General features: G+C 26.9%; 1 protein-coding gene and 1 long non-coding RNA gene across 2 annotated transcripts; one reads left to right on the plus strand and one right to left on the minus strand.

Annotated features, from left to right (window-relative positions):
• Positions 1 to 2,011: 2,011 nt before the first annotated feature.
• On the minus strand, positions 2,012 to 77,203 carry Kr-h1 (Kruppel homolog 1). Its single transcript, XM_075293870.1, has 5 exons — positions 76,999 to 77,203; positions 73,060 to 74,607; positions 17,305 to 18,104; positions 14,350 to 15,956; positions 2,012 to 11,001 (listed from the first exon to the last, which is right to left on the minus strand). Exons 3-5 carry the CDS (start codon positions 18,085 to 18,087, stop codon positions 10,737 to 10,739), a joined length of 2,655 nt encoding a protein of 884 aa, XP_075149985.1. The 5' UTR covers positions 18,088 to 18,104; positions 73,060 to 74,607; positions 76,999 to 77,203; the 3' UTR covers positions 2,012 to 10,736.
• Positions 77,204 to 101,052: 23,849 nt separating this feature from the next.
• LOC142227498 (uncharacterized) lies at positions 101,053 to 110,713 on the plus strand. Its single transcript, XR_012719865.1, has 2 exons — positions 101,053 to 101,324; positions 110,391 to 110,713. It is a non-coding gene; the product is annotated as an uncharacterized LOC142227498 (long non-coding RNA).
• The last annotated feature ends 33,466 nt before the right edge of the window (positions 110,714 to 144,179 follow it).

The following is a 144,179-nucleotide window of genomic DNA, read 5'->3' on the forward strand; positions in this document are numbered from 1 at the left end:
TAAATCGGTGAAATCGTTTATTTAAAAAATCACATTAAATTTCTTTTTCAAGTTCTACTAATTGAAAATTCAGGAAAAATATTCAGTTAGGCTTTCACTTTTCCAAATCCGAATTGCCGGGCCTCACGCTTGACACCTGCCATCAGATTTTGTACAGCCACCTTGTCCACCTTCTTCGCCGCAGAAAGCCAGTTTGCCTTGAACTGCTGCTCGTCCTTAGCAGTTTTTTGGTCTTCTTTAGGTTCCGCTTGACAATAGCCCTGTATTTCTCAATTGGGCGGAGCTCTGGCGTGTTGGGGGGGTTCTTGTCCTTGGGAACCACCTGCACGTTGTTGGCGGCGTACCACTCCATGGCCTTTTTACCGTAATGGCAAGATGCCAAATCCGACCAAAACAGTACGGAATAACCGTGTTTCTTCAGGAAAGGCAGCAGACGTTTATTCAAACACTATTTCACGTAAATTTCTTGGTTGACATTGTCTTGGAAGCTATGAAAATGCTGCTTTTCAAGCCACAGGTACAGATGGCTTGCCAAACCAGATATTTCTTTGCGAACTTGGACAGTTTTATGTGCTTGAAAATATCTGCTACCTTTCCTCTTCCTTTTGCCGTATAAAACTCCTGTCCCGGAAGCTGCTTGTAGTCGGCTTTGACGTAGGTTTCGTCGTCCATTACCACGCAGTCAAAATTCGTCAGCATCGTCGTGTACAGCCTCCGGGATCGCGCTTTGGCCGTTGTATTTTGTTTATCATCGCGATTTGGAGTCACTACCTTCTTGTAAGTCGATAGTCCGGCTCGTTTTTTGGCTCGATGCACGGTTGTAGACGATACATCCAGCTTATTTGCGGCATCTCGGAGAGAGAGGTTAGGGTTTCGCTTGAAACTACCGGCAACTCTCTTTGTCGTCTCAGCGGCTTCCGGTTTTCGATTTCCCCCCGATCCAGGCTTCCTGGCTGTCGACAAACGTTCCCCCAAACACTTTAATTACATTTGTAACGGTTGATTTGGCAACTTTTAGCAATTTTGCCAGCTTTGCGTGCGAGTAGCTCGGAATTTCGCGATGCGCGAGCAAAATTTTGATACGCTGCTCTTCTTGCTTGGACGGCATTTTGACAACTGAAGAGTGAATTCCAAAATCAAAATAGGAGCAACATTCTGCACACACACACCTTCAAAATGAGGGGTGTTCAGGTTTTTTAAATGCAAAATTGAAAGGAATACGTCAAGTTTATATTGACCAAATTTTGACCGTATCACCCTTTAGTATAAGAAAATCAATACAATACAGAAAATATATTGCTACGTTTTTATATTTAGGCGTTTTTAATTACCCGACAATTAAAACACAGTTCTTTTAAATAACGACAATCTACAATTTATTTACTATGACTTCACACTTTACAATTCGTTCACACTGAAGTTATTTGTTTGACGCTTTAATTAAGACTGACTCGTTAGCAGCATGCGAGCGCTTTTATATATGACGGTGTGGCAATACGAGAACATTATGGTAGCACTACAATATTCTGGCAACGCCAGAACATTCTTAGACAATGCTAGAAGGATCTACGACCATTAAGTTATTCGTCTGGTGGCTGCCAAACACATACACACTCACATAGATATATGCTCGCATTACTACAACAACAATGACAATGAGATGAAATGAGAAAGCAAAATAACAAAGCAAAGGGGTTGTTATTCTATGAGAGAGTAAGAACTAACATTTCGATATAAAAATAAGCAAACAAAAGAACATAAAAGAAATTTAGGAAAATACTAGAAAATGAATAGATGATTCCAACAAGTGATAGCGAAATTTTATCGTTACAATTTGAAATTTTAAATTAACGGAAACTAATTTAAACAAACTTAAATCTATAATTATCAAATTCGTAACAATATGATGACAAGATGACAGCATCGAAATAAGAACTTCATTTCCACAAACACAAATGATACATACTACTTACCGCTAGATGGCATACTATAAAGGAAACAAATTCAAAGGTTTTGTCTTTATCTCTTGCAAAAATTTTAATATTTCTTTATTCGATCTAAGATTTTTTCTATAAAATTATGTTAAAAAAACTCAGTTTTTATACTCAATAAAACGCTTGATTATTTGTCTGTTTTTTTTTCTCTTCTTATTTTTGTTGTTGTTCTTTTGAATAGCTTTGTTGTAATATATACTTATGTTATTATTATAATTATATGTAAGTTTTCATATTTTTATTTTTGGGAATTTTTCGAAAATTTTACTTTCTAGTTGATCTTACACATTTCTGTTGGATTTTTCTTTCTTTTTTCAAATTAATTTGATTTAAAATTTCATTTTTCATTAAGGAGGGCAGGTGTTGGGATTGATACATACATATCTATGTACATATGTACTAATGTAAGTTTTTGTTGTTTTGTTTTATATACATACATACAAGTATATGGGATATAGTGGATAGTAGGGGATTATATTTGTTTTAAATGTTTGGCATTTTATTAAAGTAAAAAAAGTTTTGTAATATCTTAATTGTTCATTAATCAGTTCCATAGTTCATGTATTTACGATGTTTTTATATAACTAAAGGTTTTATGAAGTGAATAAGTTTAATTGATTATATTTAGATATATGAGTGAGTGTATGTATGTATTTGGTAATGTTTACAATGACAGTGAGAATATGACAGACATTTATAGGTAAAAAAATTATGTTTTTTTGTATATATATAAGTATATATAGTTTTAAATATATATTTTTTCATTTTTTTTCGATGAGGACTTTTTATGGTTAGTAATGAGGACTATTTGATGGATAAACGTTAGTTAACAATAAAAAGTTGGAAATCAGCAGATCACAACTGATTTCATGGACAAAGGAAGGTATAGACATCTTAAGTGAATTCACAGCGCTGTAGTTTGTTTGCACACCGTAGATGGCACTTTTTCGTCTGCAAATGAGTGATTTTTTAAATTGGCTTTAAGGTAAAATTACATACCATGCGTTCAATGCGTCCGATGATTGAAAAGTTAAAATTTCTCTATGAAATCAAAAGCTCGAATAGTCTGCCGCAAACAGAAAAAAATCAAACCTTCCATCAACGCACGGATTGACGCATGGTGTGTAATTCAAACTTTATTTTTGTTTTCTTTCCTTTGTTCTCTTTATGAAACACCAAATATTGTAAAAGCATATAAAACTCTATACATCCACACTTTTTTGTAATGCAAATTAACTGATTTGTACAGTTATTCTTGTTTTCCAAAAAGAAATTGAGTCACTTGACTGCGCAATTGAGTGGAATGACTGCGCACTGCAAATGAACAAAGTCATTGTGAATTATAAAACGATGTCTTTATATTTTCTTGGTCTATGCTGATTGCTGGAAAGAACATCCTAGGCATAATATACAAGATATGGCTGCCCTAAATCGAAAATGTCAAAATTACAAATTTAATTTATAATTTTTATAATTTATTACTTTAAATTATTTTAATTTTATGCAAAATAAGCAAATTTCATGTGAAATGGGAAGCAGAGAATGAAGACGACCCATTTTTGTTGGCGGCGGCTGACACTAAATTTTCGAATCCGTCGGTGACGGTGGCTTGACGGCTAAGTCGACAAAAATTTTTCTTTTCGGCGGCGGACAATTTACTGTTATAAAATCAATTTGAAGCAGAGAATGAAGCCGACCCATTTTTGTTGGCGGCGGAGGCATTAGTTTTTTTGGGAGTAAATATGATTAGCACTGTTATACTATGTTCACACTACACTGGGAAAATTATTTACGTGATATTAATGATTACGCAACCTAAATTTTAGGATGCACAATTTACAAAATATTACGGAGAAATTTCTTTAAAATAACGAAATTTTAATTAAAATAAAGTTTATAATCTTTGCTTCAAAATTTGTTTTCATTAAAATTAGGACATTGGAAATTTGCGTCTCACCGTTAAAATCGCATGTCTTTTAACGAAGGCAAATTTTCCTTAAAATAGAGAAACACATTTTTGATTTAAAGAAATCGTTCTTAAATTAACTGACATATTGAATCTTTAAATTAAGGATGAAAACGCTTCAAATATAGGCTAAGAATTATTTTGATGATCTGGTATCTTTGGTTTAAAGTTTTTCTTTTTAAGGCCGGTATGCACCTCTAGCGAAAAATTTCATTCCCATAAGAAATGCATTGCTATTTATGCTAACGAAATTTTCGGTAGCGTTCAATTTCGTAAGCTGGTACGCACCTCTAATTAAAATAACAGGGTTGTCAAAAGAATATTTTGGCAGCAAACATTTAATTTATTACAATCATTGTGTGCGTAAAAGTTTTAAAAGGTCTGTAAATAATAAACAATTTATTTGAGGAATATTTGGAACATATATTAACAATTTTTAAAAGCGATTAGCTGGTTTAAAATTTGTGTACACAGCCCTGTTTTTTTGTTGTAGACTTAAATAAATTTTTGCTACCGAAAATTTCGCTAGAGGTGCATACCGGCCTTTAACAAAAAAAAAAAACATTTTTTACTTTTTAGTATCCGTTATAATTTGGATTTTAAACTGGAATTTGTTTGTACGCGAATGAAAATTCGATAAATGAGATCTGTATCCTAATTTTAATTTTATTGCTTCTTTAATGCGAGATAGGTCGCTAAAAAATGTCCTTATTTTAAAGAAGCCGCATCTTTGGCTCGGAATCAATACCAAAATCCTTAAGGGAAAGTCAAAATCTTTGGATACCAGCAAACTTTTTTTTTGAGTGTAGGCACGAAATCTCGATTTTTAGCATCAAACTGATTTTTACAAATCTAGAGTGTTTATTCGGCTGTTTTTGGGTTATAAGAAATTTACAAGGAATCCCATTCGCTTTGAGCTAACTTTTCCAATATGTGAAATTATATGCCTGTGAACAAAGTCATATGTTTACAGTATGCACACGGCAGTATAGTGGAGATTTTTTTAAAATACACTACCATTGCAATCGACTGAAATCTATGTAGATTTCGGCCCCCTTTAAGGTGATTTCGGACATAGTGTGAACGGAGTAATCAGTGGTAAACATAACTATAACGATAGGCGAAACATTTGTCGACGAAAATTTCCTCTTTTCTTGTTTCCGAGTGTTTTTCATGTCATATAGCACGATTTTTCAATATTCAAGATGGGGGGTGAATAAAAACTTGTAATGTTCTGTTAGGTTAGGTTATGCGCTTTACAGACTATAAGTTATTCCGGACGGAATGTCGGTGTTTGTAAAGAATCTTACAGTGTGTCGAATCGATACGACTTTTCGGCGATGACTAAATAATCGGTAAATGTGTTATCGATCCCACAAAAATGCAGCAGTATCGATTATGCCTTCGGACTTAACTTATAATGTGCACAATATATGGAATATGTTCGACACGAGCACTGTCGTCCGGAATAACTGATAGTCTGTAAAGCGCATTAGGTTAGGTGGCAGCCCGATGTATCGGGCTCACTTAGACTATTCAGTCCATTGTGATACCACATTGGTGAACTTCTCTCTTATCACTGAGTACTGCCCGATTCCATGTTAAGCTCAATGACAAGGGCCTCCTATTTATAGCCTAGTCCGAACGGTGTTCCACATAGCAGTGAAACCACTTAGATAAGCTTTGAAACCCTCAGAAATGTTACCAGCATTACTGAGGTAATTTGATGAGTTATTTCAAGTAAACACAATTACCACGAGGCCAGGCAACAGAAATGCCTAGTGGTGAGTTCAAAAATCTTATCACTATCTTGTTTTCTGCCAAAAAATGGACGTCCACAAGTGTTCGCATATCACTATGGATATGTTTACACTCTCAAGAATATTTTGTGCCTAGTGTTAACGTACTATTAGGAAGACTTCGGACATAGTGTGAACATAGTATTTAATAGTAGTAGTGAAGAAATTAGTTAAAATTAATTACTACGGTGAACCAAAGAAGCTTCATTTTTTCCAAATTCAATCTGGCAATACCGGCAAGATTGGCAGATGTTCTAGATAGAACACCTGTGCAACAAAGGGCTGTTTTCTTTTTGCACTGGATGCAACATTTGTATGGGCTATCCAGAACACCGTTGCACTGGTGTTCTATCCAGAACATCTCATCAGTGCAAGTCGCGCCGATGTTGCCAGATTGTATTTTGATAAAGTGACGCTTCATCGATTCACAATAGCAATTTATCGTGACTATTTTTTCGAAAAACATGAAATTCAAAGTGGTACAGTGTCATAAATAATCGCAGCAGTAAATATTTATTACTAATTGGAGCATTTCATACATTAAAAATGCAAGATTTCACTTTTTTCTGTGATTGTTTTTAAACAGCTGATGACAGTGTTGCATATTTTTGGAGATGTCCTGGATAAACGAGTACTCTGTTTTCGTCTAGTCCTTCACGGCTTAGCATATCCAGTGCTAAAAGAAAACAGCCCTAGAGTTATGTATAGCTCATAACAAAGTGGCATTCAGTACTAAAAGAAAATAGGCCTAATATTATCGTTTTAAAAGGAATATTTAGAGATGATTACACAATTCTTTCTAAAATTCCATGTTTTGTTTCCATTTGCCTTAACTTGTCCTCATATAATACTAGAGTCTATTTTAATTTTCTTTTTTAAATATGTATTTTTATATAAGTATTTTTATAATTTTATTCTTAAGGGGCTCGTTAATTTTTCTAAGAAGTTATGCAGTTGTTGTTAATTTTACTTAGTTTAGTATTTTTTTTGTTTGTTTTATAATATTACTTTACTTTGATTATATGCAATATTTCTTGTCATATTGTTATTTTAATAAGGAAAGAAAATTTTTATTCTAAATAAGATTAATAATTTTTTAGTAACCAATATGGCCTTTAGTATTGCAATTTTGTAATAATTTCATAAATAAAATAATAATCAATTAACAAAAATTATATAAAAAAATATTTTTCTAAAAAATCATACTAATTGCGATGATTTTGTTGAGAGCCCAACTAATATCTAGGATTTGGTTACCATGCTCGCCTTTCGTGCAAAGCGTCGTGGATTCAGTTCCAGTTTCACCGCTAAGTTATTTCACTCTAATATGAAACCCCATTCCGACTCGGCTGGGGAAAAAGAGATCCTCAACGTTCTTGGTTTGACGTTTGATAGTATATTACTTTTTGGAAAGCATGCAGAAATGCGTTGGGGATATAAACAAGATTCTGAAGGCATTGGCTAGTAGCACATGGGGGAAAGATAAACAGACGATACAAAAGAACTACCCGTTTGGACTCCCAGTATTAGCGATACCCAATGGAGAAATTTCCAAACGGTGCAAAATACTGCGCTGTGGATTGTCATTGGATGCCACTCCAAACCACCAGAAGCGCATTTGCAGCATGAGGCCAAAATGCTCTCGGTGAGGCAACCCTGGGACTACCACCAGCACCTGATAAAACGCCAGGAGGATACCATCTGAACGAGCAAAGACCATCCGATTCAATTTCAAGTAAGACCACTTCATCGGGCATGACCGTGATGAGGGAATAAGGACGACACATACGGCAGCGATTCAGTAAACAATAGATTCCAACCAGTGCAGCGTTGTGTTGATTGGAAGACCACCACCTGTCAGCGAAGCCACCGAGGTGCAATACAAAGCATACAAAGAGTCATAGGTTCGATCCCTGCTTCGACCAAAACACCAGAAAGCTTTTCAGCGTTGGACTATTCCCTTTCAGTAATACTGGTGACATTTCTGAGTGTTTCAAAGCTTCTGTAAGTGGTTTCATAGCAATGTGAAACGCCGTTTGGACTCGGCTATAAAAAGGAGGTCCCTTGTCATTGAGCTTAACATAGAATCGGGCAGCACTCATTGATAGGAGAGAAGCAACCTAATCTAAGCTATCAGCGATAACGAGAGACGGCTGGCTAGAGAGATCCTATTGGTGGTATGCAACTAAGATCTGGCATCTCCACTTATTTGAACAATTACCTGTCCCTTCAGTGTGTCCACCTATCGCCAATCGCTCTGACTGTGTGTGCACACTAATGGCCGTCTATCTGATCTTCCGTCTAGTACGTAATGGGAAGTAAAGATATTTTTTTGTATGCGATCAGCTGTTTTAGCGAATCCCTAATATGCCCTTCAGACTATAAATTTACCCGGACGGGATGTGTGTGTTCGTAAAGAATCTTACTGTGTGACCGAAAGTTACGAATTGTCGGCATTAACAAAAATATCGATAAATGTGTTATCGATCCCATTAACAAGGTGCAGTATCGATTATGTCTTCGAGCATAACTTATAATGTGGCCAATATCTGGGATATGTTGGACACAAGCACTGTCATCCGGATAAACTTATAGTGTGAAAGGCGCATTATGGCCGTCTATCTGGTCTTCCGTCTTATGAGAATCTTACAGTATGATCAAAAGCTACGAATTGTCGGCGTTAACAATAATATCAATAAATGTGTTAACGATTACATTAACAAGCTGCAGTATCGATTATGTCTTTGTACATAACTTATAGTGTGGCCAAAATATGGGACATCCAGACGGACATTATCGTTTCGATAAACTTATAGTGTGAGCGACGCGTAATATTTGAATTATCGATTGAGAAAATGGCCTTTACAGACTATCAGTTATTCCGGTCGACAGTGCTCGTGTCGAACATATCCCATATATTGTGCACATTAAAAGTTAAGTCCGAAGATATAATCGAGACTGCTGCATTTTTATGGGATCGATAACACATTTACCGATTATTTAGTCATCGCCGACAAGTCGTATCGATCCGACATACTGTAAGATTCTTTACGAACACCGATATTCCGTCCGGAATAACTGATAGTCTGTAAAGCGCATTACAGATAATAAGTTTTTCCGGACGGAATGTCTGTGTTTATAAAGAATCTTACAGTGTGTCCAATCGATACAATTCGTTGATGACTAAATAATCGGTAAATGTGTTATCGATCCCATAAACATGCAGCGGTATCGATTATGCCTTCGGACTTAACTTATAATGTGGCCAATATATGGGATATGTTCGACATGACCACTGTCGTCCATATAAACTTATAATTTGCAAGGCGCGTAACGAAGAGTTAACAAAATCTATCGCCATATATGTTTTAGTAAAAATAAATAATTCAAAAAACATAAATAAAACAAAAACTCTTTTTTTAATAACTTTCTTTCAAATTATTTTAATATAAATATTATATATATTTTCTCTTTAAATTGGGGTTTTTATGTTTGAGGTTTGTTTGCTTGTTTGTTTCATAGCATAGAATTATAATAATTGGGGGTTATTTAAACTAATGGTTAACTAACTAACTAGCAAATATTAAAAGTTCTTGTGTTTAATTTGTTTGTAAAAATATGTAAAAACTAAAGCTAAAAATAATAATTTTCAATAAAGTAGTGATGATGTATTTTAATACAAAACGAAGAAACCCAAGAAATAAATTTAAATATTAATAAAATTATTATTGTTATTATAGTTAAGCTAATAATAGAAATTATAATCATAATAATAACTACATAATGCACTTAAATGAAATGTTTTTATTGAAATTAATCTACAAAATATAACTGTAAATGGGAATAATTTATGTTTGGGGTTTTTAAATTAAATTTGGATTCCCATTTAAATTGAAACAAACAAAAAAACAAAAAGAATTATTATAACATTTAAATTTTTTAAATCAAAGTTGTTTTTTGTTTTAACAAAATGAAAACTATATTCAAATTTTTTAAATTATATATTGAAGGAAAATAATACTTTTGGCATAGCAAAATAAAATATAGGTTTTTTGTTTCAATAACTATTTTCTTTTAAAGTTTTATTAAAAACAAAACAGACAAATTAGGGTTAATGTTTCATAACATGACACAGCTATATAAGTGAATTTAATAATATATATATATAAAAATAAAAACTTAAAAATAATAATTACAATTTTAAATTTAAATGTAAAAGTAAATATTTTTGATATCGTTAAAGTTTTTCGAAAAAATAAATTTTAATTGCAAATAAACACAATCTTACTAATTTGTATATAAAAAATAAAGAAAAATTTAAGTTAATAAAAATAATTTAACCAAATCAAAAGTCAAAGTACAGAGATCTAAATAGAATACCAAACTAGATACTGCGTGCAAACACGGTAATAAATATCTCCAGGGAGTAGTTCTAATTTGTAGTTTCATTAATACAAATGATGGCAACTCTATTTTCTCTACCGATACCGTGGAAAGCATAAAAATTTGAGAAACATTTGCATTGAAGTCCAATTCAAAGCAAAATTTCAATTGTTCACACATTAGGAATGCCATAGATTGTTTTGAATTTTCCACAAATATGTGAAATAAAAATTACTTTGTATTGCATTTTATGTTGAATTTTATATTCAACTTTAGAATCTAGATCTCTGCACTTTTCTTTCAAGTTTTTTTTGTGATTTGTTACTTTCTGTTTTTTTTTTTAATTTCATTAAAACTATTCTTCTTCCACGTTTGTTATCTTCCCTCTTATAAAAATTTCTCTTAATTTGTTTTTCTCTTAAAAATTTTTTGTTTTTTTCATTTATGCAGCAGTCTTCTTTAGTTATAGTTTCTTGTTTTTTGTTTTGTTTCTTTTTGTAAAGGGGGGTTTTCTTACTTATTCTTGACTTCGTCCCTTAATTGTCACACTTCCACGTCATCGATTTTGGCCTTCTTCCATTGGTTCATGTTGTCCTATGATGCCTTTGCAAATTGTATTACGGAACTATGACGCATTGCCTTTTGATTTTCATCTTTGGCTAGACCTCCTTCCATATCACCTGCCTCACCACAATCGCTCATATAGAGTTTACGTTTTCGAAGAGGTAAAGTCATAACATCGCGATCAGCTCTTCCATCTGGGGAAGATGATCTTTCGGGAGATTCAGCTGATGAGCGTAACGGAGCTATGGCAGCCTCAACTTGACGCAGGATTATTTCATTATTGTGGAACGAAGATCTGTAAAAAAAATAGGAATTAGTCAATAACTAGTTTTGATTGAATATTAAAACTCAGAGTATGCGTCTACCAAAATTTGGAGAAAATGTTACCAAAACCTACCAAACAAAAAATTAAATTTTTTTCTATGTCAAAATTTTATTTCTATAGACAATTTTGTCAAAATTTTATGTCTTAAGAAAATTGTGTCAAAATTTTATTTCGATAGAAAATTTTGTCATAATTTTATTTCTATAGAACATTTTGTCAAATTTTTATTTCTATAGAAAATTTTATTTCTATAAAAAATTTGACAAAATTTTATTTCTATAGAAAATTTTGTCAAAAATTTATTTCTATAGAAAATTTTGTCAATTTTTTATTTTTATTGAAAATTTTGTCAAAATTTTATTTCTATAGAAAATTTTGTCAAAATTCTTATTTCCTAGAAAGTTTGTCAAAATTTTATATCAATAGAAAATTTTGTCAAAATTTTATTTCTATAGAAAATTTTGTCAAAATTTTATTTCTATAAAATTTTATTTCCATACAAAATTTTGTCAAAATTTTATTTCTATAGAAAATTTTGTCAAAATTTTATTTCTATCGAAAATTTTGTCAAAATTTTATTTCTATAGAAAATTTTGTCAAAATTTTATTTCTATAGAAAATTTTGTCCAAATTTTATTTCAATAGAAAATTTTGTCAAATTTTTATTTCCATAGAAAGTTTGTCAAAATTTGTATTTCCATAGAAAGTTTTGTCAAAATTTTATTTCTATAGAAAATTTTGTCAAAATTTTATTTCTATAGAAAATTTTGTCAAAATTTTATTTCGATAGAAAATGTTGTCAAAACTTTATTTCAATAGAAAATTTTGTCCAAATTTTATTTCTATAGAAAATGTTGTCCAAATTTTATTTCTATAGAATATTTTGTTAAAATTTTATTTCTAAAGAAAATGTTTTCAAAGCTTTATTTCAATAAAAAATTTTGCCAAAATTATATTTCTATAGAAAATTTTGTCAAAACTTTATTTCAATAGAAAATTTTGTCAAAATTTTATTTCTATAGAAAATTTTGTCAAAATTTTATTTCTATAGAAAATTTTGTCAAAATTGTATTTCTATAGAAAATTTTGTCAAAATTTTATTTCTATAAAATTTTATTTCTATAGAAAATTTTGTCAAAATTTTATTTCTATAGAAAATTTTTTCAAAATTTTATTTCTATAGAAAATTTTGTCTAAATTTTATTTCTATAGAAAATGTTATCTAAATTTTATTTCTATAGAAAATTTTGTCAACATTTTATTTCTATAGAAAATTTTGTCAAAATTTTAATTCTATAGAAAATTTTGTCAAATTTTTATTTTTATAGAAAATTTTGTCAAAATTTTATTTCTATAAAAAATTTTGTCAAAATTCTTATTTCCATAGAAAGTTTGTCAAAATTTGTATTTCTATAAAACATTTAGTCAAAATTTATATTTCCATAGAAAATTTTGTCAAAATTTTATTTCTATAGAAAATTTTGTCAAAATTTTATTTCGATGGAAAATGTTGTCAAAACTTTATTTCAATAGAAAATTTTGTCCAAAATTTATTTCAATAGAAAATTTTGTCCAAATTTTATTTCTATGGAAAATTCTGTCAAAATTTTATTTCTATAGAAAATGTTGTCAAAACTTTATTTCAATAGAAAATTTTGTCAAAATTTTATTTCTATAGAAAATTTTGTCAAAATTTTATTTCTATAGAAAATTTTGTCAAAATTTTATTTCTATAGCAAATTTTGTCAAAATTTTATTTCTATGGAAAATTTTGTCAAAATTTTATTTCTATAGAAAATTTTGTTAAATATTTATTTCTATAGAAAATTTTGTCAAAATTTTATTTCTATAGAAGATTTTGTCAAAATTTTATTTCTATTGAAAATTTTGTCAAATATTTATTTCTACAGAAAATTTTGTCCAAATTTATTTCTATAGAAAATTTTGTCAAAATTTTATTTCTATAGTAAATTTTTTCAAAATTTTATTTCTATAGAAAATTTTGTCAAAATTTTATTTCTATAGAAAATTTTGTCAAAATTTTATTTCTATAGAAAATTTTGACACAATTTTATTTCTATAGACAATTTTGTCAAAAATTTTATTTCTATAGAAGATTTTGTCTACATTTTAGTTCTATAGAAAATTTTGTCTAAATTTTATTTATATAGAAAATTTTTTCAAAATTTTATTTCTATAAAACATTTTGTCAAAATTTTATTTCTATAGAAAATTTTGTCAAAATTTTATTTCTATAGAAAATTTTGTCAAAATTTTATTTCTATAGAAAATTTTGTCAAAATTGCATTTCTATAAAAAATTTTGTCAAAATTTTATTTCTATGGAAAATTTTGTCAAAGCTTGATTTCAATAGAAAATTTTGTCCAAATTTTATTTCTATAGAAAATTTTGTCAAAATTTTATTTCTATGGAAAACTAGGCCCGCTTCGCCTACCGAAACATATTTTCGTTAACTTAGTCAACCATATCATTCTGAAAACAAATTTGAAAAGATTTGAACTCTTCTAAAGAGTAGGGTCAGGGGAAGTCTTGCACAAAAACTGAAGTTCAGATTAATCACTCCATGGTTTCCACACACGTGCCCCGTACATTTAAAAAAAGTCGGACTACTTCGTTTATATACAGAAATAGGGCGGTTATGCAGATGTAGGGAGTGTTTCTTCTAAACCATTTTTTGTTTTTTAATTGTTCTGTATTCAAATCTTCTACATTTTCTGTGAATTTAAAGCGTGGTTTGTCAAGGGGAAGTATACCTTGTCCTTTCCTTCCTTCAAGTTTCATAGTGTGGGGCAAGGAGAAGGTTTCCGTCCAAATACCCAAAAATCAAGTACACCAGATTGATTTCATAAACCTTCCCCTACGGCCTTTGAAAATTTTAAGTAACCTTGAGAATTCTAGTTTTTTTAGTTTTAGAGGAGGTCTCCCTTTAAAATTGGTAGATTTTTGGTAAAATTGTTCATCAACGTTTGGTAGATTATTGTTGGCATGATTGGCAACCGTGATTGAAATTGAATTTAATTTTTTGATGTACCGCTAGATGGCGCCGTTGTTAAGTTAAACTAACGGTATTTAGCAACTGTGGCTCGTTAAGATTTAAATTAAATTCATTCTGGCGATGTACCGCTAGATGGCACCAGTTGTTGACTAATGATATGCAAATATTTTTCAACTGTTTGTTGATCCTCGCTATTGGCGATTGCGAATACCTTTTATACGAAAACTTAATATGCAATTGTTCTCATATTGCGTCAGTCAGATAGTCCTTAAGGCAAAATTCTAACTTTAAAAAATACTTACTCGAATTTCGGCACCGGAGCATAGCCTTTTGCCAGACCCTGTCTCGCCAATTCGCTTCTCTTATAACGTTCGATGAGATCGTTTCCCTCTTGCGTATCAACATAGTGATCTATTAAGGGGGCTATTAAACTCTGATGTATGCCAGACGGCACATGACGTTGCACATCGGGGAAAATTGACGAATGACCATTATTCGATTTTTGTTGAGAACGATGCAATTGCATAATTTGTATGGCGGCCTGTTGAACATCGTCTTCACCACGACTGGCTATAGTGGCAGCCTCCAAAAGGGCTGGATTAATGGTGGGCTGTTCATAATGATTCGCATGGTGTTGTGTTCCGCCCACCGTCGTATTCTGATGTAGATCCAAAGGTGTTGTTGCCACATTTTGTGAATTATTTAGATAATGATGATGGTGGTATTGCTGCGTATGCGGTGGCGGCGATGAACTTTGGTAAGGATAATTTACATGGTGTTGGCCATTTGAATCCATGTGATTGTTGGCCTGATTGTGGTGATGTTGCTGTGGGCCAACACTCAAATCTGTGGGCATTTCATCGGCCATGGCAAAATTACCTTGATTGCTCATATCCATCAAGGTGGCAGCTGCAAGTTGACGGGTGGCACTCGAGGTAGGTGTGGATCCACTGGCAACACCACTATCTCGACTATGATGATCGGTTTCCATGCTTAATGACATAGTGGGCGAGGCCACTGAAGATGTTGGTGATCCAGCTGATAATCTTGAGGCAGAAGCATACGATGAGCTGGGTGACATTGATGATGATGGTGAACCCGGCGAGGAGGGACTTAAAGGCCCCGAAGTACTTATGGAACGAGATTTCTCTTGTCTTGGTTTGCGTTGTTTCACAGTCGTGGTGACGTTGGAAGAGTTTATGGTTCCTATACTAGACGAAGGTGATTGTGGAGAATTGGGACCTGATATAGTTTCGACACCCGATGACGTGGATACCGAAGAGGGTGAATTATTGGCATTGCCATTAGCTGAGCCAGCGGCAGCAGTGCCGGCAGCTGCAGCTGTAGCTTCCTCTTCATCATCGGGTATTTCATTGGCATGACCCTTAATATGGGCTTCCATTTCTTTTTTACTCTTGAAAGTCTCATCACAAATCGTACATTTATAACATTTCGATCCATAATGCTGGACTCGATGTAGCTTCAGCACATGATTATAACCAAAATCACGGAAGCAAATATCGCAATGATACGGCTTTTCGCCCGTATGTGTACGTGAATGGACTTTCAATTGTTTGGAGCAGGTGAAACCTTTGCCACAACCTTCAACTGGGCATTTATAGGGTTTTTCGCCAGTGTGGGTACGCATATGGATTACCAATTGTCCGGATTGTATAAAAGTTTTCTCACATACCGAACACTTATGGGGCCTTTCACCCGTATGAATACGCATATGGCGATGTAGTTTTCCCGAATGTTCAAATGCTCGACCACACACATCGCATTTGTAGGGACGCTCTTTAGTGTGTATACGCCTATGGACTTGGAGATTTTCTTTGACGCTGAAAAGTTTGTGGCAGAATTCACATTCGAAGGGTCTTTCGCCAGTGTGTGTGCGATAATGACGAATCTGAAATTTTGTAAAAAAGAAAATAAAAATTATTCGAAGTCGGCTATAGGCGAACAGAAAAACATTAATTCATTCAATAAATTCCTTAATTGATTTTCTGTTTGACTAAAAAAGCAAGTCAAATCAAATAATGTTAGAATTAGACTTGTTTTCAAATACAATTAAAACTTTAATTAAAAAAAAACCTATTCAAAAAATCCGTTTCAGTTCGATTAAAAAGGAAGACGAATCAATTAATGTTTGAATTGGACTTGTTTTCAAATACAATTAAAAATGTTATTAAGAAATTTCTGTCGTTAAATTAATTCATTCAATAATTTTTTTATTTAAATTAAAGTTTGAATTGCACTTGTTTTAAATTTTCATTACAAACTGTAACTGAAGAAATGTTTGACTAGAGAAGGAAATCGATTTAATTAATGTTTGAATTTGACTTGTTTTCAAATTCAATTAAAAAATGTCTATCGTTTCATTCAATAAATTTTCAAATTGAATGAGTTTGACTTTAAAGGGAGTCTAATTGAACAAAGTTTGAAAAGGATTTGTTTTCAAATTCAATTAAAACTTTAATTAACATAATTTCAGTCGTTCAATTAACTCATTCAGATAATTTATTAAATGATTTTCGGCTTGTTTAAAACGGAAGTTTTAAGTTCGATTAAAAATGTTTGAATTGGACTTGTTTTTAAATACAAATAAATTGTATTTAAAAAATTTCTATCGTTAAATTAATTCATTTTATAATTTTTGTAATTGCTTGTCAGTTCTAATAAAAAGGAAATTCTTCAACTAAAGTTTGAATTGCACTTGTTTTCAATTTCGATTACAACTGTAATTGATATGTTTGTTAGAAAATGAAATCAAATTAATTAATTTTCGAATTTGACTTGTTTTCAAATTCAATTAAAACTGTTAATTAAAAAATGTCTATTGTTCAATTAATTCATTCAAAACATTTTCAACTTGAATTTGAGTTTGAATTTAAAGGAAGTCGAATTAAACAAAATTTGAAATGGCTTTGTTTTCAAATTCAATTAAAATTTTAATACAAATAATTCATGTCGTTTAATTAACTCATTAATAGATTTTCAGTTCCATTAAAAACTAAGTCCTTCAATTAATGCTTGATTTGCATATGTTTTCAAATTCATTTAATACTGTAACTGAAAATATGTCTGTCTTTCAATTTCATTAATGTTGTATCTGTTTCTCAGACTGATTAGGTATTCGTTTGGACATTTATTAATTGATTTTTAGTTGAATTAAAAATTAATTCGAATCAATTGATATTTGAATTAGACTTGTTTTCAACTGCAATTAAACATTTTCTATCATTCAGAACTCTTACCAGTCTTGCAGGTACAGCAAATGTCTTTTGGCAGACATTACACTGATATGGATCACCACCATTTGTGGCAGCATTCGCATTCGGTTTTATTTGTGGTGTCTTTGGAATACCCATAGGCAGTCCAGCTTCATTCACCTCAAAGTTTCCGCTTAGGCCAGTCGCAGCTATCGCTGCATTTCCACTCAATAGAGCTAAGTCACCATTTTTGGCATGTGATTTCGTATGGGAAGTATGAGCGGATTTGCTGCCAAAGGTCATGCCACATTGTTCACATTTAAATTGAGGCTTATTGGGATTAGCTTTACGTCCCGCATTGGAACCAACTGCCGGTGTTGTTGATGTTGGCAAAGGACCTGATATTGTGGTGTTGTTACCATTACCATTACTAATGCTGCTTATGGTAAGATTTTGATTAGAGGCTATTAGGGAAGCAGGTTGTGGTGTTGTTGCATATAATGTAATACCCGGTGGTAACAATTCACTTTTAATATTTGTTAGATATTGGTGTTGTTGCTGCTGCTGGTGGTGATGATGGAGCTGCTGGGAGTTATTATTAATACTTGAATTGGCATTATTATGGGAAATTTGCTGATGTTGCATATTTATGGCCACATTATTCAAGGAATATGTGTTGATGGTCTGTTGTTGGATCTGTTGCTGTTGCATATGCAACGGAAGATGATCCAATGTTGTGGAATTGCTGTTGCGTAGAGGGCCACATAATTCCGTTTGACTAGGCTGTTCCGATTTTATAATGAGTGGTGTGGATTGGTAATAAACCATGGTGTTATTTTGTGAATCTGCAATGAGAAAAATAAACAAAAATATTAGTAATAATTTAATTAAAATGAATTTAATTTAAAAGAATGTAACTTAACTAAATTTATTTTTGTTTGTTGTTTGTAATTTAATTTAATTTAATTTAATTTAATTTAATTTAATTTAATTTAATTTAATTTAATTTAATTTAATTTAATTTAATTTAATTTAATTTAATTTAATTTAATTTAATTTAATTTAATTTAATTTAATTTAATTTAATTTAATTTAATTTAATTTAATTTAATTTAATTTAATTTAATTTAATTTAATTTAATTTAATTTAATTTAATTTAATTTAATTTAATTTAATTTAATTTAATTTAATTTAATTTAATTTAATTTAATTTAATTTAATTTAATTTAATTTAATTTAATTTAATTTAATTTAATTTAATTTAATTTAATTTAATTTAATTTAATTTAATTTAATTTAATTTAATTTAATTTAATTTAATTTAATTTAATTTAATTTAATTTAATTTAATTTAATTTAATTTAATTTAATTTAATTTAATTTAATTTAATTTAATTTAATTTAATTTAATTTAATTTAATTTAATTTAATTTAATTTAATTTAATTTAATTTAATTTAATTTAATTTAATTTAATTTAATTTAATTTAATTTAATTTAATTTAATTTAATTTAATTTAATTTAATTTAATTTAATTTAATTTAATTTAATTTAATTTAATTTAATTTAATTTAATTTAATTTAATTTAATTTAATTTAATTTAATTTAATTTAATTTAATTTAATTTAATTTAATTTAATTTAATTTAATTTAATTTAATTTAATTTAATTTAATTTAATTTAATTTAATTTAATTTAATTTAATTTAATTTAATTTAATTTAATTTAATTTAATTTAATTTAATTTAATTTAATTTAATTTAATTTAATTTAATTTAATTTAATTTAATTTAATTTAATTTAATTTAATTTAATTTAATTTAATTTAATTTAATTTAATTTAATTTAATTTAATTTAATTTAATTTAATTTAATTTAATTTAATTTAATTTAATTTAATTTAATTTAATTTAATTTAATTTAATTTAATTTAATTTAATTTAATTTAATTTAATTTAATTTAATTTAATTTAATTTAATTTAATTTAATTTAATTTAATTTAATTTAATTTAATTTAATTTAATTTAATTTAATTTAATTTAATTTAATTTAATTTAATTTAATTTAATTTAATTTAATTTAATTTAATTTAATTTAATTTAATTTAATTTAATTTAATTTAATTTAATTTAATTTAATTTAATTTAATTTAATTTAATTTAATTTAATTTAATTTAATTTAATTTAATTTAATTTAATTTAATTTAATTTAATTTAATTTAATTTAATTTAATTTAATTTAATTTAATTTAATTTAATTTAATTTAATTTAATTTAATTTAATTTAATTTAATTTAATTTAATTTAATTTAATTTAATTTAATTTAATTTAATTTAATTTAATTTAATTTAATTTAATTTAATTTAATTTAATTTAATTTAATTTAATTTAATTTAATTTAATTTAATTTAATTTAATTTAATTTAATTTAATTTAATTTAATTTAATTTAATTTAATTTAATTTAATTTAATTTAATTTAATTTAATTTAATTTAATTTAATTTAATTTAATTTAATTTAATTTAATTTAATTTAATTTAATTTAATTTAATTTAATTTAATTTAATTTAATTTAATTTAATTTAATTTAATTTAATTTAATTTAATTTAATTTAATTTAATTTAATTTAATTTAATTTAATTTAATTTAATTTAATTTAATTTAATTTAATTTAATTTAATTTAATTTAATTTAATTTAATAAAAATCCATATAATTTATACATAACCATCCCATCGTCTCAGTGTTGTTAAAATATGTTATCAAAGAGGAGGAGAGGAGTATTAAAGATAGATAAGGATATTTTGTCAAGACCATCCATAACAACTTCACCTACTACAACAATGTCATATGGTTAATGCCTGGTGGGGTTGAATGAATATATGCGACACTAAGTAACACTAACCCACATTGCAAGTGCGTGCCGTAGAAAGTTGTGGAAATCGGTGGAAAATGCATATGAATCAACCCTACCCAAAGGAAAAATATACAAATAAATGGCATAAACACTGAATGCATATCCTACCGAGTAAGTCCTACTCGTTGCGTGATAACAACCGCAATAACCACCCCATTAAACAGATGGAAAATGTAGAGTGAGGTGGAAACAGAGGTGGTAATTTGTCTTTCTTATGGGTGCAGTCATTAACAACAAGACGATGGGCCTAACCAAAGACCACTACCGGTCTCTAATAACGTCACAATTCAAATGTGTAATGACATTTATGAATATTTTATGTATTTGGTGCAGTTTTTCTTATCGAAAGAAACCGGATATTGGAAAATACTGTGGTGAAGGGGTTTGTTACGAAAATCCTTGTCGGGGAGGAACAGAAGAATATGTTGTACAAAATAAAAAAATAAAAACAACAAAGCTTTTTCGGCAATAGAAAATTAGAAATAAGGGATGAGTTTGTGGTGTGAGTACTCCTTCTTGCTTAGGCCTTGATTTCATTTTCATTTCAAATATTCTGTGTGCTTGTTTTTCTTTTCATGCTTTGGGGTGGTTTTGTTTGTTCGTGGGGGTTTTCATACAAACGCACTTTTTGTGTTTACTTGAATAAATTGAAGTAAGTCTAATAATTTTCAAATTGAGTTTAATATCGAAAACAAACCGAGAGTTTTCCTCAAAGATATGAGTGTAATGCAATTGCTAAGGGGGAGAGAGAGAAATGATGAGAGTAAAGGGATTTTTGTGATATTTTAAGAGTATGGGCTATTTAGGCCAAAGAGAGTTATAAGAGAGTGAGAGAGAGAGGGGGAGTTTCTAAGCATAGATGAGCTATGCACAAAAATCGGTAACAATTATTGCGTAGTATATATTTTTTGAATACTCTATTAGTATGGGGTCGAATTTTCTCATTTTCTCATTCCTTCATTTCCTTATTTCATATATCGCTTATGACAAAGCTTTTTTCTTGTTGTTTCCGGTGAAAGTGTTTTGATAAATTTTTCGACATCTTCCCTATACAAATCTCAAAGTGTGGGGAATGTAAATATGGCAGGGAAGTGGTATTCGTATAGGCTTTTAGGGATGTTTTTGGGGTTTTACAACCGGCCGGTACTTTTTTCTGTATCTGCCTTCTAAGGGAAATCAAAATATTTACAAAATGGCGCTTATAGAGAGGAAAAAAAAACAAAACAAACTTTGAATAGGTGATAAAGTTGTTGCTTAGAAAGTTCTTGGTGGGATCTCGTAGGGAAATCAAAATATTTACAAAATGGCGCTTATAGAGAGGAAAAAAAAACAAAACAAACTTTGAATAGGTGATAAAGTTGTTGCTTAGAAAGTTCTTGGTGGGATCTCGTAGTTTCTATTCTCGCAAAACGTAGACTATAGATATAGCACATATAAGAGTCAATCATATTCCACATAAATCAAAGCAAATTGGAATGCTCTATAAAATGAAAATGAAAAAATAAAACATAACTCTTTATGAATTTTATTTAAAAAAACACACACTTTTTTGGGATTTTACTTAAAAAAAAATTCAAATATTTACATGTGTAAAATGAAAAAGTTTAAATTTCAATTAGTTTCTACCAACCTACAGATATAAATAGGGAATATAAGTACAATTAAAGGCCTTTATGAATTGATAGAAACCGTGGCCATATAGAGCTCTATATAGAATTGTGTTTAGCTTTATACACTGCAAAAGATATCCATGTGTGCGTCTTGTGCAGAAATTACTGTACATATCTTCTAGGGCTATAGCTTTTGGAAAATTTTGTTGGAATAAAAAATTAGATTTTTTTTACATAAATTGATATGGGAAATCTATGGAGATGGTTTTATTACACATTAAATTTAAATTTATGAAATGCAAAAAGTAATCATGTGTGCAACAGTGAAACCATTCAGAAGTGGAAACCTATTGTCAACTGTCCACTTTTGAGAGGTGTCCGGTTTTTCAGAGTGTCCTAATTTAGTCTTTAAAACAAATTGATATGGAAACTCTTAGGAAAACGTACACATTGAATTTAAATTTAGGAAATATATAGAATATTTATGTGTGCATCAGCAAATTTAGATTTTGAGACTATTAAAGTTCAGGATTAAAATTATTGATATTTTTTTTTTAATAAAGAATTTTAAAATTTTTAATTATAAGAAAGTTCCTAACACAAAAAAAAATTTTTCTGGTTCAATCACATAATTAATTGATTTAATTAATTTTTTAATTGAAATGCCTTCAATCACGAAAATGATAGTATCAATCACAGTTTTAATAGAGCATCAAAAAATTACTTGATTAAAAAAATTAATTGATTTCATTAGTAAATTTCAATTAATTTTTTAATTGATTCAATTAAATTTTTAATTGATTTTGATTGCAAAATTCAATTAATTTTTTTATTAAAAAACGAAACTATTTTTAATCACCACACTATATTTTAATAAATTTCTATAACTATTTCTAATACTTTTTAATTTGATTCAAATGGAGCCACCGTGGTGCAATGGTTAGCTTGACTGCCTTGCATACACAAGGTCGTGGGTTCGATTCCTGCTTCGACCGAACACCAAAAAGTTGTTCACCGGTGGATTATCCCACCTCAGTAATGCTGGTGACATTTCTGAGGTTTCAAAGCTTCTCGAAGTGGTTTCACTGCAATGTGGAACGCCGTTCGGACTCGGCTATAAAAGGGAGGTCCCTTGTTATTGAGCTTAACATGGAATCAGGCAGCACTCAGTGATAAGAGAGAAGTTCACCAATGTGGTATCACAATGGATTGAATAGTCTAAGTGAGCATGATACATCGGCCTGCCACCTAACCTAACCTAACCTAGTTTGATTCAAAAATTTACAGTTTTAAACAAATATCCATAATTTTTTAAACTCTTCCGAGTTTGATTAAAAAGTTAATTGTTGCAATTAATTTTTACTTGAATATTTAAAAAGTTTTAATCATTGACTTAATGCCTCTAGTTTGATTAAAAGGTTAATAGTATCAATATTTCGGTGATATTTTTTTCTGTGAACTTTTGCTTTAAAAATTTGTTTCTAGTTTAGGATACGAAGCATTGGAATTGGCACTCGAGCCAAAATAATCCACCAAAATATGAGGAAAATTTTACAAAACAAAAAAAAAACTACCAAACAAAAAACTTATTTTGCAAAATTGTATTTCTACAGAAAATTTTGTACAAATTTTATTTTTATAGCAAATTTTGTCAAAGTTTTATTTCTATAGAAAATTTTGTCAAAATTTTATTTTTATAGAACATTTTGTCAAAATTTTTTTCTATAGAAAATTTTCTCAAAATTTTATTTCTATAGAAAATTTTGTCAAAATTTCATTTCTATAGAAAATTTTGCCAAAATTTCATTTCTATAGAAAATTTTGACAAAATTTTATTTCTGTAGAAAATTTTGTAAAAAATTTATTTCTATAGAAAATTTTCATCAAAACTTTATTTCTATAGAAATAAAGTTTTGAAAAATTCTACTACCAAACAAAAAACTTATTTTGCAAAATTGTATTTCTATAGAAAATTTTGTCAAAATTTTATTTCTATAGAATGTATTGTCAAAATTTTATTGCTATAGAAAATTTTGTCAAAATTTCATTTCTATAGAATGTATTGTCAAAATTGTATTTCTATAGAAAATTTTGTCAAAATTTTATTTCTGTAGAAAATTTTGTCAAAATTGTATTTCTATAGAAAATTTATTTCTATAGTCAATTTTTGCAATTTTTTTGCAATATTTCATTTCTATAGAGATTTTTCTCAAATTTTTATTTCTATAGAAAATTTTGTCAAAATTTTTTTTCTATAGAAAATTTTGTCAAAAGTTTATTTCTATAGGGAATTGTGTCAAAATTTTATTTCTATAAAAAAAAATTTGTAAACATTTAATTTCTATAGGAAATTTTGTCAACATTTTATTTTTGTAGGAAATTTTTTCCAAATTTTGTTTCTATAGAAAATTCTGTCAATATTTTATTTTGTCCATATTTTATTTCTATAGAAAATTTTATCAAATTTTCATTTTTATAGAATATTTTGTCAACATTTTATTTCTGTAGAAAATCTTTTCAAAATGTTATTTCTATAGAAAATTTTTGCAAAATTTTATTTCTATAGAATATTTTGCCAAAATTGTATTTCTATAGAAAATTTTGACAAAATTTTATTTCTGTAGAATATTTTGTCAAAATTTTATTTTTATAGAAAATTTTGCCAAAATTTCATATCTATAGAAAATTTTGTCAAAATTTCATTTCTAGAGAAAATTTTTTATTTCTATAGAAAATAGAAAATTGTCTTTATGTTAAAGAAGCAACATTTTTGGCTGGAAATCAATGCCAAAAACCTTAAGGGAAGCTCAAAATTTTTGAATTCATGTATTTGCTGTTCGGCATGAGTAAAGCTTAAATTTTTAAGCCAAAAACATTTTTGTTTATAACTCCTTATTTTTCAAGCTTGGAATACTTGTCCAATTGATACTCGTTTATTTACCCCTTGAAAGTATTGAAACGCCTATGTTTATGTACTCCTTCGAGGTACTTAGGTGCCTCACTGAGAAAAAATATTTTAGTAAATTTTCACAAGGAATAATGGACGTATAACTTCTATAGAATCTTGTTGCAATTAAAATTATAATTTATTCTTTAAAACGAATTAATATCGAAAACTCTTGAACAACATTGTGTTATGCATTAATTTTAAATATATAACATGTAAAAGAGATCTATGTGTGCATTTAGTAAACAAGTTTTCGCTATAGAAATAAAATTTAGACAAAATTTTCTATAGAAATAAAATTTTGACAACATTTTCTATAAAAACAAAATTTTCTTTAGAAATAAAATTTTGAGAAAATTTTTCTATAGAAATAAAATTTTGACAACATTTTCTATAAAAACAAAATTTTCTGTAGAAATAAAATTTTGAGAACATTTTTCTATAGAAATAAAATTTTGATAACATTTTCTGTAGAAATAAAATTTTGATAAAATTTTCTATATGAAATAAAATTTTGACAAAATTTTCTATATGAAACAAAATTTTGACAAAATTTTCTATATGAAATAAAATTTTAACAAAATTTTCTGTAGATATAAAATTTTGACAAAATCTTCTGTAGAAATAAATTTTAAGAATAATTCTCAATAGAAATAAAATTTTGACAAAATTTTCTATAAAAACAAAATTTTCTTTAGAAATAAAATTTTGAGAACATTTTTCTATAGAAATAAAATTTTGACAACATTTTCTATAAAAACAAAATTTTCTGTAGAAATAAAATTTTGAGAACATTTTTCTATAGAAATAAAATTTTGATAACATTTTCTGTAGAAATAAAATTTTGACAAAATTTTCTATATGAAATAAAATTTTGACAAAATTTTCTACAGAAATAAAATTTTGACAAAATTTTCTGTATGAAATAAAATTTTGACAAAAAATTTTCTGTAGAAATAAATTTTAAGAATAATTTTCAATAGAAATAAAATTTTGATAAAATTTTCTATAGAAATAAAATTTTGATAAAATTTTCTATAGAAATAAAATTTTGACACAATTTTCTACAGAAATAAAATGTGGACAAAATTTTCTATGGAATAAAAGTTTGACAAAATTGTCTATAGAAATAAAATTTTGATAAAATTTTCTATAGAAATAAAATTTTGAAAATATTTGCTACAGAAAGAAATTGTGGACAAAATTTTCTATGGAAATAAAAGTTTGACAAAATTGTCTATAGAAATAAAATTTTGAGAAAAAATTTCTATAGAAATAAAATTTTTTTGAAAAAGTTTTTATAGAAATAAAATTTTGAGAAAATTTTCTACAGAAATAAAAATTTTGAGAAAATTTTCTATAGAAATACAATTTTGATAAAATTTTCTAAAGAAATAAAATTTGGACACAATTTTCTACAGAAATAAAATGTGGATAAAATTTTCTATGGAAATAAAATGTTGACAAAATTTTCCATAGAAATAAAATTTTTACAAAATTTTCTATAGAAATATTTTTTTTGTTTTTGAAAAAGATTAATCTGATTTCTCGAAGAAATCCCCACAAAAAGATCGCCAAGTCCCCAACTCAGAAATGTCGTTATCATTCACAAAAAAATATCCCCAATTTGGGGGAAAATCCCGAATACTGGCAATACTGGCTCTATGTATGTGTAAAGCTATAGTCATGATCATGCTATTTTGTATAATTTTTATAAAAAAAAAAAAATTTAATAGATCCAAAATTGGCAATATCGTTCCTAGGGAAAATAATAACCTAATTGGAGATTGTTTCTCTAACACCCCCATATAAGTGGGTTGGTGGAAATAGCCCATAATAAATCTTGAGCAATTGAGTGAACAAATTGAGTTTCATTTTCATACCACTTGACTTCAGGTCAATGACCTGCTAATCTTTGAGTTGCGATGTGGATCGACAACTTCCCACCCCCAAATGGGAAAACTTACCCTGCTCATTTTCTTTTACTAATTTCTTAGTAATTTTCACGGATTTATTTAGACTTAATTGTACTAATTCGGTGCCCGATTTCGAAAGGACATCTTTAATCCAATTTTCTTCTTTGGGCCATGGTTTTATTGCAGGAGCGGCTGGAGTTTTTATAGTCGTTGTCTTTTTGGCTTTACTAGCAGTATCGGACATTTTATAGATTGAGACAGATTTGTTGTTTAGGTTTAAGGGGTTTGTTTTTTTTTTTCAAAATGATTCAGTCAGTCAGTCCTTTAAGATGGCAAAAAATCAGTCTTAAGAGTTGTATTTTTTTTATGGTTCAGTGTATGTATTATGGTGGAGTCATGGTTCCAGAGGGGGGAGGGGGAGAGAGTGTGTATCTATATATAAGGGTGGATTTCTTTTTGTATAAAGTTTTCTTTCACTTTTAATTTTCACAATATAAATTTGGTTTTTTTAACTATAATATGCTTTTTCACATGTTTTTTAAATAATTTCAAAATTTTCTTTAAATCTCTTGTTTGTTTATCCAATTCAATGGTGGGGGATGTTACTGCTGCCGCTGCCGAAGTACTTGCGCCCTTTATGTTATTGGAATTGTTGGTGGGGGAGGGGGTGGAGGGAAATTGTATTTTATGGGAGGGTGGTAACTTGGATTTCTTATTCATACGCATTTTCTTAAAAGATTTCAAAATTTCATTCATATCATTGACATCACTAGATTGATTTGTTATGGTAATGCGGTACATTACATTATATTAAATGATTTTTGTTGTTGTAATTTTTATGCCTTAAAAAATACATTTATAAATTAAAATTTAATATTTTTTCTTAATTTTGCATATTCATAAGTTTTTACAAGCATTTCTTTTGAACTTTCTTTCTTTCACCCTCTCTCTCACACGCTCCCTTTACACAGTTTAAGGAAAATTGTTTGTTGTTTTTTTACTTTTGTTTATTTTCTGGTTCTCCCCCCCTCTTGTTAGGTTGTGTGTTTCATTGTTCGTTTTTTTGTATCACTTTTATTCCCGTTTATCACAAGTTCAATGTTCGCTGGTTATTGACCGACTGTCGGCTGTATTTTTTGGTGGGTCTTCTCAAACCACCCAAATATTTGTTGTTGATTTTCCATCTCTATTTAATGTGAAAAAGAAATGTCAAGAGCTTATTTCTCAAAAACAGTGAAAATTCTAAGGGATCTCATCTGAATGGCATTATCACTCAAGAGCTAAGAGAATTTCACTCTTTTGCTGTCGCTCTCTCTCTTTCATTATTGATATTAGAAATGGTATTAGAAGAGAAGGGAATTTTCAATAGGAATTGGTTTTCTTTTTGGATACAATAATGGGAGAAATTTAAAAAAAATATTCTTATAAGATTAAAAAAATAGGAAATTTCTAATAGGCTCAACACATTACACTCAAAATCCATATTTTTCGATATTTGAAATCTCTCTTTTTTATAAGGCAAATGAGAGTTCTAAATCTAGTTTAAGGGAATTTTTAAACGTGAATTTTTAATATTAGAATTTTTTGAAAATTTTCAACTGCAAAGAATTTTCCTTTCTAGCCCTGATGAAGTGTTCTCTCAAGAGTTTTATGTATCCTCTCTCAATTTACAAATTTATTTTGCAAAGAATCCATTCAAATATTTCTCATATTTTAACAAACTTCCCTTTAGTTAGGAAATTTCCCTGTAAAAAATCGTTCCTATCCTAATATTATATGCATTTACTATTACAATATCATGTGGAAATTTTATAATACTAAAAATTTATATTATAATTAAAAAATTAAAATAAAAATAAAATTATTTAAAAATATATAGCGTTGAGAATTTGGAAAATTTTGAAATTTTTTGTATAAATTTGAAAATACCCAAATAATATTAGTTTTTAAAACTAAATCCATATAATGATTGTGAATTTATCGCAATGTTTCACATACATGCACATTAAAAATCAACTATTTTCTAAAAAAAAATATATACTAATTTTTTACGATTTTGAGAACTTAAATTAGATTTTTATTATATTGGTAAAAATAAAATTATTTAAAAATATATAGCGTTGAGAATTTGGAAAATTTTGAAATTTTTTGTATAAATTTGAAAATACCCAAATAATATTAGTTTTTAAAACTAAATCCATATAATGATTGTGAATTTATCATAATGTTTCACATACATGCACATTAAAAATCAACTATTTTCTAAAAAAAATATATACTTATTTTTTACGATTTTGAGAACTTAAATTAGATTTTTATTATATTGGTAACCAAGGTCATTTTCTTAAGATTTCAAAAAGGGCAAAAAATTTCATAAAATTAAAAATACATTATGAAATGTAAAACAAACAAAAAAAAAAAATTAAAAAATTTAAAGATTAAATTTGTTAAAATTTACCGCACTATATACATATACATATATATTTTAAAAATAAAAAAAACTTAAATTTTTTAAACTGAGTTTGAAATAAAAATTGTGAACTGTATTAAAAAAAATATAATAATAATTTGATGTTTTTAAAATTACTTTTCTCATCTTGTAGGTAATAAAAAATTCTTACAATTTGTTTTTAACTGGTTTTGAAAAAAAAAATTAGCGAAACTTTTTCAAATGAAATTAATAAAAATCTAAATTTTTTAAATAAAAATTTTTCTGTTTTTTCGAAATCTCAAGCTCGAAAAAACAGAGAAAAAAACTTTTATTTGAAAATAAAGGTCGGAAAATCATAAAAAAGGGTATTAAAAACAACAAAATTTGAACAAATTAAACGATTAAATGTATCAAAATATTAAAAAATTACAAAACTTTTAACTGATTTGGAAATAAAAATTTTGAAATGTATTGAAACGAAAATAATAAAAAAAGTCTAATTTTTTTAATTAATTTTTTCATCTTATTGGTATTAGAAAAATCCTTAGAATTTGTTTTTAACTGGTTTTGAAAAAAAAGTCAGTAAAAATGTTTCAAATGAAATTAATAAAAATCTAAATTTTTTAAATAAAAGTTTTTCTGTTTTTTTCTTCGAGTTTGAGATTTCGAAAAAAACAGAAAAACTTTTATTTGAAAATAAAGATCGGAAAAACATAAAAAAAGGTATTAAAAACAACAAAATTTGAACAAATTAAACGACTAAATTTATCAAAATATGTTTACCGCACTATATACAATTTAATTAAAAAAATTAAGAAAAAAGCTTAAATTTTTTAAAACTGGTTTTGAAATAAAAATTGTGAAATGTATTTAAAAGAAAATAATGAATATCTGATTTTTTTAAATTAATTTTTTCATCTTATTGATATTAGAAAAATGCTTACAAAAAAAATTGTGAAAAATTTTCAAATGAAATTAATAAAAATCTAAATTTTTATAAATTGTTTTTTACCCATCTTAGAGGTATTAAAAACAAAAAAAAAGTAGAACAAATATAAAGATAATTTAAAATATGTTTACTATAATATTAAAATATTAAGAAAAAAACTTAAATTTTTTAAACTGGTTTTGAAATAAAAATTGTGAAATGTATCTAAAAGAAAATAATGAAAATCTGATTTTTTAAATTAATTTGTTTATCTTATAGGTATTAAAAAATCCTAACAATTTGTTTTTAACCGATTTTGAAAAAAAAAATGTAAAAAAATTATCAAATGAAATTAATAAAAATTTTTTAAATTATTTTTTGAACTCATCTTAGAGGTATATAAAATAATAAACAAACTAAAAATTTATTTTAACAGGATTTTAATAAAATTTGTGAAAAATATTCAAATGAAATTAATAAAAAAAAATTAAATTATTTTTTGTTTGCATCATCTTAAAGTTTTAGAAAATATGTGAATATAAAATATATATGTGAAAAAGTCTTAAAATTTAGTTTAACTGGTTTTGAAATCAAATTTGTAAAAATTTGTCAAAAGAAATTAATAACAAAAAAGAAAACTTTAATTTTTTTTTTGATCATCATAATGTTGTGGAAAATATTTTTTAAAAAATGTGTATGGCCTTATACGCAAGATATTAAAAAACTGCAAAAGGCTTTAACTGGTTTTGAAATAAAATTTGTGAAAAATATTCAAAAAAAAAAAAAACAATTAAATTTTTTTTGCATCATCTTAGATGTAAAAAATTACCAAGAAAAAACACTTAAAAATTTTTAACTGCCATCCAGTACAAAGTGAACCCACAATAAAAGAAAATGTAGATTCATTTTAGAAAATTTTTACTAAAATGTTAAATTGAACAAAATTTATTAAAAATAACAATTTAATTCTGTTGTTTTCAGAAAATTTCATATTTTGAATGAAAAAATTGGAGTTAAAAATTGTTAAAATGTCTTTAACACTATATAAAGTTCAGGACAGATACAATTTAAGTAAACTTCACCCATTTTAGAAAATTATAAACAATTTTTAATTTTTTGTAAAATAGTGTACTTCATTTGTGGATTTTTTTTTCATTTTTAGTTTGAAGTCATTAAAATAAACAAAAAATTATTACAATAAGAAAAATTTTCTCAGATTTGGCAAAATTGAACTAAAAACAAATAAATTTTCATCAACTAAAATAAAAATAAATCGAATAAAAAAAAAACGTTGTTGTCTTGTTTCTGAGAGGGGTTTTGAAATAAAAATATTAAAAAAGAATAAAAATATAAAATTTTCAAATTGCTTTCTTTTGCGTCATAGCAAAGGTATTAAAAAATCCTTTAAATTTTAATTTTTTTTAAATTATTTTTTGTGGCTCATTTTAAAGGTATTAAAAATAAAAAATGCTTAAAAATTATCTCAACTGAGTTTGAAATAAAATTTGTGAGAAATATTCAAAAGGAAAAAGTAAAAAACTAAATAATTTTAAATTATTATTTTTAATAATTTAAAAATAAAAAACAAAACTTTAATTTTTAACGGTAAACATTAAAAGAGTGATTTTGAAATAAAAATATTAAAAAAGAATAAAAATCTAAATTTTCCCATTGCTTTCTTTTGCGTCATAGCAAAGGTATTAAAAAATCCTTTAAATTTTTAAAATTTTTTTTTAATTATTTTTTTGTGGCTCATCTTAAAGGTATTAAAAATAAAAAATACTTAAAAATTATCTCAACTGAGTTTGAAATAAAATTTGTGAAAAAATTTTCAAAAGGAAAAAGTAAAAAACTAAATATTTTTAAATTATTATTTTTAATAATTTAAAAATAAAAACAAAACTTTAATTTTTAACGGTAAACATTAAAAATTTGTGAACATTTTTCAAAAATAAATAATAAAAATCTAAGTTTTTTTTTTTTTAAATTTATTATAATTTTTTTTGCGTCAAAAAAAATAAATAATAATAAAAAAATGACTATAAAAATGTTATTAAAATTGATAAAACTTAATTAAATATACTTGGCAACTAGTGCTTTTTTTAAATTTTAACAAATAAATAAAAATTATTTAAGTTCTGTTAAATTCATTATTGGGATATTTTACAATATATCCAATTACACTCATTTCATAATTCAACTCAAGAATTTTGGTTTGAGTTTAAACAACTCAGTATAGAATGAATGGAGTGAAGAGGTAGAGAGGGTGGGTGGGACATTTTGAGTGTATTTTTGTATAGTGTAAAAGAAAAATCCCAAAATATTAGAAAATTTCCAATAAGAATAATTCTGAGTACAATTTTAAAGAGATTAGACTAGCAAGAGAAAAGCGGAATAAAAGCAAAAGAAAAATCCAAAAAAATCCAATAAGAATAATTCTGAGTACAATTTTAAACATAGGAGACAGGTAAGATATAAGAGAGAAATAACAAAAAAATATAATTAAAAAGATAAAATATTTTCTTCTCATTAGAATAATAATCTACGCTATATCTTTTTACAATATTGCTAAATAAATATTATTATTATTTTGTACTAAAAAATAAATTTTATTTATTTATATTATATTTGAATATATTTTCATTGTTCTAAGTATTAGAGTTTCATTTATTTCTCTCTTTCTCTTCAAGCTATTGTACTCAAACATAACAATCAACCTTGAGCAACCAAGGGTGATTGAAATGACTCTCTTCCGCTCTTTCAATACTAAATTAGAATGGCATTAGATTTCTCATTCATAAAAGTAACAGTGAGTGGTAAGATTGCAGCGTATGTCATTAGTAAAAGTGCGTAATGAAGAGATGCGTTTGTTAGTATCTGAAGTGTTTATAAAGGGGTGCCGGCATTGGTTTTCTTCAAGTATTTGGGGGTGTATTTTCATCCGAAGTTTTGTTTGGTTATAGATACCGCAAAAAAATCCAAATACACATGTTTCAGTAATAGATACGTTGTATACCGGATCTATGCATTTTTTTTTGGAGAATTACTCTCATTTGGGTTTGTTTGGGTCAAGTAAATAGACAAGTAAATGGGGACAGTGTGAGTCATACTCGGGCATGAAGGAACATTTTTTTTATATTGTATAAATATTACCATAGTTAAAATGAACCGATTTGAGTTGTCATTTTATTCATCATCGATTTTTGAGTTAACATCATTATGTCTCTCCTTATACTATTTCTATTGGAAAAAAAACATGAAGAACTCGATTTTCATAAGCCTCAATTACAGCGAACTTTCCCCGCCAATGCCTCGTTTATCACTCGTGCCAAAAATAATCTACCATAGTTTGAAAAAAAAAAAAATTTACAAAAAATCTACCAAATTTAAAAAAAAAAATATTATGAAAATGTTGATCAAACTTTTGTAGTTAGTATGAAAATATTTGGACAAAATGTTACTTTTATAGAAACTTTTGTCAAAATTTTATATCTATAGAAAATTTTGTTAAAATTTTACTTCTATAGAAAATTTTGTTAAAATTTTACTTCTATGAAAAATTTTGGCAAAATTTTATTTCTATGGAATTTTTTTTTTCAAAATTTTATGTATATAGGAAATTTTGTCAAATTTTTATATAATATTAAAAATTTGTGAATATTTTGCAAACTCTACCAAAACATAAAGAATTCTACCAATCTACTAAAAAGTGAAAAATCTACAATTTTGGTAGAATTCTACCAACCATGGTTACAGTACGAGGACCACGGTTGTCACAGTTGGTAGAAATCTACCACAAATGGTAGATTTTTTACTGTTTGGGAGAATTCTCGATGTTTTGGTAGATTTTGCAAACTATTCCTCTCCAACTAAGAGACATTTCACACATTTTTAATAGCAATAAAATGTTGACAAAATTTTCTATAGAAATAAAATTTTGACAAAATTTTCTATCAAAATAAAAGTTTGACAAAAGTTTTTATAGAAATAAAATTTTGGCAACATTTTATATAGAAATAAAATTGTGGCAAAATTTTCTATAGAAATAAAATTTTGAAAAATTTTTCTATAGAAGTAAAATTTTGACAAAATTTTCTATTGAAATCAAAATTTGAGAAAATTTTCTATTGAAATCGAATTTTGAGAAAATTTTCTATAAAAATAAAATTTTGACAAAATTTCTATCGAAATAAAATTGTGACAAAATTTTCTATCAAAAAAAAAAAGTTTGACTAAAGTTTTTATAGAAATAAAATGTTGGCAAACTTTTCTTTAGAAATAGAAATTTTCTATTAAAATAAAATTTGGACAAAATTTTTTATAAAAATAGAATTTTGACTAAATTTTCTATCAAAATAAAATTTTGACAAAATTTTCTTTTAAATAAAATTTTAACCTATTTTCTATTAAATAAAATTTTGACAACATTTTCTATCGAAATAAAATTTTGACAAAATTTTCTGTAGAAATAAATAAAAAAAGACAAATTTTTCTATAGAAGTAAAATTTTGATAAAATTTTCTATGAAAATAAATTTTTGAGAAAATTTTCTATAAAAATAAAATGTTGACAAATTTTTCTTTAGAAATAGATTTTGACAAAATTTTCTATCAAAATAAAATTTGGACAAAATTTTTTACAAAAATAGAATTTTGACAAAATTTTCTATAAAAATAGAATTTTGCCAAAATTTTCTATTAAATAAAATGTTGACCAAATTTTCTATCGAAATAAAATTTTTACAAAATTTTCTATAGAAATAAATAAAAAGAAGACAAATTTTTCTATAGAAGTAAAATTTTGACAAAATTTTCTATTGAAATAAAATTTTGAGAAAATTTTTTATAAAAATAAAATATTGACAAAATTTTCTATCGAAATAAAATTTTGACAAAATTTTCTATACAAATAAAATTTTGACAAAATTTGCTATACAAATAAAATTTTGACAAAATTTTCTATCGACATAAAATGTTGACAAAATTTTCTATAGAAATAAAATTTTGACAAAATTTTCTTTAGAAATAGATTTTGACAAAATTTTCTATCAAAATAAAATTTGGACAACATTTTTTATAAAAATAGAATTTTGACAAAATTTTCTATGAAATAAAATTTTGACCAAATTTTCTATCGAAACAAAATTTGGCAAAATTTTCTATAGAAATAAATAAAAAAAGACAACTTTTTCTATGGAAGTAAAATCTTGACAAAATAAAATTTTGACAACTTTTTCTATAGAAGTAAAATTTTGACAAAATTTTCTATAGAAATAAATAAAAAATACAACTTTTTCTATAGAAGTAAAATTTTGACAAAATTTTCTATAGAAATAACATTTTTACAAAATTTTCTATCAAAATAAAAGTTTGACTAAAGTTTTTATAGAAATAAAATTTTGACAAAATTTTCTTTAGAAATAGATTTTGACAACATTTTCTATCAAAATAAAGTTTGGACAAAATTTTTTATAAAAATAGAATTTTGACAAAATTTTCTGTTAAATAAAATTTTGACAAAATTTTCTATCGAAATAAAATTTTGACAAAATTTTCTATAGAAAGAAATAAAAAAAGACAACTTTTTCTATAGAAGTAAAATTTTGACAAAATTTTCTATAGAAATAAAATTTTGACAGCTATTTCTATAGAAGTAAAATTTTGACAAAATTTTCTATCAAAATAAAAGTTTGACTAAAGTTTTTATAGAAATAAAATTTTGACAAAATTTTATTTAGAAATAGGTTTTGACAAAATTTTCTATCAAAATAAAATGTGGACAAAATTTTCTATAAAAATAGAATTTCGACAAAATTTTCTATTAAATAAAATTTTGACCAACTTTTCTATCGAAATAAAATTTTGACAAAATTTTCTATAGAAATAATATTTTGACAAATTTTTCTATAGAAGTAAAATTTTGACAAAATTTTGAAATCAAATTTTGAGAAAATTTTCTATAAAAATAAAATTTTGTCAAAAATTTCTATCGAAATAAAATTGTGACAAAATTTTCTATCAAAAAAAAAATGTTGACAAATTTTTCTATAGAAATATAATTTTGACAAAATTTTCTATCAAAATAAAAGTTTGACTAAAGTTTTTATAGAAATAAAATTTTGGCAACATTTTCGCTAGAAATAGATTTTGACAACATTTTCCATCAAAATAAAATTTAGACAACATTTTTTATAAAAATAGAATTTTGACAAAATTTTCTATTAAATAAAATTTTGACAAAATTTTCTATCGAAATAAAATTTTGACAAGATTTACCATAGAAATAAAATTTTGACAAAATTTTCTATCGAAATAAAATTTTGACAAAATTTTCTATAGAAATAAAATTGTGACAAAATTTTCTATAGAAATAAAAATTTGACAAAATTTTCTATAGAAGATTGTTTGTTGTTTTTTACAAATTTTGTTAGATTATTTTTGGCTCGAGTGGCAACCGTGGTATTGTCTTATTCCATCTAGTGGAACCATATAGAACTTTAGTATACAAAACGTGATGCGAATAAATAACGTCATCTATTGCAAAAATACTATTACAACGCCTACATAGTTTTGCACATTTGATTTAATATTATTTAATCGACTTTAATTTTTTATATACTGTAATAACATATAATATAAATTTGTGTAATTCAATAATTAATTTAATGTAATAAAAAGTATATTTTTTCAAAAATATTTAATATATTTTAAATACATATATTTTTTTTATAAATAAATACGAATTAATTGAATTGAATTTCAATAATTAATTTAATGTAATAAAATATATATTTTTCCAAATATATTTAATATATTTTATTCATTTATTTATATATTTACAATCATAACAAATTATTAAAATAAACAGGAAATATAGGTGCTAACTACATAGGTTTTCGACCTTTAATATATTTTAATTTAATATATTTTATTATTAAATTATTATTTATTAAATAAATTTTTGTCATAATATATTATTATTTTTTATTTGATTAAATATTATTGTTTTGTTTTATTTCAGTAAATAATATATTGTAATGATAAATGGTTCAATGTTAGACTCAGAAGAAAATGCCACCAAAACTTTTTCCAATTAAAATATTAATTGAATTTTAAAAAATATTCAACAATATATAATCAATGTAAAAATTTTTTTATATGCTTTTATGTAACTCTATATTGTTTGATCAATATTTCTTATTATTATTAAAAAAACTCTTAATATTTTTTATTATTATTTAATAAGAAAACATAATGTATTCTTAAAAATAAAACTAAGCTAAAACCAATTCCGATATTATATAATATTATATATTTTTTATTATATTCAGATATTGTATAATATTTTTTTTTAAGAATTAATTAACAATATTGTTATGCAAAATGTCAAAATTTAACATTGATTACTTCATCAAAATGAGGTATTCTCAACTAAGAATGGCAAAACAACCTTTATTCAAATCTAGTAGCATTTTACGTATTCATGTCATGAACTTAGAGTTGATAAGAGAGTGAGTCAATGTTTTATTAACAAAAAAAGAATTAAAAATAAATTGAATACACATGTTAAACAAAAAAAAAACTAAAACAAAAGATCTTCTATGAATAACAACAGAGGTAAAACTAGTACAAAAGTTCATTAACATCTAAAGGTAAAGGAAGGCACACTACTATTTATGTGAGACTACAACAACAACAAAAACTATTTTTAAAATCTACAAAACATAAATTTACCAAAAAATAAGCAAGAGAACACATAAAACAGCAACTACAACTACAACATTGAAAGCAAACTTAAACATCATATCTACGAAAGACACTCATGAACAAACATAGAAAAACATTGTGTATGTGTGTGTCTGTATTTTTTGTTTTTTTCTGAAGGTAAATAAACCATAAAAATGTAGACCTCCCCCTCCACCAAAAAAAAATATATAAAAAAGAGTTAATAAACTTTAAAAGGTTATTTGAGTTGGTGTTTTTTTTTGGAGATTTTTAGTTTTCTTCGGTCATTCATTTTTGTCCAAGTTCTCATGGTTAATTCAATGCATATTCTCTTCTTGGTAGGCTCTCAGTTCTTTCTCATCAAAATTAACGGTAAACGAATTTCTGTGATCGGTCATTAACCGCCCCCTCCCCATTTATTACTCAAGCATTTTGAATAAATGGTGAAAAAAGAACCGTTAGAATATTGGGATAGTACTTTTCTTGTGTATAGGGATCGAATAGTAAATAGTGCGGTTCTCTGACATTCTTTCTCTCAAACCTTTTAGTAGTACAAGAGTAACCGGTTTTGTTTTTGGAGATTTGTATAGAAATCAACTGAAAACGCAGTCACATTGTATACGGTTGGGTTAGGCACTAAATGTAGAATAAATTGAAAACAAAAAAGTTTGACTACCAAAAATTACGATGATGAGTTGAATTTTGAAGGGTATAGAAGAGTATGTTGTTGTGTAGTTGCTTTTTTTGAAGAATATATTTTAATTTAATGAGAATATGTGTGGCCACAGCAAAGTGCATTGACATTTTGGACTAATTACACTATCTGCTAGTAGATAAGGTAATGTTTTTTTTTAAGCTATGACGGGAATTATGGAAGGGATTTTTGTAAGGTTGGTATTTGAAAAAAAAAAATTAAAGATATCGTGAGAGGGTATAGGTATAATACAAAATTTTGGTTTCATGTACATTAAGATAAAAACTCCTATGAACACAGAGCAAAAATATGTTTGGATATGGTTACACTTATCATTTAATTTATGTGTTTATAAATTAATTAATTTAATTTTGTTTTTTTTTAATTGAATTACATTTGGTTAAAATCTAATAATTTTATTTAAATTAATTGGATATTTATTAGGGTTATATTTTAAATTAAATATATTAAAATTTAATTTTAAATTATTAAAATAAATATGTTTTTTAATAATTAACTAAATTTTATTAGTTTCACTTAAGATTTTTATATTATATAGATATTTTAATTCGATTCAATATTAATTATAATTTCATTTAAATATATAATTTAATTTAAAATATTAAAATTTAATTTTACATTATTTAAATGAATAAGTTTTTTAATAATTAAGTAAAGTTGGTTAGTTTTGCTTAAGATTATGTTATTAAAGTTGTATCAAATATTTTATTTAAACTGATTCGATGTTAATTTGGGCAGTTTCATTTAAAACATTGACATTTAATTTTAAATAATTTAAGTAAATAAAGTTAAGTTTAATCTATTTGCTTTTTATTGAATTAACTTAGTGATCTGATTAAATTTAATTTCACAAAGGTGAATTGGGCGATATTTCAGTAAAACAGAAATCGCAGATACGGAAATTATTGAAGAATTTCGAAATGGAAACATGTCGACCAATTTCAACACCACTAGATCCCAGACATCAAGTCAAGTGCGAGAACGAAAGTTGCAAATTAGCTGATGCAGTTTTGCTTTTTATTGAATTAACATAGTGATCTGATTAAATTTAATTTCACATACAATATTGAAAATTAATTTGTTTAATTCAAATGAATTAAAATTAAGTTGAATTTGATTTTAAGCTGTTTAATTTTAAATTATTTTATGTCATTTAAGTGAAACAAATTAAACTTGATTTCATTGAGTTGAATTTGATTTTATGCAGTTTAATTTTAAACTTTTTATATATTTATAGATTTATTTTTCATAGAGTACATTAAATATTTGTTTATTCGTCTATCAACATATAGTCCAATGGGGTCGGTTTGATTAAATACATAATTGAAATATGCAAATATTTTAATGTCACTTAAGTGATTTTGAATATAATTTAGAATCCTTAAATTTATTTTTTATTCTTAAATTTATTTCAACTCAAATCAATTCAAGGCAAGTTAATTCTTATTTATTTAAGTTAATTTATTTTTTTATTATATTTAAAGGAAGTTTAGGTTTGTTTATTTAATTTATTTATAGTTTAATTGGAATTGAAAGTACTAAAAGTTTAAAGTTACATTAACATTAATTAAATTACAAAAAAAGATTCCTAATTTAATAAAATTAAATCAATTAAAACGTAACTTGTATTGAATTTATATTAATTCGATTTTATTAGGATGATTTAATTTAAAACATATAAATGTATTAAATTTAATTTTAAATAATATAAACAATTGATTTCGATGTCCTCATTCCAGAGTACGCTAAGTCGACTTAGCATTTTTTGTTGGAACTCGTTATTTTTTATTCGGATTGATGTGAATTGCCTTTTAAAAAATTTACGTTTAAACTAAATGACATTAGTTCAATTTATTTAATGCTACATAATTCATGAATAATTTATTAAATGTAATTAATATTATTTAAATTAATTATTTTTTTTGTAATTCAATTTATTAATTATTTAAAATTGATTGAAATTAAAATATTTTGAATTTAATTAATTCGATATTTATTAGGGTACTAAAAAATTTATTAAATTTAATTTTAAATAAATTATTTTTTTTTTACAATTAAGAAATAAATAAATACATTTATTTCTCTTAATTATTATTTCCATTAAATTAATTCTATATTAATTTGGGTAATTTAATTTAAAATTTTAATATTTATTAAAATTAATTTTAAATAATTCAAGTTAGTAAAGCTAATTATTTAACTAATTAAGTTAGTTATTATGGTAATTTAATTTAAAACTTTAAAATTTATTAAAATTTAATTTTAAATAAATTATTTTTTTGCTTAATTAAGACATAAATAAATTATTTATTTCTTATTTAAAAATTATTAAATTTAATTTTAAATAATTTTTTTTGTATAATTAAGATATAAATAAATAAATTTATTTCTCTTAATTAGTATTTCCATTAAATTAATTCTATATTAATTTGGGTAATTTAATTTAAAACTTTAAAATTTATTAAAATTAATTTTAAATAATTTAAGATAGTAAAGTCAATTACTTAATTAATTAAGTTAGTTATTATGGTAGTTTAATTTGAAACTTTAAAAATTATTAAATTTAATTTTAAATAAATTATTTTTTTTGTATAATTAAGATATAAATAAATTAATTTATTTCTTATTTAAAACTTTAAAAATTATTAAATTAAATTTTAAATAAATTATTTTTTATAACTAAGATATAAATAAATTAATTTATTTTTTCTTTTAAATTATTATTTCAATTAAATTAATTCTATATTAATTTGGTATGTTAAATTAAAACTTTAAAATTTATTAAAATTAATTTTAAATAATTCAAGTAGAATTACCATTTATTAAATTTAATTAAATGTAATAATACAATTGAACTGAATTTGATTTGATTAAATTCACGCTACATAATTAAAAAAAACTACTCAAAATGAAATAATTTATTAAATGTAATTAATACATTTAAAAGTATTATTTTTGTACATAAGATTTCTTATAATCACTATTTATTACTAATTAAAAAACAAAAGTCTACACAAGACCATTTTAAGTTTGTTTTAATTTTAATTTTGTATGCTCTACTATTATTTAAAAAAATCTCATATTTGAAAAATATCTAAATATGTAAATATCATGGACCTGTCATATTAATCTTTCATCATATTTTCATAGTAGATAAGAGAGTTTTGTTTATTTTTCTTCTTTTGAAACTCAATCACAATAACAAGGAATTAAAAACAAATTTCCAGACAAAAAAATTAATAATAAAACAATCCAAAAGCCCTTTTTAAATTCTTGATGTAACAAATAAAAATTGTCTTATATTGCTACTTACTATTACTACTACTGGTTCAATATTCACACATAGTATATCCGAGAGAGAGAGAAAAACGAAAAGGTTCATTGACCTCCACTCACATTACTCGAATATCGGGCTATTGTTGTTGGTGTATGACCCAAAACAAAAATCCAAAAATTATAAAACTGAGACACATCGGTTGAATTAATGGAAGATCAAATAGAGTATTCATGAGAGACCTAAGAAAGAGGAGACTAGAAGAGTGTGTATATGTTTGAAATGATGACAGAAATCATGTTGTTGTTTTTACTGTTGTTCATTGGGTGTTTTTTTTTGGGGGGGAAATTGGAGACTACCGCTGGTCATTATGATAAACACTTTGTATTTACACTTACAGTAAACAATTGCATTTATAAAGAAATTAAGACATTATTGTCTCCAAAGTTCCTATGTGTTGTAAGTTATTCTCTTTATGACTATAGTTTTTAGGTCTCTTTCGTGTAACATTATGGGTGGGGAGGTTTTTAATGTTTTAGATCTTTGTGTGAAGTTTTTAAGAGTTATGTATTCTGGTAGCTTATATATATGGTACAGCTTTACTTTTATTTATATTTGTTCTTGTTTTTAGTCAATGTTTAAATACACATAATGTTCCAGTACATTCTGTTTCAAGATTATAAAAAATGTCATTCGCATAAAAGTGTGCCTCAATTGTATATTTATTATTCAGTCTTAAACTGTCAACAAGCATTGAGAAAATATTAAATATATTATTGACAAAAGTTATGTGGCTAATAAATGTCGAAAAAAATATTTACTCTTTTTGATTCATATCGATTTTTCTCAAGTGACTGTGAAAAATAAATATTTTTATTTCTGGGAAATTCGCCAAGAATAGATAATAGAAAACAATTACATTGAATAATAGGGCTACACGTGCCGCTAAATGTCTTTACTAGCAAAACAACGTTGTTTACGATAGTTTATTTTGTAGATTATAATAATTCCATGATGGAGTCATATTGGACATGTAGTATTTATAATAGCAAGTAATTATTTTAGGGTAAATTGATTTGAAAGGGTATAAGGTAAATTAACTTCAGCTTCAACTAAATTAAATTAAAGTAAATAAAATTAAATTAAAATTAATTAAATTAAATTAAACTAATATGATCAATTCGCTTTAACACCTACCCATGTTGCCAAGAAAATTCCAATAATAACATAATCAGATATGTAAACCACCATCAGTGTTAATCAAAACTCTCGTGGAATGGAATTGAAATAAAACAAAATAACGGTAAATACAATACAATCCAAATCTCGATTGTTTGTGACCTACACCAATGCTTCATATAAATAATTTATTATTTACGCATGCATACGACGATTCTGTTAAAGATGATGACGACAACATCAATAACAAGCACTATCAAATCAAACAAAAGCTAAACAAGCTGTGCAAACAACAAAAAAAAAACTTTGATATGTGATGAGAGACATATGCTTACACCCACACTGTCAAACTATGGTATTATCATCATCAACTATTTATTATCATCACTAAAGTATAGTATATACTCATAGGCATGGGCATAGTATTTAATATGATAGGCTTAACTACCAGACTTGTCTTTCTCGCTCAACTTTTCTTACTCTCAGTGGAAGAGAGCACTTGATGATATTAAGTTTAGTAGACATAATGTTCTCAGTCTGAGAATACACACGGACTCTTAAAATGACAATGCGAAAAAATAACTGTATATACCTAACTGTATACCAGGGTTGATAAAGTTGACACTTCTGTGCTTTTTTTGATACATTTCGACTCCCAAATGCACCGTGGCACGACCGCGAGCCATTCATCACAATTACTCTAAATAGAGTTATTCTGCCCTAAATGTGAACGTTTCTCAGATATCATCTGAATTCTAAAAATTATAAATAGCGGACATTGAAGAAATAAACATATTCACAAATGAGGATATTCAAGTTTTTATTACAGGATCTCAACATTTTTGAGATGAATATTGTCTATACCACATTCGTTTGGTAGATTTTGCAAAGAGGTACTTCTTCATAAATTTTCTATTGAAATAAACTTTTGACAAAATTTTCTATAGAAATAAATTGTTGTTTCTTTTTTTCTATAGAAATAACATTTTGACAAAATCTTCTTCTATGGAAATAAAAGTTTGACAAAATTTTGTATAGAAATAAATTGTTAACAAAATTTTCTATAATAATAAAATTTTGCCTATAAAATAAAATTTTGACAAATTTTTCTATGGAAATAAAATTTTGACAAAATTTTCTATGGGAATAAAATTTTGACAAAATTTCTTATGGGAATAAAATTTTGACAAAAATTTATATAGAAATAAAATTGTCAAACATTTTTCTACAGAAATAAATTGTAGACAACATTTTATAGAAATAAAATTTTCAAAAAATTTTCTATAGAAATAAAATTTTCAAAAAATTTTCTACAGATCTAAATTTTTAAAAAAATTTCTATAGAAATAAAATATTCAAAAAATTTTCTATAGAAATAAAATTTTGACAACATTTTCTATAGAACTAAAATTGTGACAAAATTTTCTACAGAAATAAAATTGTGACAAAATTTTCTACAAAAAAAATTTTTCAAAAATATTTCTATATAAATAAAATTTTGAGAAAATTTTCTATGGATATAAAATTTTGACAAAATTTTCTATACAAATAAAATTTTGACAAAATTTTCTATAGAAATAAAATTTTGACAAAATATTCTATACAAATAAAATTTTGACAAAATTTTCTATAGAAATAAAATTTTGAGAAAATTTTCTATGGATATAAAATTTTGACAAAATTTTCTATACAAATAAAATTTTGACAAAATTTTCTATAGAAATAAAATTTTGACAAAATTTTCTATACAAATAAAATTTTGACAAAATTTTCTATACAAATAAAATTTTGACAAAATTTTCTATAGAAATAAAATTTTGCAAAATAATACGTCTCAGATATCATCTGAATTATAAATAGCGGACATTGAAGAAACAAACATATACCCAATTTTCTATAGAAATAAAATGTTGACAAAATTTTCTATAAAAATAAAATTTTCAAAAATATTTCTATATAAATAAAATTTTGAGAAAATTTTCTATGGATACAAAATTTTGACAAAATTTTCTATAGAAATAAAATTTTGACAAAATTTTCTATAGAAATAAAATTTTGAGAAAATTTTCTATAAAAATAAAATTTTCAAAAATATTTCTATATAAATAAAATTTTGAGAAAATATTCTATGGATATAAAATTTTGACAAAATTTTCTATATAAATAAAATTTTGACAAAATGTTCTATAGAAATAAAATTTCGAAAAAATTCTCTATAGAAATAAAATTTCGACAAAATTCTCTATACACTCAAAAAAAAGAGAACTCTCTATTTCACTAAAGCCATATTAACTTTATATTAGTTCATAGAATCATTATGTTTGGAAAAAGTTTATTTTAGTCAAATTATTTTTTGCGTATGTTAGTTAAATGAACTAAAAAACGGGAAAAGGTTATACACAAATAAAGCATAAAGATTTCCTAATTTCGTATTTCTTACAAAATAGTTCATTATTTCTTTAAATTTGTAAATTTTACCAAAAATGTGTCCATCGTGAACTTCGTATGTCACTAAAGACATTCTTGCAATTTTGAACTCCAAGATTTCTCTTAAAACTACAAAATTTTCTTTAACTACTGAAAAAATTTAGTTATGTCTAATAAATTTTCTTGAACTTGTCGAAAAATATTTACTTATTTTTGCCATATCGGAGTGATGCCATCGCTTGTAATACCGTTTAGTTAAAATTTTCTAAAAAAGTTCCAAATTTTCTAAAATTAATCGAAAGTTATCTTTCCTGGTGGGTTCACTGTTTTTTCAGTGTAGAAATAAAATTTCGATAAAATACTCTATAGAAATAAAATTTTGCAAAATAATACGTTTTTTAGAAAAAAAGTAAAAAGAATTGCCAACTTTTTTAGTCTTTACATTTGAGCACTTTTTGGCTTCGAAGTACATTTTTAGTAGTTTTTTCATCAACATCACTTATAATCCCTGCTGTATATACCTAAATATAAGTATTTATATTAGTAATTGGTTAAAAAGAAAAAATTGAATATTCGAACTTTATAAAATTAAGAATATTAACCATTTTCTAATATAAACTTATGACTTTTTTAATGAGTTTTCTACGTGTGAAGACATAATACATACTACTGCTCCAGTAGCCTGTGATTTGCATTTAATCGCACCGAAAAAAATATTCACGTGATATTAAAAATTTTGCAACCTAAATTTTAGGATGCGAAATTTACAAAATATTGAGGACAATTTTCTTTAAAAGAATGAAATTTTAATTAAAATAAAGTATATAATCTTTGCTTCGAAAATTTTTTTCAATAAATTTAGGACACAAATTTTGTAAATTTGCTTCCCTCCGTTAAAGTCGCATGTCTTTGAACTAAGGCTAATTTTCCTTAAAGTAAAGAAAAACATTTTTGATTTAAATAAATTATCCTTAAATTAACTGAATTATTGAAACTTTAGATTTAAGATAAAAACGCTTCAAGTATAGGTTAAGACTTATTTTGAGGATTTAACATCTTTGGTTTAAAGTTTTTTTTTGGAATTAAGAAAATGTGTTTTACTTTGAAGAATCCGTTATAATTTAGATTTTTAAACTGACATTTGTTTGTACGTGAGTACCTTTATTAATAAACCGTGAAAAGAGAATGAAAATTTGATAAATGAGATCTGTATCCTAATTTTTATTTTATTGGTCCCAAATTTAAAGTCAGATAGTTCGCTAAAAAATGTCTTTATTTTAAAGAAGCCGCATCTTTGACTCGGAATCAATACCAAAATCCTTAAAGGAAGGTCAAAATCTTTGGATCCAAGTAAACTTTTTTTGAGTGCGGAGTATATACTCCCGATTAGTAAAATCTTAATTTAAATTCTTTTGAAGAGTATACTATAATAATTCAGCCTAACCTAATATACACGCTCGCAGTTTTTACTTTCATTTTAAATCCTGTCAAAGGTTCAGGGTCAACATACGCTTTTACTAAAGCCTATTTGTGTTAGAATACACATGCGAACTACACATACACACACACACGAACACATCCTCTCTATAACTGTGCTACGATTGTGAAAAGTACTCCCTTTTAAAAGACATATACGAATGATTTTGAACTTCCATTTTCTATTGCAGAGGATGTTGTTCTCAGACATTGCTAATCATGGCTGTGTATAGATATTACAAAGCCAGAGGTTGAGAAAACAACAACAATTAGAAATACTCACACGGATGTAAATATGTTTTCGTTTTGATTTTCATTCCATGCCGTATGTTTGTAACAACATTTGACATTGGCGCGTGTATACAACAACAATGACAACAACATCAATGCAATCGTAACCGAAACCCCGCATATTTGCAAATAGGAAATTGTTTGTGTATGCCTTCATAGAGTAGAAAAGGCAATACATGCGGCGACGAAACTACCAAGAAAATTATCTGTGGGATAATGGGAGACGAAAAACCCAATAAGGTAAAGTATCTGCACACAACCCCCTACCCCAACCATCACACATGAAACGAGAGATGTACGTCATAATTAACTGCAGTACAAAAACAATAACATCACCATCTTCTTCGTGAATAAATCTCTCGTGTTATCAAAAACGTAGCAGCTTCGCCTATATGTATTTATAACTTGGATGTAGGTGTATAATAAAGTGGGTCGCTTCATTACACATCAACATGTTTAATGGATGTTGTTAATTTATTTAGAAGATTTTAGAGATATTACTTATTAATAATTCAATATTTAGTACTTAAATTATTTTTGCAATAATAATTTAAATAATATATGTAAACACTCAAAAGTGAACCCTATATGACACTAAAGCCTATTTATTTACATTTTATACCTATTTTATTTTAATTAAATTTGCACAAGAAAATCAAGAAGCGTCGGACCCGCTCTAGTGTATATATTGTATGGGTTCTAGTTGGGACTACCTTAAATTTGAAAACTCGTGCACTGCCACCACCACTATAGAACCAAACCAAATGCTTAGCGCTATACTATGTAGCAAGAGAGAGAGCGAGAGATTGTGGAGAGACACATCAAGGAATATATACGAGAGAGAACCCGAATGAATCTGTTTACTTGTGTTTAATCTCTCAGATACTTTTTTTATTCTATTGTTCTTATTCTCAACTGTTGTTGTCGTCGTCGTCGTCGTTGCCTGGTTGTGTGTCAAAAACTCTTGCACTGCCTCCACGTGTAGTTCAAGTTCAAAGCTGTTTTTCAATGCAACACATTTCCATATGTAAGCATGGTCGTTGTTTGATTGTGGTATGGTATTGCAGCAAATGGGAGAGTGAGTGTGTTCGTATATAAGTAGAACGTTCTGTCTGTTCTTTTTTTTCGTATGGCTACACTTTCCCATCCTCTCAGTTTGCCTCTTGCACCCACAGTAGATTATGAGCAATGTTGCTGGTCGATTTTATGATGGTGACGGTGGCGTTCAAAACAGCTTTTGCAGTTAGCTTGAAATTATAAAATTTGGCGTGACTGTGGCTATATGCATTGGTCGTTGGTGTCGCTGCTACTGCGTATTTTTTCCCGGTGACTGCGCATTGGTTCAGTATGTTAGCTCTGTTGGTTGGAATAATATGAAAGGCATGGTTCAATTGCAATATGTGTATTTGAATTTGACTGATCGTAATTTGGATGCACAGTATTTCGAAGAGGAAAAAAATTAAATTAGATTATTGATAATTGCAATTTTAATTGAAAAGGGTGAAAAATAAAATTTGGGTGTGATGGGATAGCAAGGAATTTTTTGAGTACCATTTAATGGCAATTTAATGGTAGGCCGGACCGAATACTTTTCGTTTATGGAACCAACGCGTATACGACAGTATTGACAAAGCATTAAAATGCAAATAAAAAGAAATTAAGTGCAGGAAATAAATTTCCATAAACGGGAAAATGTAATTTTTTTGTTGTTGCCGAAAATTTAACATTGTTTCATTAAGTATATTAAGTTTTTTATTTAAAAAATAAAAAAACCAAAACAAAAAAAATTACAAACATGTAAGGAACTAGCACCGCCAATGCAACATTTGGTGAGACGTAGGCAAATTTCCCATCTTCTTATCTCTATTGTTTTTGGTTAAAATGAGGAAAATTTACTGACATTGCATATAACTTGGTTTTTCAAGTTTGTTTTATTTTTATTCTATGGCAGAATGAGGTTATTATTATTTTTAATAAAATATTTGAAAACTAAAAACGAAATTTTCAAAACCAAATTTGTATAAAATATATAAGATAGAATTTTCTTATATCTATATGTATGTTTAAAAGAAACTTTTTCTTATAAAAAATAATTCCCTATAAAAATCGTATATAAGAATTTTATTTTTTTGGATTTTTCTGACTGAAGAAACATGTTTTTATAAACAATAATTCCCTATAAGAAAAAATCGCATGTAAGAATATTTTTTTAATTTTCTGGCTTAAATGAACATTTTCTTATAAACAATAATTCCCTATAAAAATCGTATATAAGAATTTTTATGTTTTATTATTATTTTTTTTTTTTTGATTTTTCTGACAGAAAGAAACATTTTCTTATAAACAATAATTCCCTTTAAGAAAAAAATCGCATATAAGAATATTTTTTTTATTGTTCCTGCATCTATTAACTTAAAATTTTAATGGAAAAATTATGGAGGTTATTTTACTCTGTATCGTATTCAGTGATATTTATTCTTCGCAGTTATTTTTCATTTACTTGCACTGTTGCGTTTTGTTTATAAAATTTATTCTGCAATAGCAACGCGAGCGTAACATGATTGGTGTCGTTATTGTAATGGGTGTTTTTTGTTTTCTTCAGTTTATTGGACTTTCATATCTGTAAAATGGAAAAATTGGGGAGAAACCCCAATAAATAGGGGGGAAAGATAGATTAAGGGATGACTTTGTTTCTGGAAATTATGACGAAGCCAATTGTAGAAAATTTTGAACAAAAAGGAATTGAAAAAATCAAAGAAATTTTTTAGCTTTCGTAAAATAAAAACAAAATCCAAAAAACATTTTATGGAATTCGTTTAAGGTCTTTAAAATTTTATAGCTTTTAAGAAAACGCCTCTAAATTGGAATATTTTTGGTTTTAAACTCCAAAATGTTTATTTATATGACATCTTTTCAACACATATCAAACTTTTGAGTGTATTTTGCTGTGTAACTTGAACGATTTACATTGTGTACACTCAGCAAAAGCATCAGATCACACTACACCAAACATTCACACTCCACAAAAAAAAAACAACAACAATAAAAGCAACAGAACCGAGAGGCCCCCGTTGTATGTAAAACAAGTCGTTTGGGTCATTGACCGGCAAAAGTGTGGTTATTGCTGTTGTTGGCATTAATAATACACATACACTTAAAGAGAGAAAGACATTTTTTTGGGTATTCCATTCATGTTGTTGTTGGTGTTGTGTTTTCATTGTTTGGTTTGTCGGGGTCTGTTGTAGGAGAAAAGAGTCAATACAAAAATAATTTACCTCTGAAAGCCCAAAGACACACTCGCGCCCATACACACACCCATACGCATATATCAACACCCTTAAGTACCAATATTACGGTTTGTGGGCAAAAGATGCATGCAGGCGGAAATTATGAAGAGAACAACAATCAATTACAACATTAATGAAAGAAAAAAGAACTTTGAAAAACTTTTGAGATATTTTTACATCAAATGTAGGTACTTTTTTAGCCCCCATTTGTTTGTTTTTTTTTTCGTCTTAAATGGAGAAAAATCAAGGATTAAGATGATTAAAAAGTGTATAAATTAAAATGTTATCACCATTTGGATGTATATGGTGTTGTTTTTTTTATAACGAATGTAATAAAATTGTAATCACTTCGTTTAAATTAAACAAAAGTGTTTTCTTTTCTCCAAATTAAATTTTGTTGTTGTTGGCAATGAAAAAAAAAATAAAAATAAAAATGAGATAATTTTTGAGGTTTTTTTTTTGAGTATATTTTTTCTTTATATTTGTTTACATTCGATTGTAAAAAGGTTTTAAAGGATCCTTTAGAAGTTTATACAGGGTGGCTGATATGTAATGCAACAAAGTAGAACGATATATAGTTTTTTCAAAACCAAAAATGTCGAAAATAAAATTAAATTTTAGAATCAATTTAGATTTGATCGAAGAAAATTAGACAATTTTGTCAACAATTTATTTGTATAGAAAATTTTTATCAAAATTTTATTTCTATAGAAAATTTAGTCAAAATATCATTTCTATAGAAAATTTAGTCAAAATATTATTTCTATAGAAAATTTAGTCAAAATATTATTTCTATAGAAAATTTAGTCCAATTTTTATTTCTATAGAAAATTTAGTAAAAATTTTATTTCTATAGAAAATTTTGTCAAAATTTTATTTCTATAGAAAGTTTTATCAAAATTTTATTTTATAGAAAATTTTGTCAAAATTTTATTTCTATAGAATCCTTCTTAAAATTTTTATTTCTATAGAAAATTTTGTCAATATTTTATTTCTATAGAAAATTTTGTCAAAATTTCATTTCTATGGAAATTTGTCAAAACTTTATTTCCATAGAAAATTTTGTCAAATTTTTATTTCTATAGAAAATTTTGTCAAAATGTCCATAGAACATTTTGTTAAAATTTCATTTCTATGGAAATTTGCCAAAACTTTATTTCCATAGAAAATTTTGTCAAATTTTTATTTATATAGAAAATCGTGTCAAAATTTTATTTCTACCGAAAATTTTGTCAACATTTTATATCTACCGAAAATTTGTCAAAACTTTATTTCAATAGAAAATTTTGTAAAACTAAATATTTTTCAAAATTTCATTTCTATGGAAATTTGTCAAAACTTTATTTCTATAGAAAATTTTGTCAAATTTTTATTTCTATAGAAAAATTTGTCAAAATATTATTTCTATAGAAAATTTAGTAAAAATTTTATTTCTATAGAAAATTTTGTAAAATTTTTATTTCTATATAAATTTTTGTAAAAATTATATTTCTGTAGAAAATTTTCTCAAAATTTTATTTCTACCGAAAATTTTGTCAAAATTTTATTTCTATAGAAAATTTTATTTCTAAAGAAAATTTGTCAAATTTTTATTTCTATACAAAATTTTGTCAAAATTTGATTTCCACCGAAAATTTGGTCAAAATTTTATTTATATAGAAAATTTTGTCAAAATGTTATTTTATAGAAAATTTTATCAAAATTTTATTTCTATAGAAAATTTTGTCAAAATTTTATTATTTCTATAGAAAAGTTTGCCAAAATTTTATTTCAATAGAAAATGTTGTCAAAATGTAATTCCTTTAAAAGAAATTTTTGTGAAAATTTTATTTTACAGAAAATTTGGTCAAAATTGTATTTCTATAGAAAACTTTGTCAAAATTTTATTATTTCTATAGAAAATTGTGAAAAAATTTATTGAAATACAAATTTTTGTCAAGATTTTATTTCTATAGAAAATTTTGTCAAAATTTTATTTCTATTTTCTATATTTTGTCCAAATTTGATTTGAATAAAAATTTTGTAAAATTTGATCTCAAGCTTGGCAAAATAAAGAATTTTATTTAAACTGAAAAAGATCGAACAAGAGACAAAATAAATCAAGAAAAAATTTGATTTCTATAAAAAACTTTCTCAAACTTATATTTCTTTTGTCAACATTTTATTTCTATAGAATTCTTGTTAAAAATTTTATTTTTATAGAAAATTTTGTCAATATTTTATTTCTATTGAAAATTTGGTCAAAATTTTATACTCGTATCTACCGAAAATTTTGTCAAAATTTCATTTCTATGGAAATTTGTCAAAACTGTATTTCCATAGAAAATTTTGTCAAATTTTTATTTCTATAGAAAATTTTGTCAAAACTGTATTTATATAGAAAATTTAGTCAAAATTTTATATCTATAGAAAAATTTTGTCAAAATTTCCATAGAAAATTTTGTAAAAATTTCATTTCTATGGAAATTTGTCAAAACTTTATTTCCATAGAAAATTTTGTTAAATTTTTATTTATATAGAAAATCGTGTCAAAATTTTATTTCTACCGAAAATTTTGTCAACATTTTATATCTACCGAAAATTTGTCAAAATTTTATCTCTATAGAAAATTTTGTCAAAATTTTATCTCTATAGAAAATTTTGTCAAAATTTTACCTCTGTAGAAAATTTTGTCAAAATTTTGCCTCTATAGAAAATTTTAATTCCTTCAATAGAAATTTTTGTCAAAATTTTATTTTATAGAAAATTTTGTTAAAATTTTATTTCTATAGAAAATGTTGTCAAAATTTTATTATTTCTATAGAAAATTGTGCCAAAATTTTATTGAAATATAAATTTTTGTCAAGATTTTATTTCTATAGAAAATTTAGTAAAAATTGTATTTCTATAGAAAATTTTGTCAAATTTTTATTTCTATAGAATTTTTTGTCAAAATTATATTTCTGTAGAAAATTTTGTCAAAATTTTATTTCTACCGAAAATTTTGTCAAAATTTTATTTCTACCGAAAATTTTGCCAAAATTTTATTTCTATAGAAAATTTTGTCAAAATTTTATTGCTAAGGAAAATTTTGTCAAAATTTTATTTCTATAGAAATTTTTGTCAAAATTTTATTTCTATAGAAAATTTTGTCAAAATTTTATTTCTACCGAAAATTTTGTTTCTATAGAAATCTTTGGCAAAATTTTAATTCTATAGAAATCTTTGCCAAAATTTTAATTCTATAGAAAGTTTTACCAAAATTTTATTTTATACAAAATTTTGTCATTTTATTATTTCTATAGAAAATTTTGCCAAAATTTTATTATTTCTATAGAAAATTTTGCCAAAATTTTATTATTTCTATAGAAAATTTTGCCAAAATTTTATTATTTCTATAGAAAATTTTGCCAAAATTTTATTTCAATAGAAATTTTTGTAAAGTAATTCTTGGTCAAAATTTAGTTCCTTCAATAGAAATTTTTGTCAAAATTTTATTTTATAGAAAATTTTGCCAAAATTTTATCTCTATAGAAAATTTTGTCAAAATTTTATCTCTATAGAAAATTTTGTCAAAATTTTACCTCTGTAGAAAATTTTGTCAAAATTTTGCCTCTATAGAAAATTTTAATTCCTTCAATAGAAATTTTTGTCAAAATTTTATTTTATAGAAAATTTGGTTAAAATTTTATTTCTATAGAAAATGTTGTCAAAATTTTATTATTTCTATAGAAAATTGTGCCAAAATTTTATTGAAATATAAATTTTTGTCAAAATTTTATTTCTATAGAAAAATTTGTCAAAATTTGATTTCTATAGAAAACTTTCTCAAAATTTTATTTCTATAAAAAATTTTCTCAAAATTTTATTTCTATAGAAAATATTATCGAATTTTTAGAGAATTGTTTCAAAATTTTATTTGTATAGTAAATTTTTGCAAAATTTTATTTCTATAGAAAATGGTTGTCAAAATTTTATTTCTTCAGACAATTTTGTTAAGATTTTATTTCTATTGAAAATATTATTAAAATTTCATTTCTATAGAAAATTATGTCAAAATTTTATTTCTATAGGAAATTTTTGCAAAATTTTATTTCATTAGAAAATTTTGTAAAATTTTATTTCTATAGACAATTTTCTAAAAATTGTATTGCTATAGGAAGTTTTCTCAAAGTTTTTTTTTCTATAGAAAATTTTCTCAAAATTTTATTTCTATAGAAATTTTTTTCAAAATTTTATTGTTATAGAAAATTTTCTCAACATTTTATTTCTATAAAAAAGTTTGTCAAAATTTTATTTCTATAGAACATTTTGTCAACATTTTAGTTCTATAGAAAATTTTGTCAATATTTTAGTTCTATAGAACATTTTGTCGAAATTTTATTCCTATAGAAAATTTTGTCAAAAACTCGAAAGGGGGTTAATTCGTGATTACTCCCAAAAAACGGAAATGCCACTAAAAACGTGAAAAAATCAAACAATTAGATTTGCAAAAAAGAAACGTATTCTGCTCATATCTCCTAAACTAAGCATTTACATTTTGAATGATTTCTGATGTCGTTACCGGGGTTTTCGTCCACTGTTGGACGCGATAGAGCTGCAAAACTATCGATATTATCGATATTTTTATTTTTAAGGTACGATACTATCGAATCGATATCGATAAAATTTATTTGTCGATAGCGATACTATCGAAGAGAACAAATCACTAAAAAATACCGGCGATGCTGCATACTAAAGTAGGTAAATTTAAACCAAAACTGAAATATTCTGATTTTTTTATCTGTAAACACTTATTGCTTTGAAAACATATTCGTTTTCCTAAATCCACAAAATGGATACCCTCTTATTTTATTCTGTCTCAAATATTTTCCTCCATACAATAGAAACCGGGAAACTAACACATTTTTAATAAGAACGTAACACATTTTTAATAAGAACATAAAAATATTCTTGATTGAGTTCGAACTGCAATGATTTTCATCGGGATGTTGGTGATAAGGATAAGGAGAATGAAGGACTTTTTGAAATCAAATAATATAAACATGTTCTCAATGAATCTCAATGGACCTTAGTAATTAACACTTGAGTACATTTTCCCCTGTAATTTGGTTGTTCGTTTTAAATAATCAAAATTCAATAAAATGTGAGTTTCAAACGCACAAGTGAAATGATAATTTTTATTAAACGAATTTAAAAACGGAAATAATATAGTTTTTGAAAAAAAGTCCGATAGTAGCGATACTATCGATTGTTTTTGTTGAAACTATCGAAAATATCTAATGGTGCGACTATCGATAGTTTTGCAGCTCTAGGGCGCGATGCAACACTGCCAGTATATGTAGGAATCTTAAGATAGCCAGTTGTGCTTTTCCAACCCATCATAAAACAATCACACTATCACATTTGAATTCCATTACGAATAACTTTTTTTCTGAATGCAATATATCAAAATGCTTTTGTAAGCTAGTAAACAATAAAGTGTATTGTCACTGGAATAAATTTGCCAGCTGTCAGGCGAGCGGTTTAGAAATTATAGCAATATTTTCTTTATGGACATATAAGTTCTGATGATGTTTGGAGGCCCTAATTAGGAGGCACTTTGAAAAATATCGTTTCAAAGGAAAGAGGGAAATTATTTCTATGATTTTTATTTAATTTTTTTTTGGTTTTCATTAAAAACAAATTGAATTTTCCAGAGATTCTTAATTTATAGTCATTTTTTGCAATATTTCTTATCATTTTAATCATTTGTGCTATGCAATTCTCTCTAATGTATGTATGTATATTGTAGACCAAGTGCTTCAGCACCCCAGCGGGAAATGGAAGCGACGTGGAATCGATGATGGAAGTGCTGTTCGGGTAGCTATAAGGCCTGGGCGCTGGATTACGTGTTCATTTCAAAATAACATTGGATTGGATTGGAGACCAAGGCCTTGCCTCTCGCTTCTATTCGTATGCCTTCTAGATGTGGTGTCGTTGATGCCATGTTATCAGGCCTTCATACTAAGTACAAAAATCATGCCTTCCAAAGAAGGCCCTCAAAAAGGCCTGGACAGGAAGGCATAAAAGAAAGTGTGTAAAAATAAATATTTTGAAGGCAAGGTTGTCTATGAACTGAACATTTGCCCTCATACCTTTTACGTTAGAATTTAATTTGACTTACTTTTCCTATACAGTTTATCTTATTTTTGTGATTTTAATATTTACCTCAAGTGTATTTTTATTTTTCTGCTCCGTCGGGATTTGAACCGGGGTCCTCGTTATTGGTAGTCCTACACTCATCCACTGGCCTACGACACATTTATGTGATGTGGGCGCCAAAAGGTAAACTTAAGCTACACGTGAGGTCATTCCGCGTTCCCTTCTGTTGGAAGTGAACGTATAATGAGTATCGGATCTTTTATATGTTACAGAGAATGTCTTCTAGAAGGCCAAAGTTAGGAGTAACTAGACATAAGCAAATTAATAGCTTGGCAGCCAACAAAGAATGAGTATGGGATCATTGGTGGGTTCGAACAGATTCTACCATAGGCAAAGTTATAGATTTTTGTTATTATTAATTTTATTATTAATTATTTAGAAAGAATTATGTTTATTTATTTAACAGCACTATACAAATAAGTAAATACGACCGTAATGTCAGGCAGGCCGAGTCTTATGGACCATCCACCATGTATTACGAAGAAAGTTCTACTAAAGACAAGGTATCTTAAAACCTCTTAACATTGCCTTAATTTACATGGAGGTAGATGAAATACCTATATAAGCAAAATCAGTTCTTGATCGGTTAACATAAAATTTCCAATTTCGATTGGATCGTATGAAATATGCCCCTGCAGAAGCGCAGGAAATCAAATATGGAAATTGCTTAGGCCGATAGCCTCTAGTTGCTAGTGCCCGTATAAATAAGTTTATTGTAACATAATTTATAATTATAATAAATTAAATAATAAATAAATAATGGAAATTGCTTTTTATGGAGGCTACATACATTTTTTTGACCGATATGGGCCACTTTTGCATCGTTGTTAGACGCCAGTTACTAACACCACGTATCACATTTCAACTGGATCGAATGAATTTTTCACCTCCAGAAATAGCAGGAAATAAAATCGGGGGATCGCTTTGGACTAATTTTTGCCTCGTTGTTACAGGCCACGTATCAAATTTCCACCGGATGTGATAAAATTGTCTCCTCCAAGAGGATCGTGGGCTACACCTAAATGTGGTCCGATATAGCTCATTTGCAATACCATCCGACCTACATAAATGGTAGCTACTTCTACAAAGTATCCCGTCGCACAGTGGGGTATTTGACCCCCAAACTGGTATTAATTCAAGGGAACAAAACGTTTGCTCTAGTCAATAGTAGTATCTCTGTCAATTTTCAAAGAGATCGTGTCAGGTATATAAATAGCGCCCGTATATCTAATCGTCCGATTTGAGTTTATATCCCATATTACTCAGCCAATTTTTTGAAATCTTGAACAAACATTTTTTTTGAGTGGCAAGCACTTTTTCTATGTTTAGTTCAAACCTGATCGGAGTTATATATACCTCCCCATATTGATATGTAATAAAAAAAGTGCTATACTTTTTATTATTTATTTTTTTTTTTAATTTTATTTTTCAAAAGCAAGGGAGAACAAACTATAGTAACCATGTAGAGATAAAACTGCACATATACAAAAAAAATTGAAAAAAGTTCAAAATCTTAAATTAAAATCTATTTTATTTAAATTTAGTACACGAATCTTTGAAATGTTCGCGCCTCTATCAAAGTTATAGGACCTTAAAGTAAGGCCAATTTCACTTAATATAAAGAAGAAGAAAAATGATTTAAGTGAATAATCTTTTAATTAACTGAGATATTGAACCCTTGTATTAAAGATAAAAAAAAACTTCAAAATAGGCTAATACTTATTTGGAGAATTTTGCATTTTTGGTTAAAAATTTATTTGAAAACATGAAAATATTTGTTGCATTAAAATGTATTTTACAATTTGGATTTTTATTCGAAATTTATTTATATATAGCTGTATACCTGTGTTGATATATCGCAAAACGTGAACGAAAATTCAGTAAATGAGATCTGTATCCTAGCTTTAAATTCACAGAGCCTAGATCTAGAGCTAGTTAGCTTCCAAAAAAGTGACTTTATATTAAAAAAACAATATCTCAGATTCAATAACGAAATCCTTAAGGAAAGGTCAAAAGATTTGATGTCAAATAAATTTTTCTGTGTGTATGCTCTCACAACAACATTACAAAACTGTATTATAACAACAACAACTAATATAGAAGACAAATAGAAATATCACGATCAAAACAAACGTATAAAGTAAAACCAATGGAAAATATGTGGGTAAATTGATCTACAACTAACTATATGTCCAACATAATCTAAAAAAATACTCAAATTTTAAGACATCGCCAGAAACGCTGTTTCGAATACAAAACTTCACTTTTCTACTGCTTTTTTGTTCCTATGGTGGAGAGTATAAAGATATATTCTATTTTAAATACACTGGAAGGCGGGGAGGGATACTCATTTCCAAATTTCTGCCAAATGGATGAGAATAGCGCATTACATGCTCTAGAACTAAAATCAAGAACTATATCTAAATATAAATCATCTTGCGAAATAACAGCAAATTCTAGTTTTGATGCAAATCGGATTAAAACCGTGTCCTGTTAAAAATGTTGATATAAATGTTTGTTTGATGATTATATAAAAAAAAAAACTGAATTTTCGTTCTTATAACAACAATGTACGGCCTTCTTTTTCCAATTCCAAAAGAAGGCACAGAATAGTGTTTGCGGGCATTTTTAAGAAAGGAAGTGCAAGGCATTTTAGCATGCATGATAGGAGAAGGCATATGGGAAGGTGTTAAGGATCCCAAAATCATGGGTTAAGAAGGCATGATTTTTGCGGTACTTCGCAATTTTCCCGCTGGGACTTTGTATAGAAGCATATGTGTGTACGTATGTAGGGTGGGGTAGATACATAATGACATTTTGAAGAGGTGAAGTGATATATTGTCATGCTTCTACTGCTAATATCTGTGTTGGTTGACAACAAGCTCAAATAATCGCTCTCTCTCTCTCCCTCTTTCTGTTGTTTGCGTGGATGTATGCGTTGCAATGAAATACAGTTGAATTGTATTTGGTTGCAAGTTCAAGGATAACTTCTACGCTTTGCATTAGCGTTTCTGTTCATTTGGTTTGTTTTTTGGCATCATCTTGTTTGGCGTTAGTAAATGCACTTTTGCTTATATATGGGAGTGTGTTCGTGTGAGTATCATGCACTCTTTCCTCTTCGTTTTTTTTGTGCACAATGAAATGACCATGACTTTGGCTCACATTAAAAATAAAATGAATAAAAAGAAGAGAAAAGAATACGCATACTTCGTAAGACCAAAGCACAATTCAAAATGAAAAAGACAGCAAGAAAAAATAGCTGGCAAACCACAAAAATGCAATACAATTTTTTGCAAAACAACCTCGTTGTTTGTTGTTCCGTAACGGATGTGATATTCGTTGACTGATTGGTATACGCCATATTGATATTAAAACCCCCGCCCCCGCTCTCTTCATGTATTTTATTGTCAGACATTTGAAATTAAATTTTAATAAAGATAAACATCACTTTCATCAGTCATCATCATCATCTTCTATATACCCACATGAAAATAATAAACAAACAAAAAACATCTTGATTCCAATTTGAAATTATTTTTTTTTGTTATTAATGAAAAGCAAATCTCTTCATTATTTTACGGCCAACAATTCAATTTACGTTAAGTTGGTCAGTATTTTTTTTTGCTTTGTTCTTCGTTTTGATTCACAACGGTATGCCAAATTGGTTCGATGATAAACTTGTTTTTATCTTGATTTTCTTATATAAAAACAAAAACAAAAGAAACAACAATACTGAAACAATAAAACATACCAAAAACAAATTTTCATAATTTATTACTTGTTCTTGCTTTTTTCCATTTCAAATTCTCTCTCTCGTCCAAAGAGTGGGTTGGGTTCTTTTCGATCTTTTAAAATTTTCAATTAATTTTTATCTTCATTTTAAGGTATGAGAAAGAGCGAGAGAGAGTGAGAGAGCTAGGGAAGTATATGATTCACGGGAATTAAAGCCCATGATTCTCTGTAAAAAGTTCTCTAAATTCTAATGACCAACAAACTGTTTATTGCGGTGGAGGGAGAGGGCAATAATATTACCTACACAACATACCTACTACGGATTTACTTGATTATTAATATATGCACAGCTTTTTGGTAGTTGTTCCAACAAGCTATTGCATAAACGCTGGTAGAATTAGAGCTTTAGTGAATATAAATATGTCATGCTTAAGAATAAATGTAAATTTAACTTGGTAATAGTGTTGCTAGCAGATATAACACAGAGTAGTTTTTTTTTTGTAAAGAACCAGTTTTTTTATTTTATAAATACAAATTAAATTAATAGAATTAATATAAAAAGTTTCAGTATATATCCAAATTTATCTTAAAATCAATAGAAATTAAATTAAAATTAATTTATTTTAAATTAAATTAAAATTTAATTTAATTTAATTTAATGTGATTTAATGTAATTTAATTTAATTTAATTTACTTTACTTTAATTTAATTTAATTTAATTTAATTTAATTTAATTTAATTTAATTTAATTTAATTTAATTTAATTTAATTTAATTTAATTTAATTTAATTTAATTTAATTTAATTTAATTTAATTTAATTTAATTTAATTTAATTTAATTTAATTTAATTTAATTTAATTTAATTTAATTTAATTTAATTTAATTTAATTTAATTTAATTTAATTTAATTTAATTTAATTTACTTTAATTTAATTTAATTTAATTTAATTTAATTTAATTTAATTTAATTTAATGTGATTTAATGTAATTTAATTTAATTTAATTTAATTTAATTTAATTTAATTTAATTTAATTTAATTTAATTTAATTTAATTTAATTTAATTTAATTTAATTTAATTTAATTTAATTTAATTTAATTTAATTTAATTTAATTTAATTTAATTTAATTTAATTTAATTTAATTTAATTTAATTTAATTTAATTTAATTTAATTTAATTTAATTTAATTTAATTTAATTTAATTTAATTTAATTTAATTTAATTTAATTTAATTTAATTTAATTTAATTTAATTTAATTTAATTTAATTTAATTTAATTTAATTTAATTTAATTTAATTTAATTTAATTTAATTTAATTTAATTTAATTTAATTTAATTTAATTTAATTTAATTTAATTTAATTTAATTTAATTTAATTTAATTTAATTTAATTTAATTTAATTTAATTTAATTTAATTTAATTGAATTGAATTGAATTGAATATAATATAATTTAATTTATTTTAATTTGATATAAAAATAAACTAAATTAAATTAGAAAAAAAAACAAATTAAATTAAATTAAAAATTAAATTAAATTGAATTAAATTAAATGAAATGAAATTAACATAAATTAATTAATGGAATGAAATTAATATAAATTGTATTTTTAAATTAATGGAACAAACTTCTTTAAAATACTTCTTACGGCTTCTTAAAGTTTAGATAAGTCTATAAAATGATTGTCCTGAGTGTTGGTCATGTAAAGTGGTCATAGCTGTACTTTATTCAGGATGTTTTTTTTTTAATGTTGTGGCTCTTCCTCCGAAGCATTCTCAAAATTTGTTTGTTATTGTATGCTATTAAACTGTACCCTTTGTATTATTTTTCTTAAAAAAATGCCCCTAAAAGTTGTCACCTTTTAATTAAGAATTTTATTTTGATCGAATACAAAAGTCAATTAAAATTGAATAGGCTTTGCGGGAGAACGGCAAGGGATTTGAGAGCGAAAGACGAGGATAGAACACAAAACCGGACAACTGAAGACCATGTTATGCGAGGTCATTTTTTTTTGTCGTACATTATTGTTGTTGTTGCTAAATTCTGCCAATATAAAATGAGACGACAAAACGCCGAAATGGAATGAGTATAGGCTATATAGTATATACAAAGGTATTTCAAGATACATACATACATACATACAATTCTGTATATAGAATTTCAATGATGATAACATAAATAAACAATGAATGAGAGGGAGAAGAAACAAAGAACCCGAAACAAATTCGATATGGTTTGGTTTTGCTGTTACTTTTTTTATTGTGTTTGATTAAATTTGCCCAAAAGTGTTGGTGTAGCGAGCGGTAGATTCCGGTGAATTTGTTTGTATGCAAGTGAATATGTTTTGTGAAGAAGATTTTTGGGATTTTTGGGAGGAAGAAAACAAAAACAGGCCGATATAAAAAACCCCAAAATGGCGGTTATATCTCTAAGAGTTAAAATGATTTTTTTTGGGGAGCATTGTGAGAGAGTGTACACCATACGCAATCTATACGCATTATAATTTTGCTGAGATGAACATCATAAGGTGTTTGTAGTAAATGTTACTCACTCTTCCCAAGAACATTTCCCAGATAAAATTACATTTAAACTTTAAGCTTTGAAGAGAGAGAATCGCCAGTCAGTCAAATGGTTTATTAGAAGCTGTGATGATGGTGGTGGTAGTGGAGGGAGAGAACCCAAAAATGTTATTTTTTTCAAGTTTACCCTTGTTGAGAGTAAACGCTTATTTATTTTCGGCAACTCATACCCCATGACATTTAGAACACACACACACATACAGGCACTCACCAATATCTTTGCATGGGTGTTTCGATGCCTGTTGGTGGTGTTGTGTGTGTGTAACTTAGAATGTACGTTTTGTTGGGTTCTAATTTGAGATTCGTCAAAAAAAGACTTAACATAGCCAGCCATCACAAAAGCCGGCTTTGTATACAAAATAGAAGCGTCGTCATCGGCATATGGTTGTTTTGATTATTTCATCTCTCCCAACTCATACTCACTATCCCTAACGCAGATAATACACACATGCATACGCAACTACAACGGTGTCTATTACTTCAGCATACACGCGCTTCTCTTGCTGTCTAACATGAAAATTAATGTGGTAGGCTAGGAAATACAAGATGGCTGGAACAAGCAAAGAGAACAGCAAAACAAACATACATACAAAAGACCGAACCTTTTTTTGCGTAAGGTTAAGGGCAGCATCAAAATCCACCGAAAAAAACAATAATAACAACAACACCAATAATATAAAAAAAATATAACTGGATATGTATACCAAAATATTCGATTGCTAAGCCATCTGTTTTGAGATGAGAGTTTATGATCGAAAGTGCAGCCAAGTTTATTTTTGGGCTTCAAGGAAATTCCATTGACAAATGCACGTTTTTTGTCGAATTTTATCAGTGAGATAAATGAATATTATGTAAATTACATATATTATTATATTATGAATATGGTAATTAACAAATGAATCATTTAAGTAAAATTTTGATTTAGTGCTGCCAAGTTGAATTTTGTCAGTTTGTTTTTGAGATTATTATGATAAATTACTATTATGTAGATAATATTATTATATTATAAATATGGCAATTAATTTAAGTAAATTTTAAATTTAGTTTAATATATAAACTAAATTTAAAATTTACTTAAAGTGATGGTAATTTGTTTGTTTGCTTGTGTTTCATTGCACTAGAAAAAACGTTTCCTATGACAAATTGAGGATATTATTACAAACAAACTTTTAGATAAATAAATACAAAATAATTTTTGAGATTCAAGTATAAGAAAAAAAGTGCTGCCAATTTGAATTTTATAGTACTGCCAATTTAAAGTTTGCCTGCGTTTCAGTGCAGTAGATAAAAAAAAAAACATTTCCAATGACAGATTGAAGATTTTATACAACCACATTTTTATATAAAAAAATAAATTATTTTTTCAAATATAAGAAAAAAGTGCTGCCTATTAGATTTTTAGAGTGCTTCATTGTAGTAAAAAATCTGTTTCCTTTGGTGATAAAGAAAAAAATGCTGCCAATTTGAAGTATGTTTTCCCTTGCATTAGAAAAATGTGGTTCGTATGACATCAATAAACAAATAAAAATAAATAAAATATACTTTTTGAGATAAAAAGTTATGACAACGTTATGCAAAGTTCAGGTGATGTATTTATAATATAAGAAATGCTGCCAAATTTAATTTTACATTTTGTTTTTATTTTTTGCATTCAAATAAATTCCGTTTTCTATGTCTTAGGTTTTTATGGTTATATAATAAATTATGCTTCGATTTAATTTTGATGACTAAAAGTGAAATTCTCATTAAGTATAATTCAGGGTATATGAAATATGGAACTCACATAGATGGAGGGGAAAAAATTTAAAATAATAAAATTGATCAAAAAGTGTTCAAATAAATATATATCAGGATTGATTGTACTTAAACACACAAAATTATAAAACAAAAAATTGGTAATGTATAAAAAATTTAGTGGTCAATTTATATTATATTTGGGCTATAACTAGGAATATGTATATTTTATCATTTCTAAAAAATTATTTCGGAAACAATCCTTCTTTTTGTATAAAGCAATTAATGTTTTTTTATAAATATTTACCTGCAAGAAATAAATGAAAAAACAAAACCAAAATCAAATCAAGTAAACAATAATAACATATTTTCTTATCTTATAAAAATAAAACCAAACAACAGCAAAAAAAAATTAAATGCAAAAATAAACATAAATAGAAAAAAATTATTCACTTTGGTTGCTTGGAATTTCCTTTGCGGCAAAATATCATACAAGGCCATAAAAAGTCTTTGCAATTAAAATTTTAATCGATGAACTCACATGATTGATATGAAATTGCTATGGTTTCAGTTTAGTATTTTGTTTACTGCAATTTATCAAATTGGCACGTGTTGTAAAAATTTATTTTTCAAAAGGGGGTTTTTATATTAGCCTATAGAGAAAGGGTTTTAGATAGTTTTCGTAGCACAGAAATATAGAAAACTTTATTAAATTAGCACAAAACTTTTGGAAAATCTCAACATGGACATTTATAGAAAATTTGAAAAAATCTCAACAAAATGAAGACAAATAGGGGTATTTTTTTGGAAAATTTCAACAAGGACATTTAAAGAAAATAAAAAAATGTCAACAAAGTGAAGCCAAGTTGGGATAGTTTTTTTTTTGATTAACACCCATTTTCATGAAGCTCCCTTAGCTAATGAACTTTTAAATCAGTCTATGGACATATCTGTCACCTTGCCTATAAATTGCATATGGTAATTAAGAGCTTAACTGCTGTTTTTTCTTTCAATTAAAGTTAACTGGAGAAAAGATATTTTCAATTTATTTTCTGTTAACTGGCAGTTAAATTGTAACGTAGCAACATTAAAATTACCATAATTGCCATTATCCGCTTCGAAAATTTATTAAAAATGCGTAATACTTTGTCTATTTCCTAGCGAAAAAACGAAACATTTCTGAGCATTTAATATTGGAGAGACTTTAATTTGGCATCATTTTTTTTTTTTTTTTGAGTAGTTTAGTAAATGCTCTTATTCAAAACAATTTGTAGACAGTTAACCGAAGAAATTTACATCGTAAAATAGTATTCAAGTTTAGGTTAGGTTAAGTTAGGTTAAAGTGGCAGCCCGATTAAATTTCAGGCTCACTTAGACTATTCAGTCCATTGTGATACCACATTTAACTAAAAGTACCTATTACATAAGGGCACATCTAGTCTTAACCACTGAACCTTCAAGTTTACATTAACTTTTTTTTGCATATGGGAGTAAATTCTAGCCATCGGGTATCATGACTGAATTTGTTTTTAAAGTTGGCATTACTTTTTCAAATTTAATAAAATATTTTAATTGACATTATTCTTTGGGTAAAATCCTTATACATAAAGAACGACAAATTGTTTATTGGAAAGTTGTTTTAATTCTTGCATAGGGGGGTAAAGGGAGCCACCGTGGTGCAATGGTTAGCGTGCCCGCCTTGCATACACAAGGTCGTGGGTTCGATTCCTGCTTCGACCGAACACCAAAAAGTTTTTCAGCGGTGGATTATCCCACCTCAGTAATGCTGGTGACATTTCTGAGGTTTTGAAAGCTTCTCTAAGTAGTTTCACTGCAATGTGGAACGCCGTTCGGAATCGGCTATAAAAAGAGGAGGTCCCTTGTCATTGAGCTTAACATGGAATCGGGCAGCACTCAGTGATAAGAGAGAAGTTCACCAATGTCGTATCACAATGGACTGAATAGTCTAAGTTAGCCTGATACATCGGGTGGTAAAAGTTATCCATCGACTATAATAACTGCATGTTCTTAAACTGCTTGCTTTTATACTTGGCATCACTTTCATGATGATTGCATTTGGTTTAAAACTTGGCTTTACTTTTTCAAATCTAATATTTTTTATTCTCTCGTGGTTTGGGTAAAAATCTGATTGAAAAAAGCTACAATTTGTTAATTGGAATACATTTTGAATTTGGCTTCACTTTTCCAATAATCAAATATCCATATAATAATAATTTGCCATATATTTTTAATAGTAAAAAATAATATGTAATAATTATTACACCAACATACACGCACATATCTTGCTGTCTAACATGAAAATTAATGTGGCAGAAAATACAAGATGGCAGAAAACAGCAAAGTGAAAATCATATAAACATACAAAATACCGAAGATTTTTTTGCATAAAGTTATGGCCAGCATCAAAATCCACCAAAAATAAAATAATAAAAACAACAAAAATTCTAATAATGTAAAAACCTCAATGTGGTATATACGAATATTCAATGGCTAAGTCATATGTTTTGAGATGAGATTTTATGGTCGTAAATGTGGTTTTAGAAGAGAAAAATGCTGCCAAGTTGAATTTTAAGGGTTTAGAAAGAAATTCCTTTTCGTATCATACATTTTTGTTGAATTTTATCAGTGGGATAAATATATATTACGTAGATTATATACTTATATTATAAAGTAAAATTTAGTTTAAAATTAATATTAAAAAAAACAAAGTTCTGCCAATTTTAAGTTTGTTTGTGTTTCATTGCAGTAGGAAAACAATTAAATAAACCAACACGTACAAATGAATAAAAAAATGTAAGGTTGACTTATATGAAAAAAGTGCTGCCAATTTTTATTGTAGTCAACAGGCCTTTTCGGCCAAAATCCTCGTTTGCGAGGAGTTCGTGTCTGTTGAATTTTGTGGGCTAAGAAAGAAATTCCTTTTCCTATCATAAATTTTTGTTGAACATTATCTGTCTGATAAATATATATTACGTAGATTATATAATTATATTATAAATATGGTAATTGCCACTTGAATACTTTAAGTTTAAAATTAATATAAAAACAAAAACAAAGTTCTGCCAATTTTAAGTTTGTTTTGTGTTTCATTGCAGTAGGAAAACAATTAAATAAACCAACCAACAAATAAATAAAAAAATGTGAGGTTTACTTATATGAAAAAAGTGCTGCCAATTTTTATTGTAGTCAAAAGGCCTTTTTCCTTGATGACGGACAAACAATTTCTGAATCTTTCAATTTAGAAAAAATCCCTTTACTTAGACTAATTGAGGATTCTCACATAGAAACAAATAAAATATAAAAGGAAAAGTGCTGCCAAATTTGTGAGTGTTTAATTTTTGTAACAAATAATTATTTAATTAAATATGTTTTGAGCTTCCTAATGGTAGATTAAGATCTTTGTCTTTTTTCTAATGGTTCTAAGAAAACTTATTTCTTACTTTTCCACAATTGTACAGCAAAAAAAAATGTTTAAAAAAATTCCCATTATTTTTCAAATGACAAGAAAACTGTGAAATTGTCTTTAGTATTTCTTTTCAATTTCTTCCCACCAAACTCGTGATTTATTCGAAATACAATTCAAATAACTGTTATCTCCAAAACCTATTCGGCATTGTCATAGGCACTGCTCTTGTGACCTTTAGTTTGAACAAATAAAGAACAACGAAAATGTGTTTTGTTTTTATCACATTACGTGATTTCGATAACATTCCAATGATTCTAAAATGGTTTCGAAATCGAAAAAAAAGATTCGACATTATTACTATTTTTGGGAGGTTTTATAACACGATTATTATTTTTGCAAAACAAAAAAAAAGAAACAATAAAAAGAAAAAAACTAACAATATTATCAGCATAATAATGGATGAAAATATTTTTAAATTTGTTTTTTTTTGTTTTGGTTATACTATGGTCCCCATAAAAATACCTTAAACATTGGTTTTACCCCATAGTCATTTGGCCTAACTGATATGGAAAAGTAACAAGTCATTGATGAAAAACAATTTTTTAATCAAACATTTTTTTGTATATGATTGTGTCTAAAAGTTGGTTACGTCAAAGCGATTTATTTCATTTCAATTTGTGTTGAGGTAGTATTATTATTTTTCATTAGTATTTTTTGCAATATGAAATGTATGGAATTATTTTTGGAAGAGTTATCGTGTCCAGATAAGAGTTTTGCGTAGTTTTTAAGAATCCAGGATGGAAATTCATAAATATATGGCCATTGAATGGAATAAAAATATTTATAAAAAATTTTAATATTTTTTAAGTTATATGTAATAAAATATTGTGTAATTTAAGATAGACCATATTGTTTTCTCAAATTAAATGATAGCATATGGTGTCGTATGATTGTTTTTAATATAAATAATAAAGTATACGTTATATTTGTGATATTGTATTAATATGAAGTATACGCATTGGGATAACATGTGACATTTGTAGAGTGGGGAACTCTACAAAATTAACGTAAAATAATACACCATATGTATTTTCTTCTAGTTTCTTTTATCTAATCTTTAAAATATATGAAATATCCAAGTAAAAAAATATTTTGTAATATTAAATGTGTATATTTAGAAATTTCACGATATACCATATATTATTTTGGACGTGCTGATACATGGTGTCGTATGATTATTATAATTATAATTAACTTAAATAAAATGAACATAAACTGAAACACCAACTATATTCACTTAAATTTGTCATGGATTCCAACATAGAATTTTTTTTTATTTAATCACGAAATTAATTGGCCCAATAACTTTTAAAATTGTTCACAACATTAATTACAATTAATAATTTTATTAATTACTTAACGGTATAAACAAAATTTTATTTCCATTAAAATTTTTGTCAAAATTTTATTTTTTGAAGATAACTTTGTCAAAATTTTATTTCTATAGAAAATTTTGTCAAAATTTTATTTCTATAGAAAATTTTATCAAAACTTTATTTCTATAGAAAAATTTTGTCAAAATTTTATTTCTATAGAAAATTTTGTCAACATTTTTTTCTATAGAAAAGTTTGTCAAAATTTTATTTTTATAGAAAAATTTGTCCAAATTTTGTTTCTATAGAAAGTTTTGTAAGAATTTTATTTCTATAGAAGATTTCGTCAAAATTTTATTTCTATAGAAGATTTTGTCAAAATTTTATTTCTATAGAAAATGGTGTTAGAATTTTATTTTTATAGAACATTTTTGTTAAATTTTATTTTTATAGAAAATTTTGTCAACATTTTATTTCTATAGAAAATTTTGTCAAAACTTTATTTTTATAGAAAATTTTGTCAAAATTCTATTTTTATAGATAATTTTGCCAAAATTTTATTTGTATAGAAAATTTTGTCAACATTTTATTTGTATAGATTTTTTTTATTTTTTTTTATAGAAAATTTTATCTTAATTTTATTTCTATAGATAATTTTGTCAACATTTTATTTTTATAGAAAATTTTGTCAAAATTTTATTTGTATAGAAAATTTTGTTAAAATTTTATTTCTATAGAACATTTTTTTAAATTTTATTTTTATAGAAAATTTTGTCAAAATTTTATTTTTATAGAAAATTTTGTCAAAACTTTATTTTTATAGATAATTTTGTCAACATTTAATTTTTATAGAAAATTTTGTCAAAATTTTATTTGTATAGAAAATTTTGTTAAAATTTTATTTCTATAGAACATTTTTAAAATTTTATTTTTATAGAAAATTTTGTAAACATTTTATTTCTATAGAACGTTTTTTTTTAAATTTTATTTTCATAGAAAATTTTGTTAAAATTTTATTCAATAGAAAAATTTGTCAAAACTTTATTTTTATAGATAATTTTGTCAACATTTTATTTTTATAGAAAATTTTGTCAAAATTTTATTTGTATAGAAAATTTTGTTAAAATTTTATTTCTATAGAAAATTTTTTAAATGTTATTTTTATTGAAAATTTTGTCAAAATTTTATTTCTATAGAAAAGTTCGTCAAAATTTTATGTTTTAGAAAATTTTGTCAAAATTCTATTTATATAGAAAATTTTGTCCAAATTTTATTTCTATGGAAAATTTTGTCCACATTTTATTTCTATAGAAAATTTTGCCAACATTTTATTTCATTGAAAATTTTGTCAACATTTTATTTCTATAGAAAATTTTGTCAAAATTTTATTTTTATGGAAAAAATTGTCCAAGTTTTAACATATTTCTATAGAATTTTTTTTCAATTTAATTCTATAGAAAATTTTGGAAATATTTAATTCTATTGAAAATTTCGTAAAAATGTTTTTACTATAGAAAACATTGTCAGAATTTTATTTCTATAGAAAATCATAATTTTTGTATCTATAGATAAATTTGTCAAAATTTTAATTCTATAGAAATTTTTTTCAAAATTTTATTACTATAGAAATTTTTGTCAAAATTTCATTTTTATAGAAAATTTTGTAAAAACTTTATTTCTATAGAAAATTTTGTCAAAATTTTATTTCTATAGAAAATTTTGTCAAAATTGTATTTTTACAGAAAATTTAGTAATTTGTAAAGTTTTACAGAAAAAATGTTTTCACTAAAATATTAAAATTCCGTATACCCGTAAGAAATCGGAATGCGATTAACATATTTGTATACATTTTAACTGAACTTTGCTTTTTTATATTCGCAAACAGTTATTCCCAAGTATATCAGTTCGTTTTTTCATAATTTGTAAATACAAAAAAAAAAATGTTTTTTTTGAAAAACAATCTAAAAATTAAATAAATTACTTAGTCAGAATATTGATGATATAACATTTGGTAAAATTATATGGTGGCACATGGTGCCGTATGATTGTTATTAATATAAATAATAACGTATACGTATTAGTAATGATATTCTATTAATATAAATTACACGCAATAGGTGACTTGCGTAGGGTTTTTTTGTAGATTTCAACCAAAATCGTGTACAAAGTGTTTTCACTCAAAATATCAAATTATTGAGGATCAAGCTCATTTAGTTCAAGAGCTATATGGGTTTGTTCTGAAGAATTGATTCTTAGATGTTGACCAAATGATCTTACAAAAATAAGCGCTATTTGGCCTATAATACCTCTTGAAGTATGAGAAAAAATGCAAAAAAAAATCAGAAATAATATCAGGTACACACAAAAAAATATTTTTTGTGTTCAATCATGAAATTAATTAATCCTATTAATTTTTAATTGCAATGTCTTCAATCACAGAAATGATTATATCAATCACCAAAGTCAATTAAAAAATTAATGGATACAATTAAAATTTGTGATTGATTTTCTTTTCAATTAAAGACTTAGTTGAATTAATTAAAGTTTTAATTGAATATTTTTTAAAAATCAATTAAAACGTTAATTGGAAAAACTTTTGTGAAATTTGTTTCTGGGCATAGTTTTTGTATGAATGCCCATTTACTAGAAGGTCTACAGTAAAAAAATTGTCTCAAAACTACGTATTTTTCATATATTGTTAAAGAAGTTTATAAAAATGCATTTTAGTGCTCACCAATATGGAAAATATTTTTAGCTTAATATATTTAGAGTAAAACCTCAACCAACTATAAAATATCACCGAGAAATAAATCGAATCGAAGTGGGAAAAAGATTTTTGTGTAGTTTTCGAATGTCCTTCTAAGTGGACATCGGTAGTCAAAGGGTTAAAGATTATTTCTTTAAATCAAAACTGTTACTTTTCTTTTTATTTTTTATCTCCAATCCAAAGAATCAATACTTTAGTTAATTTAAAGACTATTTCTTGAAATCAAATTGTTTTTTTAATTTCAGGAAAATTTTCCTTACTACAAAGATATACGGCGGGGTGATATCAACCCTCTAATGGGCAAGCCCGCCTCTAGGCGGTCTTCATTTAATAAGGAAGCTTTTAGTAAAACACACCTTAAGACAACAAAAATGGGCAAAATAAAAAGAAAACTTATTTGAAACTATTCATGAGGCTTTACAGCATATGCTGAATTTTACCGTATAAATTTTTCTTGCTTAGTTCTCTTGCTTTTGTGTCGTTAACATTGACAATTTAATCAGCTGGAAAAAAAATTGGGGCATTAGAGGGTTAACTTTAAAGATTTGTGTTCTAGATTTATTGATAATTCTTTAAAGCAACGTATTTTTTTTTTTTAATTCGATCAATTAATTTTTTAATTGATACTATAATTTCTGTGATTGAAGAAATTTCAATTAAAAATTAATTGGATCAATTAATTTCGTGATTGATTCTCTAGACCTTTTTGTAAATGAGTTGGTCCCAATTTTATGTCCATACCATCTGAGTAGTTAGGCGATCATTTGGGGGGACGAAATAATTTGTCCTTTTGTAACCATTTTATATATATATTTTTTATTAAATAAGTATTTTTATTTTAATTCTTTACAAAATTCAAATTAAAAAAAAACTTACCATATATTGTGAAATAATTGCGAAGTTTATGATGAATAATCCAATTAAGGGTTCTACCCCTGTTTGATTTGCTGGTTGATCAGATGACTCACTTATAAACTTTTGTTCTCAACTGTAATGTGCTGTCTTATTTTCCATAAAAACCGTTATTTTAGCGTAATGAATTTTCACTTCTTCCCCACATAAAAATCGTTATTTTAGCGTAATGAATTTTCACTTTTTTCCCACAGAAAATTATGCGGTAGATATATTTCAAGGTTTTATATGATTGGCTAGATCGTCTAGATATTTGCACTAGTTTGTTCTCACTGAATTGTTTAGAATATTTTCAGGGGAGACAGTTAATTTGTTTCATTATTTGTTGTTTGTTGTTGTTTTTTTGCACAAAAACGTATAAAAAAATTATCTATAGTGTGATAATAGCGAAAGAAAATAAAAACACACACAGTGGTTCTTTATAAAATGAGCACTAGTAGTGAGCATAAAATATAAGAATTCAGAGAGCAAGAGACAGAGATTATTTCGATCCGGAATTCTTAGAATTGTGATGGTGTCGATAGAGAATATAGACCGTGTGTGTGTGTTTGCCTTTGTGTAGGACACATTAGAACGAACCCCTTTCTCGTTGACAAAACAAATTCCACAACCACACAAAACAATTGAAGGTGAAGGTGGCTAGGCCGAGAGAGGGTGGTTGGTGGTTTGGTGGGTGGCTGTATGTGTGTACAGTGGTTGGGTTTATGCACTTGCTATAAAATTAAACTACACGTGATGTGTTAATGTATGGGTTTCTCATTAGTTTCCGTAGTCAATTGAATCATGCGACATTGTTATATTTTCTCGGTTGCTTCGCAAAATCAATGATTAATTTTGTTTTTCAGTGCATGTTACTACTACGTGTGATTGAGATATAGGTTTTTATTTCCTTTTTTATTTAAATATCATAAAATTGAATATTTGTTAATGAACTTTTTGCCTTTACTTGTCTTTTTTGTTTCTTTCACTCTCTCATAATTTTTTGGGACTCATCAGTATAATTTGGTATAGGCGTTTGCTTGATTAGATATAGCACACTGGTATAATTGCTGTTTGTTGTTTTTTTTTCGAATTTTTTTATTTATTATGACGTATTGCCTGTATTTAATTTTATTTTGTATTTATTATATTTTATTTTGTATGAAATTAATTGTTTAGTTGTGTGTGTGTGTTTGTATGATTTTCTCTTGTTGTTGTTTTAATTCTCTCGAAGCTTTCTTGATTCATTCGCTGTTGTGTTCCGTATTGTGGACCGTCGTCACCATTCACTAACTTATGTCACTATAAACAATATTGACCTAGGTTTGGTTGTTGTAAATTTAAATAATTGTATTTGCCTTTGTTGCTGTTGTTGTTGTTGTTGTGACGCATCTAAGAATTTTTTGTTTTAGTTATTTAATAGGGACGTTATTTAATTGGTATTTCTTTCTTTGTTGCTATTTTTCATTTGACCTGTGTATTATTGCCTATTACGCTCTATTGTTACGTTAATTAGAGATGTAGCTGTAAATGCTGAAATTAAAAGAATAAAAAAAAAAGAAAAAGCAAATTTAGTTTTATATACTATAATTATTTGAAATTACTTAAACTTATAAACTATTAACTACAGAGGTGAACACATTGATTTATATGTAATCGTATCAATTGTAAATAGGGGGAAAAATACCTCAAAATATTTCCCATTAAACAATGGATTAATTTTTTAATCAAAGAAAAAGAGGCTGTTTCTTGATTTATGAAAATCATGAAACCTAATTAAATTAAATAAAAAAGTTAAATCAACAAAAATAAGGAAAATGGCAATGAAATGGAATGTAATGCAATTATATATGCAATTAATAAAAAATAAATTTAAATTAATTTAAATTATTAAAAAATAAATTTAAATAATAAATTTAAATTAAAAAATAAATTTAAATTAAATAAATTTAAGTAAATTTAAATTAAATTAATAAATTTAAATTGAATTAAATAAAAGTAAAATAAATAAGATTTAAGATAAATTTTTATTAAAATAGCAAAATTGTATATTTTACTTATTTATTGCTTAATCTATTATAATTACAAATTATAATAAACATATTTATACGGGCACTAGCAACTAGAGGCTATCGGCCTAAAATTTTATATAACGAAACATTTTCATTAATACAATGAAAATATTCGTTAATAGTACGAAACGTTACGTTGAGTGACAGAAAATTCGTTATATTAACGAAAAAATTCATTGTATTAAATTAAATAAATTAAATTAAAATAAATCAAAATTAAAATAAATTAAAATTAAAATAAATTAAATTAAATTAAAATAAATTCAATTCAATTCAATTCAATTCAATTCAATTCAATTCAATTAAATTAAATTAAATTAAATTAAATTAAATTAAATTAAATTAAATTAAATTAAATTAAATTAAATTAAATTAAATAAAATTAAATTAAATTAAATTAAATTAAATTAAATTAAATTAAATTAAATTAAATTAAATAAAATTAAATAAAATTAAATTAAATTAAATTAAATTAAATTAAATTAAATTAAATTAAATTAAATTAAATTAAATTAAATTAAATTAAATTAAATTAAATTAAATTAAATTAAATTAAATTAAATTAAATTAAATTAAATTAAATTAAATTAAATTAAATTAAATTAAATTAAATTAAATTAAATTAAATTAAATTAAATTAAATTAAATTAAATTAAATTAAATTAAATTAAATTAAATTAAATTAAATTAAATTAAATTAAATTAAATTAAATTAAATTAAATTAAATTAAATTAAATTAAATTAAATTAAATTAAATTAAATTAAATTAAATTAAATTAAATTAAATTAAATTAAATTAAATTAAATTAAATTAAATTAAATTAAATTAAATTAAATTAAATTAAATTAAATTAAATTAAATTAAATTAAATTAAATTAAATTAAATTAAATTAAATTAAATTAAATTAAATTAAATTAAATTAAATTAAATTAAAATGAAATTAAATTAATTTACAAATATTGTTTCTCTATCAATTTTTTGCGGAAATCATATTTTTATTCTTTATTTCTATGGCGGCGCATTAATATCATTATGTGGCAAAATTCAAATGCAGATTTGGGAGAAGTCTTGTAAAGTCGATTATTCAGATTTAAAAAAAATCCACAATTAATCGACAGGTTGACTTCTCTGCATGGGAGAGAAAAAGGTGATTGGAGTGATCGATTAAAAATTTAACTGAAACAACATTTTAATTAATTTAATAAATTTAGTTATATTTTGGTATTTGATTAAAATTATTAAATTAATAGTAATTAAATTAATTTAAAATATATTTGAAAGTGAAAAGTGGGAAAAAATATTGAGTTCAATAAATTAAAAAAAAACACACATTACAATTTTTAATTGAATCTAATGTTTTATTTATAATTACTTCTGTGATTAATATTATCATTTTGGCGATTGATTCAATTTCTATTAAAAACTTAAATGGATTAATCAATTTCAGAAAATTAATCTGAATCAGAAAAACTATTTTTTTTATTAGATATTTTTTTAATAAATTTGAAAAATATCTAATAAAATTAATAAAGTTAAAAAATATCATTTGGAACAAATTAGATTCTTTATACATAGTACTTAAAAAAATCTAATAAAAACACAATAAAAAAAATGATTATCTCAATTAATCATTTAATTGAGTTGTGGGACCAAATTAAATCAATTGAATCAATTAAAAAATTGATAATTGCGAAGAAACAATTAATTTTTTAATAACAATTAATTTTTAATAAAACATATTTTGTTATTGCTAAATAACAAAAAAACAAAAAAAAATTATAATAATACCGTTCTTCTTCGACTATTTTTCTTTAATACCGAATATTCTATTGAACTATGGCTTACTTACATTTTATTTGATTGTAGGTATCCAAGCGGTTATAATCCAAATACTTTTATATCCATTAAATAAAATCCATATATGGAAGTATTTTGTTAAGAATTATGAAGGAAATAAGGGTTGAACACCGATGTTTTTTCAGATTTTTTTATATTTTATTTAAATGAATTTTCACAACATTTTATAAATGAGAAATTTTTATGCAGCTGTTTTTTTTTTAATAGTTTATTTTATTTAAATAATTTATTTTAAATTGGAAATTTTTATGTAGCTGTTTTTTAATAGTTTATTTTATTTAAAATATTATTATGGCAATTATTAGTTTTGTTTATGTTGCAAACACCACAATTTATATTAAATTGGAAGTTTCACAGCATTTTTGTATTTTTATATTTTTTAAAATCACTGTTTTTTGCATTATTATATTTTTGTTTGTAATTTATTTATAATATGTGTTTCTATTAATTTTAATTTCCATATTTTGTATTTTTGTATGCAGTTATTTTTTTCACAAAACAAATTATTTTTTTTTATAAATTAAGCTTTAAGGCATTATAAAACTATATTTGTTATACAATTTGTTTTAATATTTCAATGAGATCTTCCATGAATATCCTTGTTTATTTTTTCTTAGGCACCCACTTAATTCTTTTACTATTAATGTCATGGGTATTTGAATTATAATTGTATTTTTTCTGCTTATTTTATTATTATTTTTTGATCATATTATCAAAAAAAAACGAATTCTTCACTTTTAATTGCTTTTTTTTGGGCAGAATTTATTAATTGTATATATTTAACATCTAACACTTGTTTCTTTATGTGTTTGTTGTTGTTTTTTTTGGAACCGTTAGGCCCTTATTTTGGATAATTTGGTTTGGATTAAAATAACGTTAAATAATTTTTTTTTGTGTTGTTACCGCGTTGCGAGTTGAGTTTGAAATACGTTGAAACAAAGCGCTACGAAAAAGAATACCCGTGCTATACCGCTGACGACTACGGGGCTGCAAAGCTTCATACAAACACTCGAACAGAGAGCACTGGCAGAACATTTGGTAGATGGGGTTCTTATGTGACTTGTGTTGAGAAGGCTCTCATAAAATTCGTTTGCTTTTGATAGCGGCATTTTACGACAGCAACAATATCGTCATTGAATCAATGGGTGTATGTGTATTTTTGTGTTGGCTTCATAGCATATAGAGAGGCAAATTGCTTTAGTACGATATGCCCAATAAATGTGTGTGTGAGCGTTTTTGTTGGAATATTGATATGCGTGAGCATTTCATTCTTAGAACATTGTGTCCATGATCTGATGTCTGGCCTTAGGACACTCATACGTTTTTGTGTGTGGGGTATGTTAGAATGACCGTCGTCTGTCTTCTCCCTAGTCACCCACTCCATCGCTCTCATTCCCTATTTATCTCATCTAACATGTTATCATACCCACTAACAATCTAGTCTAAGAGCAAAGCTTTTTTGTTGTCATTTCGTTTGTATATTTTTTCATTATTATTCTCATCATGTTGTTGCTTCCTCTCTGTTAACGTTACCATGTGAATGTCAACGTTCTGCCGACGTTCTTTCGATTTGATTACGTCTCTGCAACTTTGGGTGACTTTGCGGCATTGTGTGTGTGTATACACTCACTGTAAATGTTTGCAGTTAGAATTTCTCGATAATATGGAATAGTGTGCGTGTTGTCTTAGTACGTAAATTTCACACATTTATACGAAACAATTTGCTAATTCTTCTTCTCTCCAAAAAAGGGTTCTATGTATTGTTATCGATAAAAGTTTACGTCATATGACACCGTGGGGGGGATGGAAATTATGTGATAATTTAATTTTAATTCAATTCCATTCACTTCAATTCAATTTAATTTAATTCAATTCAATTTAGTTTAATTTAATTTAATTTAATTTAATTTAATTTAATTTAATTTAATTTAATTTAATTTAATTTAATTTAATTTAATTTAATTTAATTTAATTTAATTTAATTTAATTTAATTTAATTTAATTTAATTTAATTTAATTTAATTTAATTTAATTTAATTTAATTTAATTTAATTTAATTTAATTTAATTTAATTTAATTTAATTTAATTTAATTTAATTTAATTTAATTTAATTTAATTTAATTTAATTTAATTTAATTTAATTTAATTTAATCTAATTTAATTTAATTTAATTTAATTTAATTTAATTTAATTTAATTTAATTTAATTTAATTTAATTTAATTTTTAATTTAATTTAATTTAATTTAATTTAATTTAATTTAATTTAATTTAATTTAATTTAATTTAATTTAATTTAATTTAATTTAATTTAATTTAATTTAATTTAATTTAATTTAATTTAATTTAATTTAATTTAATTTAATTTAATTTAATTTAATTTAATTTAATTTAATTTAATTTAATTTAATTTAATTTAATTTAATTTAATTTAATTTAATTTAATTTAATTTAATTTAATTTAATTTAATTTAATTTAATTTAATTTAATTTAATTTAATTTAATTTAATTTAATTTAATTTAATTTAATTTAATTTAATTTAATTTAATTTAATTTTTAATTTAATTTAATTTAATTTAATTTAATTTAATTTAATTTAATTTAATTTAATTTAATTTAATTTAATTTAATTTAATTTAATTTAATTTAATTTAATTTAATTTAATTTAATTTAATTTAATTTAATTTAATTTAATTTAATTTAATTTAATTTAATTTAATTTAATTTAATTTAATTTAATTTAATTTAATTTAATTTAATTTAATTTAATTTAATTTAATTTAATTTAATTTAATTTAATTTAATTTAATTTAATTTAATTTAATTTAATTTAATTTAATTTAATTTAATTTAATTTAATTTAATTTAATTTAATTTAATTTAATTTAATTTAATTTAATTTAATTTAATTTAATTTAATTTAATTTAATTTAATTTAATTTAATTTAATTTAATTTAATTTAATTTAATTTAATTTAATTTAATTTAATTTAATTTAATTTAATTTAATTTAATTTAATTTAATTTAATTTAATTTAATTTAATTTAATTTAATTTAATTTAATTTAATTTAATTTAATTTAATTTAATTTAATTTAATTTAATTTAATTTAATTTAATTTAATTTAATTTAATTTAATTTAATTTAATTTAATTTAATTTAATTTAATTTAATTTAATTTAATTTAATTTAATTTAATTTAATTTAATTTAATTTAATTTAATTTAATTTAATTTAATTTAATTTAATTTAATTTAATTTAATTTAATTTAATTTAATTTAATTTAATTTAATTTAATTTAATTTAATTTAATTTAATTTAATTTAATTTAATTTAATTTAATTTAATTTAATTTAATTTAATTTAATTTAAGTTAATTTAATTTAATTTAATTTAATTTAATTTAATTTAATTTAAGTTAATTTAATTTAATTTAATTTAATTTAATTTAATTTAATTTAATTTAAGTTAATTTAATTTAATTTAATTTAATTTAATTTAATTTAATTTAATTTAATTTAATTTAATTTAATTTAATTTAATTTAATTTAATTTAATTTAATTTAATTTAATTTAATTTAATTTAATTTAATTTAATTTAATTTAATTTAATTTAATTTAATTTAATTTAATTTAATTTAATTTAATTTAATTTAATTTAATTTAATTTAATTTAATTTAATTTAATTTAATTTAATTTAATTTAATTTAATTTAATTTAATTTAATTTAATTTAATTTAATTTAATTTAATTTAATTTAATTTAATTAATTTAATTTAATTTAATTTAATTTAATTTAATTTAATTTAATTTAATTTAATTTAATTTAATTTAATTTAATTTAATTTAATTTAATTTAATTTAATTTAATTTAATTTAATTTAATTTAATTTAATTTAATTTAATTTAATTTAATTTAATTTAATTTAATTTAATTTAATTTAATTTAATTTAATTTAATTTAATTTAATTTAATTTAATTTAATTTAATTTAATTTAATTTAATTTAATTTAATTTAATTTAATTTAATTTAATTTAATTTAATTTAATTTAATTTAATTTAATTTAATTTAATTTAGTTTAATTTAATTTAATTTAATTTAATTTAATTTAATTTAATTTAATTTAATTTAATTTAATTTAATTTAATTTAATTTAATTTAATTTAATTTAATTTAATTTAATTTAATTTAATTTAATTTAGTTTAATTTAATTTAATTTAATTTAATTTAATTTAATTTAATTTAATTTAATTTAATTTAAGCCCCTTACCTCTTGTCTGATACTTCTGTTAGCTACAATATCCAACCTTTGTGTGTGTATGCTTAAGTCATAAATCCAATTGCAAAATTTTTTTTGTATATGTATAAGTGTTTGCTGTTGCTAGAGAGAGAGTGTGTTGAGAGAATTTTAGTGGGTGCAGAATTTCGGCAAAGAACATCTCATCATTCAGTCTTCTTAAAGAAATTATCAAAATGTTGCCAAAATCCTTAGGCGTTTTGTGTTCTTTGAGCACTTAGTTTTTTTACAATGAATTTACGTAGCGCGTGGTGTTTCCATTTTCTTCGGCTTCATTTTTGTAATGTAATTCTGCGAAAGAAGAAAGAACAGACGCTGACATCCGTTACGCACTCCTTTGTATGAAGGAATAAACACACAAAGCTGCATACAACAACAAATACGCAACACATACATTCAAATGGACGCCTTTAGGTATATGCGTGCCGAAATTATTTTGCCGAAATATTTTTGAGGTTGTTTGTTTTTTTTTCTGTGCCGCTGTTTAGTGTTGTTGCTTTTACTTTTATTTACTTACTCAATAAAAATTTTATTATGATATCAACCAATTTTCTTGTCTCATTCTTCAAACGTTGTTATTGGTATTCGGTTGTGTTAATGCGCTGTCGCTGTGATAATTGGTTGATTGGCTGTTGCCTTTGCCGGCAATTGTTTCACTCACAAATCATTTCTGACCTTTGCCATAGAGGTTTTTATTATGATTGTTATGGTTTGCCGAATATGTATACAAAATGATCTGTTTATTGATGCGACATTTGAGACGGCTTCTGGAGGGTCTTGAATATTCTGAACCCCATTAATAGGTTGAAAAGAGAAGGACCCTCTGTTTGCCAATAGAAACCTTCAGGCCTGCAATTCTTCTACAGAGAACTTCGGGTCTAAAGTTCTCCCTGCTACCTTTCGACCTTTATGTTACTTCCCTCACTGAGAATTTCGTCTCTAAAGTGCTCTCTCTCTGAGACGATGTCGAAGCTGAGGCTAGTCCACTTCTATGGGAACCAACAATAGTCATCTGTAGCCAACGGAAACCGCGCGGAAATCAACCTAGACCCGATCGACAGAAATCCCCCAAAACAGTAAGAATGCTGTACGGGCTAATACTCTCTCCTACGTTATTGCAACCAATTCATGCAGTATAGATGCATGAAAGGTAGTGCTGTTTTCCTTCACGCCAACAATGCTATACTCAAGATTATATAAAACTTCTGAGCAATATTTCTATTAAAATGAGCAATTATATCAGCGCTATGTAGAAGCTGCCCTAAATCGGGACATCGCCCACAAAAATCAGCGCTGATTCGGTTGTTTTGTAAGCAGTTGGTACTGCCTCTCTCCCTTACAATCCTGCTGAAATAGTGCTCCATTTTTTGCTGGGCTGATGAGATTAGACATAGGAAATGCTCTGAAATAAAGTCGGGCAGAAACATGGTGATTAGGTTAAGTTGAAAAGAAATGGTCCTTCAGTTCGTCTACTGAAACCTTTGGGTCTGTAATTCTTCTTCCTGATAGGCACTTCGGCCAGGCCTTTTGGTCTGTCGTTCCTCCACGAAGAACTTCTTCTCACAAATGCTCTTACTAACACGATGTGACCTCCAATCCCTAAGCTGAGGCCAGAATAGTGTGAAGCGGAAAGGACCTTCAGTTCTCCTACAGAAACTTTTAGGCCTATAATTCTTCTACAGAGAATAATTACAAGCCTGCGAGACTTTCTGACCTCCTCCTCCTTTCAGTTTTATACCAATGTCCTCGCGTTATTCCCTAAGTTTCTTACAATCTTTATTGTTAGTGTATTCATGTTCGGTATCATTCTGATGGTATCAGATGGGCAGTGATATAGGAAATGCTCCGAAGTTTCGTCGGAAGAAACATGGTGTTTGAAAAATTTGGTCCTTCAGTTCGTCTACTGAAACCTTCGGGTCTATAATTCTTCTTCTTGTTAGGGACTTCGACTCTAAAATTCTCTCTCTCTCATGCGTTCCGGTTCTTACTTCCTCCCTATAATTCTTCTACAGAGAAGAATTACAGGCCTGTGAGACTTTCTTACCTGTTTATTCATCCACAGAGAAATTCGCCTCAAAGTTCTCTTACTGAGACGATGTGACCTCCGACGCCAAAGCTGAGACCAGTCCACTTCTACGGTAACCAAAAACATCCAACTGAAGGCATTGGAACCTAGACCCGATTTTAAAGTTGAATCTTCTGCGTCTCATGTCGACAGAAATGCCCCAATGAAACGGAAAGCGTTTTCAGTTCTCCTACACAAACCTTCAGACGTGTTATTCCTTTACAGAGAACTTCTGTCCTATAATTCTCTCTGTGAAACTTTCCGACCCGTAGTTCCTCAACAGATGACTTTGCCTCTAAATTCTCTCACTAAAATGACGCGATCTTCGGCTCCGAAGCTGAATCCACAGAGAAATTCGCCTCAAAGTTCTCTTACTGAGACGATGTGACCTCCGACACCAAAGCTGAGACCAGTCCACTTCTACGGTAACCAAAAACATCCAACTGAAGGCATTGGAACCTAGACCCGATTTTAAAGTTGAATCTTCTGCGTCTCATGTCGACAGAAATGCCCCAATGAAACGGAAAGCGTTTTCAGTTCTCCTACACAAACCTTCAGACGTGTTATTCCTTTACAGAGAACTTCTGTCCTATAATTCTCTCTGTGAAACTTTCCGACCCGTAGTTCCTCAACAGATGACTTTGCCTCTAAATTCTCTCACTAAAATGACGCGATCTTCGGCTCCGAAGCTGAATCCACAGAGAAATTCGCTTCTAAGTTCTCTTACTGAGACGATGTGACCTCCGACACCAAAGCTGAGACCAGTCCACTTCTCGGTAACCAAAAACATCCAACTGAAGGCATTGGAACCTAGACCCGATTGAAAAGTTGAATCTTCTGCATCTCATGTCAACGTTATCCCCCAATGAAACGGAGAGGGCTTTCAGTACGCCTACACAAACCTTCAGACGTGTTATTCCTTTACAGAGAACTTAGGCCCTATAATTCTCACTGTGAAACATTCCGACCAGTAGTTCCTCAACAGATAACTTTGCCTCTAAATTCGCTCACTATGATTACGCAATCTTCGGCTCCGAAGCTGAATCCACAGAGAAATTCGCCTCTAAGTTCTCTTACTGAGACGATGTGTCCTCCGGCACCAAAGCTGAGACCAGTCCACTTCTACGGTAACCAAAAACATCCAACGGAAGACATTGCAACCTAGAACCGATTGAAAAGTTGAATCTGCTGCATCTCATGTCGACAGAAATGCCCCAATGAAACGGAAAGCGCTTTCAGTTCTCCTACACAAACCTTCAGGCGTGTTATTCCCTTACAGAGAACTTCGGTTCTATAATTCTCTCAGTGAAACTTTCCGACCTGTAGTTCCTCAACAGATAACTTTGCCTCTAAATTGAGGCCAGTCCACTTCTACCGGACTAAACAACAGCCACCGGAAGTCATTTGGAAATCAAGATAGAACCAATTGAAAATTCGAATTGCTTGTGTCTCATGTCGACCAAAATGTCGCAAAGCGTTCGATTTGCTATAAGAGCTCTCCTCCTAATTTTTTTACCCCAAGGTCGTGGGGGTATTCCCCAAGTTTCTTCGAATCGTTATTGCCAAGTGCATTCTTGCTAGGTGATGAGATCATATAGAAAATTCGCCGAAATTTCGCCAGAAAGAAACACGGTGGTTAGATTAGGTTGAAGATTCTTACCTATCTTCGGCCTGTAGTTCTTATTGTTAGGGACTTCACCCCTAATGTTCCCTCTCTCTCTCTGAGACCTGCCGGGCAGTAGTTCCCCCACTTCCCCAACTTCTTCTCTTATGTTCTCTCACTGAGATGACGTGACTTCCAACCCCGAATATGAGGCCAGGTTAGGTTGAAACGGAAAGGGCCTTCAGTTCGCCTACAGAAACCTTCGGGCATGTAATTCTTCTACAGAGTATTTCGGTCATGAAATTCTTTCTGTGAGACTTTCCGACCTGCAGTTCCACGCCTCTATGTTAAGTTCTTTCAATGATACAACACCACTTCCGACACTGAAGCTATGGGGCTTCGGTCCTAAAGTTCTCACTCTATCTGAGACCTTATCTCATTGAGATAACGTGCCCCCAGAATCGTAAGGTTAAGCCCATCTACTCTTTGAGCATCAAAAACAGCCAACTGTATCCACCAGAAGCCGTGTTGAAACCAACCTGGACTAAATGGAAAAGTTGAATTTTTTGAGTCTAATTCCGACCGAAATGTATTAAGAAATTCGGTCAACTGACCCAGATACAGATAAAGGGATATCATATACAGAATGATTGGAAAATACTTTACGAACAAGTCATACAAAGACAGAACAAATTAAATTTTGCAAGGAACTTTAGATTCTGAAATAATGAGCTGCTGTTCTAACCTTATCTATAAAGCTCCAGGGTAGAGCCTGTACCTAAAACTGCTCCTGTGCAGGCATAACTGATTTGTTCTATAGGCCTATCGATATTTTCATCGACAACAGGTTCTTGGTGCCAACAGCGTCGTCTGGTCTACCTAATCAGATAACCTGTCAATCTTTAATTCATTGGGTTCAGACCTCATTCCCTAATAATTCTCATAATCGGCCGATCATTCCATTTTAGAACTTGTGGAAGCCGGTTGTATATAAATCAGAAGAAAGACTTTTTTAGAGAATATACCAATCTCCGTTTCAGTTAGTTAATACTTCCTTCCTAGCTGCCCGATTGTACTTACTGGTCGAACTCTTCCGATGAGGCCCAACTTCACAGCAGGAGTCGTGGGCCTCGCAGAAGAAGATGAAATGAGATTCGACAAACTCTGCTGATCCCTAGAGTAGACTCTCTTATTGGTCTGAACAATAATATGAGAGTCGATAGCGTGTTTAGAGTATCTGAAGCAACAAAAGGGTAACAGATCCGTAGAGGCATGTGCATACTTAAATTTAAACCCAGAGAGATATCATGTGCCAGAGAGTCATGCATCGCTTTCGTTATCTGGCTTTACTCAACGGTGTCCCTATGGAATTTTAATGCTTATATTGAAACACCTGAACTTTCTGGGAGTTGAATACGAAAGTCCTCAATTGGCCCGTATATGAATTAATTATTAACGAGTGTCCCAGATAGTCTTATGTCGTTTAAACGATACGTCACAGTTTACCCCAACTGAAGCCTTTAAGGTGCTAGTTTCGACGACGGAACTTCAATTCTGGAATTTGGATTAACAGGTTGGCTGATAAGTCCCCGGTCTAACAAAGAAAAACACATTTTTTTTGTCAAAATTCGTTTTTATTATTCAACATAGTTCCCTTCAAGAGCGATACAACGATTATAACGACCTTCCAATTTTTTGATACCATTTTGGTAGTACTCCTTCGGTTTTGCCTCAAAATAGGCCTCAGTTTCGGCGATCACCTCTTCATTGCAACCAAATTTTTTCCCTGCGAGCATCCTTTTGCGATCTGAGAACAAGAAAAAGTCGCTGAAGGCCAGATCTGGAGAATACGGTGGGTGGGAAAGCAGTTCGAAGCCCAATTAATGTATTTTTACCATCGTTCTCAATGACTTGTGGCACGGTGCGTTGTCTTGGTGGAACAACACTTTTTTCTTCTTCATATGGGGCCGGTTTGCCGCGATTTCGACCTTCAAACGCTCCAATAACGCCATATAATAGTCACTGTTGATGGTTTTTCCCTTCTCAAGATAATCGATAAAAATTATTCCATGCGCATCCCAAAAAACAGAGGCCATTACTTTGCCAGCGGACTTTTGAGTCTTTCCACGCTTCGGAGACGGTTCACCGGTCGCTGTCCACTCAGCCGACTGTCGATTGGACTCATTTTATCAAAACTCGAAATTCCTTTTTTTCCATTTTTTCACAATAACAAAAGTTGCTTCGCAAAAGACGCTCTATCTCACAAACTAATTTAATTACAGACGTCAAATGTTGACACGAATCATTTGAAGGTTGGTACTATATAACAAGTATATACGGCCGTAAGTTCGGCCAGGCCGAATCTTATGTACCCTCCACCATGGATTGCGTAGGAACTTCTACTAAAGGCTGTCATCCACAATCGAATTACTTGGGTTGCGATAACACTTGCCGATGGCAAGGTATCGTAAAACTTTTTAACACTGTCTTCTAAATTGTAAGTTAGCCCATACGGGGTATATATTAAACAAAAAAAGGCCGATTAAATACGTATATAATCTAGTTTGACAAAATTTTCTATAGAAATAAAATTTTGACAAAATTTTCTATAGAAATGAAACCTTGACAAAATTTTCTATAGAAATAAAATTTTGACAAAATTTTCTATAGAAATAAAAATTTGACAAAATTTTCTATAGAAATAAAAACTTGACAAAATTTTCTATAGAAATAAAATGTTGACAAAATTTTCTATGGAAGTAAAATGTTGACAAAATTTTCTATAGCAATACAATTTTGACAAAAATTTCTATAGAAATAAAATGTTGACAAAATTTTGTATAGAAATGAAATTTTGACAAAACTTAGTATAGAAATAAAATGTTGACAAAATTTTCTACAGAAATAATTTTTTTACAAAATTTTCTATAGAAATAAAATTTTGACAAACATTTCTATAGAATAAACTTTTGACAAAACTTTCTATAGAAATGAAATTTTAACAAAACGTTCTATAGTAATAAAATTTGACAAAATTTTCTATGGAAATAAAGTTTTGGTAGATTACAAAATTTTGTATAGAAATAAAATTTTGACAAAATTTTCTATGGAAATAAAATTTTGACAAACATTTGTATAGAAATAAACTTTTGACAAAACTTTCTATAGAAATGAAATTTTGACAAAACTTTCTACAGTAATAAAATTTGACAAAATTTTCTATGGAAATAAAGTTTTGGTAGATTATTTTTGGCGATATGGACCAATTTTTGTGTAATAAGTCATCGGATATATTTAACTAAAGACCGATATGGACCAATTTTTACATGGCTGTTAGAGGCCATATATTGACAAAATGTACCAAATTTCAACCGTATCGGATGACTTTTGCTCCTCCAAGAGGTTCCGGACGTCAAATCTGGGGACGGTTTATATGGGAACTATATATAATTATGGACCGATATGGACCAATTTTTGCATGGTTGTTAGAGACCATATACTAACAACATATACCAAATTTCAACTGGATCGGATGAATTTTGCTCTTCCAAGAGGCTCCGGAGGTCAAATCTGGGGATCGGTTTATATGGGGGCTATATATAATTATGGACCGATATGGACCAATTTTTGCATGGTTATTAGAGGCCGTAAACTAACATCAGGTACCAAATTTCAACCGGATCGGATGAATTTTGCCCCTCCAAGAGGCTCCGGAGGTCAAATCTGGGGATCGGTTTATATGGGGGCTATATATAATTATGGACCGATATGGACCAATTTTTGCATGGTTGTTAAAAACCGTATACTAAGACCACGTACTAAATTTCAACCGGATCGGATGAATTTTGCTCCTCCAAGAGGCTCCGGTGGTCAAATCTGGGGATCGGTTTATATGGGAGCTATATATAATTATGGACCGATATGGACCAATTTTTGCATGGTTGTTAGACGCCGTATACTAACATCAGGTACCAAATTTCAACCGGATTGGATGAATTTTGCCCCTCCAAAAGACTCCGGAGGTCAAATCTGGGGATCGGTTTATATGGGGGCTATATATAATTATGGACCGATATGGACCAATTTTGGCACGGTTGTTAGAGACCATATACTAACATCAGGTACCAAATTTCAATCGGATCGGATGAATTTTGCCCCTCCAAGAGGCTCCGGAGGTCAAATCTGGGGATCGGTTTATATGGGGGCTATATATAATTATGGACCGATATGGACCAATTTTTGCATGGTTGTTAGAGACCGTATACTTAGACCACGTACCAAATTTCAACCGGATCGGATTAATTTTGCTGCTCCGGGAGGCTCCCCAAGCCAAATTTGGGGATCGGTTTATATGGGGGCTATACGTAAACGTGGTCCGATATGGCCCATTTTCAATACCATCCGACCTACATCAATAACAACTACTTGTGCCAAGTTTCAAGTCGATAGCTTGTTTCGTTCGGAAGTTAGCGTGATTTCCACAGACGGACGGACAGCCGGACAGACGGACGGACGGACGGACATGCTTAGATCGACTCAGAATTTCACCACGACCCAGAATATATATACTTTATGGGGTCTTAGAGCAATATTTCGATGTGTTACAAACGGAATGACAAAGTTAATATACCCCCATCCTATGGTGGAGGGTATAAAAAGAAATTACAAAAATAAATCCATACCATAAACCATAAATTTTGAATGTAATTTAAGCTAGAAGTATCTCAACATTTTCAAGCAAATATTTCTTAAGTTTGGTCTTAAACAGCGATATATTAGATGCATGCTTCACATCATGAGGTAAGGCATTAAATAGGGAAGTACCAATGAACTCAATTCTCTGTTTGGTAATTTCCAATCTACACCTCACTACCCTTAAAGATGTTCTGTTTCTAGTGTTAAAAGCAGATTGATTCCTGGAAAACTTTAACGTAGAATAGCCGATATTTTTCTCAGTCTTATAAATATATAGCAACAACTGATATCTATACAAACCATGTACAGGCAAAATATTTTTAGAAATTTCCGCATATAGTGGTATCGTCGAAAACCTCATGGGCAAGTTAAAGACGGCCTTGTGGGCTTTATTCTGAATGCGTTGTAAGGAACGTAGAGCTGAGGTATTATTCCATCCAAAAATGACTGCCAAATAACCAAGATGACTCTACACCAATGACTGATATAGCATCATCTTAGTTTTGGAGTCCAAAAGGTACCTCATCTTAAACAGAATTCCTAACGCTGGAGCTACTTTGTTCTTCAGACTAGATATATGAGAGTCCCAAGATAAATTATGCTGAAGTAATATACCTAAATAGTTTACTTCCTTGACTTCGTTAACTACAATACCATTGATGGATATTGAAAACTCACTAACAGCTTGGTTCGAAGTCGGTCTAAAACGCACCAATTTCGTCTTCGACGAACTTAATACTAACTTATTTAACCTCGTATATTCAAGGATCAAGGCCATATCCCTTTCCATAGCGTTTTTTAATGTCACGTCGTTTCTATAAGGGTAAAGCAGACATGTATCATCTGCAAACATATACATCCGGCCATCTAACCCCAGATTGGGTTTATAATAGGCAAACGACCTCACTTTCCTGGGTTATTTAACGGAAGTTTTAAGATGGTTTTAAGTCAAACTAAGTTGGTTTGATATCGAACACTAGTGGTTTGATGCCAAACTATATAGTTCGAAATCGCTGCGTCCCAACGAAATTACAATGGTGATATTGAAAACCTCGATTTTCTGGGTACTGTTCATGACAATTCTCCTAAAATTGTCGCTGGTTTAATTCATCGTCGCAGAGTTTCAAGGATTGTAATTACTGGCATTCGCCGTCTTCGAACCAACCATACGTCAGATTTTAAGCAACCACACGTCAGTTTTTAAGTACCTGGATTTTCGGCAAGTTGAGCCACCATAGTCTCTGGATTCTTTCGTTATAATCGAAGTCGAGAAAGGGTTTATCGTATTCAATCGAATTTTCAGGGAATTTTTAAGATGGATTGATATCAAACTATGTTGGTTTGATATCAAACTATGTTGTTGGTTCGTGGATGTCAAACTATATAGCAGAGTAACCGATCTAACGAACATTAATTTTTCAATAGATATTATATTCGTATAATTAACAAGGGAATTGTTTACCATTAAAATTTTGCAGTTCAATATACCCATCATGAGGATGACTACAATCCTTTCGGTTTCTAAAAAAAAGTGAAAAAATCACCACACTCATTTCCGTTGTTGTCTGATTGTTATTGCTAAGATTATTGTTGACAATGTGTATCTGTAAATGTTAGCATTTGTAAGTATTTACATTTACAATAACATAGCCATCCTTACAGATCTCATTCTTGCGAATGACCAAAATATCACCACCAACACCAGCACAGACACCCCACATAACTATAAAACACCTCAACCCTTTCTCTGATTTACTCATTGGCAAACTAACAGACCATGCGAACAAAACAATGTAGGATGACGTTAACGTCATCCAAAACCACTGAACTGCAGTGTTAGCCGTCGCCTATGTACTTCGAAGCCAGCATATTGGCCAACAAAGAAATGTACATGCATGCCATGTTTTTGCGAATGTGTATTGGCATCGGCTGTTATCGTCCATGGTTATGGAGGGTGCAGTGGCAGAGAGTTTCATTGTTGTGTTCCTTTTCATTTTATTGCATTGAAGCATTTGGCTGCGTCTGGTGGTGCTGCTGTTGCTACCAGCTGCATGGCACATTGTCGACGACCAGACAAAGTTTATCGGTAAGAGGATGGGGCTTGGGAGTGCAATGACGTCTGGAGGCAAGAACACATGGAGGCAGTGACCGAGTTTTCGACATCGTTGTGAACATAACTGCCAACAGGGTGGACAAGATTTGAGAGAATTGCGAAATGATGGTGGAAAATCCTGGGAAATTGGTGAAGATATGGGAGTTGGTATATAGTGTATAAAGAGAGAAGTTCACCACTGTGGTATTACAATGAACTGAATAGTCTAAGTGAGCCTGAAATATCGGGCTGCGACTATACCAAACCTGACCTAACCTTGTGTTTTAACCATGCCTTAGAGCATACGAATTATGGGCCCTAAAGTTGCCAAGCACAGAGCCCGTACACAAAAAGTCGGACTCAAACAAATCAGCGGAATATTTCCAGATCCAATATAACCTGCAATGATGAATGGCACAGTGTCTTTTTCTCTGATGTTTTGAGGATCCTGAAAAAGTTTTAACTATTAATGAACTTCTTGGAGAGAATACACAGGAATGAGAGTAAAATTCACATAGTGAGGAACAAAGAAACCAAGTGGTAATTGTGGTAAGTGGTAAAACATTGAGAATATCAACTCCGTTCCCAGATTCGACCTGGATTTGTATTATTGTTAAAAATTTACAAAGAAAGCCTCTCAGAAAAAATAGAGTGTTCTAAATTAGGTTAGGTTAGATATGGTGGCAGCCCGATATTTCAGCCTCACATAGACTATTCAGACCATTGTGATATCACAGTGTTGAACTTTTCTCTTATCAATGAGTGCTGACCGATTCTATGTTAAAGGGACAAGGGATCTCCTTTTAATAGCCGAGTCTGAAAGGCGTTCCATATGGCAGTGAAACCATTGAGAAAAGCTTTGAATCACTCAGAAATATTACCAGCATTACTGAGAGGGGATAATCCACCGCTGAAAAGTTTGATCGAAATTGGGTTTGAATCCACGAAGCCGGGTTGCTTTCCATACACATGGTCGTATTCTAGTTTTCAAGCGAAGATGTCCTAATTTTCAAGCGAACATGTCCTAATTTTCAACCGAACGTGGAATTCCACATCAAAATTTCAATTTCTCCATTCTTTCCAATTAGCAAGAAGAATGCCTAATATGAGAGGCCCTGGACAGACGAACGTAACATACGCGCAGGTAATTTACACAGCTCTAGTTATGAGTAAGCGATAGAATAGTACAGGCCTGACTGAGAGTGCGTACAGGTCTGACAAAGAGTGCGTACTCTCCGAGTGATATCTGCATACCGTACAATCTCGACATCTATGATACCTAGCTGAGAATACCTTCGTGGGATCTGGTGATAATGGCAAGGTCTGAGATATGGACCCACCCACATATTCTGAACATAAAAAGCTGGATAAATAGACCTTATGGGGGGAATAAATAAATACTGGAGAATATGTACTCTCTGAGTAATATCTCGTCAACCGCATTAGCGATCCTCAATGGATCCCTCCATTGGCAAGGTCGAAGATATTTAACGAACAGACATCAACGCTGCACACTATTGATTAACCAGTAGCAGAGAATAGGCGCATCAAAATGGAAGATTATTAAATGAGAGGCGTGGTAATCCGATGGATAAATAGACCTGATGAGTAAGTACATGTCTGCCTCTGACGAACGCAATATACGAGCAAGTACTTTACGTAGCTCCTGAGTAAGGAGCTGCTTCAATAAGCGATGTAAAATAGTTATGTTAGGTTAGGTTAGGAGGCAGCCCGATGTATCAGGCTCACTTAGACTATTCAGTCCATTGTGATACCACATTGGTGAACTTCTCTCTTATCACTGAGTTCTGCCCGATTCCATGTTATGCTCAATGACAAGGGCAAACGGAAAGGGTATGAGATATAAAACGAACAGACATTAATACTGAACACTGCAGCAGAGAAGAGCTCTTGCTTTGAGTAAGCTGTAGAAAAAGTACTGGTCTCAGAAAAATGCTACAGGGATCCTCGGTTTGGATCTGTTGATAATGGAAAGGTCTGAGATATTTAACGAATAGGCATCAATGCTAAACCCTACTGCTCAAGTAGCAGTAGAGAAAAGGCGCATCAAAAGGGAAGCGGCGAAGATTACTTAAGAAATGACATGAATGGATGACAAACGTAGAAACTTACCAACTCATGGACTTGAGGAAGTAACTTTATGCCTTTGGCGAACGTAGTATAAGCGCAAGTACTTTACGAAGATTCTGCCTTGAGTTAGCATTGGAAAATAGTACTGGTCTCTAAAAAATGCTAGAGAAGGTACAAAGAGTGAAGGTACAAAAGGGAAACTCACGAAAATTACTGAAGAAATGGGACACAGATGAAAAAACTAGATGTAGATCTCATGGGGAAGTAAAAGTTCTATCTACCAGCGAACTGGCAATGATGGGGAGGGAAACAAATGACCTATCAACTTATTCCGAACATAAAGAACTGGATATATAGAACTCATGGTGAGATGAATTTTATCTACGCCAGATGCTTATATATATACATAAATATAGGATAGGATGAAAATGCAGGCATATGCATGTCTTTGTATCCAACTACATAACCATGAGTTCTATTTATCCAGCTCTTTATGTTCGGAATAAGTTGGTAGAACCATGTACTTTGGTCATCTATGTGTCATCTTCCATTGCCAATTCTTCGCGAGCGACTTTTCACATGTGACATCCGCAGGTAGCTACTGGTATTATAACTTCTATACAAAGCAAGTGAAAGCGCACGGATGAAAAAGACTGTTTTTCATATGTTTGGCTATAAAAATTATATGTTTGGAACACAAATTTTTAAACACAATATTTTTGAGTGCAAGCATATAATGTTCATAAACTAGCATAATGTTAATATGTTAGAATATATTATGTTTGGGACATAAAATGTTTGTAAATATAATATGCTTGGATGCAAACATATATTAATTTAGAAATAGCCTATAAACATATATGTGTTTAGTAGCTTGGAGCGCTATTTAACAGGGAGCGATATTGAATTAAGTTGGTGGTTGTTGCTTGTTATTACAAAATTAACATTTTATTTTTCCTTGGGCAATTGATCAGCTACTTCTTTGATCCTTACAAACTATGTGGTCCGCTGTTCGAATCCCCGTCCGGCAAAACGTAAAATTAAAATAAAAAAAATCATAAAATTGAATAATTTCTTCTACAATGTTTGTATTACAGAAAAAGGTGCTAAGAACTAAAAAATCTCGTGAAAGTGAGAAAGATGTGGGGGAATATACAATTAGGCAGAAACAACATTTTGAGCATTCAGGTCGAAAACCTATGTTGTTAGCATATTACCTGTTTATTTTCATAATTCATTATGATTGTAAATATATAAATATATAAATAAAATTTTGAGCACAATATTGTTTGGGAGAATTTTTTTAAGCATATAATATTTTTGGGTGCAAAATGCTTCCAAACATATTATATGTTTACATAATAACATATTGTTTTTTGGAAGACAACATTATTGAATTTGGATGCAATTTGGAACTTAGACTACCCAAACATATATTGTTTAGACCAATATGCTTTCAAACATATTATATATTGGTAGAGATCAAACATATAAATGTTTGGGAAATACCCAAAAATGTATATGCCTGAAGCAAAATATGTTGGGAGTATATGTTACAGAAGCGATTTTTTATGAGGGTGCGGGAGGGTCACAAAGTTGACACTCATACAGTTTTATTTAGACGAACAACTGCATTTCCTAGCCAATTTAGTCTGGAGTCTAAGACAACTTAACCGATTTTGAGAGACTCCATGTCGTTCTTTGGAATTGTGGGTCTTTACATACGGTGCTATTTCTTCCCTTAGTGAAGAGCACTATCTTTGCGTTAACATCCAAAAAATAGTTCCTTGCCTAGTTGGAACAGTGTTGCCAGGGAAAATTTTGGTTTACCCTACAAGGCCAAAAAAAGTTCCCAATTTTCTTCTGCATTCCCAAAAAAATTCCCCTACACTGTGTTTCTTGGTGCTTTATTAACTTAAAACATATGAAAATGCAATGTATATTAAGTAAAACTAAATTTAGGTTAGGTTAGGTATCCAATATTTCGGACTCACTTAGACTATTCTGTCCATTGTGATACTACAGCGGTGAAATTCTCTCTTATCACTGAGTGCTGCCCGATTCTATGTTAAGCTCAATGACCAGGGACCTCCTGTTTATAGCTGAGTCCGAACGGCGTTCCACATTGCAGTGAAACCATTTAGATAGGCTTCGAAACACTTAGAAATGTCACAGCATTACTGAGATGGGATAACCCACCTCTCAAAAACTATTTGGTCGAAACTGTATTTGAACCCACAACCCTGTGTATGCAAGGAGGGCATGCATGCTAACCATTGCACCATGGTGGCTCCATAAAACTAAATTTGTTTGTGTTGAGTGAAAAAGTCCCCACATTTTCCTGTATTTGGAAAAGTCTGTCCCTACGTTCCTACAAAATGCAAAATATTAGTAGAAAAAACCTACATGTAGGAAATTTCCCCTACTTTCGGGCTACACAGAGTTGTATAGATTTTGTAATTATATGAGAGATCATGTCCAGAAATTTGCCTGACACTATTATAACACCTTTGGTGGTGCAGAGAAGCCAGAATCTCATCTACCGAAGTAACCGAAGTAAATGCAATATCCCTCCCCTTTGAGGCAGTGCCCTTTATGTAGTTCCGCTTCCATATTTCTAAAACATAACATTGCCTCAATCCAGTCTATAGCTTATATAGCTTCTTGCCTTATTCTCTTGTATCTTAATAGCTCCCACAAAAAAAAAAAAACTCTTCCTTCTATGAGTGAGATGAAAATTTTCCCACACATGGCAACTCTGCTTTACAACATGGTGTTATGGTGCAACAGTTCTTACATTGTCTCATCATCAAATCTATAGAGCGTGTATGTGTTATGCTTGAAGATGAGCATCTTTTCAAGTTACAGAGATAAATCTGAAAATATCTCTTGTTCACTTGAGAGCAAGTGGATGTTATATATATATGTGTGTGTGTGTGTGTGTGGATGGACTTAAATTCAAGTGAACGAATTGTTTTTAAAGTAGGAGTAGGAACATTTTTCCCTTTAAATTTTGTCTCGCTGATGAATGGTTTTATATTTGACTGGAGGTTATGTCTGTATTGAATTATTCCACGTTTATTATGACTAATATTGGTTGCCTTTAAACGGTTACGATAAATTTGTCATCACTTATTGTCATTTTGCTTTGTATAAGGCCTTTGGTGTGTTGTGGATGATGGTGTATTTTAGTTTGACGGCAGTCCTACCTACCACAATTTATTTATTATCGGAGGTCATTGTTGTTGCTATGATAAATATTCCAAAGGTCAGTCAGAGGTAGAATTTTATTGAAAGCAAAAAATTAATAAGTAGAATTGATGCAAGATGAAATTAATATTTTTCTATGGAAATAAAATTTTGACAACATTTTTTGTAGACATAACATTTTGACAAATTTTCTATAGAAATAAAATTTTGACAAAATTTTGTATAGAAATAAAATTTTGACAAAATTTTCTATAGAAATAAAATTAAAAAAAAAAATTCTATAGAAATAAAATTGTGACAAAATTTTCGATAGCAGTAAAATTTTGACAAAGTTTTCTATAGAAATAAAATTTTGACAACATTTTATTTCTAAAGAAATAAAATTTCGTATAAAAATAAATTTTTGTTAAATTTTATGATAGAAATATTTTAAATAAAATTTTGACAAAATTTTCTATAGAAATAAAATTTTGACAAAATTTTCTATAGAAATAAAATTTTGACAAAATTTTCTATAGAAATAAAATTTTAACAAATCTTTCTATAGACAAAAAATGTTGACAAAATTTTCTATAGAAATAAATTTTAGACAAAATTTTCCATAGAAATAAAATTTTGACAAAATTTTCTATAGAAATAAATTTTGAAAAATTTTCTATAGACATAATATTTTGACAAAATTTTCAATAGAAATAAAATTTTGACAAAATTTTCCATAGAAATAAAATTTAAACAAAATTTTCTAATGGCATAAAATTTTGCCAAACATTTTCTATGAAATTAAAATTTTAACAAAATTTTCTATAGAAATAAATTTTTACAAAATTTTCTATAGAAATAAAATTGTGACAAAATTTTCTATAGAAATAACATTTTGAAAATATTTTCTATAGAATAAAATTTTGACAACATTTTCTGCAGACGTAACATTTTGACAAAAATTTCTTATAGAAATAAAATTTTGACAAAAATTTCTTATAGAAATAAAATTTTGACAAAATTTTCTATAAAAATAAAATTTTGACAAAATTTTTATAGAAAAAAATTTTGACAACATTTTCTATAGAAATAAAATTTTGACAAAAATTTTCCATAAAAAAAATTGACAAAATTTTCTATAGAAATAACATTTTGCCAAAAATTTTCGATTAAAATACAATTTTGACAAAATTTTCTATAGACATAACATTTTGCCAAAAATTTTCTATAGAAATAAAATTTTGACAAAATTTTCTATAGAAGTAAAATTTTGACAAAATTTTCTATCGAAATAAAATTTTGACAAAAATTTCTATCGAAATAAAATTTAGACAAAATTTTCCATAGACATAACATTTTGACAAAATTTTCTATAGAAATAAAATTTTGACAAAATTTTCTATAGAAAAAAATTTGAAAAAAAAAATTCTATAAAAATAAAATTTTGACAAAATTTTCTATAGAAAAACAATTTTGACAATATTTTCTATAGAAACAAAATTTGGAAAAATTGTTTATAGAAATAAAATTTTGATAAAATTTTCCATAGAAATAAATTTTTGACAAAATTTCTATAGAAATAAAATTTTGACAAAATTTTCTATTGAAATACAATTTTGACAAAATTTTCTATAGAAATAAAATTTTGACAAAATTTTCTACAGAAAAAAATTTGAAAAAAAATTCTATAAAAATAAAATTTTGACAACATTTTCTATAGACATAAAATTTTGATAAAATTTTCCATAGAAATAAATTTTTGACAAAATTTCTATAGAAATAAAATTTTGACAAAATTTTCTATTGAAATACAATTTTGACAAAATTTTCTATAGACGTAACATTTTTCCAAAAATTTTCTATAGAAATAAAATTTTGACAATTTTTTCCATAGAAATAAAATTTTGACAAAATTTTCTATAGAAATAAATTTTTACAAAATTTTCTATAGAAATAAAATTGTGACAAAATTTTCTATAGAAATAAAATTTTAACAAATCTTTCTATAGACAAAAAATTATACAAATAAAACTTTGACAACATTTTATTTCTATACATATTTCACAACATTTGCTGTAGACATAACATTTTGACAAAATTTTCTATAGAAATAAAATTTTGATAAAATGTTCCATAGAAATAAATTTTTGACAACATTTCTGTAGAAATAAAATTTTGACAAAATTTTCTATTGAAATAAAATTTTGACAAATCTTTCTATAGACAAAAAATTTTGACAAAATTTTCTATAGAAATAAAATTTTGACAAATATTGTATAGAAATAAAATTTTGACAAAATTTTCTATAGAAACAAATTTTTGACAAAATTTTCTATAGAAATAAATTTTTACAAAATTTTCTATAGAAATAAAATTGTGACAAAATTTTCTATAGAAATAAAATTTTAACAAATCTTTCTATAGACAAAAAATTTTACAAATAAAACTTTGACAACATTTTATTTCTATACATATTTCACAACATTTGCTGTAGACATAACATTTTGACAAAATTTTCTATAGAAATAAAATTTTGATAAAATGTTCCATAGAAATAAATTTTTGACAACATTTCTGTAGAAATAAAATTTTGACAAAATTTTCTATTGAAATACAATTTTGACAAAATTTTCTATAGACATAACATTTTGCCAAAAATTTTCTATAGAAATAAAATTTTGAAAATTTTTTCCATAGAAATAAAATTTTGACAAAATTTTCTATAGAAATAAATTTTTACAAAATTTTCTATAGAAATAAAATTTTAACAAATCTTTCTATAGACAAAAAATTTTGACAAAATTTTCTATAGAAATAAAATTTTGACAAATATTGTATAGAAATAAAATTTTGACAAAATTTTCTATAGAAACAAATTTTTGACAAAATTTTCTACGGAAATAAATTTTTGACAAAATTTTCTATAGAAATAAATTTTGAAAAATTTTCTATAGACGTAATATTTTGACAAAATTTTCAATAGAAAAACAATTTTGACAAAATCTTCTGTAGAAATAAAATTTTGTCAAAATTTTTTATATAAATAAATTTTTTAAAATTTTCTATAGACATAATATTTTGACAAAATTTTCAATAGAAAAACAATTGTGACAAAATTTTCTATAGAAATAAAATTAAAAAAAATCTATAGAAATAAAGTTTTAAAACAATTTTGTACAGAGATATGAAATGTTGACAAAATTTTCCATAGAAATAAAATTTAGACAAAATTTTCTATAGACATAATATTTTGACAAAATTTTCTATAGAAATAAAATTTTGACAAATTTTTCTATAGAAAAAAATTTGAAAAAAAAATTCTATAAAAATAAAATTTTGACAAAATTTTCTATAGAAAAACAATTTTGACAAAATTGTCTATAGAAATAAAATTTTGACAAAATTTTCTATAGAAATAAAATTTTCTATAGAAATAAACTTTTCTATACAAATAAAATTTTGATAAAATTTTCTATAGAGATAAAATTTTAACAAAATTTTCTAGAGAAAAAAAAATTTTGAAAAAAATTGCTATAGAAAAAAAATTTGACAAAATTTTCTACAGAAATAAAATTTTGACAAAATCTTCTGTAGAAATAAAATTTTGACAAAATTTTCCATAAAAATAAAATTTTGATAAAATTTTCTATAGAAATAATGGTAATGGTGCCGCTAGTATTTGTCGACCGTGGGGTCAAAATAAATGCCCCAGAGTAGTTTCTACTGCGTAATGGCCACCAAAATCTCTGGATCTCAGTTCGTTGGACTTTTGCGCCTGTATTTTTTAAGGTATTTTGTCACTAAAATGCTTCAATGATGAACACTATTTATTACAGAGCTACCAATGCGAAAGCTAAAAGTGATAATAACAATGTCGATAGAAAACAAGGCCATTCATTTAATTGCAATTACATCAGCCCTATTACACTATCAAATTGTTTATGGCCCCTGTTAGACTTTCGAAGTCTTAAATAAACACGGAAGTCTGCGAATTTTGTTCGAAAACTACGCATATAAGCGGGAAGCATTTTTCACTTGGCGTATTGTAATTAGTATTTTGCGTTCCATTATTTAGAAAAGGGGGCAGAAGATGGACCATATGGTACATATCATTGCATTAAATCACTATTAAATCGATTGCCAATGGAAATATATAGAAGTGGTGGAAGATGTAGGAGTTTTGGCATTTGCCAAATCGTAATGAAACCATAACGGTTACGAATTTATAAAAAAAATCCGCTAACTTGACTCGAACCTGGGTTGTCTGCTCCATATGGGTAAGTAGTCGACTTAGCACATTGCACCACCGAGTTTAAGACTTTTCATGGCAAAGAAAAACGAAAGCCGTTCCTGAAATCGTAAACGCCCGTGGACGAAACCATGAACATTCTGTTTTGATTTTTTGTTAACGTTTGCGTTTCATTTGTTGTTACCGTCCGTTTACGATTTTGGAACGAAATTTTTTCTATAAGTTAATGGATTAAAACATCGGACAATAAATGCGATCTATACTTTGATTTCGAGAATACATACAGAGAGCGAGGAAAATCGTAGCAAAAATGCGCTTGGAATACAGGGTGGCTGATATGTAATGCAACTAAGTAAATCGACATACGAAATAACAACAAATCAGTTTAGATTTATTCGGCACAATCATCGAACAATCGAGTTAGCATGACCGCCTTGCATACAATGGGTCGTGGGTTCAATCTCAATCTCGACCAAAGAGCTTGGGCAAATATTATGCCACCACCATCATCACCATTGGCCTAATGTGAATAACGCAAAATACAATCAGAAACTGTTCAGACAATGGAAATATGAGGCGATATCATCTCTACACTGGGCACGTGGACAACTATGACTTCTAACAAATATTCTACATGGACATATTCGACCAACATCTTGTGACGACACTGAGCACGGTTTCCACTAGTGCCAAAAAAAATCTACCAAAATTTTAAGATAATTTTAAAAATAACTTTACTAAATTTTTTTCTTCGATTGAATAAATAATCCCTCCTATTGCGACAATTTGTTGAGCGTATAAATTTCATTCGATGTAAATGTGTCGAATTTTCCCAAAGAGTTTTCCTTGCACAAACAAGGGGACTACATGTACAAAAAGGAGAACTTACTCACAATGTATCATATGAAATAACACGAAAATTAAAATTTTTAATGAAATTGTATTTGGAGAAAATTATATTTTTTTAGAAAATTTTTTCAAAATTTTATTTCTATAGAAATTTGTCAGAAATTTTTCAAAATTTTATTTCTATAGAAAATTTTGTCAAAATTTTATTTCTATAGAAAATTTTGTTCAAATTTTATTCCTATCGAAAATTTTGTTAAAATTTTATTTCTATAGAAAATTTTACCAAAATTTTATTTCTTTAAAAATTTTATTTATACAGAAATTTTTGTCATAATTTTGTATCTATAGAAAATTTTGTCATAATTTTATATCTATAGCAAATTTTTACCAACATTTTATTTTTACAGTAAACTTTGTTAAAATTTAATTTCTATAGAAAATTGTATCAAAATTTTATTTCTATAGAAAATTTTGTTAAAACTTTATTTCCATAGAAAATTTTGTCAAAATTTTATCTCTTTAGATAATTATAAATTTTATGTCTATAAAAATTTTTGTCAAAATTTTATTTCTATAGAAAATTTTGCCAAAATTTTATTTCTATGGGAAATTTTGTCAACATTTTATTTCTATAGAAAATTTTGTAAACATTTTATTTACATGGAAAATTTTGTCAACATTTTATTTCTATAGAAAATTTTGTCAAAATTTTATTTCTGTAGAAAATTTTACCAACATTTTATTTCTATAGAAAATTTTGTTAAAATTTTATTTCTATAGAAAATTTTACCAAAATTTTATTTCTTTAAACAATTTTGAGAAAATTTTATTTATACAGAAAATTTTGTAAAAATTTTATCTCTATAGATAATTTTAAATTTTATGTCTATAAAAAATTTTGTCAAAATTTTATTTCTACAGAAAATTTTGCCAAAATTTTATTTCTATAGACAATTTTGTCAAAGTTTTATTTCTATAGAAAATTTTGTAAAAATTTTATTTCTATAGAAAATTTTGTAAAAATTTTATTTACATGGAAAATTTTGTCAACATTTTATTTCTATAGAAAATTTTGCCAAAATTTTATTTCTATAGACAATTTTGTCAAAGTTTTATTTCTATAGAAAATTTTGTCAAAGTTTTATTTCTACAGAAAATTTTGTAAAAATTTTATTTACATGGACAATTTTGTCAACATTTTATTTCTATAGAAAAATTTGTCAAAATTTTATTTCTGTAGAAAATTTTACCAACATTTTATTTCTATAGAAAATTTTGTTAAAATTTTATTTCTATAGAAATTTTTACCAAAATTTTATTTCTTTAAACAATTTTGAGAAAATTTTATTTATACAGAAAATTTTGTCATAATTTTACACCTATAGAAAATTATTACCAACATTTTATTTTTACTGAAAACTTTGTTAAAATTTTATTTCTATAGAAAATTTTATCAAAATTTTTTTTCTATAGAAAATTTTATTAAAACTTTATTTCCATAGAAAATTTTGTAAAAATTTTATCCCTATAGATAATTTTAAATTTTATGTCTATAAAAAATTTTGTCAAAATTTTATTTCTACAGAAAATTTTGCCAAAATTTTATTTCTATAGACAATTTTGTCAAAGTTTTATTTCTATAGAAAATTTTGTCAAAATTTTATTTCTATAGAAAATTTTGTAAAAATTTTATTTACATGGAAAATTTTGTCAACATTTTATTTCTATAGAAAATTTTGTCAAAATTTTATTCCTGTAGAAAATTTTACCAACATTTTATTTCTATAGAAAATTTTGTTAAAATTTTATTTCTATAGAAATTTTTACCAAAATTTTATTTCTTTAAACAATTTTGAGAAAATTTTATTTATACAGAAAATGTTGTCATAATTTTACACCTATAGAAAATTATTACCAACATTTTATTTTTACTGAAAACTTTGTTAAAATTTTATTTCTATAGAACATTTTATCAAAATTTTTTTTCTATAGAAAATATTATTAAAACTTTATTTCCATAGAAAATTTTGTAATAATTTTATCTCTATAGATAATTTTAAATTTTATGTCTATAAAAAATTTTGTCAAAATTTTATTTCTATAGAAAATTTTGCCAAAATTGTATTTCTATAGACAATTTTGTCAAAGTTTTATTTCTATAGAAAATTTTGTCAAAATTTTATTTCTATAGAAAATTTTGTAAAAATTTTATTTACATGGACAATTTTGTCAACATTTTATTTCTATAGAAAATTTTGTCAAAATTTTATTTCTGTAGAAAATTTTACCAACATTTTATTTCTATAGAGAATTTTGTTAAAATTTTATTTCTATAGAGAATTTTGTTAAAATTTTATTTCTATAGAAAATTTTATCAAAATTTTATTTCTTTAAATAATTTTGAGAAAATTTTATTTATACAGAAAATTTTGTCATAATTTTACATCTATAGAAAATGTTTACCAACATTATATTTTTACTGAAAACTTTGTTAAAATTTTATTTTGTCAAAATTTTTTTTCTATAGAAAATTTTGTTAAAACTTTATTTCTAGAGAGAATTTTGTTAAAATTTTTTTCTATAGAAATTTTTGTCAAAATTTTAAAAAATTTTGTCGAAATTTTATGTCTATAGAAAATTTTATCAAAATTTTATTTCTATTGAAAATTTTGTCAAAATTTTATTTCTATATATAATTTTGCCAATTTTTATGTTTATAGAAAATTTTGTCAACATTTTATTTCCATAGAAAATTTTGCCAACAATTTATTTCTATAGAAAATTGTGTCAAAATTTTATTTCTATAAAAAAATTTTACGAACATTTTATTTTTACTGAAAATTTTGTCAAAATTTTATATCTAACGAAAATTTTGTCAAAAATTTATTTCTATAGAAAATTTTGTCAAAATTTTCTTTCTATAGAAAATTTTACCAAAATTTTATTTCTTTAAAAAATTTTGAGAAAGTTTTATTTATACAGAAAATTTTGTCATCATTTTATTTCTATAAAAAATTATTACGAACATTTTATTTTTACAGAAAATTTTGTCAAAATTTTATATCTAACGAAAATGGTGTCATAAATTTTTTTCTAATGAAAATTTTGTCAGAAATGTATTTTTATATAAATTTTGTCAAATTTTTTTCTAAATTTTATATCTATATAAAATTTTGTCAAAGTTTTATTCCTATAGAATTTTTTTCAAAATTTTATTTTTATAGAAAATTTTGTCAAAATTTTATTTCCATAGATAATTTTGTCAACATTTTAGTTCTATATAGACAAAAATTCAAGTACCTCTTAGTTGGAAAGGAAAATTTTGCAAAATCTACCAAAATATCGTGAATTCTACCAAACAATAAAAATCTACCATTTTTGGGGAGAATTCTTCCACCTGTGGCAACCATGATTAACAATCGCCGTAGCACATTGCGCCACCGAAACCGTGAACATTGAATTTTCATTTTTTGTTGACGTTTCCATTTCATTTTGTTACCGTCCGTTCACAATTTCGAAACATAATTGTTTCTTTTGGTGTTCCATTCAATAGGTACTTCATGAAGAAATTATTTTCTTACGGTTTTTGGGGTCACCGTTATTGTTTCTGTTTGTTTCTAGCATTTATAACCGCAATAATTTTGGAAGATTTGTTCCCAGTTCCCATAATTCTCTTCTCCAAACGATGGCCAATCTCCGTGATAGCTCTGATCTTAGTTCACGTGCAATAATTGTTGTTTTTTTAGTGTCTAAGCTACCGATAAAACCTACAAGCAATGGTTTTTTTTGTTGATTTCTGATATTTCAGATAAAATGAATTAGAAGGTTAATTATTTTTTTGGTAACTAACGAAATATGCTTAATTTTTCTTTTTAGTTATAATGCAAACGATAACTTTCTTTGCTAATTGAAGGCATTATCAGAGCCGAGAGTTCCGTTATTTTGCAAAAACATCATGATATGGAGACTTTATTGATGTAGAAAACTGTTTAGGCTACAGGATTGTTCAATTATATTGTAGGGTTGCCATCAAACTAAAATTTTTCTAGCATTATTTATTTATTTCTAATTTAGTATTTTTTCTCTCCATTTTCATTATGGTAGTCAATATATCGGTTTTATATAAAATAAAGTGCTTGTACGAAGACTTTTGTTGTACATGTTTGCTTTATATTTAAGATTTATTCTCAATATTTAATGGCAGGCTATTAAAGTTTTGGATAACATTTTCACGCTTGTGTCTAAGAGAAGAAAATCTTACTCTTAACCAAATATTTTATTCACAAATGCATATGGATTATTATAAACCGCACCCTGAAATAAAAACATGCACATAAAAATGACTGCATTGTTGATTGCCCACTTCAGACGGCTTCACATAACCTATAATAAAAAAATATATATATGTATATAAATATGTTTTAGTTTATTATATTCCCACTTTTGAAGTAAACAACCTCAATAGTTCCACGTGTCGCTGGTTTTCCTGTTACCACTATAATTATATCATTGATTACGTCTGATAATGTAATGCTCATGCAATTTGTAAGAGTGCACGATCTCTAACAAAATGTTATCGCCATTTCTAATGCGCCATAACAGATGATGGTGGATTCCATTGAGATAGTCAACACTTTGCATTGCCTGGTCCCCTCGTTTGTCATCTACATAATGAACGATAGTTGGTTAGTTTTTTGGTATTTAGAAAGAAAAAACCAAAACATCGGCTTGTACGAATATTGTACGAACATAAACAGTCGATTGATACTTTAAAGTAAATTGTCTAATTGCAAATTGTGAGTGTTTTTTCAGGCCACCTTTAATACATGATCCCGCTCTCGCTCTCTTTCCCCTTCAACCGAGAGTTTTTGCATACATTGGGACAATGTAAATGAATTAGATGCCCCACTACTCTCTATTAGAATGTTAATGATTTTCCATTCACTTATAAATGAAAGCATGATATGATGAGTTTCCATTTAGATTTTTTTAAGAGAGCGAGGGAGTAAAAGGGTGGTGGAATTATAAGTTGGTTAGTTTATTGGTATTTAGAAAGAAAAAAAACCTAAACATCGGTTTGTACGAATATTGCACGAAATAGTCGATTGATACTTTAAAGTAAATTGTCCAATTGCAAATTGTCAATGTTTTTCAGGCCCCCTTTAAAAAATGATCCCGCTCTCTCTCTCTCTTTTGCCTCTTCATCTCAGAGGTTTTTATACACTCCCACAGTAAATGAGTATTAGATGCCCCACTACTCTCTATTAGAATGTTAACGATTTTCCATTCACTTATAAATGAAAGCATGGTATGATGAGTTTCCATTTAGTTTTTTTTTTTTTTTGTTAGATCGTGAGAGAGCGAGGGAGTAAAAGGGTGGTGAAATTATAGACAATTTTTCTTATATGTTATAGGCATGTGTACCTTATCGGATTCTGGCCAATGCCTGACAATGACATTGAAATTTTTCGCAATGAAAAAAAAAACTAAGTGTAAACAAATGTACAAAACTGCATTCATTAGCTTTTCTTCCAGCACTATTCTTTGTTTATCAGTCATTTTGTGTTGTAGATATTGTTGTTTTACTATTTATTTATTTAGAATATTTTCCAAAGTTTACATGAAGTCATGTTAGTGTACAATGTTTTGTTTCCTGTTGTGTAATATTCATAAGCGTAGTTTTTGAGAGGTGGGGGTGGTCTAAGATCACCCTGTACAATCTGTAAAGGTTGAATAAAATTTGGGTGGAGGGGGGGTGGGCTAACAGTTTCTTCTTGGGGCTTAGACCCTTAGCTACACTAATACACTGTGGTATCAACCATTTTCAGTTTGCTACCATTTTTAAACCGCTAGTCCGACAGCTAACAGATTTATTTTAGTGACATTTAATTGTATTGTTTACAAGCTTATAAAAGTATTTTGATCATTTCTTTATATTATGCTGGTCAATCAAAAAATAACCGCCATAACTGGTTCAACCGGTTTCAAAGGAAATTCTGGTTCTATTGCCACAAAAAATCTACGAAAACATAATTCGATAATTTATTAAAAGTTGAACACAATTGGGATTAATTAAATTTAACAACAAAATCTTTAGAATCTTAATGACAATAACTTTTAATTAATTAATTAATTAATAAATTAATTGATACAATTAACTTTTTAATCAAGATAGAAGCATTAAATTAAATAAGCCAATGATTGAAAATTATTACATTTTCAATTAAAAAATTATTTGATACATAAACTTTTTAATCAAACTCGGATGACTAAGTCACTTAAAAAAGTGATGGATTTTTTTTTTAATTTTTAAATAAAAATTTATTTAAACCAATCAATTTTTTAATCAAACTAAAAGCCCAAAGTCAGATAAGAAAGTAATTGAAAATAGCCACGTTTTTAATTCAAGAAATTAATTGCGTTTTGCAATCAACATCAATTAAATTTTTAATTGGATCAATTAAAAAATTAATTGAAATTTTCAAATCAATTAATTAATCAAATATTTTTTTTATGTCCAATTAAAATTGTGATTGATACTATCATTTTCCTGACTGAAGACATTTCAATTAAAAAATTAATTGGATCAATTAATTTCGTGATTGAATCAGATTTTTTTTGTGTGTACAATTAGTAGAATTCTACCACAAATTGTAGATTTTGTATTGTTTGATGGATTGATAGAATTATCGATATTTTGGTAGATTTTGCAAAAAAAATTAAGAAAAAAAATTTAGAAAAATTCTCTATAACATAAAATTTTGACAAAATTTTCTATAGAAATAAATTTTTGACAAAATTTTCTATAGAAATAAATTTTTGACAAAATTTTCTATAGAAATACATTTTTAACAAAATTTTCTATAGAGACAAAATTTTGATAAAATTTTCTACAGAGGTAAAATTTTGACAAAATTTTCTATAGAGATAAAATTTTGACAAAATTTTCAATGGATATAAAATTTTAACAAAATTTTTTATAGATATAAAATTTTGACAAAATTGTCTATAGAGATAAAATTTTGACAAAATTTTTTATAGAGATAAAATGTTGACAAAATTTTCTATAGAGACAAAATTTTGATAAAATTTTCTATAGAAATAAAATGTTGACAAAATTTTCTATAGAGATAAAATTTTGATAAAATTTTCAATAGAGATAAAATTTTGACAACATTTTTATAGAGATAAAATGTTGACAAAATTTTCTATAGAGATAAAATTTTGACAAAATTTTCAATAGACATAAAATTTTGACAAAAATTTCTATAGAGATACAATTTTGAAAAAATTTTTATAGAGATAAAATGTTGACAAAATTTTCTATAGAGATAAAATTTTGACAAAATTCTCTATAGAAAAAAAAAAATTGAAAAAATTGTCTATAGAAAAAAATTTCTATAGAGATAAAATTTTGACAAAATTTTTTATAGAGATAAAATGTTGACAAAATTTTCTATAGAGACAAAATTTTGATAAAATTTTCTACAGAGGTAAAATTTTGACAAAATTTTCTATAGAGATAAAATTTTGACAAAATTTTCAATAGAGATACAATTTTGACAACATTTTTATAGAGATAAAATTTTGACAAAATGTTCAATAGAGATAAAATTTTGACAAAATTTTCAATAGACATAAAATTTTGACAAAAATTTCTATAGAGATACAATTTTGACAAAATTTTTTATAGAGATAAAATGCTGACAAAATTTTCGATAGAGATAAAATTTTGACAAAATTTTCTATAGAAATAAAGTTTTCACAAAATTTTCTATAGAAATAAAGTTTTCACAAGCTTTCCCGTAGAAAAGAAACATTTTGAAAAAGTTTTCTAGAGAGAAAAATTTCCTATAGAAATAATATTTAAACAAAATAAAATTTTTTCTATTTTTTTAGTTCAATATTAAAATAAAATAACAGCAAAGAAACCTTTTTATCATAATAACCTCAAAAATTTGATCAAACACTGCAAAATGAGATTATTTATTTGGTAAAATGTTCTTAATATTTTGTAAAGTATTTGTGGATCGAGTAGCAACCTGGATGAAGAGGCAATATCTTAATATGCATTTGTACAAAAAAATAAAAAAGTTTGAGATTAATAATTCGTATTTCTTGTGTTTCTAAATCGAATTAAGTAATTTATTTGTTATATTTTTTGTATATTCTAATAAAAGCACATATATAGGATATATGAAATTCAATCTTTTTCACATTTCTTTTCTCTCTAAAATTCTTTCAGATAGTCTCTTTGTGAGATTACACCATACATCACTGTCGTCTAGAAGAGGCGTGAGAATCTCTTCAACTATCAATCATGCGCTCCGACAGAGTTAGAGTGAAATGGAAAATCATACTAAGGATACAAAAAACGAATATTCAACTAATCGACTTATCCTAACTTTTATTCACTTTAAAGTAGCTGAAATATGTCTCTTCGTTGGGAATTCATCAATTCGTCTCAATTACCATAAGACCCACAATATAAACCAGCATATGCACATAAGATAATGCCATAAGCTAATGATTACAGCCATGTTAATTAATAAAATAAATAAATAGTTATTATTTTTATTATAATATTAATTCAATTATTGGATATTTTCTATATGCCAAAGGGATGGTTTTCGACGTAATGGTTTTAGATTTTTTCACATATTCAATATAAGTCGTCATATTGCAAGAAATTACTTGGGGCATTGCGAAACGTTAGGCCAACAAAAAAAAAAAACGAAATATACTAAAGTAAATATTAAATAAGGCGAAACAAATTTTAAAATAATAAAAACAATTCAATTATTTACAGGTACACCATCAAAATCAAAGGTTTATGGCTCATACGGTGAATGGAAATTATAGAGGTTCGATTATACACGTGTCAATAAATCATTAAGTCAAAAGCCATAGACAGGTGCAAAGTAATATTGAGAAATTCACCACACCTCTCAGTGCATTGTCTGCAGTGGTATCAACCAGCACATATTGCATTCTCTTATATATAGTTACACACATACATACATACACATATACGATACTTGCCTACATACATTCTTAATAGATAATGTAATAGATGGTAAACAAAGTGTTTTACGCATTTATGGAATTTGCCATTATTATAGACCAATAAATAATTAAATGCATTGCGGTAAATAAACAACACTTACATTATAACCCAGCAAAAAAGAGCTAGAAGTTGTTTGGATCCCCAATTTGTGATCTGGAAGTAATGCACACTTCGTTCAACTCCAATAAATTTTACATGGGCTTTTTGGATTCTTTGCATTGCTTTAGAAGTTGTGTTTTGGATATTCATTTGAATGAAGTAATAGAAAGAAAAAATATTTTTTTTTCAACAATTTCACACTTTATTTTTATCACTTTTTAATTATTTAATTTTTTAATCATTCAATTCTTACAATTTGAACAACTTTTTCGCTCCGATTTGGGTTTGTTGGCACCATAACAGAACGCCTCAGCACACCTCAAAAAGATGTTATTTAGTTTAATTACACAGGGAGTTCTTTTAATTCGTTGGGTTTTAACTCGCTTTTTTTCTATTTTAATGTGTACTTTTATATTTTTGGTTTCAAAAAAGGTGTTCTTTAGTTTAATTACACAGGGAGGTCTTTTAATTCGTTGGTTTTTAACTCGCTTTTTTCTATTTTAATGTGTACTTTTATTTTTTTTTGGTTTCAAATAGTGTTAAAAACAGAGTAAGAATTAAAAAAATGTAACAAATTATTTAAATTTTGTCGAAAAATGCTAAATCTATTCTAGAAATATTGCTAATTTTTGCTAATATTTGAGGTATTTGAGGTAATATTTGAGGTCAGACAAGTGTTAGAATTCATTAAAAATAAAATTAAATATTATAAAAATTATTTATTTGGCCAAATAGCACAACATTTTTAAATGCACATCCAAAACACTGAATTCGGATCACAACTTAAGAAATGTTGGAAATTTTGTGTAGCTGCTGTTTGTGGACACCCATCCTATTATAAGCCAATGTAAAATTCATCGCTTCCGCGCCAATTTTGCACCACTTCCGGATCCAAAATGAACATTTTCACTATTTTTTTTGACGTTAACTTTTTTTTTTGCTGGGATATGAATGAAAAACTGAAGAACACAGGTTCAACAGTCCTCAGCGGCAATTTTTTTTTATTTTTTTATTTAAAATCAATAAAAAATTAAAAATTCTAGTAATTCGCAAAATATTCCCTAAAGAACTGGAAGTGAAAAAGTCAACAAGCACAGGTTTAAATCCCTGCGGGTGTGAAATGTTTTAATTTTATTATTTTTTGTTTTTAAAATTATTGGTTGATTTTCTATTCGTGTTTATGACATTTAATTGTTCAAAATGTAACTTTGACTTTAAACCGGTAAAGAGCACATGTTCTTAGACGATATGTTTATAGAAAATTTTGTCAAATTTTTATTTCTATAGAAAATTTGGCCAAAATTTTATTTCTATAGGGATTTTTTCTAAATTTTATTTCTATAGAAAGCTTTGTAAAAATTTTATTTCTATAGAAAATCTTGTAAAAATTTTACTTCTATAGAAAATTTAGACAAAATTTTATTTATATAGAAAATTTAATCAAAATTTTATTTCTACAGAATATTTTGTCAAAATTTTATTTCTATAGCAATTTTTTCAAAATTTTATTTCTATAGAAAATTTTATCAAAATTTTATTACTATAGAAAATTTTGTCAAAATTTTATTTCTATAGCAATTTTCTCAAAATTTTATTTCTATAGAAAATTTTGTCAACAAATTTTATTTCTATGGGAAATTTTGTCAAAATTTTATTTCTATAGCAATTTTCTCAAAATTTTATTTCTATAGAAAATTTAATCAAAATTTTATTACTATTGAAAATTTTGTCAAAATTTTATTTCTGTAGCAATTTTCTCAAAATTTTATTTCTATAGAAAATTTTGTCAAAATTTTATTTCTATAATAAATTTTCTCAAAATTTTATTTCTATAGAAAATTTTGTCAAAATTTGATTTCTGTAGGAAAATATGTCAAAATTTTTGGTAAGATTCTACCATATGTGGCAACCGTGGTTGCATTACATATCAGCCTTCCTGTATAGTAATTCCCATATAGCCTTCCTATATGGGAATTTCTGACAAAAATACCTCCTATATTTTATAATGATCGACATAAATATGCATTTATTTTTGGTTGTCTATTCTATTTTCCATTTTCGTTTTCTTTTCCTTTTGTTAGTGCAGTATTTTTTCGATTTTTTTTTTTTTTTTTGTGATAATGCAAATCAACTTGAGGCAGTCATTTATCAATTCTCTGAATGCCAGAGAATTGTTAATGACACACTTGTTTACAAATCCATTGCCAGTGATCTGTCTGCATTTACATGTGCGGAAATGTTGTGAATTTTTAAATGTGTTCATCAATTATCATCATCATCAATTAACATATTTACGAGGAATTATGTCCGAGTAAATATTTGACAAGAGTTATTTTGAATAATTTTTACAAATAGACTAATTACAATTGTTTTAAACTAAGTATAACATTATCTTATATCATAATATTAACAAAAAAATAATAACAATAATAATAAATATGGGTTTAATTTTTCTTCGTAACACATCACCATAGGATGATTTCCCCCACTCCACGTTGAGAATGAAGTTTTAAGTAAATCGGAATGAAATTTGAACATTCTTCGGTCATATGGGAGGATATCGGATGAACGATATATAAGGGAGCTATATTTAAATCTGAACCGATTTCTTCCAAAATAATAGGGCTATATTATGACCCAAAAAACATACTTGTGCCAAATTTGAAGTCGATTCAATTAAAACTACGACTTGATCACCAAAATGTGTTCACACAGATTTCTTTAGAAAATCTTGTCAACGTTTTGTCTGAAAATTTTCAAAATTTGATTTCTACAGAAAATTTTGTCAAAATTTTATTTCTAGAGAAAAATTTGTCAAAATTGTATTTCTATAGAATTTTTTATATCCACCATCATAGAATGGTGATGGGGGTATAATAAGTTTGTCATTTCGTATGTAACACATCGAAATATCGATTTCCGACTATATATATCGAAATATCGATTTCCGACTATAAGTATATATATTCTTGATCAGGGAGAAATTCTAAGATGATATAAGCATGTCCGTCTGTCTGTCTGTTGTAATCACGCTACAGCCTTCAATAATGGCGTTATCGTCCTGAAATTTGGCACAGATTCGTTTTTTGTTTGCAGGCAGATCAAGTTCGAAGATGGGCTATATCGGTCCAAGTTTTGATATAGTCCCCATATAAAGCGATTTCCCGATTTGGGGGTCTTGGGCTTATAGAAACCGTAGTTTTTATCCAATTTGCCTGAAATTAAAAATGTAGAGGTACTTGAGGACCATAAAAAGGTGTGCCGAAAATGGTGCCCATCGGTCCATGTTTTGGTATAGCCCCCATAGAGATCGATCTCCCGATTTTGCTTCTTGGGCGTCCAGAAACTGAATTTTCTATTCGATTTGCCTGATTTTGAAAATCTTGAGGTATTTTAGGACCATAAAGAGGTGTGTAGAAAATGGTCCGTATCGGTCAATGGTGTGGTATAGCCCCCATATAGACCGATCTCCCGATTTTGCTTCTTGGGCTTCTATAAACTGTATTTATTACCCGATTTGTCTGAAATTGGAAATCCTGAGGTATTTTGGGACCCCAAATATGTGTGCCGAAATTGAGGTGTATCGGTTCATTTTGCGGTAACCCCAATATAGACCGATCTCTCGATTTTACTTCTTGGGCGTTTAGAGACTATATTTTCTTGCCGATTTGCTTGAAATTGAAAATCTAGAGGTATTTTGAGATCACAAATAGGTGTGTCGCAAATGGTGCTTATTAGTCCATATTTTGGTATAGCCCCCATATAGACCGATCTACCGACTTTATTTCTTGGGCTTCTAACTCTCGAATTTATTTCTAGGTCTTCTGGAATCCGGCTGACCACAAATAGGACAGCCGAATATTGTGTGTGTCGACTCATGTTTAGTATAGCCTCCACATAGACCGATCTCCGATTTAACTCCTTGGCCTTCTACACGCAAAGAAAAAAAAAACGTTTGGAAAACGTGTACCGAAAACGTTTTTCTTTTGTTAGAGTTTTTTGAATTGCTTCGAAAAGTATACACTTTTATCACCAAAAAAATTCGTTTGTTACAAAATGTTAATTTTTTTAATAAAAAAAGTTATTTTTGAACCAAAAACACAGTCCATTTCGTTTATATCAAACACTGTTCTTTTCTGACTTTAGGTCTTTAATAAGACACATTTTACAGTTCAAAATTTAATATACTACAATGTAATGTTGAAAATTTTTTCGGAATCTTCCTAACATAGAATAGAATATATGTAAAAAAAAAAAAAAAAAAAAAAAAAAACAAGTATATACAGCAGTAAGTTCGGCCGGGCCGAACCTTAAATACCCACCACCATGAACCAAATAGTAGCGTTTCCTTTGAAATTTCAGGAGGGCTTGAGGACTTGTGGATACTTCCCGAAGATAAATTTAAAGATTTCACTTATGAGGACTATATCAGATTCTGGATTTATAAGAAACATTTTTGCTTGAGTTTTAGAGGAATCATTAACAAGAAAATAAGTGTGCAAGAAAATTATAAAATAACGTCTTGATTTGAAATCTTAAATCTGTAGAAGTAAAATCTGGAAATTTTACATTGAGTTTCAAGCAATTTTCATGATCAGTGCGCCTTCTACATCCTCAAGAAGTGAAGTCGGTTTATATGGAGGCATTACCAAATGGACCGATAGAAACTTAATCCGATACACGTTTTTGTGAGTCTAAAATACCAGAATATTTACAATTTCAGGCAAATCGGATAAAAACTACGGTTTCTACAAACCCAAGGAGTTAATCGGGAGATCTTTCTTATGGGGGCTATACTAAAATATGGACCGACACTGACCGTTTTCGGCACACTTCTTTATGGCCCGAAAATACCTCTAGATTTCCAATTTCAGGCAAATTGGATAAAAACTTCAGATTCTAGAAGCCCAAGAAGTAAAATCGGCATATCGGTCTATATGGGGGTTATACCAAAACATGGACCGATACTCACCATTTGTGGCACACCTCTTTATAGTCCTAAAATACCTATAAATTTACAATTTCAGGCAAATTGTATATAAACTACGTATTCTAGAAGCCCAAGAAGTAAAATCGGGAAATCGGTCTATATGGGGGCTATACCAAAATATGGACCGATACTCACCATTTTCGGCACACCTCTTTATGGTCCTAAAATACCTCTAGATTTCTAATTTTGGACAAATTGGATAAAAACTACGATTTCTATAAGCCCAAGACTCCAAATCGGGAGGTCGTTTTATATGGGGACCCTACCAAAACATAGGCCGATACTCACAATTTTTGGCACACGTATTTGTGGTCCTACAATACCTCTAGATTTCCAATTTCAGGTAAATTGAATAAAAACTGCGGTTTCTATAAGCCCAAGAAGTAAAATCGGGAGATCGGTCTATATGGGGGCTATACCAAAATATGGACCGATACTCACTATTTTTGGCACACGTATTTGTGGTCCTACAATACCTCTAGATTTCCAATTTCAGACAAATTAGATAAAAACTACGGTTTCTATAAGCCCAAGACCCCAAATCGGGAGGTCGTTTTATATGGGGACCATACCAAAACATGGACCGATACTCACAATTTTTGGCACACGTATTTGTGATCCTACAATACTTCCAGATTTCCAATTTCAGGTAAATTGAATAAAAACTGCGGTTTCTATAAGCCCAAGAAGTAAAATCGGGAAATCGGTCTATATGGGGGCTATACCAAAATGTGTACCGATACTCACCATTTTCGGCACACCTCTCTATGGTCCTAAAATACCTCTAGATTTCTAATTCTGGACAAATTGGATAAAAACTACGATTTCTATAAGCCCAAGACCCCAAATCGGGAGGTCGTTTTATATGGGGACCATACCAAAACATAGGCCGATACTCACAATTTTTGGCACACGTATTTGTGGTCCTACAATACCTCTAGATTTCCAATTTCAGGTAAATTGAATAAAAACTGCGGTTTCTATAAGCCCAAGAAGTAAAATCGGGAGATCGGTCTATATGGGGGCTATACCAAAATATGGACCGATACTCACAATTTTCGGCAGACGTATTTGTGATACTACAATACCTCTAGATTTCCAATTTCAGGTAAATTGAATAAAAACTGCGGTTTCTATAAGCCCAAGAAGTAAAATCGGGAGATCGGTCTATATGGGGGCTATACCAAAACATGGACCGATACTCACCATTTTTGGCACACCTCTTTATGGTCATAAAATACCTCTAGATTTCAAATTTCAGGCAAATTGGATAAAAACTACGATTTCTATAAGCCCAAGACCCCAAATCGGGAGGTCGGTTTATATGGGGACTATATCAAAACCTGGACCGATGTAGCCCATCTTCGAACTTGACCTGCCTGCAGACAAAAGACGAGTTTGTGCAAAATTTCAGCACGATTGCTTCATTATTGAAGACTGTAGCGTGATTACAACAGACAGACAGACAGACAGACAGACAGACAGACAGACGGACAGACGGACATCGTTATATCGTCTTAGAATTTCTCCCTGATCAAGAATATATATACTTTATATAGTCGGAAATCGATATTTCGATGTGTTACAAACGGAATGACAAACTTATTATACCCCCATCACCATTCTATGGTGGTGGGTATAAAAACGTCAGACGTAGCAACCTCTGCTCCATGGTGCCCAACTAAATGTATTTTTCTGTGAAATAAACTTTGTTTAATCGGCTCGTGGGCGCCGCAAGCTATGCTATATAAATATAACTTATCTATTGATGACAATAACGGCTACATAGCTCAGTGGGTAGTGTGTTGGCTTACAAATTGCATGGTCCGCGGTTCGATTCTCCGTCCAGGCGAAAGGTAAAAAAAAATTTTAAATTTATAAAATCGTATAATTTCTTATACATTGTTTGTATTACAGAAAAAGGTGCTAAAGAACTCAAAAAATTTGTGGAAGTGAGAAAGATGTGAGGAAAAATGCAATTAGCCAGAAAAAATTTTTTTTCAGTTAGTCTTTATGAAATTGTTTTTACATCCTGGAAAAGAATAAACGTTTATCACAAAAAGTATATACTTTTCTTCCAAATACACTTCCTTTCAACGAAAAGCAAATGAGAAACGAACTTTGTTTGTCTAAAATTTCGTTTGGGAGGAAAGAATTATTTTTTTGCGTGTAGAAACCGATTTGCACAAAAATGTAAATATACTGGAATTTTAGACCCTCAAAAATCTGTATAGCATTTATTTTTACCGGTCCATTTGGCAAGGCATCGATATAGACCGATTTAACTTCTTGAGTGTACACCCAAAGAAAAAATATTTTCCTCCGGAATGCAATTTTAGACAAACGAAATTCCCCTTTCGTATAAAGTATTTTCGTCTAGAGCAAACTAATCTGAATTTTTGATAAGCGATACAACGATTGTCTCTAAAATTTGTGTCAAAAGAAAACTTTGCTTGTCTAAAATTTCGATCCTCAGAAAAGAAAACACTTCTTTCAGGGTATAGCAGGCGCACTGCTCATTTAAATTGCTTGAAACCGAAAGTAAAATTTCCAGATTTTATTCATCGTATTCATTGAAATAATGGCGGAAAAAAATTTACAGATTTAAGATTTCAAATCATGGCGTTATTTCATCATATAAACGATATGTTTATGATTTCTCTAAATCTCAAAATTGGTTCTCATAAATCCAGAATCTGATCTGGCCTTCATAGGTAGAATCTTTAAATATTTTCTTCGGGAACCGTACTGGTTGAACTGATTTGCTTGAGAGAAGATGTGTCATCAAACCCCCTAAAATTCTATATATTATCAAGTAACCCGCTACGACGAAGAGTTTTCCAAGTAAACTATTATATTTGATTCATGGTGGTGGGTATTTAAGACTCGACCCGGCCGAACTTACTGCTGTATATGGTTGTTTTAAATTTAAATTTGTATAGAAAATTTTGTCAACATTTTATTTCTGTAGAAAATTTTGTCAATAGTTTATTTCTACAGAAAATTTTGTCAAATTTTTTTGTATAGAAAATTTTGTCAACATTTTATTTCTATAGAAAATTTTGTCAAAATTTTATTTCTGTAGAAAATTTTGTCATAGCAATAAGCTATAGAAAATTTTGTTAAAATTGTATTTCTATAGAAAATTTTGTCAAAATTTTATTTCTAAGAATTTTTTTTAATATTATTTCTATAGAAAATTTTGTCAAAATTTTATTTCTATAGAAACTTTTGTCAAAATTTTATTTCTATAAAAAAGTTTTTCAAAATATCATTTCTATAGAAAATTTTGTCAATAGTTTATTTCTATAGAACATTTTGTTAATAGTTTATTTCTATAGAACATTTTGTCAAAATTTTATTTCTATAGAAAATTTTGTTAAATTTTTATTTCTATAGAATATTTTGTCAAAATTTTATCTCTATAAAAAACTTTTTCGAAATATCGTTTCGATAGAAAATTTTATTTCTCTTGAAAAGTTTGTCAAAATTTTATTTCTATAAAAAACTTTTTCGAAATATCGTTTCGATAGAAAATTTTGTCAAAATTTTATTTCTACTGAAAATTTTGTCAAAATTTTATTTCTGTAGAAAATTTTGTCAATAGTTTATTTCTATAGAAAATTTTGTCAGAATTTTATTTCAATAGAAAATTTTGTCAGAATTTTATTTCTATAAAAAAACTTTTTCAAAATATCATTTCTATAGAAAATTTTGTCAAAATTTTATTTCTATAGAAAATTTTGTCAAAATTTTATTTCTATTGAAAATTTTGTCAAAATTTTATTTCTATAGAAAATTTTGTCAAAATTGTATTTCTATAGAAAATTTTGTCAAAATTGTATTTCTATAAAAAATTTTGTCAAAATTTTATTTCTATAGAAAATTTTGTCAAAATTTTATTGCTATAGAAAATGTTGTCAAAATTTTTTTATTTCTATAGAAAATTTTGTCAAAATTTTATTTCTAAAGAAAATTTTGTCAAAATTTTATTTCTAAAGAAAATTTTGTCAACATTTTATTTCTATAGAAAATTTTGTCAAAATTTTATTTCGAAGAATTTTTTTTAATATTATTTCTATAGAAAATTTTGTCAACATTTTATTTCTATAGAAAATTTTGTCAAAATTTTATTTCGAAGAATTTTTTTTAATATTATTTCTATAAAAAAGTTTTTCAAAATATCATTTCTATAGAAAATTTTGTCAGAATTGTATTTCCATAGAACATTTTGTCAAAATTGTATTTCTACAGAAGTTTTTTTTTTAAATTTTATTTCTATAGAAAATTTTGTCAATAGTTTATTTCTATAGAAATTTTTTATTTTTAAATTTTATTTCTATAGATTTTTTTTTTTAAATTTTATGTCTATAGAAATTTTTGTCAATATTTTTGTTCTATCGAAAATTTTGTCAAAATTTTATTTCTATAGAAAATTTTGTCAAAATTTTATCTTTATAGAAAATTTTATCAAAATTTTATCTCTATAGAAAATTTTATTTCTATAGAAAATTTTGTAAAAATTTTATTTCTATAGAAAATTTTGTCAGAATTTTATTTCTATAGAAAACTTTATCAACATTTTATTTCTATAGAATTTTTATACCCTGCGCCACACTGTGGAACAGGGTATTGTAAGTTAGTGCATATGTTTGTAACACCCAGAAGGAGACGAGATAGACACATGGTGTCTTTGGCAATAATGCTCAGGGTGGGTCCCTGAGTCGATATAACCATGTCCGTCCGTCCGTCTGTCCGTCTGTCTGTGAACACATTTTTGTGATCAAAGTCTAGGTCGCAATTTAAGTCCAATCGCCTTCAAGTTTGGCACATGTTCCTAATTTGGGTCAGAATAGAACCCTATTGATTTTGAAAGAAATCGGTTCAGATTTAGATATAGCTCCCATATATATATTTCGCCCGATATGGACTTATATGGCCCCAGAAGTCAGATTTTTAACCGAATTTGGTTGAAATTTTGCACTAGGAGTACAATTAGTAGTATGGTCAAGTGTGCAAAATTTGATTGAAATCGGTTCAGATTTAGATATAGCTCCCATATATATCTTTCGCCCGATATGGACTAATATGATCCTAAAAGCCACAGTTTTGGCCCAATTTGGTTGAAATTTTGCACAGGGAGTAGATTTAGCATTGTAGCTATGCGTGCCAAATTTGGTGTAAATCGATTCAGATTTAGATATAGCTCCCATATATATCTTTCGCCCGATATGCACTTATATGGATCCAGAAGCCAGAGTTTTATTCCGATTAGCTTGAAATTTTGCACTAGGAGTACAATTAGTAATATAGTAATGTGTGCCAAATTTGATTGAAATCGGTTCAGATTTAGATATAGCTGCCATATATATTTTTCGCCAGATATAGACTTATATGGCCCCAGAAGCGAGAGTTTTGGCCCAATTTGGTTGAGTACAATTAGTAATATAGTAATGTGGAGTACAATTAGTAATATAGTAATGTGTGCCAAATTTGATTGAAATCGGTTCAGATTTAGATATAGCTCCCATATATATGTTTTTCTGATTTCGACAAAAATGGTCAAAATACCAACATTTTCCTTGTTAAATCGCCACTGCTTAGTCGAAAAGTTGTAAATACATATATATTCTAATACATATATATCGAGCGATAAATCATAAATAAACTTTTGCGAAGATTCCTTAAAATTGCTTCAGATTTAAATGTTTCCCATATTTATTTACTAAAATTGTGTTCCACCCTAGTGCATTAGCCGACTTAAATTTTGAGTCTATAGATTTTGTAAAAGTCTATCAAATTCTGTCCAAATCGAGTGATATTTAAATGTATGTATTTGGGACAAACCTTTATATATAGCCCCCAAAACATTTGACGGATGTGATATGGTATCGAAAATTTAGATCTACAAAGTGGTGCAGGGTATAATATAGTCGGCCCCACCCGACTTTAGACTTTCCTTACTTGTTTTTTTTTTTTTTTAATTTTATTTGTATAGAAAATTTTGTCAATAGTTTCTATAGAAAATTTTGTCAATAGTTTATTTCTATAGAAAATTTTGTCAATAGTTTATTTCTATAGAAAATTTTGTCAATATTTTATTTCTATAGTAAATTTTTTTTATAATTTTGTTTCTATAGAAATTTTATTTTTGTAGAAAATTTTGTCAATATTTTTGTTCTATCGAATATTTTGTCAACATTTTATTTCTATAGAAAATTTTGTCAAAATTTTATCTCTATAGAAATATTTATCAAAATATATAAAATTTTATTTCTATAGAAAATTTTGTCATCTTTTTATTTCTGTAGAAAATTTTGTCAAAATTTTATTTCTATAGAAAATTTTGTCATCTTTTTTTCTGTAGAAAATTTTGTCAAAATTTTATTTCTATAGAAAATGTTGATGATCATGTTTACCAAGTTAACTGAAATATTTTCAGTTAACTTGGGAAACATGTACAATAAAATGGAATATTCTATCGTACACTAAGAAAAATTAGCTGTCTTTCATTGTTTTTTCCATATATAGGGACTTAGATGAGTTGTTTATTGTCTATCGTCTGGCGAATATTGTCATCTCATACAATGTTTACTTAGTGATAGAATGTGCAGTTTTCTCCATTGATATCATATCAGAATGGAATAGAGCAATCAGTTATTTAAAGCAATGTATAATGGGACTGATTTATTTTTACGTGCATACAGAAATAATTATCTCCAATATTTTAAAAAATTAAAATCTTCATAAAAATGGAAAAATATCTGTAAAAAATTTACTCAATTTTAAATTTAATAAAAACAAAATCTATAAAAATTCCAATTTTAAGGAAATTTTGGCATAACATCCATGATCGTGGATATCTAAACCAAATTTTTAGTAAATACTTTTTTTAACATTTTTGAAAAAATTTTTAGTGATATTGTTTTTTGTGCGTGTGTGTGTTTTTTTTTTTTTTTGGTTTCTTTTAAAAATTTCGTTGAAGCAACTATAGTTTTTTGAATATTTTTTTGTACTTCTAATGAATTTTTAATTGAAAAAAAAAAATATTTTTTTCTATGGGTGTTCATGTGATCCATTACAAGGGAAGGTTTTCAAAGACAATTTTTGTATATAGAAAATTTTGTCAAAATTTTATTTCTATAAAAAAGTTTTTCAAAATATCATTTCCATAGAAAATTTTGTTAAAATTTTATTTCTATAGAAAATTTTGTCAAAATTTTATTTCTATAAAAAATTTTGTCAAAATTTTATTTCTGTAGAAAATTTTGTCAATAGTTTATTTCTATAGAAAACTTTGTCAAAATTTTATTTCTATAGAAAATTTTGTCAATAGTTTATTTCTATAGAAAATTTTGTCAAAATTTTATTTCTATAGAAAATTTTGTCAAAATTTTATTTCTATAGAAAATTTTGTCAATATTTTATTTCTATAGAAAATTTTGTCAAGCATACTTTTCCTCTGTTGGTTAAGCTACACCTGTAGTTAAGTCAATGCATGACTTTAAGCTGAGATCAAAAACAACAATAACGATTGAAGAGAAGCCAACAATAACAAAAAAAAATTATTTGTATAGAAAATTTTGCCAAAATTTTATTTCTATTGAAAATTTTGTCAGAATTTTTTCTATAGAAAACTTTGTCAACATTTTATTTCTATAGAACTTTTTTAATTTTATTTCTATAGAAAATTTTGTCAATAGTTTATTTCTATAGAATTTTTTTTTAAATTTTATTTCTATAGAAAATTTTGTCAATATTTTTATTCTATCGAAAATTTTGTCAAAATTTTATTTCTAAAGAAAAATTTATTTCTATAGAAAATTTTATTTCTATAGAAAATTTTGTAAAAATTTTATTTCTATAGAAAATTTTGTAAAAATTTTATTTCTATAAAAAAGTTTTTCAAAATATCATTTCTATAGAAAATTTTGTCAAAATTTTATTTCTATAAAAAATTTTGTCAACATTTTATTTCTATAGAAAACTTTGTCAAAATTTTATTTCTATAGAAAACTTTGTCAAAATTTTATTTCGATAGAAAATTTTGTCAATAGTTTATTTCTATAGAAAATTTTGTCAAAATTTTATTTCTATAGAAACTTTTGTCAAAATTTTATTTCCATAAAAAACATTTTCAAAATATCATTTCTATAGAAAATTTTGTCAAAATTTTATTTCTATAGAAAATTTTGTCAAAATTTTATTTCTATAAAAAAGTTTTTCAAAATATCATTTCTATAGAAAATTTTGTCAAAATTTTATTTCTATAAAAAACTTTTTCAAAATATCATTTCTATAGAAAATTTTGTCAAAATTTTATTTCTATTGAAAATTTTGTCAGAATTTTTTCTATAGAAAACTTTGTCAACATTTTATTTCTATAGAACTTTTTTAATTTTATTTCTATAGAAAATTTTGTCAATAGTTTATTTCTATAGAAAATTTTTTTTTAAATTTTATTTCTATAGAAAATTTTGTCAATATTTTTATTCTATCGAAAATTTTGTCAAAATGTTATTTCTATAGAAAATTTTGTCAAAATGTTATCTCTATAGAAAATTTTATCAAAATTTTATTTCTAAAGAAAAATTTATTTCTATAGAAAATTTTATTTCTATAGAAAATTTTGTAAAAATTTTATTTCTATAGAAAATTTTGTAAAAATTTTATTTCTATAAAAAAGTTTTTCAAAATATCATTTCTATAGAAAATTTTGTTAAAATTTTATTTCTATAGAAAATTTTGTCAAAATTTTATTTCTATAAAAAATTTTGTCAAAATTTTATTTCTGTAGAAAATTTTGTCAATAGTTTATTTCTATAGAAAACTTTGTCAAAATTTTATTTCTATAGAAAAATTTTGTCAATAGTTTATTTCTATAGAAAATTTTGTCAAAAGTTTATTTCTATTGAAAATTTTGTCAAAATTTTATTTCTATAGAAAATTTTGTCAATATGTTATTTCTATAGAAAATTTTGTCAAGCATACTTTTCCTCTGTTGGTTAAGCTACACATGTAGTTAAGTCAATGCATGACTTTAAGCTGAGATCAAAAACAACAATAACGATTGAAGAGAAGCCAACAATAACAAAAAAAAAATTATTTGTATAGAAAATTTTGTCAAAATTTTATTTCTATTGAAAATTTTGTCAGAATTTTTTCTATAGAAAACTTTGTCAACATTTTATTTCTATAGAACTTTTTTAATTTTATTTCTATAGAATTTTTTTTTTAAATTTTATTTCTATAGAAAATTTTGTCAATATTTTTATTCTATCGAAAATTTTGTCAAAATGTTATTTCTATAGAAAATTTTGTCAAAATTTTATCTCTATAGAAAATTTTATCAAAATTTTATTTCTAAAGAAAAATTTATTTCTATAGAAAATTTTATTTCTATAGAAAATTTTGTAAAAATTTTATTTCTATAGAAAATTTTGTAAAAATTTTATTTCTATAAAAAAGTTTTTCAAAATATCATTTCTATAGAAAATTTTGTTAAAATTTTATTTCCATAGAAAATTTTGTCAAAATTTTATTTCTATCAAAAATTTTGTCAACATTTTATTTCTATAGAAAACTTTGTCAAAATTTTATTTCTATAGAAAACTTTGTCAAAATTTTATTTCGATAGAAAATTTTGTCAATAGTTTATTTCTATAGAAAATTTTGTCAAAATTTTATTTCTATAGAAAGTTTTGTCAAAATTTTATTTCCATAAAAAACATTTTCAAAATATCATTTCTATAGACAATTTTGTCAAAATTTTATTTCTATAAAAAAGTTTTTCAAAATATCATTTCTATAGAAAATTTTGTCAAAATTTTATTTCTATAAAAAACTTTTTCAAAATATCATTTCTATAGAAAATTTTGTCAAAATTTTATTTCTATAGAAAATTTTGTCAAAATTTTATTTCTATGGAAAATTTTGTTAAAATTTTATTTCTAAAGAAAATTTTGTCAAAATTTTATTTCTATTGAAAATTTTGTCAATAGTTTATTTCTATAGAAAATTTTGTCAGAATTATATTTCTATAGAAAATTTTGTCAGAATTTTATTTGTATAGAAAATTTTGTCAATAGTTTATTTCTATAGAAAATTTTGTCAAAATTTTATTTCTGTAGAAAATTTTGTCAATAGTTTATTCCTATAGAAAATTTTGTCCGAATTTTATTTCTATAGAAAACTTTGTCGACATTTTATTTCTATAGATTTTTTTTTTCATTTCATTTCTATAGAAAATGTTGTCAATAGTTTATTTCTATAGTAATTTTTTTTAAATTTTGTTTCTATAGAAAATTGTCAATATTTTTGTTCTATCGAAAATTTTGTCAAAATTTTATTTCTATAGAAAATTTTGTCATAAATTTTATTTCTATAGAAAATTTTGTCATCTTTTTTTCTGTAGAAAATTTTGTCAAAATTTTATTTCTATAGAAAATGTTGATGATCATGTTTCCCAAGTTAACTGAAATATTTTCAGTTAACTTGGGAAACATGTACGATAAAATGGAATATTTTGTCGTACACTAAGGAAAATTAGCTGTCTTTCATTGTTTTTTCACATGGAATTTCCATATATAGGGACTTAGATGAGTTGTTTATTGTTTATCGTCTGGCGAATATTGTCACCTCATACAATGTTTACTTAGTGATATAATGTGCAGTTTTCTCCATTGATATCATATCAGAATGGAATAGAGCAATCAGTTAGTTAAAGCAATGCATAATGGGACTGATTTAGTTTTAAGTGCATACAGAAATAATTATCTCCAATATTTTTAAAAATTAAAATCTTCATCAAAATGGAAAATTATCTGTAAAAAAATTTACTCAATTTTAAATTTAACAAAAAACAAAATCTATAAAAATTCCAATTTTGAGGAAATTTTGGCATAACATCCATGATCGTGGATATCTAAACCAAATTTTTAGTAAACACTTTTTTTATCCTTTTTGAAAAAAATTTTAGTGATATTGTTTTTTGTGTGTGTGTTTTTTTTTTTGGTTTCTTTTAAAAATTTAGTTGAAGCAACTATAGTTTTTTGAATATTTTTTTGTACTTGTAATGAATTTTTATTTGAAAAAAAAAATATATTTTTCTATGGGTGTTCATGTGATCCATTACAAGGGAAGGTTTTCAAAGACAATTTTTGTATAAGATCAATGGAAACCAATACTAGCTCTATCCAGACTTTTGCTTCATTTAATGTAATGCCACTTGACCCATTGTGCAGTGATTTATTAGTGTTAGGTACCCCTTTCTCTTACCTTCTCAAAATATGTATAACTTTGATTCCGAGAAGTTAGAGGCGACCGCTGTTTTAATTGGTACCACTAAAAAGGTATTAAATTATAAATTTTCTCTTCAACTGTTGACAATTGTTTTTGTTTTGTTTTTGTACTGCACTAAAAGGGACAACAACTAATAACGTTGGGTATTTGCAAGAAGTATAGTAATTGTTTATCTAGAACATTCCAATAAATCGCATTTCGATTTTATTGAGTTTCGATATAATTTTCAATATTTTGTAGTGAATTTGTTTTAGTAATATATCAAGGTTTTTTTTTATAAAGCCCTAATAGGAGATACGACCTATATATCAATTGATTTAAGTAAAAACTTGTAAAACTATTGTCAATTGCGTAGCGTATTCCCATTTTAATAGAACGCAATTTGCAATTAATTTTAAGATCGTTTTAAGAGCATGTCCAATTGATTGCTGTTTGCCTCAATTCGATTCGATTCACTTCATTCCACTTTGTGTGAGCTAAAATATGTAGTTTATGTTGTGAATAATAAAAATAAAATCTATACTTCCATGTCCGTCTCAAAAAACATTGCGACTAGTAATTTTCACTTGAAGGCAATTTTAGCCCATTAAAAGTAATCTTCTTTGATCGAAACAAACTGTAGTCCAACTGTGCCATATCGTGGAGCCATCTAAAGTTCTCTATAACTAGATATAAAATTTTACAAAATTTTTTATAGAAATAAAATTTTGACAAAATTTTCTATAGAAATAAAATTTTGACAAAATGTTTTATAGAAATAAAATTTTGACAACATTTTCTATAGAAATAAAATTTTGACAAAATTTTCTATAGAAATAAGTTGACCAAATTTTCTATAGAAATGAAAAATTTCTATGGAAATAAATATTTGATAAAAAATTTCTATGGAAATAAAATTCTGACAAAATTTTCTATAAAAATAAAATTTTGAGAAATAATTCTATAGAAATAATATTTTGCAAAATTTTCTATAGAATTAAAAAATGTCTATGGAAATAACATTTTTATAAAAAATTTCTATGGAAATAAAATTTTGACAAAATTTATTAAAGAAATAAAATTTTGACAAAATTTTCTATAGAAACAACATTTTGACAAAATTTTCTATAAAAAAAATTTTACCAAATTTTCTATAGAAATAATTTTTTAGAAAATTTTCTATAGAAATAAAATGTTGACAAAATGTTTTATCAAAGTAAAATGTTCACAAAATTTTCTATAGAAACCAAATTTTGACAAAATTGTTTAAAGAAATAAAATTTTGACAAATTTTTCTATAGAAAACAAAAGTTTACACAAAATTTGCTATAGAAATAAAATGTTGACAAAATTTTCTACAGAAATAAAATTTTTATAAATTTTTCTATCGAAAACAATAATTTTGGCAAATTTCTTTATAGAAATCAAATGTTGACAAAATTTTCTATAAAAATAAAATTTTGACAAAATATTCTACAGAAATAAAATTTTGACAAAATTAAAAAAAAAAAAATTCACAAAATTTTCTATAGAAATAAAATATTGACAACAGTTTCTATAGAAATAAAATTTTCTATGGAAATACAATTTTGCCAAAATTTTCTATAGAAATAAATTTTTGACAAAAATGTTTACGGATATAAAATTGTGACAAAATTTGCTATAGGAATAAAATTTTGACAACATTTTCTTTAAAAATAAAATTTTGACAAAATTTTCTATGGAAATAAAAGTTTGACAACATTTTCTATAGGGATAAACTTTTGACGGAATTTTAATAGAAATAAAATTTTGACAAAATTTTATAAAAAAAAAAAATTTTCACAAAAATTTCAATAGAAATAAAATTTTCACAAAATTTTCTATAGAAATAAGATTTTGACAAAATTTTCTTTAGAAATAAATTTGACAAAATTCTCTATAAAAATAAAATGTTGACAAAATTTTCTACAGAAATAAAAAGTTGACAAAATTTTCTACAGAAATAAAATTTTGACAAAATTTTCTAAAAATAAATAAAACTTGTATAGAAACAACGTTTTGACAAAATTTTCCATCAAAAAAAAATTGACACAATTCTCCATCAAAATAAAATTTTGACAACATTTTCTATGGAAATACAATTTTGATAAAATTTTCTATAGAAATAAAATTTTGATAAAATTTTTTACGGATATAAAATTGTGACAAAGTTCTCTATAGGAATAAAATTTTGACAAAATTTTCTTTAAAAATAAAAGTTTGACTCAAGTTTTTATGGAAATAAAATGTTGATAACTTTTTCTATAGAAATAAAAATTTGATTAAATTTTCTATAGAAATAAAATTTTGACAAAATTTTCTATATGAATAAACTTTTGACGGAATTTTTAATAGAAATAAAATTTTGACAAAATTTTATAAAAAAAATAAAATTTTCACAAAAATTTCAGTAGAAATAAAAGTTTTACAAAATTTTCTATAGAAATAAATTTGACAAAATTCTCTATAGAAATAAAATGTTGACAAAATTTTCTATAGAAATAAAATTTTGACAAAATTTTCTATAGAAATAAAATGTTGACAAAATTTTCTATAGAAATAAAATGTTGAAAACATTTTCAACAGAAATAAAGTTTTGACAAAATTTTCTAAAAATAAATAAAACTTGTATAGAAACAACGTTTTGACAAAATTTTCCATCAAAAAAAATTGACACAATTTTCCACCAAAATAAAATTTTGACAACATTTTCTATGGAAATACAATTTTGATAAAATTTTCTATAGAAATAAAATTTTGACAAACATTTTTAAGGATATAAAATTGTGACAAAATTTTCTATAGGAATAAAATTTTGACAAAATTTTCTTTAAAAATAAAAGATTGACTCAATTTTTTATGGAAATAAAATGTTGATAACTCTTTCTATAGAAATAAAAATTTGAGTAAATTTTCTATAGAAATAAAATTTTGACAAAATTTTCTATATGAATAAACTTTTGATGGAATTTTTAATAGAAATAAAATTTTCACAAAATTTTCTATAGAAATAAGATTTTGACAAAATTATATAGAAATAAATTTGACAAAATTCTCTATAGAAATAAAACGTTGACAAAATTTTCTACAGAAATAAAATTTTGACAAAATTTTCCAAAAATAAATAAAACTTGTCTAGAAACAACGTTTTGAAAAAATTGTCCATCACAAAAATTGGCACAATTTTCCATTAAAATAAAATTTTGACAACATTTTCTATGGAAATACAATTTTGATAAAAATTTTTTTGACAAAATTTTCTTTAAAAATAAAAGATTGGCTCAATTTTTTATGGAAATAAAATGTTGATAACTTTTTCTATAGAAATAAAAATTTTATTAAATTTTCTATAGAAATAAAATTTTGACAAAATTTTCTATATGAATAATCTTTTGACGGAATTTTTAATAGAAATAAAATTTTGACAAAATTTTATAAAAAAAATCAAATTTTCACAAAATTTTCTAAAGAAATAAGATTTTGACAAAATTTTCTATAAGAATAAATTTGACAAAATTCTCTATAGAAATAAAATGTTGACAAAATTTTTTATAGAAATAAACTGTTGACAAAATTTTGTAGAGAAATAAAATTTTGACAAAATTTTCTATAGAAATAAATTTTTAACAAAATTTTCTAAAAATAAATAAAACTTGTATAGAAACAACGTTTTGACAAAATTTTCCATCAAAAAAAAATTGACACAATTTTCCATCAAAATAAAATTTTGACAACATTTTCTATGGAAATACAATTTTGATAAATAAAATGTTGATAACTTTTTCTATAGAAATAAAAGTTTGACTCAATTTTTTATGGAAATAAAATGTTGATAACTTTTTCTATAGAAATAAAAGTTTGATTAAATTTTCTATAGAAATAAAATTTTCACAAAATTTTCCAGAATAATAAAATGTTCACAAAAATTTTCTATAGGAATAAAAATTTTGAGAAAATTTTATATAGAAAACAAAACTTTTGACAAATTTTTTTATAGAAAACCAAAGAGTTTTGTTTGTTATTGTTGGGTTCTCTTCAATCATTATTGTTGTTTTTGATTTCAGCTTAAAACCATGCATTGACTAAACTACAAGTGTAGTTTAACCAACAGAGGAAAAGTATGCTTGTCAAATTTATTTGGACAAAGCCCTATAGACTGCAAGATGGTTGGATGTACAGCTGTTTCGGAAGTACCACATTACTCATCAGCATCCTCTACTTGCAGCAAAACTATCAACCAATTATCAAAATAAATTCGGGTAATTCACTCAACCCAAAGTGAACTACACTTGAACCTTCCGAAAAAAGGTTTGATAGTCGGCTACTGCCTAAACAAATTTGCAAGCATATCTCTTTTCCTTTGCCAAACTCAAATCATCGATTTGAATGTAGTTGGCTGGGTTTGTTTTTGAGCGTGCTTCCTCTATCTTCATTCGTTTTGTTTGCTATTGTTGGTTTCTCTTCAATCATTATTGTTGTTTTTGATTTCAGCTTAAAACCATGCATTGCCTAAACTAAAAGTTTACCTTAACCAACAGAAGAAAAGTATGCTTGTAAAATTTATTTACTTTTCCTCTGTTGGTTGAGTGAATTACCCGAATTTATTTTGATAATTGGTTGATAGTTTTGCTGTAAGTAGAGGATGCTAATGAGGAATGTGGTAATTCCGAAACAGCTGTACATCCAACCATCTTGTAGTCTATAGGGCTTTGCCCAAATAAATTTGACAATCATACTTTTCCTCTGTTGGTTAAGCTACACTTGTAATTTAGTCAATGCATGGGTTTAAGCTGAAATCAAAAACAACGAAAACCAAAAAGATTTGACAAAATTTTCTATAGAAATAAAATGTTTCTTTTTTATATAATTTTTTATAAAAATAAAATTTTGATAAAATTTTTCTTAAAAAAATTAAATTTTCTATAGAATACAATTTTAAAATGTTTGCATTTTTGGCTCGAGTGCCAACCGTAATATGTACTTGATTGAAAAAATATATAACGAAATATATAATTTTTTAATCTTGTATGGTATTTTCAGTCTTAATCAAATTCCTTTTCCTCGCTATACAATGGTGAATGTTTATATATTCATCATAATTTTGTGTACCTCATTAATAACAGCAATACAATGTAGTGTCAAAGTTAAGATACATAGGCTAACGCGGAGAGAGGAAAAGCTTTTTGCACCAATCTAATGGATAATCTCAAACCCACCAACTACTAAAATGCACCGGCTAACCGTATGAAACACAAGATTATTACCCACACACAAAATATCACACATACACACAGCCATCTATCATAGCTCTCAAATTAGACATTGAAACAAGAACAAGGCAATTCTCTTACTACATCAGTTTGTTTTTTTTTCATCTCGTGTTAGAAACCACAAAACAAATACCAATGAAAAAAATGCATCAAGAACAAGGTGTGAAATGTGTACTCTCAAATAGCGAAAAAAAAGAGTTGTTGGCTGTTAATTTTTCAAGTGCAATGTTGTATGGTAGTGAGAGTGTAGTGGTATATGATTGAACATGGCATTGGGCACTAGGGTATGGCAGAGTGCAGTAACTGTGAGTGTAAAGTCTCTGAAACTGCTTTAACATTTTTATAGTTGTTGTATGTCGCCGCCATCATATAAATGCAGTAGCAGATTCATAGTCATACGTTGCTGCGCTGTAATTCTGATGTTTTATTATATGACCGAGTGGCTAGCTGTTGGCTTCTTGCCTGGCATGTGTAACTGAAACCAACACTACTACTACATAGAATTTTCCCCATCCTCTTACTACTAAACGATCCTATAGAAAGGGTAGTTCATTGACCGACTACACGTGCCGTTAAAAATGTTGATGTCGAAAACTCTTGCACTGCCTCATGCATTTTTTTCATTCGCCCAATGCATTGCTTGGTTGATGAGAGAGAGAGAGTATCTGAGAGAAAATGATTGTGTGAAATTGTTAATGCAAGTGTGTTGGCTGTTGGTGGTGTTGTGATTGCATTTCTTGAGTTTATCTCTTTTCTCTTTATTCCCCTTGTATGAATTCGGCACTCTATGTGAATGACGTCATTAGCCTGAAATGTTGAAAACTCGAGCACAGCCTCATATGGTGGTGCAGTTATGTTGCTTCTTGACGCTGAAAAAGCAACATCGTGCAACCAAAAATATCGGAGAGGCCATGACAATGGAAATGCTCCAAAGCCTAGGAAAGAAGTGTAAAGTGTAAATGGAAACTTTCAACCATAACCATTGTGGGCTATTCCTGTGCACATAGAATTGCATTACTTATCTTCCTTGTTGTTATGGCTATCATTCATGTTGTGTGCGGGAGATATATTTGCATTATTTTTCTCAATGGTTTCCATGGTGTTATGTGTCATGGAATTAATTGTCATCTCATGTGTGTGGTATTTTGAAGCTCGTGTGCTTTTAATTTTCATTCCTGTTTGTGTTTTTATTGCATCTCATTTGTTACTTTGACAACAAAGTGCGGGAATCTGTGATCTTTTGTGTTTGTCTTTTTCCATTTTATTTAATGTTAATGCCCATTCATATAAATAATTTTATTTCAGCAGATGATTTTAAATTTCAATTTTTATTACGGTCGGTTTATCACCACAGACCATCGTCTAGAAAAAATGATGTGAATGTCTCATATGGATAGATCTATTGTATATGTATGAGTATCCTTGAAGAGGAGTTTAGAGTATCATTGGGCCTTGAGAAGGTGTGTTGGGTATCATTGGGCCTCGAGGAGGAGTTTAGGGTATCATTGGGTTTTGAAGAGGAGTTTAGATGATTTAAGGGGAATGTGACAGCTGCATTAGTTATAGAAAACTACAATGGACCGGATAGATCAGACAATAGCGGATAGGTCAGTTGAAAATTTGGATAGCCCTGAAGACGAGTTTAGGGTATCTTTTGTTCTTGAAGAATAGTTTTGGATAACATTAAGCCATGAGAAGGCAGTAGTACAATCCCAATAACATATTTCTCCAAAGGATTAATGGTAGAAAGATAGAGCAAATAAATGATTTGAACATGATATGCAATACATATCAGGGTAGCTGATATGTAATGCAACAAATTAAAGCGCTATATTTTTTTATTTATATATTTTTTAAATTTTATTGTTCAAAAGCAAAAATGTCGGAAATAACATTAATCAGTTTAAAATTGTTATAATTGGCTACCTTAGGCACAAACTATGACACTCAAACGACTAACAAGGCCATCACACGCTGCACAAAAGTGGTTCTGCGGTATTTCAGCCCATTCCCGGCAATGCGACGTCTTGAGATGATCGACATTTTGGTTTTGTTAGTACCAATCTTACTCTCCAAAATTCCAACTGATACGAATATAGCAGTTTTTCCCTTCATTTAGAATCGTTGATTATCATTAGAAGTAACTGAGAGGAACTCTGTTTACCTGCTATAGAAAATTGACATTGACATATTTGCATATTTTTAGGCGTTAGTAGCATTTGCTTGAATATTAGGATAACTTTGCTCTCACTTTGGAAATAACTGAGAGTAAAACTGTTGCCTACTTTTAGGCATTACTATGTAAATTTGCCATATTTGTTAATTTCAGGAGTTATATCTTGCCCACGGTTGCCAAAAATAATCTACCAAAATTTGAAGAACATTTTAACAAAAAACTACCAAATAAAAAAATCAAATTGTTGTGTGTAATTATAGGAATGTTTCTTCACGTGTTTTATCATATTATTTTAATAATAGCGAAAACTTATTTGAGTGTATCAATAAAGGGTGATACGGTCAAAATTTGGTCAATATAAACTTGACGTATTTCTTTCAATTTTGCATTTAAAAAAACCTGAACACCCCTCATTTTGAAGGTGTGTGTGTGTAGAATGTTGCTCCTATTTTGATTTTGGAATTCACTCTTCAGTTGTCAAAATGCCGTCCAAGCAAGAAGAGCAGCGTATCAAAATTTTGCTCGCGCATCGCGAAAATCCGAGCTACTCGCACGCAAAGCTGGCAAAATCGCTAAAAGTTGCCAAATCAACCGTTACAAATGTAATTAAAGTGTTTGGGGAACGTTTGTCGACAGCCAGGAAGTCTGGATCGGGGGGAAATCGAAAACCGGAAGCCGCTGAGACGACAAAGAGAGTTGCCGGTAGTTTCAAGCGAAACCCTAACCTCTCTCTCCGAGATGCCGCAAATAAGCTGGGTGTATCGTCTACAACCGTGCATCGAGCCAAAAAACGAGCCGCACTATCGACTTACAAGAAGGTAGTGACTCCAAATCGCGATGATAAACAAAATACGACGGCCAAAGCGCGATCCCGGAGGATGTACACCACGATGCTGACGAAGTTTGACTGCGTGGTAATGGACGACGAAACCTACATCAAAGCCGACTACAAGCAGCTTCCGGGCAGGAGTTTTATACGGCAAAAGGAAGGGGAAAGGTAGCAGATATTTTCAAGCTCATAAAACTTTCAAAGTTCGCAAAGAAATATCTGGTTTGGCAAGCCATCTGTACCTGTGGCTTGAAAAGCAGCATTTTCATAGCTTCCGGGACTGTCAACCAAGAAATTTACGTGAAAGAGTGTTTGAATAAACGTCTGCTGCCTTTCCTGAAGAAACACGGTTGTTCCGTACTGTTTTGGCCGGATTTGGCATCTTGCCATTACGGTAAAAAGGCCATGGAGTGGTACGCCGCCAACAATGTGCAGGTGGTTCCCAAGGACAAGAACCCTCCCAACACGCCAGAGCTCCGCCCAATTGAGAAATACTTGGCTATTGTCAAGCGGAACCTAAAGAAGAACAAAAAACTGCTAAGGACGAGCAGCAGTTCAAGGCAAACTGGCTTTCTGCGGCGAAGAAGGTGGACAAGGTGGCTGTACAAAATCTGATGGCAGGTGTCAAGCGTGAGGCCCGGCAATTCGGATTTGGAAAACCGAAAGCCTAACTGAATGTTTTTCCTGAATTTTATACTAATTGAACTTGAAAAAGAAATTTAATTTGATTTTTTAAATAAACGATTTCACCGATTTACACGCGTTTTCCCTTGACCCAATTTTGACCGTATCACCCTTTAGGCATTGAGAAAAAAATAAAATTTTTAAAGTTCTTTACAAAAAATGTATTTTAGAAAATCTGGAAAAAAATTAATTCCTATAATTTTTTTTTTTTTAATTTTGTGAAAATTTTATTTCTATAGAAAATTTTGTGAAAACTTTATTTCTATAGAAAATTTCGTCAAAATTTTATTTCTATAGAAAATTTTGTGAAAACTTTATTTCTATAGAAAATTTCGTCAAAATTTTATTTCTATAGAAAATTTTGTGAAAACTTTATTTCTATAGAAAATTTCGTCAAAATTTTATTTCTATAGAAAATTTTGTCAAATTTTATTTCTATAGAAAATTTTGTCAAATTTTATTTCTATAGAAAATTTTGTCAAAAATTTATTTCTATAAAAAATTTTGTCACAATCTTATTTCTATAGAAAATTTTGTCAAAATTTTATTTCTATAGAAAATTTTGTCAAAATTTTATTTCTATAGATAATATTGTGAAAATTTTATTTCTGTAGAAAAACTTTTCAAAATTGTATTTCTATAGAAAATTTTGTCAAAATTTTAATTCTGTAGAAAATTTTGTCAAAATTTTATTTCTATAGAAAATTTTGTCAAAATTTTATTTCTATAGAAAATTTTGTAAAAATTTTAATTCTATAAAAAATTTTGTTAAAATTTTATTTCTCTAGAAAATTGACATTGACATATTTGCATATTTTTAGGCGTTAATAGCATTTACTTGAATATTGGGATAACTTTGCTCTCACTTTGGAATTAACGGAGAGTAAAACTGTTGCCTACTTTTAGGCATTACTATGTAAAATTGCCATATTTGTTAATTTCAGGGGTTATATCCTACCCTCCAGAGTCGATCTAGCCCTTGCTGTCTGTCCGCCCGTCTGTCCATGTATTTGTTGTTCTCAAGATTCCGATCGCAATTATTAAGCGATTTTGATGAAATTTGGTATATGGCATTTTGTGGTACAAGGACGAACGCTATTGAATTTGAAAGAAATCGGATCAAATTAAGATATAGCTCCCATATATATGTATCAAATTAAGATATAGCTCTCATATATGGGGTACCGTTGCGCTTTTCTACAAACGGATCGTCATCAATTTTGCAAAAAAAAAATAATCTTCTTCATCACCTGTCAATCTTCTTCTATAGAAAATTTTGTGAAAACTTTATTTCTATAGAAAATTTCGTCAACATTTTATTTCTATAGAAAATTTTGTCAAATTTTATTTCTATAGAAAATTTTGACAAAATTTTATTTCTATTGAAAATTTTGTCAAAATTTTACTACTATAGAAAATTTTGTCAAAAGTTTACTTCTAAAGAAAATTTTGTCAAAATTTTATTGCTATATAGAAAATTTTGTCTAAATTTTATTTTGATAGAAAATTTTGTCAAAATTTTATTTCTGTAGAACATTTTGTCAAAATTTTATTTCTATAGAAAATTTTGTTAAAATTTTATTTCCATAGAAAATTTTGTTAAAATTTTATTTCTATAGAAAATTTTGTCAAAAAATTATTTCTATACAAAATTTTCTCAAAATTTTATTTCTATAGAAAATTCTGTCAAAATTTTATTTTTACAGGAAATTTGTCAAGTACCTATTAGTTGGAGAGGAATATTTTGCGAAATCCACCAAAACATCAAGAATTCTACCAATCTACCAAACAATAAAAAAAATCTACCATTTTTTGTAGAATTATACCGACCGTGGCAACTATGATCCTGACCCCATACTGGTTTTTGGGTTACAACAAGAACTCAGAATTTAAACCTCTTTAGTGTATCCTTTGATTTATTTATTTCATATTTTTGTCCATGTACTTTCCACATGTCTACATTTTTGTTCTTCGCCATGATTCACTTTAATTTCACTTTTGTGTTGTTCTCAAATCATCATCACTTCATAGATTGGTATTGTTTTAATTAAATTTTGTATTTTTTTATTAACCACTAAAATAACATCGTCCACGTCATTTAAATGCGCATGTTCGAGACCACATTAACGATCATGTTGACAATGAAAATGTTTTAATGGCTCATTTTTAAATATGCAATGTGGCAATAATTGTGCGACACCCTCACCGTTGAGAACGAGATTTAAACAAACAAAAAGGTGTGATTGTCTTCTTGCAATATCTGTGACCCTAGAAGGGCCTATGACCTTAGAAACTTCTATATGTAAAATAATAGTTTTAATTAATGTGGTATACCCGAGCTGGGATAGCATCTAGATTTTGGCCTTCTAAGCATACTTTTCTCATCTTCTCTCATCGTCACCTATGGGTGGTGATCTTCCACCAAGCACATCGCTATAGCGGTGGTCATCAACATTGCCTCTACTGATAGTTGTGGCTCATTCACACAATTTTTTTCTGATTCAATCACGAAATTAATTGATCCACTTAATTTTTTAATTGAAATGTCTTCAATCACAGAAATGATAGTATCAATTAAAAAATTAATTAAAGGTCAATAAAAAAATTAATTGATACTATAATTTTTATACCCTGCGCCACACTGTGGAACAGGGTATTATAAGTTAGTGCACATGGTGTCTTTGGCAATAATGCTCAGGGTGGGTCCCTGAGTCGATATAACCATGTCCGTCTGTCTGTCCGTCTGTTCGTCCGTCCGTCTGTCTGTGAACACATTTTTGTGATCAAAGTCTAGGTCGCAATTTAAGACCAATCGCCTTCAAATTTAGCACATGTTCCTAATTTGGGTCAGAATAGAACCCTATTGAGTTTGGAAGAAATCGGTTCAGATTTAGATATAGCTCCCATATATATCTTTCGCCCGATATGCACTAATATGGACCCAGCAGCCAGAGTTTTATACCGATTTGCTTGAAATTTTGTACAAACATAAAACTTAGTCGTATAGTCAAGTGTGCCAAATTTGATTGAAATCGGTTCAGATTTAGATGTAGCTCCCATATATATCTTTCGCCCGATATGGACTAATACGGTCCCAGAAGCCAGAGTTTTACCCCAATTTGGTTGAAATTTTGCACAGAGAGTACAATTAGTAGTGTAGTTAAGTGTGCCAAATTTGATTGAAATCGGTTCAGATTTAGATATAGCTCCCATATATGTGTTTTTCTGATTTCGACAAAAATGGTCAAAATACCAAAATTTTCCTTGTAAAATCACTACTGCTTAGTCGAAAAGTTGTAAAAATGACTCTAATTTTCCTAAACTTCTAATACATATATATCGAGCGATAAATCATAAATAAACTTTTGCGAAGTTTCCTTAAAATTGATTTATTTTGTAGATTTGGCATCTTTGGTTTAAGGTGTTGCTTTTTTTTTTTGAATTAAGAAAAGTTTTTTACTCTGGATTTTTAAATTGAAATTTTGGTTATTGCATCCAAGTCAAAGATGCAGCTCCGAGGGGTGATAAGGTCCCTGTGGGTTTTTGTGGACGGGTATTCATTCATTGCCTTACTTCAAAGGCATACTATTTTATTTGAGGAAAGCAAATTTGAAATATGTGTGTCCTAAATTTAAATAAATAAAATGTTTAAACAAAATTTCTTTAGTTTAGAGAAATTTGTCCGCAATATTATGTAAATTGAGGCTACATAATCTGTTATATTTAGTTGGACAACATTTTTTTCCAGTGTATAACGTCATAGTAATAACTTTCATTTATAGGCATCTTAATTATAATTTATTGAAAATTTTCGATTTATTACAATTTTAAATTGAAATCTATATCTGGAGCTAGTAAATTTTCCTATACCTAGAAATTGTTCTCGAGACATTTGATAAACCGGTTAATCTATAAGATGCGTCGCTTTTGATATGTAGCAGATAATAAAAGTTGGCTATACTACAGTATAGAGAAGGTCATTACTCTCATTTAGATGAAATGTAAATGGCTTCGATGAATTGCAATTTTTGCGTTGCATTAAGAGTACGTGGGTTCAATAGGGGAAGTTTGATTTTTGAACACGGAACATTTGGATGTGTGGGATAAACTCGGCGTCTGAATGAATCGAAGAAGATAGCGATGCAGGGATAGATATTTTATACTCTAAACCACATACACTCAAAAAAAGTTTACTTGGATCCAAAGATTTTGACCTTCCTTTAAGGATTTTGGTGCTAATAAGGAAATTTTTTGCGACCTATCTGGCTTTAAATCTAGGATCTATATAATTAAAATTAGGATACAGATCTCATTTATAGAATTTTCATTATATTTTTCCAGTATATTAATAAAGCTATTCACGTACAAACAAATGTCAGTTTAAAACTCCAAATTATGACGGATACTTCGAAGTAAAAAATATTTTCTTAATTCCTAAAAAACTTTAAACCAAAGATGCCAAATCCTCAAAATAAATCTTAGCCTATATTTGAAGCGTTTTTATCTTCAATCTAAAGATTCAATATTTCAGTTAATTTAAGGACGATTTCTCTGAATAAACAATGTGTTTCTTTACTTTAAGGAAATTTTGCCTAAGTTTAAAGACATGAAACTTTAACGAAGGAACGAAAATTTTCAAAATGTATGTCCTAAATTTAATGAAAAAATAGTGTGTAAATTGCGCATCCTAAAATTGAGCCTGCGTAATCTTTAATATCACGAAAATATTTTTTTCAGTGTAGTGGTCAGGGTATAATAACTTTGATCGGCCAAAAAATGTGCCTAGCAGAAATATTGATTTTAGACCCCATCATTTACGAACCGAGCCACCGTGGTGCAATGGTTAGCATGCCCGCCTTGCATACACAAGGTCGATTCCTGCTTCGACCGAACACCAAAAAGTTTTTCAGCGGTGGATTATCCTACCTCAGTAATGCTGGTGACATTTCTGAGGGTTTCAAAGCTTCTCTAAGTGGTTTCACTGCAATGTGGAACGCCGTTCGGACTCGGCTATAAAAAGGAGGTCCCTTGTCATTGAGCTTAACATGGAATCGGGCAGCACTCAGTGATAATAGAGAAGTTCATCAATGTGGTATCATAATGGACTGAATAGTCTAAGTGAGCCTGATACATCGAGCTGCCACCTAACCTAACCTTGTCTAATATATACCACGTATGGACTAACTCACAATTTAGAAAACGATGTTAAGAAGTTTTAAGATACCACAATCCAAGTAATTCGATTGTGGATGACCGTCTTTAGTAGAAATTTCTACGCAATCCATGGTCGAGGGTACATAGGATTCGGCCTGGCCGAACTTACGGCCGTATATACTTGTTTTATAGTCACTTAGTCTTCCGAGTTTGATTAAAAAATTAATTGTGTCAATTAATATTTTCAATTAAAAAACAAGTATAAACGGCCGTAAGTTCGGCCAGGCCGAATCTTATGTACCCTCCACCATGGATTGCGTAGAAACTTCTACGAAAGACTGTTATACACAATCGAATTACTTGGGTTGTGGTATCTTAAATCGTTTTCTAAATTGTGAGTTAGTCCACACGTGGTATTTATTAGACAAAAAGGTGTGTAAGTCTACAAATAATTACGAATCGATATGGACTTTTGCACGGTACGTAGGGAGCCAGAATAGAAATATGGGGGTCGTTTATATGGGAGCTATATACAATTATGCAAGGCCGTATTCAGGGGGGGGGGGTGAGGGGGATCAAACCCCCCCCCCGAAACGAATGAATATTTTTATATAAATAAATATATATTTTTAGCTGCATAGAAAAATCTTATCGAAGATGTTGAAGAAAAGCGGGGGGTTTTATTTTGAAAAACGCTTACCTATAAAACTTGCACAAATCACGGTCAAAAAAAACAAATTGTTTTTGTTCTCATTTTTGGAAAATGTCTTTCTGCTTTTTATTTGTGTTTGTTGTTCTTTTTGTGAACATGACTCGCTTTGTTTGGCTAGAGCAACAACAACGAAACAGCCAAACACACATGTGTAAATGAAATGGCGCAAAACCTGCGAAAAGAACCTGCCTAATTCAGCGATGAAAGCACTTGGAGAGTGCAATAAAGAGATATTTCCAAACGTGCATATTCTTTTAAAAATTTTGGTCACTTTGCCAGTTACTCAGGGATGGAAAATACAATTTTTAAGAAAGTACAAAAAAGGTATTTTTTGAGCGGAAAGGTACTTTTTACTAAATTTCAACAAAAATTTCACTGGAAAATTATTGTCAAGAGACTAAATTTTAAAGAAAATAAAATTTTGACAAAATTTTCTATATAAATAAAATTTTGCAAAAAATTTCTATAGAAATAAAATTTTGCAAAAAAAAATGTTGCAAATTTTTTTCTATAGAAATAAAATTTTGCAAAAATTTCCTATAGAAATAAAATTTGTACAAAATTTTAAATTGAAATAAAATTTTGACAAAATTTTCTATAAAAATAAAATTTTGCAAAAATTCTATATAGAAATAAAATTTTGACAACATTTTCTACCGAAATAAAAAATCGATAATATAGAATCGCATTCTTTGTTCGACTAAAACATTCTTGAAGTTCAATAAAATCCTGTTTTTGACTATGTCTTTCACAAAATCGAGATTTTCTTCCCATATGAACATGTCTGTTTTGCCATATTTGTAAAAGACTATTAGCAAATAAGGTTGATAAAGACTTTATCAAAATATTAAAATATTTTGTCAAAGCTATTGTACCATAAATCTGATATCGACTCAAAAATGTCTACACAAAAGGTACTAAATCATTCGCGGGGGTACTACGGTACTGACCGGGGTGAAAAAGTATTGAAAAAAGTACTATAGTACTGCATTTTCCATCCCTGCAGTTACTACGTACTCATCCGAACTTTCATTTTCAACAATGAAGAGATTAAAGACGTATCTTAGAAATTCGACTAGCGAGAGTAGACTCAACGGATTGGCATTAATGTCGGTTCATCGCCGAATAAATGTGCCGACTGAAGAAGTAATTGATTTATTTGCTGCCCAAAAAGCCCGTCGGCTCAATTTAATATTATAAAAATATTGTATACATACCTATGCATAAATAAAATTTTCTACACATGAGATTATATGAATATATTGTTTTTTAAGTTGTACCCCCACCCCCCCCCCCCCCCCCCCCCCGAATTAAAATCCTGGCTACGGCCTTGCTCACGGTCGCCTAATTTTTGTCCAAATCTGGAAGGTGTTCACTTAACTTATGAGACCGGACACCTCCACGTTTGGTGTCCGGTTTTCAGAGTGTCCAAGTTTGAGAGGTTTCACTGTAGTCCCTACTAGAAGACAGATTTATTTCAATATTGATGATTTGAAAGAAAATCCATAGTAATGATATTTAGAACTAAACAAAAATCGTCTTAATTAAATCAATTAATTTATTAATTGAAATTTTTTTCAAATTCCATTAAGAGCATTATTGCAAAAAAAAATATTTTTGAGGTATTGGTTTCTGTGCTCTAAAAAATTCATTGTTTGATTTATTTCAATACCCATGAATTTAGCGAAAACCGATAATAGTTTTTACATACATATTTTTTTACAACAAAATGTTTGTTTTTTAGTCTGAATA

The sequence above is a fragment of the Haematobia irritans genome, chromosome 2, assembly GCF_050003625.1.
Source record: "Haematobia irritans isolate KBUSLIRL chromosome 2, ASM5000362v1, whole genome shotgun sequence".
NCBI classification, from domain to species: Eukaryota; Metazoa; Arthropoda; class Insecta; order Diptera; family Muscidae; genus Haematobia; species Haematobia irritans.

What these genes read in the sequence shown, in the direction of transcription:
- Kr-h1 (XM_075293870.1), bottom strand. Translation starts at nt 18,087, where the DNA reads ATGGTTTATTACCAATCCACACCACTCATTATAAAATCGGAACAGCCT. An exon ending in TTGCTGTACCTGCAAGACTG is followed by an intron (nt 15,957 to 17,304) that starts GTAAGAGTTCTG and finishes ACAAAATTTCAG; the next exon opens with ATTCGTCATTATCGCACACA. An exon ending in GCTCCGGTGCCGAAATTCGA is followed by an intron (nt 11,002 to 14,349) that starts GTAAGTATTTTT and finishes TTTTTTTTACAG; the next exon opens with ATCTTCGTTCCACAATAATG.